Below are 101,109 nucleotides of genomic sequence, written 5' to 3'. Positions count from 1 at the left end.
AAACTTACAGAGACTTGTGTGGAAAAGAATGTGGGATTAAGCCAATCGAGGTGACTTTCCAAATGTCTCAGTGTTTACCCCATCAGTTTTCGAGTCCTTCATCACTTCCATAGTTTATTTTCACGTGCAATTCAAGAAGAGAAGAAATTATTACAGGGTTTATATACAAAACAAATCAAAATCATCTAAATCATTAATCACGTGGATCATTGTACACCCCGCATGAGGGGATAAATATTAATCCCCTGCCGTAAGTCTCTTTGTACATCAAACCTTAGAGATAGTGCAAAACTTGATTTGACTTGAGTTGACTTGGAACAAATTGTGAAAAAGAGAATAATTTTTTAATTCAAAATGTGAGAGAACTTAAAAAATTTAAGCACATAATGTATTTGAATTCGTCAAAAGAAAAGAGAAAGAGAAAGAAGTGGATCATGATTTCCACAAAATACGAACAATTGGTTCGCTTGATATTTCCCTTCACATGATCGATGAATGAATCACCTAACTTCAAGTAGATAATATTAGATGGGATAGGCTTACCAAGTCAGCAAGAAGACAATCCAATTAAAGCGTGACACATATGCCAACAAACCCACCTTACAGAAATTTTGAGATTTCTTCTCTCCCCTCTTTCCGTTACTTTTTCCTCTCTTTCTCTGTGTTTAGCCCTCACTTTTTCCTCATCTTCTCCGTTACTTTTTCCAATCGGGCATCCATGGCCACATGCCCGAAGCTCCAGCGGTCATGGCTTTTGGGAGCTTGAGCTCAAGTGAAACCATGGCCGCAACATGTCAAAGTTCAGGTGGCCATGGTTTTAAGATCGAGATATGGAAACCATGGTTGCAACCTCGTGCTCAAGCGGCCATGGCTGCTGCTAGCTCGAGCTAGCAACTTTGTGCTCATGCTCGAACTCCGTGGCCATGGCAGCTGCAAGACTGCAGATTGAGCGTCCATGTCCACAAGTGTCTCGATCGAGCGGCCATGGACGGGAGTTCAAAGTTCGGGCCACCATGGCTGCGAGCTCGAAGCTCAAGTGGCCGTTGCCACAAGCTTGAGGTGGCAAGAGAAGAGATAGAAAGAGATGCCAATAGAGAGAAGAAGAGAGAAAGGTCATGGATACCTTGATCTGGCACAATTGGGGGAAAAGAGGAGATTGCGGCCATGCCTGTGAGCTCGAAACTTGAGCAGCCAAGGCTACCTCAAGCTCCAGGCTTGAGGTCGAGCTCCATGGCCAAAGCGGCCATGAGCCTTGGGCTCGAGCCCCGGCGGACGCAAGAGGAAAGAAGAAAAGCAAGTATTAAACATAGAGTGGAGAGAGGAAAAAGTATCGAGGAGAGAGGAAATCTCAAAAAAAAATCAGGGTGGGACCTGTTGGTACACGTATCGTGATCTAAATGGATTGTTTTCTTACTGACTTGGCAAGACTCCAACGGCCCACGCATATCTCATCCCGGACTCCCCGCCCCACGTACGCTATTACTCGCCTGCGCAAGATCAAGATTGTTACGAATTAGGTCAAATGAATCATATCCTCTTTCTTGGACATTCGTCCACGTAGCTCAACCGTTCCTTTTTGTCTATTTGCCAACAACCAAGTTATCATAACAACACTGCATAGAGTTTTTTCTTTTCTTTTCTTTTTTGTCAATGGAGCCGGGTCTCATCTCGATTTGTTTACCTCCTTAGACGATGTTATGGGAACAAACAATGTTAAGGAGACACACTCCTTACATCCGTCTGGTACATTCATGATTTTTATTTTTATTTTCAAAACATATGGGATCATGCGGGTTTTATATAAGTCCTACATCATTCAAAAATATTAACATGAACTGAGGTTATCCCATAATTTTTTTTCTTTTTTCATCCCTAGAAATGAAGCTAAGCTAGGTCCAATAAGATCGATTAGCCAATTTGAAGTATTGACCGATTTAATATTGTATTATCCAATATGTGAACGAGTAAGCTTGCGTTTATCTAAATAAGGATTCACCTCATCATTTAGTACATCACTTCCGATATGCAGAGAAGACTTATCATACATAGATAAGAAAAAGCACCCTATAAGGCATTTATTTCATTGATAATGTAAGTTGATAATCTAGACATGAACCTATTTACATATGACGCGTGTACTGATATGTGGAGCAGTTTCTGTGATTCACCAACAAGTCCTCTAGATTTCCGACATAAACTCCGAAAGCTCTTATTACGCGGGGAAGTGTCACTGTGTCACCGTCGCCGTCAAAGCTCTTCCGGCGGAGCTCAGCGACAACCCAGCCGACCCTTATCTTATCCACACGCAGCCGACACTACGGGACACCTCCCCCTCCCGCCACGGGACACGTGTCCTCGATTAGTACGTGGGCGTGGCATGCTCGTGTCCCATCGCCGAGCCATGCACGTCAAAGCTCGCACGGTCTCCCACCACCTTACAGCTCCCTATAAAACCGAACTGGGATTCAGATCGATCAATCATCAATCTACACATTCAGTGTGAAGAGCGAGACTCTTGGTCCTTGTTTTTCTGCGTAGATTTACTTTGCTCAGAGACGTTTGAGAGGAAGAGAGAAAATGGCACAATACGAGGGGCAGTACGGTGACTCTGACATTCGCCGCCAGAACAACGAGTACGGCAACACTATCCGCCAGACCGACGAGTTAGGAAACCCGGTCCAGCAGACCGGATACGTAACAGGTGTTCACAGCACCGGAACCGGCGGCACAGCTGGGGTGACAGGCGGCCTCGGTTATGGCGGAGACCAGCAGCAGCAGCTGAGAGACGAACGTCGTGGAGGTGGCGGTGGTGGAGTGCTCCAGCGCTCCGGAAGCTCCGGTTCTAGCTCCGTAAGTCTTCAACCCTACGTACATTTTCTTTTTCATTCTTACAACCCGAACTTTAAGCCACATTTAGTTTCACGAATGCTCGTAAAGTGCTTGTCACTTGCCAGTTGTCCACACATTCTGTCGAAGCCAAACATTTTGAGCATGTCAAAGCACAAGCTTCAATTCCTAAAAAAAGCTATGCAAGTGAATTTTAACTTTAAAAAAATGGTTGCGTCATGCGATGCAGTCGGAAGATGATGGTCAAGGCGGGAGGAGGAAGAAGGGGATCAAGGAGAAGATAAAGGAGAAGATTCCGGGGATTGGCAGCAACGATGAGCAGCAGCAGCAGCAGCAGGCGGGGTCGTACCCAACATCCACCGCCGCGAGCGGAGGCTATGGGGCTGAGCTGGGGCAGCAGCAGGAGAAGAAGGGGATGATGGACAAGATCAAGGAGAAACTGCCCGGACACCATTAGATATAATATATGTGGCATCAGTCCCTCGATCAGTACTAGATGTCTAAGTGGGGTTTGATAAATTTAGAGACAAAGAACGCAAACACAATTTAACGAGGTTCGGCTAAGTAAGCCTACGTCCTCGGGAATCCTCTCTCAAAGTTTCTTTTGTTATAAATTCTTTGAGAGAGGGACTGCCTTTTTATTGATAGAGGTATATAATTGTTTCCAGAATTACAGGGAATGTACAGAGTAACAATTGAACAAGGAAAGAACACCAAATCAGGAGAATATCCTATAATTTTCTCCTACCAAAATAGGAGGATCCTGTCGATTTGGTCAACACTCCCCCTCAAGTTGGACCGAAGATATCATCAGAGGTCAACTTGTTCACCATATCCTGAAATGGTCCTTTAGCAAGGGCTTTGGTGAAAATATCGGCCAACTGATCTTCACTTCGAACATAGGGAGTTTCAATGGTGTTATCCTGAACCTTTTCCCATACAAAATGGCAGTCTACCTCAATGTGTTTTGTTCTTTCATGGAACACGGGATTTGAGGCGATATGAGCAGCAGCTTGATTATCACAAAACAGCTTCGTAGGTGACGTTCTTGGTTTGCACCCTAATTCCTGGAGGAGAAGGTGCAGCCAAACTATCTCACTAGTAGTAGTAGCCATTGCTCGATATTCGCTTCAAAGACTTGAACGAGCAACGACATTTTGCTTCTTACTTTTCCAAGTAACAATATTACCTCCTACGAAGGTGCAAAAGCCCGTAGTAGACTTCCTGTCATTGGGGCTTCCTGCCCAATCAGCATCTGCATACCCGACAATATCTGTATGCCCATTGTTCTTCATTAAAATACCCCTTCCTGGTGTAGTTTTCAAGTACCTTAGCAATCGATCAACCAAATCCATGTGCCCTTGAGTCGGATTTTGCATGAATTGACTTACATAGCTAACTACGTAAGTAATATCTGGTCGAGTAATAGTCAAGTAAATCAACTTGCCTATGAGACGTTGAAATGCTCCAATGTCTTGCATGGGAGTACTATCAGCGGCAAACTTACTATTGTAATCCATAGGAACATTTGCCGGTTTGGCCCCCATTTTCCCTGTTTCTTTTAACAAGTTCAGAATGTACTTTCTCTGTGACAGAAACAAACCCTTGTGAGAGCTGGCCACTTCAATTCCTAAGAAATACCTTAGTTTTCCAAGATCTTTGATATCAAATTCTCGACGAAGATATTGTTTGAGAGCCTCAATTCCAGATTTATTGCTTCCGGTGATAACAATATCATCAACGTAGACGAGTAAAATTACAATACCACCCTCATCAGATTTGGTAAACATTGATGAGTCGGCCATACTTCGTACAAACCCAAACTTTGTAAGTGCACCACTGAGCTTGCCGTACCATGCTCGAGGAGACTGTTTAAGTCCGTAGATGGACTTCCTTAATTTGCAAACCATCCTTTCTTCATTTTGCAAGGCATGACCCGGGGGAAGATCCATATACACTTCTTCTTCAAGGTCTCCATGAAGAAATGCGTTTTTCACGTCCATTTGACAAAGCGACCACCCACAATTGACTGCTACGGACATAAGAACACGAACCGTATTCATCTTCACAACTGGAGCAAATGTCTCCTTGTAGTCAATGCCGTAGGTCTGGGTGTAGCCTTTAGCTACAAGGCGAGCTTTATACCTTTCGACTGAGCCATCACTATTGTATTTAATCTTGTAAATCCAACGACAACCAACAGAGCGCTTTCCATCAGGTAATCGCACCACATCCCAAGTGTGATTTTTATCAAGCGCCTGGAGTTCCTCCTTCATAGCTGTAATCCACACTGATTGATGTTTGGCTTCTTCATAACTGTTGGGTTCTTTTGAACTTTCAAGAGTAGATAAGAAACACCAAAATTAATGCGAAATTTTGTTATAATTGACATAGTCTTGGATGGGATACTGTACCGTGTGATATGTGGTAAAATCTCGAAGTCTAGCAGAGGGCCTAGAAATCCTCATAGATCGGCGAACTGGTGGTGAAGATGCTCCAGAAAATTCTTCTGTCATGATTTCTTCCCCAGAGTGAGTTTCAGCCATCGGCTCTAGATTTTGCTGTAGCTCGGTGTCATGTTCTAATCGTCCTCCATCCCTTGTTTCTAAAGTGGGTACATTCGTGGGTACCACAGGTGAAGCAAAGAATAGGGACAAGCGGTGAAGCAAGAATAGGGACAGGGGCAACTTCTCCATAATCTGTTGAGAGTTTGGTGTACTCCCCCTGAAGTTGGCTCCTGTCAGAATAATACATATTAGTCTCATCAAAGTGAACATCACGGGATATATAGAGGCGCTTTGTGGTGGGCTCGTAACACTTGTATCCCTTTTTAGCTAAAGAATAGCCAATGAACACGCACTTCCGAGCACGTGGATCGAGTTTACCATCGTTCGAGTGAACATAGCATGTACTGCCAAAAATCCTCAAATGTGAGACATTGAACTTCTTCTCATATAAAATTTCTACCGGAATCTTATATTCAAGCACTCGGCTAGGGAGCCGATTAATAATATAGCAATCGGTGAGAACAATATGCTCCAATATGTTTTGGGCATATTCCCGAAAAGTAAGGCCCGAGTAACTTCTAGAAGATGACGATTTTTCCTTTCTGCTATGCCATTCTGTTGGGGCGTCCCAACACAGGAAGTTTGATGAATAATACCCAAGTTGCGCAAATAAGCTTGAAATGCTTGATTGGTGTATTCCGTCCCATTATCCGTGCGCAACACTTTCATGTTTGTCTTAAATTGATTGTGTATCATAGCACAAAATTCCTGAAAAACAATAAGAACCTCACTTTTGGTTTTGAGCAGATACAGCCATGTAGCGCGAGACTTATCATCAATAAAAGAGATAAAATATCTATAGCCATCCCGAGACTCAATGGGAGCACTCCACACATCAGAATGAATTAAATCAAATAATTCTGAAGAGAAATGTGTACTCTTAGGAAAAAGAAGTCTATGTTGTTTGGCGAAATGACAACAATCACATGAACTAGAATCATGAGATAAAGATCTACCAAGAGTGTGTAAAATCTGATCAGACGGATGACCCATGCGTCTATGCCATAGTTCCGACATCTTCTTAGCATTCTGGATTGCACTCAATGCCTTGGGGTATTGATCTATGACATAGAGTCCATTCTGCAACCTCCCTTCACCAATCGTCCTCTTGGTGATGCAATCCTGAAGTAACACCTTAGAAGCAGAAAAAATGACATTGCAGTTCCATTCTTTCGTACACTTACTAACAGATAATAAATTTGAAGATAAATCAGGTACGATCAAAGCGATAGAACTCTTAGACAACATCTTAAATTTTCCTGCTCCTTGTGTCGGGACCTGTGCTCCATTAGCAACAGTAATAGGAGGATAATCATTGGAGACAACTTTAACCATTATTTGATCTGAATTACACATATGGTCAGTGGCACCCGAGTCTATAACAAACTGATTTTTGAACTGAGTCAAGAACACCTTACCAGAAGTTTGAACCATGTGGCTTGATTCAGCAGATGAGCCAGTTGATCCAATTGCCTTAATGTTGGACCCTTGACCCTGCAAAAGTTGTTGAAATTGATTCGCAAGACTTTCAAGTTTGGCCTTGAATTCAGTCGGGTTAATTGGATCATTTTGGGCAGCCAATTTTGCTTCTGGCCCCTTCTCTCTACCAACCCGCAAGTGAGGATGAAGAACCCAGCATCGGTTCTTGGTGTGACCATCACGATCACAGTGTTCGCAGTGGAAACGACCGGTTTTCTTCGTCTTTCCCTTGGCAAATCTAGTGACAGCCTCCGCCGATTTGTTGGTTACGACATTGTGGGCCGAAATCTCAGCAGTTGCTTTTATGTTCGCCGGTGCTGGATTCATGACTCGACGCCTTGTTTCCTCTCTCTGGATCGTGGCACAGACTTCGGTGAGGGACGGCAAGATTGGGCTCATGAGGATATGTCGTCTAAGATTATCGTATTCTGGCCGAAGGCTAGCCAGAAGTTGAAAGATCCGATCTTCCTCCTCTCTGCGAACATAATCAGCAGCAGATTGAGTGGCGGGGCGATACTGTCGGAGCTCGTCCCACCTCCTCTTGAAATTTCCGAGGTGTAAGGTAAATGATTGATTCTCTTCTTGCCTTGAACTTGCCAATTCTTGATGGATTTCAAAAATCCGAGAGGCATTTCTGAGTTGACCATACATTCCAACCAACGCATCCCATAGTGCTTGAGCTGAATTGGAGTATGCAAAAATCTCGTAGATTTGGGGCTCCATGGAGTTGAAGATCCAGGACATGACAGAGTTGTCACTGGCCAGCCACTCTTCGTATCCGGGATCATCTTCTGGAGGAGCTTTGATTTTACCATTGATGTGGCCGAGTTTCGAACGGCCTCCAAGAGCTACGGTTACAGCTCGTGACCAAGGAAGAAAATTCCTTTCGTTCAGAAGCATGTTCGTGAGACGTTGGTTGTGAGATTCTTGCAGAAGACCTTTGGTAGAAGGAGTTGCAGTCGGCAATTTCTTGCCGGCATCCTGTTCTCCCATGGTGACAACACAGCAACAAGGTAACTAGAAAAAATCGTCGAAACAAACAATAACAGGTTAGGCTTGAACCTGCTCTGATACCATGATAAATTTAGAGACAAAGAACGCAAACACAATTTAACGAGGTTCGGCTAAGTAAGCCTACGTCCTCGGGAATCCTCTCTCAAAGTTTCTTTTGTTATAAATTCTTTGAGAGAGGGATTGCCTTTTTATTGATAGAGGTATATAATTGTTTCCAGAATTACAGGGAATGTACAGAGTAACAATTGAACAAGGAAAGAACACCAAATCAGGAGAATATCCTATAATTTTCTCCTACCAAAATAGGAGGATCCTGTCGATTTGGTCAACAGGGTTTTACGTATTTGTCTTTCTGTCTCTGTGTACGAGAGGGACTTGAAGTTATGGTGTTTCAAATAAGTGCAAGAAGGTCGCAACTTGTCTACTTCCCCTTGGGAAGCATGCACCAGAAAGTTGTTCTTGAGTGTGTGTACTGAGATCATTTGCAGTCTAAATATATGAGTGGAGCTTTTTGTAATTATTTGTTATCTGATGTGTCTGATTTTTTTAAATGAATTGGTCTAAGTATTGTTCAGTAAATAAATTTTGTATGTCGGTTTTAGGACTTAATGCGAGAGCAATTTATGTACAGATGCGAGGAAATCTAGTATTTGCCTAGAGGGGGCAAACAGGCTCGGCCTATGGGGACTATGCTCTTGATGGCCTTTCTTTCTTGTATCCAAGGATTCGTGCAACCAAAGGTCTTGTTCCCCCTGCACAAACCTAAAAGGTTAGGACAACAAAAAGATAGATAGCCCAACTCAAAATCTTAAATTGATAAGTAAATGGTGATTACATGAACTTAAAGAGTATTTAAGATTTGTTAAACGATGTAGAACGATATTGTAACGGTATATTCTCAAAAGGAAAGAAAATATTCTTCTATCTCTATATTTATATTAATTTTTCACGGAGCGGTTTGAGTTTTGAGAGGCCAAGTCTTCGAATATGGTATACTCGGTTAGTCAATGATTGCGGTCAAAGAGGGGAGAAGGGATTGAAAGGGTTTTGATGTGGGCCTCAATTCTAAGATGGGCTTTGTGAGACCCGACAAATCGTGATCATCTAAATCATTAATCATATTTATCACACGTCTTGTACGATTAGATAAATCTTAATCCCTCAATAAAAATTTCTTTTGTATGTCAAATCTTAGGGATATTTGTGACTTTTGCAAAACTTGATTCCGTTTGGATTAACTCGAAACAAAATGCGAAAAAGAGTGTAGTTTTTCAATTCAAACACCTGTCCAAATAGGATCTGCCTAGATGTGGTCGTGCTCAATTGTGAACTAGGTTATGGTACGAGTGAAGTGACTGTCCATATCTAATGCTCAACTCATTCTCGAATCAACTACTAAATTTTGTCTCCCTCGGTTGAAATCGATAACTGAGAGTATTCCACTACTTTATAATATGATCTAGGTAGTCCTCCAGCATTCAATGAAACTTCTTCTCGCCTTCGAGCAGCACATGACATAACTTCTTCTCGACACAAACTTCTCAGCTCCTAGATTGCTTGCTAGAAAGTGTACATGGGGTACCAGAAAAACACTATTTGTCTTAGCAAGAATTGTCGTTTCAATCCTTTTATGAGTTTCGTTATGATCCCTAAAATAAATGATGAACATGTGTCCAGTGCAGGGCCCGAGTCAAAAATGGGGACCTTTGGAGAAAATATCTGGTGGTTGCAACGTCATGTCAAAAGCTGACATGCAAACATATTTTACTTTCATCCACTTAAAATGGACACATGGCTACTATTGTATATTAAAAAATTGACCTGGAATTTATTCTTTTCTTCCTTCTTCAATAATGGACTCCTTCATCTAGACTTCTATGGACAGCGGCAGCCGTCATGGACGACAGCTCATCCACCGGCGACGGCGGCTCATCCACAACATTGCCTCCAAATCTCGTTGGTTTCTTATATTCATTTTTTTCTCTTTAACTTATTGGCAAAGAAGCCCCTAACATAGGACTTTCACACTGACATTGAGACAGAAAACTCATCACGGATCTGAAGATGCGCAGAAGGGCGGCCATGGACGGTGGCTCGAGCCATTTGGCCGTAGTTTTGAAGTTCTTCCACCTACTACTCCAGATCTGGAGTTCGTTCATGGAAGAACAGAGGAAAGCGCTCGTCCATGGCCGACCTCTACGCTATTTATGGACAAGCCATAGTCCATGGCCACCCCTCCTGCGCGTCTTCAGATCTGTGACGAGCCTTGACGGTGAAGTCCATGGTGAGTCTGCCGGTAGGGACGGTGGAGGGAGGCGTCGGTTACTTCGCCGGCTAGGCTCAAGGTGGCTGCAGTCATAGATGGAGGAGGAAGAGCGAGGTGTATAGAGATTTTTAATTTTTTTTATCCAAGCCTACGTCAGTATATACATGTCAATTTTTAATTGGCTCAAATTGAAAAAATGGGAAAAATTACCAAAAAAATCCTAAACTTTTTGTAATTGTGCCAATTCAGTCCTAAACTTTTTTTTTTGCCATTTCAGTCATAAACCTTTTACAATTGTGTCAATTCACCATCCGGCCACTTTTGGTTGACCGTACGGCCGACGTGACGCAGCCTGGCGCCTACGGCATCGACGTGGCATTATTTTAATATTTTTTTTCTTTTTTTTTTTTCCTTCTTCCCCCTGGTCGGACCGGCCAGGGGGAGGCTCGCCGGCGAGGTGACCTCGCCGGCCATGGCGAGGCCGACCTCGCCCGGCCATGGCGAGGCCGACCTCGCCCGGCCATGGCGAGGTCGAGCTCACCGGCCATGGGCGGCGACGAGACCTCGCCCAGATCTAGCTCGACCTCGCCTATGGCCGGCGAGCTCGACCTCGCCGTCGCTGGGCGAGCTCGACCTCTCCCGGCCATGGACGAGGCCGAGCTCGCCCGGCGACAGCTCGGCCTCACCCAGATCTGGCGAGACCTCGCCCAGATCTGGCGAAACCTCGCCGTCGCTGGGCGAGCTCGACCTCGCCCGACGATAGCGCCATGGCGAGGTCGACCTCGCCGTCGTTGGGCAAGGTCGAGATCTGGCGAGACCTCGCCGTCACCGGGCGAGCTCGACCTCGTCCAGCGACGGTGAGGTCTCACAAGATCTGGGCGAGGCCGAACCGTCACCCATGGCCGGCGAGCTCGACCTCGCCCATGGCCGGCGAGGTCGGCCTCGCCATGGCCGGCGAGGTCACCTCGCCGGCGAGCCTCCCCCTGGCCAGACCGGCCAGGGGGAAGAAGGAAAAAAAATATTTAAATAATGCCACGTCAGCCGGCCGGCGTCCACGTCAGTGCCGGCCAGCCAAAAGTGGCCGGATGGACTGAATTGGCACAATCGTAAAAGGTTTAAAACTGAAATGGCAAAAAAAAAAGGTTTAGGACTGAATTGGCACAATTACAAAAGGTTTAGGACTTTTTTGGTAATTTTCCCGAATAAATGCATGTCACACCAGCTAATGACTTGGCACTCGCAAACTACTGAACATTTTCTCATCAACAAGACATCGGGATCCAAACAAATAGGTGGAAGCTTAATACTTTTCAATCTGTAGGTGATCTTTGATTTGCATAGATAGCTGTAATTAACAATTCCACAAGGTCCAAGGTAGTTTGGTGCTCCTTTTCTTTTTTATTGACAGCATAGGTTGGAATGACAAGGATAGTTTAGCGGCATAGGCCAAAAATGACGAGAATTATTCCACTAATCAATAATTGTCCTTCAACTTTGAGGTAAAGGACATGGGTAAAGTTAGCTATGTGCTTGGTGTCGAGATCATCAGAGATAAATTTAATAAATTTTCTTGGCTAAGAAATTTACATCAAGAAGTTGCTTTTGAATGATACCAAATGCGTAATTGTAAAGCAATAGAGACTTGTGGAAAAAATGTGGGACTAAGTCAATCTGAGGATATGATTCAAATGTCTTGGTATTTACGCCATTAGTTTTGAAATCCTTCACAGCGCGAAAATCAAGAAGAGAAGAAATTATTATGGGTTTATAGATCAAATAGATCGAAATCATCTAAATCATTAATCATATGCATCCACCGTAGACCCCACATGATCAAATGACCGTTAATCCCTCATCGTAAGTCTCTTTGTACAAAAACGTTAGAGATATCTATAACTTTTATTTGATTCACCAATTAAGTGATTGACATACAATCTATTAAATCAAAATCCAAAACTTGATTTAACTTGGGTTGACTCGGAACGAACTGTCAAAAAAAGTATAGTTTTTCAATTCAAATGCTTGTCCAAATAGAATTTTCGTAGATGTAGTCTTGCTCAGTTGTGAACCGAGTTATGGTACAGAGTGAAACAACTGCCCAAATCTTGTATTCTCCTATTTAAATGCTCGACTCGCTCTTGAATCAACAACTAAATTAGCCTTCCCCGCTTAAAGTCGAAAACTGGTAGTTGTCCATTGCTCTATGATCCGATCTACGTGGTCCCCCATCGAGGAAAGTAGCATTCGACGAAACTTCTTCTCACCTTCGAGCAACATATGCCATATGACATGAGATCCCCCTTAGAGTTTTTGTGATGAGCAGCCATTGTTTACGCAAATCAGTGTAAGTGTCAGGAGGAGATCAGATATACATCTAACTCCCGACACATCTCTGTTATTCTCTTGGCATTTGCATGTTCCAGGCTCTCTTATTTTGTTTAAAAGAAATATTGAGATACAGCATTATTTTCTGAAAATTTTATTAATCTTTTGGCTTGATGAACTACGTTTGAACAAGCTTCAAATTCTAGAAGGTAATGTAATGCTGATGGCAAGACATAGTTGTCACCCATTGAAGTTTCGGTCTCCAAGGTCACTACTTGGCTAGTGCAGTACAGCTGAATGATCCCTTGTTTCACTGGCCATCTGAGTGTCACTTGTTAGCTTTTTGTCTTTGTTCTCTCTCTCTTTTTACTTTTTGACTCGAATAGATTCCCAAAACAGATTATGCTAATCGTCGGTGCTTTGAAAAATGGGGATTTTTTTTTTTATTTGATCGCTTATTAATTAAGCCACCCCGTGTAGAAAATCGTCCTAGAAGTTAAAAAAACTCTGGAGACCCATTTAATGCATCCCTTCGAACCCGTCAATGATTGAGAGGCCATCCGGGTTTTGTCAACAGAGCAGTTGAGCCTTCCTGCAATAAGAAATGCCACTTTTGTTGCTACATCCATAGCGTGCTCTTTCAGACTCGATCCTGTCTATGGCATTTTGTCATGATCTGATCGACCAAGGTAAATGTTTCTAGTTATTTGACTGATGTGGCCCCAAAAAGCATCTTATCAGAGGGGCGGATGGTGATATGTCCACTGAATATAACCTTGTCAAGGAGAAAAAGAGGAGCTGTATAATGCATGCATTGACTGTCTCTAATCCGATGAGCTTTTAGTTATCCTCAGTCAATGGTCTCTTGTCATCATCACAACCTAAAAGCAGCAGAAAACAAAGAACATGAATGAAAGCATCCATTCTCTATGCATAGAACTTGAGAAGTGGTGACATTGGTGAGGCTTAGAGAGGTTGAGTGGGCTAACAACTCCATGAGTGTTTGGAATTTTCTGTTATCAATAGCTAGTAAAGCTAGCCAGCCACCAACTCCGGCTTTCTGTTGCCGTTTGCTGGTCCATCTGTCTCAGAGAATAGTTCACTAGAAAACTCTATATAGACCTCCCTAAAACACCCTGAACACCTTGCATTTTCTCTTCCCATTTCAAAGGCTCTTCTGTGGAGACCATTCCAAAAAGAAGAGAAGCGAAAATGAGTCAATCCAAGAACTTCCTCATCATTCTCTGTGTTCTTGCTCTGGCTCCACTCAGTCTCTGTGGCAAGGCAGGTTATGGGGGTTACCTTTATCCACAATTCTATGACCAATCTTGCCCCAAGGCTCAAGAGATAGTGAAATCGGTGGTGGCCAAGGCTGTCGCGAAAGAGCCTCGCATGGCCGCTTCGCTCCTCCGCCTACATTTCCATGATTGCTTCGTTAAGGTCAGCGACCGAGCAATTACTCAGAATAATTTCCATGTCTAAACTTCGGTTTCAAAAAAATTGCATGCTAGTACAGTCGCAGTGCCACTCTCCATATGTAAAAAAATAGTTTCTTATACATGTACTCTAAGTCAGCACTCTATGTGAAAAGGAAACATGCTCGTCGATCTTTTTTCCGGGTTTATAAGCTTCTCCATGCTTTTGGTTCATCGACTGCTCATCATAGTAAAACCAAGCATTTCTTATCGCCACAGTTGGGAGTAATCTATACTTACATTTTGCTGCCTGTTACGACATGTAAATAATATGCTCTGTCTGAGTACCAATGTTGTCGATATTGTGACAGGGCTGCGATGCATCGCTATTGCTGGACAGTAGTGGGACTATAACCAGTGAGAAGAGGTCCGTCCCTAACACAAACTCAGCCAGAGGCTTTGAAGTACTTGATGAGATCAAATCTGCACTGGAGAAGGAGTGCCCTCACAGAGTGTCTTGTGCTGATCTGTTGGCCTTAGCTGCCAGAGACTCCACTGTTCTTGTAAGCATATGTAGATGTAGTCCACAACTTCTCTCAAAAAGAATTACAACTTTTCACCCAAGAAAAGACCCAGAAAAAAGAAAAAGAAAAACTTCCTTTCCTCTTCTATTTGAAATGCCTAACGAGTATATTAATGCTTGAATGTGTAAACAGACTGGTGGACCTAGCTGGGTAGTGCCACTCGGAAGGAGGGACTCAAGAGGGGCAAGCCTCAGTGGCTCTAACAACAACATTCCTGCTCCAAACAACACTTTCCAGACCATTCTCACCAAGTTCAAGCTTCAAGGACTTGACATTGTTGATCTCGTTGCCCTCTCTGGTAAAATTTCTAAGCATCTTAACCTTGGTTTGGATTTTAACGTTAAAAGTCCAAGTCCCTGCTTTATTTCTCATTATTCAGGGAAATTTAAATACTAGATTGGACCCCTGTTACGATGGAAAATGTATGTCTTGGGTGAATTTGTTTCTTGAATGTATTCTGAAATCAAATCATATTTGGCATGACCTATTACAGGAAGCCACACAATTGGAAATGCAAGATGCACCGTGTTCAGGCAGAGGCTCTACAACCAGACTGGCAACGGGCAGCCCGACTTCACGCTCGACCAATCCTACGCCGCTCAACTCCGCACCCGCTGCCCGCAGTCCGGGGGTGACCAGAACCTCTTTTTCTTGGACTTCGTCAGCCCGATAAAGTTCGACAACAACTACTTCAAGAACCTGCTGGCTTACAAGGGGCTCCTGAGCTCCGACGAAGTCCTCGTGACGAAGAACCAGGCCTCGCTGGCGCTGGTGAAGCAGTACGCGGAGAACCAAGAGCTCTTCTTCAAGCAGTTCGCCAAGTCCATGGTCAAGATGGGCAACATCTCGCCATTGACAGGGTCCAGGGGAGAGATCAGGAAGCATTGCAGGAAGGTCAATAAATACCAGTGAGAAGAAGAAATCTCCAATCCAGTAATTGGATTTACCTCTTCCACTTCGGGAATGAATCAGTTTGAGTCTTAAATTGTTTGCTTTGTCCTGCTCTGTTATGGCTGTTGTGTACTGGAATTGCAGAATCGCAACTTCTTGTTTTGTTTGAATGAAGTCAATAACTTCTCCTTTATAATATCTTGTTTTCTTCTCTTTTCATGAATCAATTCTATTTCGAATCGGGCAGGGCCTGGATTTATCAAATTTAAAATGTATTTGGATATCCAGATGAAGAGTAGAGTACTTGCATCAAATTGTTGTCTCATTTATTTTTCTCAGTTAACCATTAATTCAGTTGAAGAATGGAAACGGAATCTCAGAGTGAATCGAGTTATGTCGACCCAAATAGATTGATTGTAAATCACACGCTGTGCACGAATCAATGCAAAAAATATGAACATCCGAACGAAATCAAGCATTTGAATTTTACTTATTTCTCTCTGTATCTTCTCGTTCCAATGTGAACACAACACTAAATACGAACAACAATTTTGTTGCAGCAACAAAACCTCCTAAAAATGGCATATGAACCGGCACCAGTACTAAAAAAATCCATCAGACGTTCCTTACACCAACCTCGCAACCATTGTTTCGAGGAATGCGGCAATGTTACAGAGGATACACCTCGCAAACAGTGGAAAGACGCCACCGGGTATGTGATAACAAGGTCAGTAAGCTAGATCCCTCATCTGCTTTGTCCCACAGCAGGGTACAGATCTATAAGCACAAAACAAGCTTGAGGTTGATGGGTATGAAAAAGCTCAACAGAGGCCGAACATCTGCTTGTCCAAGACTCTCATAAAAAATTAAGCAGTTTGAACAAGGAAAGCTCCATGTTATGAGGAAATAACAGCAATCTCCAAGCTTGGCAATAAAATTGCCACCAATGGTATCATTTATCGTCGCTTGCGCCAAATATCTCCCACGGTTCCACTGCTAGTGCTTTTTCACTTGCTTCAGTAAATCTGAAGAACGAAAATATGAAAATGCGGGTCTTAGACAAAAGAGCAGATACATGGTGAAAGCATATCAAAGAGCATATTTGTCCTGTCAGCTGTCAAATTCTCTGACAAAATTTGAGTGGTGTGCTCTATGTCTGGACAAATAAAGCTGCAATACCAATAAGCGTGCAAGGAGAACACAGACATAAGGCCTAAATACATCTTCCTGAGAATGATACATGAGATGCTCCTAACCAAAAGCATACTTTTCAACAACAAATAAGCCAGCTCTCTTACCAAATGAATTATATCACAGAACAAGCAAAGAGCTAAACTCGGCATCCCAAATGCTGAAGATTTCACAATGCTTCAAAGTCTGTAATACCATGCAGAAATTAGCTGGTTGGCCTCATCCCTAACTGACATTTACCATAAACCTCTTTCCGCTTTTGCTCTGTCTCTCACACACAAAAAAGAAAAAATGCAAGGCCACGTGCTCCAGAAGGACACAACCTTACAGTCTCTGTTGGCCAAGTCTTCTTGCCTTAACATATTGAATCTTAGGAGCAGCTGTAACTTTAAGTATCAGATGCCACTAAAAGCATCATCCTTGGTCTTGGTCTTGGTCTATCGCCCAGCATAATCATCATGTATAACCTTACTTTCCCAAAATTGCAAAAAATTAACACAAAACGTTCGTGCAAAGTAGTAGAAAAGCTCATATTTTGTTGAAAAAGCGATCATTCCAAACTTTCTTCCCTTATTCCTACTACAATTAAATCAACAAAATTCACTGAAGAATATTCTTTTCAATCAATAAAGAGAGGATATGAGCAACAAGCTAATCTGTAGGTTTCCAAATTATATCATCTTTTAGTCCAAATAAAAGCTTTAAACTGAAGTCTTATCGCACTTGCTCTATGTTACACTCCTATAAAAGTCCACAAGGTAAAAATAAAAAATGAAGATAGGAAGACGATAAGGTGCAATTACAAGTGATCATAGTGAAAGAAGCACGCCCTTCTTCCAATCCATAAGCACCTTTCAATCTGTAAACACGGTGTGACACAACAACTGCCCCACATCCTTTCTTGCAATGAACAGATAGATCTATTACTGTACCACTGCATTTTTAAGATCCCTCAAATTGTTGGGCTCAGATAGGTTGATCCTAGAGAACCCAGCTGGAGGGGTACAGACAAGAAAAGTAAAAGAGAAAAAGCAGAAACGAGCTGCAGTTATACTATCAATTGTTTAAGATTATGTAGCAAACTATGCTCCGCAGGTTATGATTTGGAACAAAGAGGAAAGCCAGTCTCATGACTGCGGCGATGAACTCGCAGCCAGTAAAAAGGAAAGAACTCGAGGTCGTGCCCTTCACTCGAGTGTGCTTCGCCAAGTCTCCAAACACACCATCCACTAAGCACTTGTCTAGCTCAAATTGCCCTCATCCAATCCAGGCATCTCTCCAATGCGATTTTCGCAGACATTACCGCCAATGATCCAACTAAGACAGAGTTTATTCGCTAACTACATGGACTTAACGATGAAGCGCGAATCATATGCAACAAGAAGTATCAACCAAACCAGTCTTGCTTCGATACTCGGCCGAAATAGTCATCATTTGCATCAGTAGACACGCAAAATTGGTGCACGAAATGCAACAAGAAGAAATTTTTAGAAAAAGCAAATGAACGCCGATGCGTTACCTCACTCCATAGTGACTTTGGCACCAACTCCCTTCATCTTCTCCATGATCTTCTCCGCCTCCTCCTTCGCCACGCCCTTCTTCAACAGCGTCGGGGCCTTCTCCACCAAGTCCTTGGCCTCCTTCAGCCCCAAGTCCGTGCACGCCCGCACCTCCTTGATCACCTTGATCTTCGCGGCCGCGTCGAAGCCCTCCAGCTTCAGGTCGAACGCCGTCTTCTCCGCCTTCTTCTCTTCCGCCGCCGCCCCGGCCCCCCCGGCTCCCGCCCTCCCGGGGCCTCGCGCCGCGAACCCCATCCCGGGCATCATGACCGCCATGGCCGGCATCTCCTCGACGCCCATCCTCTTGCGCAGCTCCTCGGTGAGGTCGGCGACCTCGAGGAGCGTGAGGGCGGAGATCTCGCCGGCGAGGGCGGAGACGCGGTCGGTGGGAGGGGGGCGCCGGGGCCTCTCCGGCGACGCCGCGGAGAACTCGCGGCGGAGGGAGGGGACGGGTCGGAGGGAACGGCGGACGCGGGTCAAGTGCGGGGAAACCGATCGGAGGAGCCTCATCCTTGGAAAGCTATGGTGAGCAAGAACAACATCAAGATCGAAGGGAGAGAGAGAGAGAGAGAGAGACTTCAATGGAGTCGGAGACTGAAGCGAAAGTGATGAATCTGCATCGTCGTCGTCTTCCTCGTTGCGCTGCATAAACCCTAGGAGGAGGGGGCTTTTGCATGCAAATACGGGTCGGGTTCGGGTTCGGGTTCAAGTAATTCGGATTTGGGTTCACACGAGTAGGGGTATGCATGGTCCGGGTGGGCGGTTCCCACCCCGGGACCGTGGACCGCCCGCTACAGGACCGGTTCCACCCGCTACATAGGACCGGTTCCAAAAAATTGGAACCAAGAACCGCATTGTCGGTTCCATGGACCCTTGAGAACCGGGACCGCCGTGCGGTCCGGTTCTGGCGGGTCCATGGAATCGATCTCAATAAGTTTTCCTAGACAAATAAAAAAAAAATTTGTGGACCAACATCGGATCAACAGAACAAAAAATAAAGAACATAATTTTTCATACAATTCCCACATTATGATCGATTATATTAATCACATCATCCATAAATCAAGTGGGTACCCATTAATTATTGGGAAAAATGACCAAGGTATCCTAACTACAAAAGTTCTTCAGACAAGATAACAAATTTTCTTCTTTTTTTTAATTTTTTTTTGTCAGATTTTTTTAATTAAAAATTAAATAAAATAAAATATAGTATTATTATATTACCGATCCGGTCTGGGTGGGCGGGTGGGCGGTTCCACACCGGGAACCGGCCCAAACAGTACCGGTTTTTTGGAACCGGGAACCGGACCGGTTCCCTTGGGAACCACCGGTTCCGGTCCGGTTCCGGGCCGGTCCCGATTCTTTTGCACACCCCTACACACGAGTCCGAATCGTGCTTTCGAATAGAAATTGGGGATCCATGTGGTGGTTGGTGCGTTTGTGTTTTTTTTTTTTTTTGCATTTGTTTCGTGTAAAGTAAATTATTTTAAAAAAAAATTTTAAAAATAATTGGTGGCCACTCACGAAAATAAATGAACAAAAAGTATTTTCGTCGTCCACATAAACATTTAGATATAAATTATTATCGATAATAAAAATATTATTTATTTATTTATTATGTTAAGCGATAAGAGAAATTACCTTTAGAGAAATATTTTTTCAGATCATTCATTTCTCGCAAAATAGACGAAGCAATAATAAGCTGAAATTCGTTCAATATATATTTCAACCCAACTTAATGGGGTTGACCGTTTTTTACCCATTTTCTTCAATAAATCAAAGCTTCAAGAGCAGTGATTACTAGAATTCCTTAAATACTCTCGAAAATTAATTCGACCGATGCATCATAATAACAAAAAGTTAGGAGTTAAAAACTTTGACCATTCTTTGAGTAGAAATTTATCTTTTAATTAAATCTCGATATATTTGGTAATCGAAAATTTCGCCCATCCCAACCTCGGACATTGCATAAACCATGTCTTGTCCAATAATCCAAACGAATTACATGTATATCGAATAGTAATACAAGGAAAAAAATACATCTTCCACTTTTCACGAGTCGAAATCGGGTCGAACTTGGTTATCCCAACCGACGGATCGAAGAACTACTGGAATCTATCGTATCGAAATCGACTGCACTCAGTTCTTTGATCTTTAACTCGATTACAAAGTCGTAACACAACATTTCAACTCGATTCCTACGTGATGCCGACATGCGATTCATAAATCTGAATTTATGTCGTTCGTGACTGTTTGTCGCTACAATTGCCAACATAGGCATACCAACGTTGTTTAGGAAAAAACGTCTTCTCCTTCCTCACGATGCGCAGGCTTAACGCACAAGGACGAGAACCTCACGTCGGAGTACTACCTTACCATCACCCCCAACACATACTTCTGATCATCGATCCAGTCGCCTCGGTCGCCTGCCTGCGTAGTGCACAGAAAAACACCACAACCCAGCTCACAAGCATGGCGAATACTTCTCTCATCCACGCGACACGGAAGCCTAACGATGCAGATGCGCTACCTACTCGACAAGCTCGATGAGCTAAATACCGTTCTAAGTTATTCGAGTTCATTGTCTACCCCAACTCATTCCCAATAAATGGGAAGGGTAATCTACATGACCAACTCGCAAGTCCTGAGCAGTCGACATTAAGAATGGTACGGTTTTTACCAATACAAAACACCTGTTTTGTTGTCTTGTTGGCCATGCAGTTTCCGTGTGAGTGTGAGACTGGGACTAACTTGACTGTTATAATCAAGCTTTAGCTGTACCGACCTCGATACAGAGGCACTCATTCCAGCACGATTGAACGTAAAAAACCTCGAATGAATTTAAACAGCACATCAAGTTGGCTCGATCATATTTCATGCCACAAAGATAGGAGGAAGCCACAGTGCCTGGATTTAGAGAGCACGGCCTTCGTATTACAAGCTCAAACTCTAGCTATGATCATATGACGGGGTCGCAGCAAAGGTTTATAGAATCAGAATGTCGAGAAATAGAGATAAGATTAAGCTAAATACAGGAGAATATAATTGGCAATTGGCACCAGGCACACGATGCACTGCAAAGAGTTCACCGGTTTAACCTGAAGAAAGCATCCCAGCATTTTTCAAGAAGCTGTAATTAATTAATATCACCGGTTCAAATTTGTGCATGGAAACTGCACCAACCATTCCTTCGGAGAATTGCAAAGACCTCAGTTTGTTCTGCACACAGTTAAGCAAGAAATCTTCCTCTTCCTTTACAAATGCCAGACATTGCCACTTTACAGGAGGGTTATTAAGCATTTGACCCAATCACCAGTTTTTTTTTTCCTTCTCATTTTTGTTTTGAAGAGATGCCCTCTACCCTAGTACTTTAGCAACTACTAGAGGAAGATACCTTCGTTGTTATACTTTATCATCATGAAACCACCACCTGGTCTCTTTAGGAGACCTACCATTCCGACAGTTCTTCACATAACGATCGTTATCTTCCGGGCGTTGCTGCGAAGGATGTCAACAGACTGTCAGATCATTTAACGACAACATGGAAGAACTACTCCCTCCAAATTAACGATAGGGAGACGCAAATAATTTAACTTATGACTAGTTTGCACTTCACCATTCAACCAAAAGTACAGTCTAATCAAGATAACTTTAAGTAACTTAGTATGGCAACAATTGGAGATCATACTCAGTGCTGTAGTGAGTGCACTAATAAACATTAGGTAACCGCAGTAGAACTTGCGATATGAAAGACAAACCTTAACAGTTGAGCTAGAAAGCATGGACAGGATGCTGATACAGACGGAACTGACAGTCATAGCGGGGGACCAAGAATCGTACAATATGTCTAGCAATAATAAAACAGAGATACATATCAGTCCTACTGTCAATGTAGCAAAAGCCAAGTCAAATAGACATTGATATTAAGTTAAGGCACGTGATAATTATGATCAACATGGAAATGAGAAGCAAAGCGATGATCTATTAAATGCTAACTAGAATATCTAATGTATCTGAAAAAAATTTAAACAGTGTGTGTGTGTGTGTGTGAGAAAGAGAGAGAGAGAGAGAGAGAGAGAGAGAGAGAGAGAGAGAGGGAGTCTCAGCACTTGTTCTACACAACTTGACTAATTATACAAATTTCAAATTGTAAGTACCATTCTCAATCGAACTCCATGACTTGGAAGAATTTTTTCATTGTGCCTTCCACGGCATTTTAGTAACACAAGTGACATTCCATTGTGTTTATTATTTAGTTAGGCCTAACATCCAAATAATAAGCTGAAACTATCTCAAACATGTGTAGCAAGACTATCTTTTATAAACAACCGTCTTCTTGCTGATATGAATTGTGGAAGGAGGATTTAAAGGGCAGGCCAGTCTAATGGTTCACTTTCAAAAACCATGATCTGTCTACACAAGCACCAGATCACAGAAAGGATAGACCTATAACAAATAATGACATCGCCTTTCTGAAGTTGCAGTGGCAAAGCCACTTAGAAAATGGAATCATTTGAGAGCTTCAAGATAAGTTGAGACCATAGTATCAATTAATTTAATGTTAAAATATGGCATGAGGAAAAAATTAGCAGATATTTCACCCACGATTAATAAGAAACAGTAAAGACAAGTATCAAAGTTGCTTAAAGAAGTAGTTTGATAAAATGGCTATGGATCCAACAAATTGGCTACATTAACCTCACCTGCGTAGAGATAGACAATTGACATTTTTAAAAATTATGCCGAACAAGCATACTAGCCTTGATTGATTGAAAGTGAAGTAGTTTGTCAAATAGATATGATGCTTATTTCAACAAGGCGCAGTACATGCTTATTGATTGAACCAACAAGCCTTTGTTAATGCAAACCGATACATAGAAGAAGACTTTCCAACAAAATTAACATCGCTTTGCAGCATCAGGTAACACTTCGGATCAAAGCTGGTATTATCCGTAATTTTATGACTTATTTACAAATCAAACCTCATGATGAACTTATAAATGTGTTAATGTTAAAGACACCAAAAAAAAATGTAGGTTGTGCATAATCTGCTTAATGGTGCCCTGAACCTACTTAGTATCAGGAGACTAAACTTGTCGAAAACAATTGCTTTAGTGATACATTCTGGTGCGGATGGGTCTTTTGGCAAATGTTTCAATCATTAATCCCAGAAGGCTAGACTAGTATTGGCAGAATTTACCTAAAGCGATAACTTTAAAGAAAGGAAACTCCATTAATACGAATAGAATAGAGAAACTTTTCAAGAGGGATGGCCCAGTATGAGATCTGTTGCACAGATGATTCTATAGGCAAGCTCACGACATAAAAGGAAAGCAGCAATGGCAAGCTTTGTCAGCGGAGCTGGTTGTCTAATGTAGACTCAAAAGAAGCTTATGAAAGACGGTTTAATATCAATTTGGGAAATACATAGCGTAACTTATGGAGTTACCACAACAAAGACTTCTCGGAAGATATGATTCTCCAAATAGAAAATCAATTAAAAACAATTTCAAACCACAAGAAGATCATTGAGAGCCAAAGTCACAGACACGGAGTTGGAAACCAGCAGAAACACGTTGGTAAGCTGAAGCCAAAGACACAAGCAAGCAGGAGGCACTATAGTTATAGCGGAACTCATGGCATGTTGCGAGTAAGAAATTAATAGTTTACCCCATCGCAAAAGGACAACTTAGAAAATTTAGCCTTTTAAAGTTGCCAATAGACACGATCATGTACGGAAACAAAAGCCCCAGCAATATACATCTTAATGTCTCGATCCTCGACAAGATGGAAAGAGTGTCACGAAAATCCAATTTAAGACTAGGATGCTTCTTGAGGTAGCCTGAGATAAAATCATCTCCTTTGGGTTGAACAAAGTTTTTTATGCACCCGATTCTCACAGAAGAGAAAGACATCTAATATCCACTCTCTGATGCCATAGTTTCGGAGCTACCGAGTAAAGCATAGATGCATATCCCAAGAAAAGATGCACGATGAATAATACTAAGCACGCAGGACATATAATCTTCTCAAGAATAGAATCAACTTCTACTACAAAGCAACCAAAGTAAAAACAGCGGAAGCAAAAGGAGCGCAAAAAAACGATGCCCAGATACATCTTCGAAGCAATCCCGCGTAAATTACCTAAACAAATATGGCCGTTGCTGTATATATGAGGATGAAGAGGAGCCGGAGGCACAAAAATGACCTGTCAGCGGCAAAACCCATGTCGGAAAAAGGGATCAGAATCATATTTCAAACCCTAACCACAAACCCAGATAACAAAACCCGCACCCGCAAAGGCCAACACCATATCTAAAGAGTACTTCGACAGAGCAACGATCCGAGAAAGACATCGGCTTTGATGAAATTACCTGGGGGGCTTCCATGGGGTAATGCTCAGGGAAGTCCACCTGAAGCTGGTAAGTCTCGTTAGCATACAGAGTTCCCGGAGCTCCATTCACTTCAATCACCCACCTATATTTTTCCCCCCGCAACCCATCACAGAAGGACAACAAAAAATCAAAACTTCACCACAACCCACGCTCCCTTTCGGCCCGAAAAAGCAGCAAAATCGGAACTTTTTCTTGCAGAACCCTAAGGGAGAAATTGAACGGGTAGGGTACCTCTGGAGATTGTCGGTGACTTTGTGCTTGAACCCCACGGGAGGATTGACCTGCCACTCCACCAGCTCCTTCTGGAGGCGGTTCGACGCAATCTTACTCAGAGCCTGAAACCGATTGGGACCCAAAACATCAAAAAGCAGACGGAAGGGGAAAAGAAAAAAAAATCGATCATTTCTCTTCCGAATCTTCCCAGAAACGAACGAGGGACACGATCGAATGCACAGAAACGTCAAAGGATCTTCCACGGCGTCGCGGAGCGCGCGTCGCCGGGGGGAAATCGGAGAGAGAGGAGAGGGAGAGGCGGCGGAGGAGAGACCTTGCGGGAGGTGGCGGAGGAGCTGGTCATAGCTGGTCGCCCTGCAATTGGCGGAGAGTTTGAGAGAGAGAGAGAGAGAGTGATGGATTGATGGCGTTGACGAAAAGAAAGAGAGAGAGAGAGAGAGCGGAAAGAGGGGAGCTCGCGGGCGTTTATGACCCACCAGTACCACCACCACCACATCTCCTTCTCTTTTTATGCCTCTCTCTCTCTCCAAAACTCCTAATTGGGCGTGTTGAGTCGCCTTTTCTTGCTTTGGCCATGTCCAATTTGTGTAATTTGGGGGGGTAAATGGAAATGGTTAGAAAGATTTGATCATTTTGGAACTATGGATTACAATAGGAGTGTATTCTCTAAGGAAGAGAGATAGATAAAGATATCCCGACACGGTGGCATCAACCATTTTAGAAAGTGCTTCGAGAAAAATTTATCCTGTCGTGCATCGATTACGGCCTCTCGACGGGTGAAGAGGAGACGTTTTGTTCGTGGAACCGCCTCTTAACAGGCGATACTTGACGATTCGTCTTGTTTCAGTGGTTCTAGTTCGACTGGACTGTGTAGCATTTTATGGACTCTTTGCTCGTGCCATATCACTCGAAGGGAAAGCAAGACCTAGCCTGGCCTAGCCTAGCGTTGCTTCGTTGTTTAATGTCTCGCTCTCCTGCTGCCTTTCTATTTTGCTTCCTCACGAGTACTTGAGTTTTTGTTAGCGTGCGAAGTGTTACGAACGCATAACCCGGCCTTATTTCATGGAACTTCATTTACACTGAATATATGTGCATTGAAATCGACGGTTAGTTATCAGAGTTTGTTGTAACGTAAGTTCGCTATTAAAATCGATTTCCTTTAGTGCATGGCTCTTTCTTTTTTTTTAGTTTTTTGCAACGGGTCTATATAGCACAGTAAATTAACTTAATCACCCGTCAGAGTCTGCTATAACATAATTTGAATATTAAAAATCAGTTTCCTTTCGTGCCCGATTTTGTTTAGTGTTAGCAGAGCCGATTAAGTTGCTGTCCCAATATGACTAAAAGAAGCACATCATTCATGTGACAACTGGTGAATTTGTGAGTTATGGCACCTGTCCACCCTTCCCACTTGGGCGCGGGGGAGGTGGGGGTCAGGGGCTGGGGGTGGGGACACGTGGGCTAGAGAGCATGGTTTTTGTTGAAATATTATCCCATATCGCTTAACAACAGGTCTAAATGCTCTATATATTCATGTAATCTCCTTCCATCTACAAGTTTAAGTTTTTAGGTTAAATTTTCTATCAATTTCGAAACATGCACATGGCACACACAACGGTTTGTAAAATAGAAATAATATAGAACCAGACCAATCGTATCCCGATAATACAATAAGTTTACATATCTTATTAATTATGGCAAAAATCTAAAACAACTCAAGAAAAAGAAAACAACAACAAGAGTAACCTATCAACCTAATCAGCTCCTTGATTTCTTACACTTTTGTGATGTGAATTCCATATGGTCAGAATGTCGTAGTTGGTCGAGTTTATTTCATTGGCAACTTTTCTCACTTTTGGATGCACTTTGAATTGCTAGCTCCTTTCATGCATAAAAGCACCTAATATGGCTCCCAAAGGGTACAAAAACCCATAAAAAAAAAAAAGTGGATGTTTCATTTGCTCCGCGCAAGAATAAGAAGAAGAGTTCATGTAAGCATTACGGGTTATCCATTTTTGGTTCACGAGTCCTCACGAGATTTGAGTAATCGAGGCATGGAGAACACTCAGATATTCTCAAAGCTCAAAGGGGTTTCAAATGCATTCCAAACTGAGACAAAGGACGACCGGAGAATCCCCGCCTCAATATGCCTGACAGGCTGACACCTACTAAATGGAGAAGAATATATGGTGAGAAAATATAACATTGGGTGGGTCGGCAAATTTGCATCTTCCCCTCTGATTTAAAGAATATTAAGTTCATCTTTCGGCCATATAAAATTAAAGAACATTTCGCAAGTGGGGTGGTTGCAAAGACAAGCACAAGACGAAGTCATTGGTCAAACTTTGGAGGCAGCAAATGGGGGGATTCGTGTGGGGAAAGGGAAGGGGGGGAGGAACCTTTCTCGTTGGCCATTGCTTTGATCTCGCAAATGTTCTAAATTCCTTCTTATCTTTCATAGAATAAAGGACAAAGTGGAAATATACAATGGAGAAAAGAAAAGAGAGGGTTTATGTGCAAATCTCGATTTGCTTTCTCTAAACCATATGAGGGAAGGAATATGCCTGTCTTTGAACTAATTTCCTATCGTGTAATCTCCCACTCTATTGAAACAATAAACAAGATAAAGAAAGGGCCGGGGTAAATGCGCGTCGACATCAGCTCCGTCTGCACTCGAAAAAGATTAAGATGGCGTGACCATCCAAACCGTGAGGTGCCAATCTCCCTTTTTTCTTATCACTGCCGATCCTGCGGAGACCTCGCATGTCTATTTTGTCGATGAACATCGACCCAAGATGAGGAATTGAATGTGTCTGTCGAAATTCTTATCCGTGTCTCTCTTCTTGCTTATTTTTCTCACTTGGTCAGTTCTTGGACTCTATAAAACCAGTTTGGTTTAATCTCTTACCTAGGGACATCCTTGTCCTCTCCCCGTTTTGAAACTTCCTCCAATGAAAGAACATCCAACCCATTCCTCATTCACGATTGGCCTGCCCATATTACCGGGGAAATTATCAAATCAGTCCTAAACCTATTGTACGGCGGCTAATTCAGTCCTAAACTTTTTAATTTTGCCAATTCAGTCCTAAACCTTTCTAATTCTTGCCAATTCAGTCCTTCCGGTCAATTTTGGCCGGCCGGCGCTGACGTGGCCGCCGGCCGTCCGGCCAACGCTGACGTGGCAAATTTTTTTTTTAATTTTTTAATCTTTTTTAATCTTTTTTAATCTTTTTTTCTTTTTTTCTGATTTCTTCCTCTGGCCGGTCCGGCGACCGGCCAGAGGGGAGGGCCGGCAAGGTCGACCTCGCCGGCCTCGCCGCTGCTGAGGTGAGGCCGACCTCGCCGTCGCGACCTAGGCGACGGCGAGGTCGGCCTCGCCGTCGGCAGGCCTCGCCTCGCCTCGCCGTCGCACTGGTTCGTGACCCGGGCGTCGGCGATCGGCCTCGCCGTTCTTGGGCCTCGCCTCGCCCGGCGGCGGCGGGCCCGAGCTCTCGCCGACGCCCTGGGTCACGAACTGGCGTCAGCAGCGAGACCCAGAAAGCAGGCGAGGCCGACCTCGCCGGTGCGAACCCGAGCTACGGCGAGGTCGGCCTCGCCTCGGCGGCGAGGCCGGGCGAGGTCGACCTCGGCCCTCCCTCCGGCCGGCCAGGGTCATCGCCGTGGCCGGTCACGGATCGGCCAAAGGAAGAAATCAGAAAAACAAAAGATTTAAAAAGGTTAAAAAATTGAAAAAAAATAATAAAAAATTGCCACGTCAGCGTTGGCCAGACGGCCGGCGGCCACGTCAGCGCCGGCAGGCTAAAATTGGCCGGAATGACTGAATTGGCAAGAATTAGAAAGGTTTAGGACTGAATTGGCAAAATTAAAAGGTTTAGGACTGAATTGACCGCCGTACAATAGGTTTATGACTGATTTGACAATTTTCCCCCATATTACCTAATCGCATGAAGTCGCCGCGAAGCATCGATGAGAAGCCTCTTGGCGCCGGCGAGCCGCGATCCTTTGAGTCTCGACCCCTTCTGAATTGCCCGCCTTTGGGCTGCCGAGGAGAACGTAGCGGCGAGGGACAGAGGCGCGCGCCGCCGCCGGAGGAGGGAGGAGAGGCATGCGGGAGCTTATGAGGGAAGAGAAAGGGAGTGGTGGGGCCCACGATAATAGCCCCCGTGCAAAGCAGGACTAGAATATGCCAGCCTTCATAAGTGGGATTGTTTCCCCCCAAGCAAATTTGTCTTAGGGAGAATCCTGTAGAAGGGACAGCCAAGACAAAAACATGCCCAAGTTGGGGGCAAAATCTTGGCTGGATTCGGTCCACGTGGACCGGGTCTGGATCCAACTAATTACCGTCATTGACGTTGGAATTCTGATGTACATTCATTAAATCTAACCACTTTCTTTCGCTATTTGTTCCCCTCTGCACCATCCAACCTCGAATGTTCCGAGAAACAGGGGTGTAAAAAGTCAAAAATCAACCCTGGAAAATGCCCCCACGGTTTGTCTTTTAGCTCCTGTGTGCATCTGACTTCTCAATCTTCGGATGAAAATTAGGTGGTAACTTCTACCCTTTTGGGGTTTCTATCTTCTGTGATACATAGGTGTGACTTCCACGCAAACTCTGACAAATAGCCGTGACTACAAGCAGGGAGTCTTCTCCTTGCTTCGGAATGTTTGCAGCCACAGCAACCGGTACTTATATATTATCTTCCATCTAAACAGCAACAGCAAGTAGCCATCTTCTCTATTTATCCCGCCTTTGCCTTTACCTTTCGAAAGCCAAAATATGACAGCTAACTAGGGAAGATGTTCGCGGTGGAAACCATCCAGTGCGAAGAAACTAGTCCCATCGACGAAGCAATAGCTTGTAGTCTGATTAAGATCCTAAAATCAGTCCGACATTGCTGTTTACCTTACAGATATAGAGATGTTGGACATTATCAGAAGAAGCAATACAACGTTCCGACAAGAAAACTTTACAAGATTATCCTGTCACAGAAATGAACGTGACCTCATTATTGCATGCGGCATCTTATATTCCATATATAAGATATTTTATTACATCTCCCAGAGATCACAGCCAATGTTCTGATTGATATCTACACAGAAAACTCCTCCGTTTTCCCACAACAGCATTACTCTTCACCAATGAGATTATGCTCGATTAGTTCCTGCAGTTGCTGTAACAATGTCTTAGTTACAACTAAAGGCCTCAATTAAGAACCGAGAGGCAGACAAAGCATTAAGTGTATAGAACTTCCAACCTCATCACGGAGAACTTAAAGACTGGGGGAGAACTTTGTACGGGTTAAGTATGTGATTGGGGTCCAGCAAGTTCTTGACAGAACCCATCAATTGCACCTATACAGGCAAGAGTATTAATCAATAACTTGTACAATAAGAGAAAAGTAGTATACACCCTCGACTAGAGGTGATCATAAAATTAATAAGGGAATATTTGGCCAGGGCCCGGCCAAAGATGGGTGGACCGGGCTTTCTCATGTACAGCCTTTGTCCAAGCCCACCCATTTACCTCTCAGGCCTGCGCGGGGGAGCGGGTTGATCACTTCTACCCTTGAGACATCTAAAGAGCATACTTTCTAAAGAATTTTTAGATTGCCTAATAGGCTAAAAGATCTTTCAGCTATAGAAATGAGTGAAATAGTATCTATATTGCTACCAATAAAATGTCCATCTAAGATTGATAATGAATCATGCTATGAGAATGTTATGAATTGCTAGGAAAAATGGCGAATATACATTATGGGCACGACTCCAGACAGCCTAAACTTTAGGGAATAATGGCCGTTCAACAGTACTACGTTTCTCATGTCTTGTTTACACGAGAGAGGGATATTTAACAAATATGCTGGATTTACATTGGACCCATTTCTAGACAGTTCAACTTTTGGGGCAGAAAATGGCTGTTCAACACGGGCAATAAATTAGAAAACCATTTTAAGGTAGACCTTAAATTATGTGAAACACAACGCCTCCAAGCAACTGAGTTTCAAGGTAAGTTATAAACATCCCAGTCTCCCAGCTCTGGGCCATTTTCTATTTATAGTCTTTGCTACGTCCACTTTGTGTGGGACAGAGATCTAGGGCCATATACAAGTATTGCCCAAGCCACCTTCGTTCACGAAAGACCATACCTAGACACGGTACAGTCATGTGCGTATAAGTTAAGCTTTGGATGAACCTTCAATTCTCAACTAGATCTCCCCGTTTCTTTAATGGTAGACCACGTCCAACCAAGGATCACCATTTTGCCCTAATATGCTGCTAAGAAGCTTCTAATTTTACCTGATCTTAACTATCTAATCTAGCTGCTTCGTCTTCACCCTAATATATTATGTCGAACTTTACTCCCTATGTCAAGTGCCTCTTGGCAGCTAAAATGCCTTTCTGGTCATTGCTTTCCAGCATGTTTTGATTTGCAATCATCGAAAATATCGACAGTTAAGGAATGTGACAAGTACTTAAATATGCAATTCCAGGTAATAAACCCCCACAATTTATGTACCAGTACCGCTGCACGAAGCTCAACTTACAGCTGCAGGTGACTTGCTGTAGAAAATCTTATTAGCTTTCATCAGTCCCAAGCCATGCTCCGCACTAATGCTTCCACGAGTCTTAGAAGTCCATTCATAGACAAAAGGTTCAATCTGTGCTAATACCTGCAAAGCAACCCTTCTTATGAGATTGTATTCAGACGCATAGAAGTTTTCGAAAGAAAGACCAAGGAGATTACAGCATCATCATATTGAGGACATGAAATATTGAGATGCAGGTTTCCATCTCCAAGGTGCCCAAATGCCACAACCCTTGCCAAGTGACCTAGAAATTTGAAAACCAATAAAAAGTTTATCATTGACTAATTATTCATACTCTGGTGTCCCTGGAAGATTATGACAAGTGACAAAATGCTGGTAAGATTCATGGAAGAAGCAACTCAAATCCTATGATCCTAATTGTATATCACACTATAATAGGTGTCAATCTCAAAATCAATAGCTATAAACATCCTCTAATGATTTATACAAGTAGCTTGTTTTCACTCTTAAAAGCTCACCTTCAGGTTCATAATCCATGACCTCTTAAACATTTAATGCCAACCAGGAATGTTACAATGTATGACAGAGGTAAAGTTAGGCATTGGACCAGCTTAGGATTCTAAAAAGGAACATCTTTTAGCCAACAGGACACTTGCTAAGACACACTAAAACCCAGTTGCTCACATTAGGTAACATAATCACTCTTTTCATCCCACATTAAGATTATAGACCTGAAAAAAGAATATCATGGCATACAAATAACGGATAAATAACAGCAAAAGTTCGCTCACCAAGTTTGTTTCGCATTTCCTCCACAATATCATAAATCTTTTCAACAGGTATCGATAAATCATATTTGTAGACAGCCCCTGCTTTCGTCAATGCTTCTGGTATACCCTGCAATGTGCCATAGAGAAGTGGCTATCTGAGCATGCAAAATCAGTTACAAGTACAAACAATCATCTTCTTGCATTCATAATTATTTCCACCACAGAAGACTTTTTTTTCTTTGTAATTATATGAATTTTCTGCCCAGACTTCTTAAACAAAATTCTCGATCTAACTGTAAGTTCACTTCTATTCTTAACCAGTCTTGACACGAATTATCATCGATCATGAAACCAGGAAATTCATCTTAATCTACAAAAGGTGAGACAGTGTTTAGCCTGTTAAAAGCTTCAAATACAACACATAAGCTTTTCTCGCAATAGTATGCCTATTATTGAATATTTCTATGTATCTTCAAAAGAGAGAGAACAATTGAGAAGGCAGCATTCCAGCAGGTTTTGTTGTATATAAGCATTAATCAATGCACCTTTTATAGTTATACGCTTCAAGTTTTCAGTTACAGGATATTGCAGCTTCAGATGCAAAGACAAGAAAGAGAGCTGGTCAATTCAGAGAGAGGGAAAGAAGAACCAGTTGGTAGACCAAAAGAACATCTGGGACTATAAGAAATGCTTCTCATAGAGTTGACAAGAGGCAGAAAGAAAGTAAAAGCCCCCATAGAGGGGAAAATGTAAGAGTATATATATGATATAACAAAGCCCAAATGCCTATTTTCCTAGTTAAAGATCAGGAAACAATCCATGAATTATGTCTTAAATTCATGAATAGCAAACCAAATCAAATTGAAAGATTCAGTGAAGTGATTAAGATTAGTTTTCTTACGTAGCACCACATGATTTGTACACGTTAGTATCACATCTAAGGATCAAGACAGAAAGTTTGCATACCATTTGTTCGATAAGCAGATTAAAAAATAATAAATCTTGTTGTGAGACCTTTAAAAATATAAGATATGCCATGGAAAATACCCAAAAAAACTATACTATGTGATGCATAAATTAACAATTGTGAATTGATAGAATCATTGAACTTACATCATGTCGGTAAATACGCTGATGATACGATGGACATGCGTGTGGTTCAAATATATATGGATTCATCTGATAAACTCAAATTTGTGAGGCCTTAACTCTACTTGTACCTAAGTAAAATACTAAACTAGAATTGATGGATTGTGGTAAATATGGCTATTGCTACTACCAATGTATGTAAGCAGGAATTTGACAATAAATAAGAAATCACAGGGAACTGGAAACCTCACGAATATTCCAAACTGATGATGCCTGCTGTATGTCTTGTGCAACAACACCATCTGAAATCAAGCCTCCTTCCATGGAATGAACAAGGAAAGCTTCAAGCTTTTCTCTGAAATTATCCAAATTGAATATTATGTACCAAGGTGATAAAAGAGCCATAACCTTTTCTTTCGCTATAGCGGAACCAAACTGTGCATGGCACTATCAAGTTACCACCAAATTGCAAACAGAAAGCATCCAGCACACATATGCTATTGCCATCTCATATGCTTAGTTGACAAGAAAAGGTAAGAACTGCAGAAAGCTAAAATGGAAAAGGTGAACTGGTTGCCTCTTGACAGTGAGCTTCCATATTAATTGCAAGTTCAAGAATTACATTTAAAAGTAGGTCAGGCACTCTATTCTAGATATATTGTGCAACTCAAAGGGAATAAAAGCTGAGCAGCAGAATAACAAAGTGATGAACTTTTATCCTAAGTTTGAGCGATCAGATTGCATGCTACTTTAAAACCCAGGAATGAATATCTCTACTTTGTTTTGAAAAGTGCTCCAAGCATTCGGTTTGTCTTAAGCTTAGAATCCCCGTTGAGTCTAGATTCTCTCTTTTTTCCCCCATCAAAGATCTTCATATTGGAGCCTTCACAGCTCTCCGGTTGATTCAGACTAACAACAAAGAATATTCAAACGTAAACCTGCCATCCTGGCCTGTTAAAATAAATAATGAAAAAATTGTGCAGCGAGCAAGGAGTGGAGTGTAATTTTCCAGTAGATGCAGGTTATAGTGCATCAAAGCTTCATGTGGACTTAAGTACAACACCTCAATTTGAGCAGTAAACAGAAGAGATTTACTTGTCAGAACGTTCATCACTGCCTGTCGTCTCTATCAGAACATAAAACTTGTGCAGTGCAGGAGGTAATGGATTCCGGACTCCTTCTAAATGGTTCAGTGCCTGCCACGAATAGTGAAATAACTTGGCTTAAAAGTACCATTAAGATCTACTTGTTTTTTTTGTGCTTTCAAGACTTGCTTCACAGTTATAAATAGAATGTCAAGCAAAAAGATGTTAATTTAGATGCAGTCGATCTTTAACAGTCAAGACTTGTGCTTCACAGTCATAAACTAGCATGCCAAGAAGAAAAAACTTTAAGGATGGTTGAGAAGCACAGAATGGAACAAACTACTGAAAATTACTTTAGTGACATGTGGTGCACTGTAATGGAAAATGGGTGAGCTAAAAGTGAAGTATTTTGTATGGAAAGTGGAAGTAAGAGCAGAAAACTGGAAGACACAAATAGCATATAGATGGCAGCTCTAGCAGCCACATTCAATCCTGATGCAACTTACAACTATATTCCGAGATAGTTGATGTATCCAATTTCAAAGGATAAGATAGTTATGTTACCTATGTACAAAATATTTAAAAAGTTAGAAGTGCAGAGAGCTCACAATATCCATTGCCTGTTCATCCAAAAACTCAAAAGCAGAGAGAACTTCTCCAAGTTTCCTCTTCGCTTCCAACAAAAGTTTCTGATGCACAAGACAAAAAATGGTAATGACTTGTGCACAGGCTTTAAGACCATAGGACAGAGTATGCCCGGATTATAAGGTCAAGGTCTGGATCTAAAATATTGTCATTCTGGAATTTATAAGTCAATCTGGAGAAGAAACTAATTTACCTGGCAGCTTAAATAGTCCGTACATGCAAGAAAAGCTACATTAACTGATGTTAGCTTTGGAGGAGTCAGAATTGACACCTTTGTAACAATTCCCAGGGACCCCTCACTGCCTACAACATCAAATAGAACCATTGTTTGGTGGCATCGTATGCTATTAATCATATGGGTTGTACCATAAATTTATCGGTTGAAATGGTTCATTGTATTGATTATACCTATAAACAAATGCTTCAGATCATACCCAGTGTTGTCTTTGCGTAAAGTACCAAGCATGTCAAGCACATCTCCATTAGCTAAAACTGCTTCAAGACCTGTAACACAGACCTAAACTAATAGTCCAGAAACAAACAAAAACCTGGGAATGTCTTCAAATAAGTTAAAATCAGACACTATATTGCAGCATATGAACTTGGGGATAAAAGCAATAGGAGTCCTAAACTTAACGGCAGTTAGTTAAGTCCTAAACATTCTATTGTAGTCAATTGAGTCCTCAACCTTTTGAAGGATGTGCAACCATTAGGTTTTCTTCACAAATCAATCATTATTTCAATTATAATCAAGTAAAAAAACACATGGGTTTTATCAATAATTGAGCCAACAAATTGAATTTATGAATCAATTGAAAAATAAAACCAGAATGTCATATGAATCTAGGAAAATTCATAATAACGAAAGTTGGGTTTTCCTCCCAGTTTACATGAAATCTGAATTATTTTCAATTGATTCGGTAATTGAGTTCGCCACTCTATGATTCAGAAAACTTGTGTTTTATTCCTTGAATATAGTCAAAATCATGCTTAATTTCATGAAAAGCCAATAGCTGAAAGGGTCCTTTCTCTAGTGACCAAATTACACCGATGATGAGATCAAGCCATGATTGCACTTCTTTCAAAAGGTTCAAGACTCAATTAACCAAAAGAGAAAGATTAGGACACAATCAACAAACAGTGAAAACATTTATGACTCCCATTGCACTTTCCCCCTAAAAGTTCACAGAAGCTTGCTTTTACTGTTTGAAGATCTACTTACCAAGTACATTAGCATGAAGTGAGCCATATCGGAGAAGGCGCAGCCCCCCAGCATTTGTCGAAACATTTCCTCCAATTTGGCAGCTTCCCTTTGCACCTAAGTCCAGTGGCATAATAAATCTGAATGGAAGCATGATGTACTTAAAGACAAAGTTGATGAAGGTCATCTAATGATTAAGTCATATGTGGGAATTCCTAATTACAAACTGGAGCAGGATTATCAGGAAATCGATTTCCATGAAGACAAATTTAAGCATATAAAGATACATTTAGCATGTATTTGGTTTGGGGAAAATAGCAGACTTCACGATTTGCACATACACAATCTGCCGTTCCCTTCACAGGAAAATTATGTCTATGCAAATAAATATGATCTGTCTTTTATTTCTGTTATTGGCATCAATCACAAAACCGCTCATTCCCCGAGATACATCATCACCTGTGAATTCTGCAGAAATAAAGCAATGCTAATAGGCACATACCCTTTGCTGTCTAGAAAATTCACCAAGCTTTCCAGTATGCACCCTGCTTCAGAAACCAGTATACCACTAACCTGTAAAGCAATAATAAAAGACTTCAAATAAGTTGAAGCAAATATTTCTGAACATCTTATCAACGACTTCAGCATATCAATTTGCTCAATAACAGAGCTCACAGAGCTATCAAAGGCCAAAGCAGGAGATGAAGTATCAGGTGAAAAGAGTGTGCCTAATAGGATAATTTTAGGGGAAAAACCTTTTTGCACTGAAAAGAATGATGCTAAAAAGATTCAACAATGAAGTCTCACAAGCACATAGAGAAAATTCAGATCCTTGACAGAAATAGAAATGTCTTATTTGCAGGAGAACCAGCATAAAATGACAATTCCATCGTGCTGTATAACGTACCTCGTCAAAAGATATAACTTTATTCATTGAACCCAAGTTCACAATCACCTGCAGAATAAATAAATAAAAGCCATTCAGATTGCAGGCAATCAAGCTACACATCAGGCATACTTTCAAAAGACTACGCTGATTAAATTTACGTCCAAAAAAAAATTACTGTTGAAGACACATGATTTCTAATCGAGGTTGTCCACTTTGAGTGCTCAAACTTCATTTTGTGACATTTACAATATTAAAAATTCTATTAGTAATGCAGTTGTAGGACACTCACCCAATTTTTCGCCAACAACATATGATAAGGGCATGGGTCAATAGTTGTTAACCTTCAGGATCAACAATAGGTAACACAAACCATTTTTCTGCAAAATCTCTATGAGAAAATCAGAATCCAACTTGGGTTCCACTAGCTGAATTTCTCTGTCTCAGCTTTCCCAAATTCAAACACTCCTCCCACCCACGATTACTCTGCAGAGAGATTTGGCTACTATACACTACAGTTTGGTAAACAACTGTCGATTGTGTGATTTTGATTTTCTTTCATCACAGAACTCTAACAATCTTCCTACATCCAACAACCTATAAAAATTTAAGGATCATAAGTATTATCAAGTAAAATTCAATAAAAAAAAAAAGAACCCTCAAAACTCAGGGGTCATAAGTGTATTTTTTTTTTTTGGTCGCGACGTAAGTGTATTTAACCGCCACATTTTATTTCAGCATCCTCTCAAAGGCCATCTGGCTGAATAGTGTTTTCTATCTGCTAGTCATTCATGTCAAAACACATCAACAGAAAGCACAAGTAGAAGTTCCTAGCAATTTCTACAACAGATTTTCTTTGGTAAGTTGCAAGATTCTAGAGATAGAAAATAACATTTCATCTGTTTATTATAAACATTTGTTTACTTGCTCGGACCCCTGAAAAACATTAATATCCTCTCAAGTCTCAATAGTCAATATCTTCAGCTACAAACAGATATTCAGAATGGAGATACCTGTAAAGCAATGAAAAAAGGAAATCACTAACACTCTCACATGTTTTTTGCAGTATGAAAGGAAAGAGTATGAGGCGGTTTGATCTGGGAAAATTCCAATATGTGAAAATTACAGATCTTGGTTCTTAATGCTTATCGTTTAGGTACAGGAAGGACATTTTAATAGACAAAACTGATGTTTGGTAAAACAAGAAAATAGGTGAGAATGATGCGATGGTGTCAAATAACTTCAGCATGCGCCTCTCTTCCTAGTGCCACCTAACGTGTTGACTAACTGGTTTTCTCACTGACTAAGGAAAAATCTCCGTTCATAACAGAACAGGCATTCATAATTAGATGGCAGTAAGTTGAAATATAATAAAGAGACCAAAAGGAGACTGGTGAGTGCATGCACAAGCACGCATGCAATGATTTCACCCAAAAAGAGAAAAACAGATCAATAACAGGTGGTACCTCATCAAAAACAGGCACACTTCCTCCAACAAGACCAGTGTTCCCACCCTGAGGAACAACACCCAAGCATCTGGAGTTACAATATTTGAGAATTTGAGAGACCTGGGACAGAAAATTTTCATAAGCATTCAATGAGTCAACTATATGACAGCATGAACAAAGCAGAAGACTGAATGAACAAAGCAGACGTGTATGTAAGGCAGAGTGGACCTCATGTATGTGAGCAATGTGCATGATCAAATGTACTGCAATGCTATTAAGAAGTTAAGACTGTGATAGTGTGCCTCCATGTGTACGGGTGAACATGTGGGACACAAGGACACGCATGCACAAACACCCACAGAGAGAGAGAGAGAGGGAGAGAGAGGGAGAGCAACTGTCTTATACTTGAGACTTGAGAGTCATATGAACCAAATGTAACTGAGCACAACTTAATATGCAACTTACAAAATCTTTCGAAGAAAAAGGATATCTACTATTGAATTGAAATTTTGGAGGTCAAATGCAGGATGTTTCCATCATTGAGAGATAACCAAATATATTGAGAAGAAGAAAGAAATGGACCTCTTTAGTGCTCCGAGGCAGAAGCAGAAGCTTACTTGAACCTTTGTACTTACGCATCCAATCCATATTTGCAGCCAGGAGAGTGTCTTCATCCTGTACAACATTTTTCTCCCCCAACAAGTCCCTAAAATACCTTATGTCATCCGAATTTATGGTAGCGAACTTGGGGTTCCTCTGAATTTTTGTGGCCATGGAACCAAAGCATCTACTTTGGATTAAGCTTGCTCCCAAAGCAAATTCTCTCTCTTGCAAATGCACGGAAAGAGGCTGCTTGTGTCCAAAACAACATTGAGTTCCTCGGCAAGATCCACCAGAGCAATGCAGTGAGCCTGTATACAGGACAATGCCGTCAGGATGTGTTCATTATACATGATGTCCACTAAACCCAATCAACGGTCAAATTACAAGCGAGTTCAAGCATTCATGGACAGAAAATGACTGTCTACTGTTTTAACTTGCTTCTAATATGCCACTCAGATTGCGCTCAAATTAGCTCGTCCAATCTCCATCCGCGGAACAACAAAACAATCAAGACGAGACAAACAAACAACATGTTAAGGTGATTGCCCCCATGCCATGTCATCTGCCCCGACGTACAATCCGCAATACCCAATCACATGTCATCACATAGTCGACCATCGGACGGAAAGACTCAAAACACTCAGAAACCACGTCCTTTCAGTCGACGAGTCCCGCCGCCGATAGCTGATTGCCGCATTTTTCATTACGTAGATGATAGATAGGAGCACAGACAACATCACGCTCCCACGCCGATAACTGATTGTCGCATTTTTCATTACGTAGATGATACATAGGAGCACAGACAACATCACGCTCCCACTAAATCTCGTAGTCGGACTCCACGTACGAACACAATCACTCCACAGCAAAATCCACAAAACAGTGTCCCAGAACGACAGAATCCAAAGCGAAACAACAGCATGATACTCCGGCAACATGATTTCCATTCGAGAACGAACGAGCTCCGAAAGCGCACGATCTCGCTACGAAAACCTGCCCATCGGAACGCGAAGCGACGCTCGGAACGACGGAAAACTTACACCCGAGCTTCGAGGCTGCTCACCGGAAGCGACGATGCCGCGACGAGCTGGATTGGGGGCGAATCGAGGAGCGGCATCGGGATGCGAAGAGAGGTTGAGGATGCGACGGGCCGAAGCTCTCCACCTGTCCATCTTCATCGTCTTCCTCCTTGGCTTCTCTTTTTCGGGTGTTGTTCGTTAAGACCTGCCGGTGCTCAGTAACGTCACTCAGCTACTATCATCACGCGCTGTTAATTGCGTTGACGCTCGCGAGGAGCAGGGTGGCGGGCAGAAATGACCATAACGCCCTTTCTGTTTTGATTTTCACCCCGGAATTTTTTATTTCGAATGGATTTTTTCAAGTCTGTTTTTCTTTTCATGACCAAAAAAAAAAGTCCGTCTTTCTTTGGATATTGAAATAAAAAAATCGACACGAAATACCTCGAAAGAATTAAATGGATTTTTTTCTCCAGATTGACTTTACTACCCCTACAGCTTCCCTCATCTCGCTGCTCGCCGCAGGTCCGCCGCAATCCCCCCTGCTTATCTCTCTCTCTCTCTCTCTCTCTCTCTCTCTAGCTCGCTCTCTCGCTCTGCAACTGCAATGGCGTCTTCCCTGACGTCGCTCTCCTCCATCAGAATCCCTAGGCGCTGCTGCCGCTTCGCGCTCGGGCGTCTCTCCTCCTCGTCGCCGCCGGCGCTCGCCTCGCGCCACTCGCCTTGGGGCCGCCGCCCGGCTCCGCGGCCGCGCAGGGCCTCGTTCTCTCTCAGTTTCTCGAGGAAACTCTCTCGGTCTTCCTTCTCCGGCGGCAGCAGGAGCTCCGAGGTCCCGAGCCTGAAGGACTTCATGGCCGCGCGGTCCGCGGCGTCTCTCTCCGCCGCCGAAATCCAGCCCGAGTGAGTTTCCCTGTATCTACTCTTGCTTGCCTCCGGATGCTCATTCGGAGATGCAGATGCGTGGCTATATAGTGCATAGGGTCTGACTTGAGTGTCTGGCTAGATTGTTCGCGCTTTCGATTGCTCGCGTTCTCGGCAACTGCTCTCCGCTGTGTAAAATCGCGGTTGCGTCTCTCCAAGTGTTTAGCTTTTGATGTGCGAGGGATGGTTCGGATGGTACAATGTTGTGAAGTGCGGTAGGCGCCTGGTGATATGAATCCGTGACTTGATGTCCAACTGGATGTGTGCTTCAGCAGCATCGGAGCTTGTTCCCTTCTAATGACTCGCAAATACTAGAAAAATTGGAATTCGTACACATTCCTTCAACAGCGGCTGTCGTCGTATTTACTTGCTATTGTTCTCTTTCTGGTTGAGCAATGCTACTTTCACTAAATTTTGCTCATGGAAACTTGGTTGTTTGACATCGGCCCTTGAGTAATTGTCCAAAACAAACTTCCATACCTGTCAATAAACCATATGAGTACAGGTAGGGCCGTTTGGTAAAGTGCTATACAGTGAAAATTTCTGTTCTTTTGTTCCTAGAAATAGTTTGGGAACAGAAATGCGTTCGGTAAACTTTTTGTTCCCGGGCACATTTTTGCAAAAATTTGTGCCCAGAAACAGTTTTGGAAGAGAAACAAGAAGTAAAAAAAAGTTGCTTCTTGTTTCTCGGCACAATTTTGAGAATGAGTTCTTTTTCTTCTTTTTCTTTTTTTTCTTTTCTTCTTTGTGTTGTTCTTCCCTGGGCTGTGGCCGGTCGCCGGCGACCGGCCATAGCCCAGGGCCGACGAGGGCGTCACGGCCCTCGCCGGCGGAGGCGAGGGTGAGGGCTGGACCCTCGCCGCCTGGGCGAGACGGCTCGCCGTCGATCATGGCGAGGTTGGCCTCGCCCAGATCGGGCGAGGTCGAACCTCGCCGTCGCGACTGACGGCGAGGCTCGGCCTCGCCCAGATCGGGCGAGGCCGAGCCTCACCGTCGCTACCCACGGTGAGGTCGGCCTCGCCGTCGCGACCAACGGTGAGGCCGGCGGTGAGGCAAGGGCGGCGGCGGCGGCGCGAGGGCCGCGACGCCTCGGCCTCGTGGCCGGTCGCCGGCGCCAGCCGACCGGCCATGGCCAAAGAAGGGAAGGGTAGAAAGAAAAAAAATATTAAACAATTTAAAATATTATTAATAAAAAGAAATTTTGTGTAGTTACCAAACGTATTTCTGTTCTTTTCTATCCCAGGAATAGAAATTTTGGACAGTTACCAAACGCCTTCAAATGCTCAGAAATTATTTCTGAGCACAGAATAAAAAAGAATCATTTCTGAGTAGAAATAGTTCCCGGGCACAGAATGATTGTCATGCGCACCTGTAGCATACTCCTTTCACTTTATTTGAGTCTGGGTCAATGTAGGACTTTGCAAGCTGTACCTCAGTGTGGTGTTGACATCAAAACACAATAAAACAAGAAGCTTCGCTGACAGGTCAACTGAAAAGTATGAAAGTTTACAATCATTCTAGCCAGAACATTATAGGCAGGATTATAGGAATATGAAGTGGTTCAGTAATGCATTATAAACGTCCTATGGTAGAATGTCGGGATTAGCTCTAGAAAACTATTTGACATCTTATTGCTTTCTGAAAACAGAAGTTCCCTCTTCTTTTGCCTGGCAAAATAACTCAGCCTATTTTTTCTTATTTTTTTCCTGTTCTTCAATAGAAGTAATTCTCAAACTTATAGAAGCTTTCTCACTTTTCTTAAATACACTAGTCTTGTACCAGCTGCTGAAGGTCTTTCAAAAGGTCGAATTTATCAAGAGACTTATGGTTGTCAGATGAACGTCAACGATATGGAGATAGTCCTCTCGATCATGAAAAATGCAGGATATAGTGAAGTTGTGGATGTCCCTGAAAGTGCTGAGATCATCTTTATCAACACCTGTGCTATAAGGGACAATGCAGAGCAGAAGGTCTGGCAAAGACTTAACTACTTTTGGTTCCTCAAGAGACATTGGAAGAGCAATGTCAAAATTGGTAGGTCACAGTCGTTGCGCCCTCCAAAGGTAGTTGTGTTGGGATGTATGGCAGAGAGGTTAAAAGAGAAGATACTAGATTCTGATAAGATGGTTGATGTGGTTTGCGGACCAGATGCTTACAGAGATTTGCCTCGATTGTTGGAAGAGGTTGACTACGGTCAGAAAGGAATCAATACTCTTCTCTCACTTGAAGAAACTTATGCCGATATCAGTCCAGTTAGAATCTCTAAGAACTCTGTTACTGCTTTTGTCTCAATAATGAGGGGTTGCAACAACATGTGCTCATTTTGCATTGTTCCTTTCACTAGAGGTAGAGAACGGTCACGCCCTGTTGAGTCAATCGTAAGAGAGGTGGAAGAGTTGTCAAATGAAGGTGTGAAGGAGGTGACACTACTTGGCCAGAATGTTAATAGCTACAACGACACGTCTGGACTTGAAAAAGACGTTGAACCTGGCACAAATTGGAAATTGAGTGAAGGATTTTCCAGCATGTGCAAGGTGAAAAAAATGGGTCTGCGTTTTGCTGATCTTCTAGAAAGACTCTCCACAGAATTTCCTGAAATGCGATTCAGATACACGTCCCCTCACCCTAAGGACTTTCCTGATGAGTTACTGTACCTGATGAGAGACAGGCATAACGTCTGCAAATACATCCATTTACCAGCACAAACAGGGAGCTCAACAGTGCTTGAGAGAATGCGTCGTGGCTATACCCGTGAGTCATACCTAGACCTTGTGCAAAAGATAAGGCAAATTGTTCCTCAAATGGGGATAAGCAGCGACTTTATTTGTGGTAAGAGATGTCATAACACTCTAATCTGATTATGTTGATCTCAAATGTACAGTTCTATGCCTGCTCCTAATCGCCTGGGAATCTTATGACTATGAGGTTTATCGTGAGGCTGTTATTGGAATCATGAGGGACTAAGATTTTATTAATGTTCACTTGCCTTACCTCAATCCTCCTTTATCATGATGTCTTAAATTAGAGTGTCATCTGGCAGAAATTACTTTCCATCCTTCGCACTGCATATGGAAATTGATTGACAACGGGTTATTCCCCGTCAGTTTTCGCGTTCTGGTTTCAAGCGTGATCCTCCAACTTTGCATGTGTAGCTCCAGTTGCTCATTTTCGTTTGCCTGTCTCTTTAAGAATATGGTCGGTTATTCTCCTCATGTTGACTTAATATTATTTGTTCTGTTTGCTGTCTGCGGATGCTAATTTAGTTTTAATTGTTTATTGTTCCACATCGCATTCTGTCACCTCTTTAAGTGGGGATCTTTTATATGGGTGCATGTAGCTCAAACATAATCCAGCCTGACATGAAAGAACTTAAATAACATGCAAAAAGGTAGGAATAAACCACAGATGCAATTATTTCAAGGGTATCATGTGCTATTTACTTTGTGCCACTTTCACTTAAAAATCGAGATAATTTAACAAAGATACCAAGTGACATGGTACAAAGATATTTAGAAACACAAGCCATTGGTGGTTTGGAAATCAGTAGATATGCTTAATCGTGGCATCATGGATGGCTAATGTGCCATTCCAATGCTAAAACGTACAATGTATGTTGTCGTTCTTTAATTTCTCTTCTAACAAGCTTTTAGGCTTTCTGATTCTTTTCTATCCCCTCATTTCTTTGGTTCACAGGTTTTTGTGGAGAAACTGAAGAGGAGCATGAAGACACGCTTAGCCTTGTAAGAGCAGTTGGTTATGATATGGCATACATGTTTGCTTATAGCATGAGAGAGAAAACACATGCTAATAGAAACTATGACGACGATGTTCCTGAAGAAGTCAAGCAAAGGAGGCTGAATGAACTTATTGAGGCTTTCCGTGAGAGTACAGGTCAGTGTTTTGATTCCCAAATTGGAAGCATCCAACTTGTTTTGGTTGAAGGGCCCAACAAGAGAGCTCCAGACACTGAACTCATTGGCAAGAGTGATAGAGGCCACCGAGTGTGTTTTGCAAAACTCCCGGTCATTGATCATGCCGATAATTCTACTTGCAAGAGAAATCCTTCCGTTGGTGACTACGTAGAAGTCCACATAACAAAATCTACACGAGCTTCACTATTTGGTGAAGCTCTTGCCATTACAAAATTGAGTTTATTCCATAGAGTCCAGGATGAGGAGCTGGTTGCCTGTGAAAGCAGTGCTTAGAGAATGCTAATGTACCAATGTGCATATTGAGTTAGATTACGTCTCTGAAATGTCATAAGCTGCTTGAGGATGGCTCGGCTGTTTTCTGTTGTCAATTGGGAACGTGCCAGCCAATGAAAAACTCAAACCGAGATGATGTGCGGCACGAAATTCTTCAATTGCAGATGTTGAGCAGATCAGAGTAACGTCCAGAGGAGACTCGAACGACATCTACATTCATCTACGCTCTTATCTCGGAACTGATTTTGCAGCAATCGTGCACCCTAGAGAGCAATTTTTTTCTAGCAAGTGTTTCCCGCCCCGAGTGCGAGTGAGTCAACCTCGCATGTGCCGTTAGTTCGGGACCACCTCATACAATGGGGCACGTGCCCCCGGAGCAGGTAGGTTTCTTCAATCCTTTTAGGTTATGTTCGCACTGATGTACTTGTTTTATGTCCCTTCGTGCTCTTGCCTCTTCTGAACAGTTGGGCAAAGAGTAATTTTGTTAAAAACCATTGGATTATATGATAAAATGTCAGCTCAGCATTTGATACCTGCCGGGGTGGTGATTAGGATTAAATATTAAATTTTTATTAGGGGGAGTGAAGTATTTAATTTCAAATCCGCACATTCATTAACAGTTTGAGTATTTATAACAATGGGTAGTGATCCCACAAAATTTCACATGATTTATGCTTTAGCCGCAGGCCAAAAGCCAGCATATGCACGAGGGAGTGTTGACGTATTTAAATATCGAATCATGCCTCAATCTATCGCAGTTTGATACCTGCGCATTGATTTAAGTGGAGCAAACCTGAAGGTGCGCTACCTACACTAACTTGATGACCCGAGAAATTAAGCCCAAGGCCAAATAACATCAGGCCTGGGCTACACCATATTATCATCAAGTAAAACAAATAGAGAGGCTTTAACTCATAAGCCAGCACCCCACCCTCTCAAGCGGTGAGCACCATTCCGATTCCAATCCACGAATCGGACCGAACTGACCGGTTTTGGGTTCCAAATTTTTGCAACCAACAATAATCAGTCCGGTTTCAGTTGTGGAACTGAACTGCCCCGATCAACCGGATCGGCCAGACATGATTTTTTTTTTACAATTCTTTTTCTCTTAAAAATTAAAGATGATTGAAGGCAGAAGCTTCAAAACCCTAATAGCCTCTCAATTAGCCAAATCATTTCTTTCCATGGTCAGTAGCTAGAAAAATTATATCCCATCTATCATTGGATGAATCCAATATTGATATCTTTCTCTCAACTTTACTTCCTTTTCTACCAACCAAGGAAACCAATAGAAAAGATAATTCTAAAAATTCCGAGACAATCGATCGATCCTTTGTTGGACGAGAATGGCTTGTGGAATGAGATTTGTCTTTGGCTCACCTGAAGCACATGGTGCTCAAAACCTTGTTCAAATGAAAAGGGATTCCTAATTGCAAAGATGTGTTTATGGAGCACCCGAACAAAAGCAACGTTCATATCTGCATATAGAGTTAAGACACACTTGCAACCTTTACGGGGAATTAGAAGGGGGAAAAAAAAATCTGCCAATTCTTGGACCTAGCTAGAAACCGGTCTGGACCGGTCAGTTTGGTTCCAGGACCAGGTGGGCCGGTTCCCAATTCCATAAACTAGGAATTGACCCTACCCGGTCCAATGACCCTGCCCTAGAACCAATCACCCCTAACCCTCTCCACTCTAGGTTATGAGCATCGATTGCAGTTTTTTAGTCCTACACTCGTTCTATCGTACCAAATCAATTATCATTGCAGATTGAGGTATATGGGATCTCAAGATCTCATTCAAGAGACACAAGCATTCTCTTATAGTGTTCTATCCTGCGATCATCAATCTGTCCATCACATCACCCGTAAAAGTCAATCTACAAAACATCTTTTTCGATTGCAAAACGAATGGACCACATCCGACGGATCATGCGGGACCATCTCGTCTCTGATCCCAAAACAGTTGGGAAGAGTAGACAGAGCCTTGGCTTGATTGGATCTCAAGAAAGTCCAGAGAAAGACCCCAATGGACCACAAATGCACATTCAACTTGCATAAGCATGCTTTGTCCAGCCACATCCGCAAGCCCACGATGAAACCACCCATCGGTCACTGCTGCAAACAAACGTTCGTACATACGTCGCTCGAACAAAGCAAAAGCAGATCCGCCATGATTCAAAAAGCATCATGGACTCACCAATGATTTGCCTCTCTTTGCTTAGGTTTCGGGACTTCATCGGCCTACGCACATGCCTGTATATACGTACACGGTCGCCCTTCATTATGTCGCTGCTGCTTTTCACATACAGATGATCGAACTGGTCCTGCTTCATTAAGTTCTTGGCTGCTGATCTTAATCATAATGTCCGTTGCATCATCTTTTCCTCTCCCAACAACTTCGATAATTGCTTGTGAACTCTCGCTGTCTGAATACGGGGACACGATCATCATCTCCGCGAGGCCAAGTTGTTCATGGGCCTGCATGCCATTAAGAAGCCAGGGGTGCACTATGCACTGTGAAAAGCGCAGCATCGAGATAACATATTGTAATACATTCTTCTCGATTTCTCCACTATGAAATATAATAAGTCTCTTTCGAAGGATATTGTTTTCAGATGATTAAGGCTCGTCTCGACTTAAACATGCGTTATGACATCGTAATCACGTCACCCCACCATCATGAGGCCACGGCGTTCGCATGTGCTTTGGCGCCAAAAAGCGCGAAAGCCCCATGAATGGGGTGTGCTCTTGAGAAGTTCATTGACCCGACAAGGAGACACAAGAAAGCAAAGCCCTTGTGCATTCTTTTAACTTTTTAAGTTTCCATTCTCTAATTTCGAAACCTAACTTGTTTAGCCTAGACTAAGCATAACCATCGGCAGTTGCCACACTTTCCCACTTAGGAAGGGGGAGGTGGGGAGTTCGATTCGCCACTTTCTCAGGGACGCTAGGTGGGGAGGCTCGTGAACAAATGAGCAGGGTTTTGAAACCTGCGCAAAGCATATAGAACACATAAAATGGCCTGTAAGATATATAGAAATAGGATAGAACCAGACCCAAAAGAAAAAGTCTAGACGAAGCACGCATATATAGACCGTTAAGTGTATCGGATCCACGTCCTACAACGATGAGTCTCGAGTCACCTTTACTTGTTTGTTGGGCTTGACTTTTACAGACCAATGTCTAGATAAATGGTTTCGAGCGGTACGAAAAGGGCCCCTCGAATTTCATACTTTATGACCCTGCCAAACCAACCAAAGGGGAAAAGCAAAAAAAAAGGGGTAGGAGAATCCAATCCGCTCTTTTTTTTTCTTTCGGGTACCCACAGCCATGCTGAAGGAACATAAAGAGATTGCTCTTGATGATGGAGAGAAGAGAACTTGTGGAAAAAGGCATGGGATTGTGCCATGAAGGAACCCTAGGAACCCCAAAAGCTAGAAACACTCAGGCCCCAAAAAGAGAAAAGGAGGAAGAGGGGGAGAGATATGTTAGTGTCGTATGGATAATGATTTGGGCCAAAAGGAGTGAATCTTGCAAACGAAGGAAACATAGCCCTTAATCAAGAGCGTGGGAGACCCTAATAGATGGCAATATATCCTCCCTTCTGTGGAGATCCTTAATGGAGTAAGTTAGGTAACACCTTCTGTGTTTCTGTTTGCCCCAATCAAGGAACTGATTTGCCCGCTTTTCGCGACTCGCGGATTTAACACGGGGTTGTAATCGAGCCGAGCCGAGCCGGTACATTGCCGCACTTGAGCTCGAATCGGCTTGCATGCCCAGCTGTTGAAAGTCCGAAGCTCGACTTCGGTTCGATTAAATTTCTGCTTAACTTCGACTCGGATAGGAAATCTCGATTGACTCGACTCAATTAAAATCAATTTATAGAGCTCGATCATAAGGAGCTCGAAAAGAATTCGGATTCGTCAGGTGATTTTACAGATTTTCGGTATATTTAATCCACTATTATTTTATTTTTGAATTAAAAAAATGATAGAAACTCGATAAGGCTCGCGAGCCTATCGAGTTGAGTTATTTACGAGTTTGAGCTCGGCTCGACAAGATACTCGAATAATTAATTTGAGCTCGAGCTCCCCTGGTGGTGCTTACGAGTGTTACAAAACAGCATGCATTTGATTGTCGGCATTAAAGGACAAGCTGTGCACATCACCGAGGGGTGCTGGGGCAGCCTACGTGGGTCAACCATGCACAGCTTGATTTTTGTAAGCGAAGTATTTCTTCCTTTGATCGTCTATTGACCGCCGTCCGCTTTTCTTGCGTTGGGGGAAGAAGGAAAAAAAAAAAGAGAGGAAAAAATATATTAAAATAATGCCACGTCAGCCGGCCCGTGTCCACGTCAGCGCCGCCCGGCCAAAAGTGGCCGGATGGACTGAATTGGCACAATTGTAAAAGGTTTAGGACTGAAATGGCAAAAAAAAAAGGTTTAGGACTGAATTGGCACAATTGCAAAAGGTTTAGGACTGTTTTGGTAATTTTCCCGATTTTGACTCGTGACCCTTTTGGTCGTGAAATGGGTTGGGTACAACATGAGTTCCCGATCCTATCTTATCTAAGATCAGCTTCTTTGCCTTCGCCGTCGATAAGAGAGGGAAACAAAAGGCCGGAAGTGGCAATCGAAACCCTTAAGCCTCTGACAAAGATAATTCAATCCTTAGTTCGTAAACATGGGATCCGTTTGTTTTGCGGGAAATAAAAAGGTTGGGAAAATATTTTTCTGAAAACGACCGCTTATATCTCTCACAAAAATAAATGAACGAAAAATATTATTTTCTTCTACGAAAATTGGGACTTAAATTGTTTTCGATAATAAATACATTTTCAAAAAAATATTTTTTAAATTATTAATTTTTTCGTGAAATAAATGGAGACCAATGTTTCGAGGATTCCGATGTTAATGTTGCCCTTTGTCCGAGCATTCGGAAATCATGGGGGGCAGTTATAGCCGATTGTGACCCAGTTTTTTTCTTCTTTTTTTGGATCAGATTGTGACCCGCTTAAAAAAGCTCGTTAGGATTGAACAATGTGGGTTGACATCATGTGCTTGCGTTCAAAGTCAACGCCAAAAGGGCAAAAAGTGAGAAAGCATGAAGATGAACCAGCTTCAAAAGTCAAAGGGCCCCCCATGTTCCTCCGAGGCGTCTCAAATATTACCTTTGGCCATGACATTCAAACTCCCTTCTTCTTGATTTTCCTTTTGGCCATCGTGCATATAGCACTTTTTTAATTTGATGTCCTAAATTCATTGCAATCTCACATTTTACTACGCATAGATACCGACATCTCACTCTAACGAAGCGATATTCACGTGTGACAGCAGTCATTATCTTTACTTTAAAAAAAATTACGTGAAATTTATATGATCAACGATTGTAGTTGACTTAAATCATATGAATTCATATCTCATTCGTCGACAAGGAATAGCTGAAATTTGATACCTGCATCGGGAGGAGATGCATAAGAAGGGAGCCAAAATCCATGCATCGAGTAAGGGGGTACTGCGTACCGACACGGGGCAACAGTACCGGTGACGTCTGCTCTTCTTCAGGCGAGAGAGAGTCCGTGACATCCGAAAGGTTCCATACGGGGCTAGCGAGATCTCGCCAGGTACGATCCTCGAACGATCACTACCCTTGTGTGGTTATTTAAGAGTACTGCCTGCCCGGTCCCCGCGAAACGGACCCGGTCCTTACACGGTACCACCTCAAGAACGATCGGTACTCCTGGAGATGGCAGATGCGCACTTGGGTTGGGTGGAGAGGGTCGTGCTCACTACCACCTCAAGAACGATCGATCGTCGCTTTTATGTCGTTTTGTTTAATCGCGCTCCTAAAAGCGCTCCAAGGAAGCGGGACACGAAGACAATGAACAATGCTAACGTGGCACGTGCACCGACGCTAACGTGGGGGAGATGGGGGGGAGGGGGGGGGGGGAAGAGATGATGCGGGGCACGTGCACCGACGCCTCGTCCCTTTTCGCGTGGGCCCCCCCCCCGGGCCCGCCACCGCCACCGCTTGGTGCGGGGATGGGGACAAATTGATAGGGTACGGGGCGTTGCACCGTAGCCTCGCGTGTACCCTCGGCCCTCGCCGGCCAGTCACATGGCGCCACCCATTTGGCCCCTCCTGTAGCTTTCAATGTCTCCCCCCCTCGCCCTCTCTCTCTGACGCGACAGCTAAGCCTACAACACACCCCCAATTTTCTTTTTTCTTTTTCCTTTTTCGTTTCCTTTTTCTCTTTTTTGATGGTCGAAAGCTACGCCACAACTTAAGATGCGTTCATTTCATAGTAAATAAAAATATTTCTCGTGAAAATGGAAAAGCATTTTAGTTTTTTTCCGCTAGGTTTCCCGAGAATAGTTTTCCTTAAAATAAATGGACCTTTAATGCTAAAGATATCTAGAATATTCCATCGATTCTTCGTACCACTCGGGATTATGCACGTACCTTTATCGATTGCACACATCCCTAATTGATTATAACCGATATCGTATTATTTCGTTACCTTATATCGTCATCGGTTCGTGAACTCTTCATTGCGATACATCGAAAAAAGATATACGGAAATTACTCGAGTCTCTTCTTCGCTTTATTAATTTACGGATCGATAAATGAATTTCATTTTCGGAATATTTTTCAAAAAACTAAGGCATTGGTGTGGTGGTTGGGTACGGATGGGAGAAAGAGAGAGGAAGGTAGAGACCACAGAGCAAAAGACACTTGTACGGAGCCAAGAGGAGATGCACCAATCCGAATATTTGAAGGGGAATAAAGGAGAACATTCACTTGGTCATTGTACTGCTCGCACAAGTTATAGAAAATGAAACCTCAGATTACTTTTTAAACTTGCAAAGCCAATCTTTCCTTTGAAATGGGTGTAATTTGTTGGGATCCGGTGACCAAAACTTGAGAAAATTACCAAATAAAGTTCTAAACTTATTACAATTATTACTAATTTACATTTAGGCCAATTCAATTCATCCGGCCAACGTTGGCGAGGCGACATTAACATGGACGCCAGCCGTCCTCCGGCGACCAACCAGAGGCGATGGCCGTCGAGGTCAACCTCGTCGGCATTGGGTGAGCCTCACCCAGACACTGGTGTGAGGCTCGAGCCCTCGCTAGAGTCCATGAGGGCAGCCATGGGCTGGGCGAGGCTGGCCTCGTCTAGCCATGGCAAGGCTCAACGTAGGCCGGTAAAGTCCTCATCTCTAGCCAATCGGCTAGAGGAAGAAGAATAAGAAGGGAAGAAAAAGAAAGAAAAGGAAAAATAAATAAATAATTAGATAAAAATTTAAAATTCTATTAAAAATTGTACGCATTAGCGTCGGCCGGCCAAAGTTGACGAATGGACTGAATTGGCATAAATACAAAAAATTCATAACTCAATTGACAGAAAAAAATATTTATGACTGAATTGGTATAGTCACAATAAGTTTGTAACTTTTTAGGTTATTTGCTCTCAAAACTCTATAGCTTTACCGATTCATGCAATGTCATCTATGAATTTCTTTTGTTCATACAATCAAATCCTCGAACCATACATTTGTTTGTTCGCCGAGCTACCCATCCTCCCAATGCTTGTGTCGCCGCCGGGCTTCCTCCCCCATCCCGGGTTTGTGATTATTGAAATCAATGAGTTAAAATGTCGAAGAAAACATTACATAGATTGCTCATTCATGCTTAAAAGTAATTAGACATAATACCTTATGGTGTCCATCCACTTCGCTCGATGTCTAGATCGAATCAACCCACTAATGTCCACATCCTTTCGAGGCAACCCTGGAAGAATAGCTGTCTGTATCTCTAGGAGTTTTCGGATGTGTCCGGAACGGTAACCCGATCGATAGGAATTATCCGGACCATTTAAGGAGTCCTAGACACTCCATTTACGTGGAAGAAAACTAGACTTGCGTGTGAATACGACTTGACGTAAATACACAATTTCCTAATCGACTTCGATGATTTTGACATCGATCGGGTCAATTTTAGATTCTTCTTCTGTCTCGACGACGAGGGCATGTACATGTGCAAGGGCAAACATGTACGATGATAAGACCCGTGTACTAATGGTATTGAATGATACTTTTATAGGCATGAGCTATTTGCTCTAAAGCAATAAATTCTCAAGGGACTAAAGTCGAGAGCAATGAATTAATAGGCACTCTTAGTTGGTAAAGATGGTACTTAAATTTTGGCAACAAACTCGTATCGCCACGGCATCTCCGGTCGCCGTCATGTGGCGGTGGTAGGATCCACACATTAACCAGCGACGGGTACGTTTTCCCGATACACGGGCCCTTCCTCCGCTTCTCCTTAACCCGCCCTCGATTTCGTTTTTAGCCGAGCTTCTCAATATCGTTCGCTCCGGTGTTACACGGACGATGTAACGCCATGTTCGTTAGGACCGGAGCCGGAGAAATATGAACCAAGATCGACTGGTGAATTTACATGGATCTCTCCCAAAAAAAAAAATTTAACGTTGTCTCCTCTTGCGATGTAAGGAGACCCTTGCACATGGGGAACCTAGAAGCTAAAAACATGGCTACAGCTGCACAACCTCGTTCATTTGCGTCGGCTTTCCTTCTTGCATCTATTGATTTAATAGAGGCAAATACGAAATAAACAAGGCTACGCAAAGCTCGTCAATTATAACTTCTAGATGCTAGACTTGGGGCCATGTCCTGAATTATTTTTTTCCGGTCGAATACACGCCACGTGTCCAGATAAACATTACTGTATTCCTTTTGTTGTTATCTGTATCTCTAGGGAAAAAAAAAACGTGGGACCGAACCAAAAAACATGCACTCCTTAGTTGGACGAAGATGCCCTACTTTCGCACAGTGCTTCCCTAGGGAGTGGCAATCTCAACCTTTACAGAATTTCTGTAACTTCTTCAAGACAACGAATTGAAGAGAATCTAACCCCTCTTTGTTTTTCTTCTCGTGAATATTAGGTGAACGAGGGATCCGGGGCACGAATCCAACGGCTCACCAACCGGCAATAGGAGGATGAATATTCGAACACGGTGACGGCCCCCCTTGCCCGCTAAACTCTTCTTACAATACTAGCTAGGATCAAGATTGTATGTATGCTCGTAATCCTAGCATTACTTGGAAACACAATGACAGAAAAGCGAGCCGCATGCATCGTGATGTCGTCGTACCGTGTGCTTAACGAACCCGTCGCGGCACATTAAAAACCTCATCAGTCCATGCTTATCATTCACTATGGTCCTAGACAAACACGATCACATAACTTCCGAGGGCCCAAAAAGGGGTTGGATTCTCTTCCATCCGTTGATGGGTTAAAAAGATGCAAAAATGATGGGTTGTTTTCCACGCTAAATCAGCTATTATCGACCGTTAAATGGAATCATTGAGATGGGATGTTGATCATGCCGGAGGAATCCCATCATGCATGAACCGTTGAACACTGCCCTAATCATGGTTTCTAACGTTACTCATGATAACGGGAGGATAGACCGTAAAAAGAGCTCCGCCGGTTGACCCCATAATGAAGGCGACCGTTCTAAGCAAACTATAGCCTTGGAAAAAATAAAATTATTAATTAATTAACAGTATATATTAATGAAATCATGGTCCTAATTAGTGTAATTAAGTGGTTAAGCTCGAGTGGGGGTGACTGCTGCACCGAGATCTGGGGCCAACTTGGAGAGACTTCGCTAGAAATCCGGTTAAGAAACAGATCACGAAATTGAAATTTGGCATACCCAGAAAAAGGAAAATTAGTTTAGTTTTCATTGGAATTCGTCTCTTGTTCTAATTTCTTTTTTTCATAGGTTTTGTTCTCTTTGATTTGATCCGAGGCCTCGTCCCAATTGCTCAAGTGGCAGACATAATTCGTGTGGAATCAATCAATAATGAATCGAAACTTTCACAAATGTCGTGTACATTCAACGCTGCCTGTATACAATGGATCGATTTCGATAATCGAGTCTCTACACGTACAGAACGTTATTTTCAATATTAAGTAGGGAGGTGTAAATAACCCATGTCACGGGAAGAAAATATCTTCATTTCAAGTATGTTTCGTTTAAAAAAAAAAAGATTGGGGCTAACATCATAAAAAATTTCGAACTATACTCGCTATGATAGTAATGTATGCATTTTTATCCTAAACTAAATTCACCGCGACATTAAAGTTTCAAACTTTTCTTATGTCACCAGACCCCCTAAATTACGTCCACCTAAACTTTTTTTGTCACACTCGTCCAAAATTTGAGACATCGACATCACAATGGGCAGATTTTAGAGTATTTTTAACACATTAGTACAAATTTGACGGTTTTGGCGACGGATTTTTTTTTTTGGGAGAATCGATGTCAATTCAAGATTTCTTTACGTTATTTTCCCAAAAATAATATCGGCTGCATCGCCGTACATACGGCATGCACTTCAATTATAGAAAGATGGGGACGAGGAAGAAGACGAGATTAAAATAACTCGAGCGGGGTATAGAAAATGATAAACAAAATTTATTTTAATTTATTTCGAGCGGAAAGGGGCAAAAAAAAAAAGAAAGAAAGAAAGAAAAAATCCTCAATCAGCGGCAAGGAGTGGGTGGCGGTGGTGGTGGTGGTGGTCAGTGGCCAGATTAGGCGGAGGCCCCACCGTCGTTCGGGGTGGTTCCCAATCACTCCCTCCGCCCTTCTCGCCGCTGAAAGCCCTAAATTGACAATTAAAAAAATATTAAATATAAAAATTACCAAATAAAGGCAAAAAAAAGAGAAAAAAAGAAAAGAAAAAGAGAGAGATCAAAGCTGGAGGGGGGGACAACGACCAAGACAAAGGAACTCGACCTAACTTCGCTCGCTGACTCACTGAGTCAAAGCGGTGGGGGACGCCCGAGTCAAAACACGTCTGACCGTTTCCTTTTTCTGACTCGCTGCGGGATTTCGTCGCGCCATGTGCGTAGCTCTTTTATAGCAAGAATCGAGTCGTGATGGTGGGGGCACGCCACGTGCAGGGTCGCACGCCATCTTCGGACCGGCCAAAAAACCGTGGCCTCCTTATGGTTCTAGGTCGTAGAAAGTAGGAGGTTACGCCCCGGAATCGGGACCTGGACCGGTCCTTAGATCTCGGTTCGGTTTAGGATTTTGACAATTTCTTTTCTCTTGCTCTTTAAAAGAAAAGGAAATTTGAAAATATATATATTGGTCCAATCCGATCCGTGCGATTCGATTCTGCACCTACAACGGGAAGCAGCCCGGAACTAGCCCGTTTGGTCCGATTCCCGTGCACGCCTCTAGCGGAAGGAGCACATCTTGATCATTTGAACTCATTTTTCCATATTAATGTGCTGCTCCGATTCATTACTCGTGCGAATCGAACCTCAAATTCACAATAACACATTTACCTTAAACTTTTTTTTTGTGACATAAAAATCACAAACTCGTACTGCATGATACGTTTACCCTCCATCAATGTTCCAACATATGATTCTTCAATCAAAATAATACCATTTTTATTTCACTTGGATCACGTGAGTGTCATGTCAGCAACGTTAGCTTTCGAGCGTCAATGTAGGAAGATATTTAATGGTCATCATTGACGGAGTTTTAACGAAAGGTAGATATGTCATACATGTATAAGTTTAGGATTTTCAGCGTCGCAAAGAAAAATTTATGGTAAATATATCACAGTAAACATAATTTAAGGCTTCCGGTGATTTTGGCAAAAAAAAAATAATAATAATAATAGAAGAGAATTGATGGAAATGAAAACATGATTAATGCCCCATAATGATGAAAAAGCCATTACGAGGGTTCAGGTCGCAGAGCATCTTCACAATCCCCGGGGTTAAAAAGAAGGGAGGGAAATATGCAAAATTAATAATATTGTTTTTCTGGACTGGCCCTAATAAAAATAAGAAAAAAGTAATTATTATTTTTCCGCCTTTTTGAACTGTCAAAGAAGAGAGGATTTCTCCGGTTCTTTGCCCCCTTATTAAAACCCTCCACGATTGTCGGGTTGCAAATTCACCAAAGAGCCGAACGAACGAACGAACGAACGAACGAGAGACGTGACAAAAGCTAGTGTCTAATGCGTTGGTTCTGTCAACAGGCATGTGGCTCTATCGTTAAAGGGATCGGGGGATGAGATCGAAGAGTACTAGGATCGGGGGTTCAACTGAGAACAGGTTTCGACCGATGCATCGGTTTCCTGATAACTTTGCTCTGATCTAGTGTCGTGAATGCTTGCTAGTTACTCGACTGGAATAAGGTTGCATCCGAAGTACGAAGTGAAATGTGTTTTTATGTACTCTCTTTACGCGAACATCGATATGTCGATAAAACTCTCGAATGGTGAATTTTCGGTATGCGATACCTGTGTGAGGAAGATTGCTAAAACCTCAGGCATCTGAAGAAGGAACTCCTAGATTACTAAAAGCGGGCATGAAGAAAAGAAGTGGAGATTCTCGGCTCCGATCCCGAGCTGAGATTGAATGTGCACCCGTTTTGTTCTGAATGCTTGAGTTAACTAGAATATGGTGCGGAATGTTTTCGGTATATCATAATAGATTATTGGACTTAGTTTCTCACTTGATGCGAAAATCTATCTTATATCTCTATTGACCCTACCGAATATACATGATCAACATGCACATATAGACCGGTCGGGTCTCTAAGTGCCCTTGCCCAAGCCCTCCCATGCTTAAAAGATAGTTAGGTTTTTCTGTCTAAAGTTGATCGGACTAGGCGAGGGTGGCCCAAACTCAATAAGAGAATTGCTTGCCCCGATATGCCCATTTTGCCCTTTAGCTCGATCAGGCGTAGGCGGGTCTTAGCAGGCCCTTGACGTGTTTGTCCGTTGATCAGATCTACAAACCAAGTAATGTAAAAGAGCACATAAAGTCGTGCTACGAAGCTTATTTACTTCTCATGTCTGAGTAACGAATACAATTTTCTTTCGATAATTAAAAAATCCATATCTAAAAAGAAAAACACATTCTTACACTCAGACAACTAGGCAATACTTTTAGTTCTCATAAATGTCAATGTCGATACATGTAATGCCCGGATTGGATTCTCGAATCTTCCGATGGTTCCATTTTCTAAAATGGGTGGGCCGTGATTTTCACTCACCTTATCACTTTGCTGATCGAATCTTTTGGTAATTGCTGCTTCACACCCACTATGGTTGCGCCATATCAATTACCTTCCTTTTCTTCTTTCGGGTGTAAAGTCTCGAGACGAACACACCGCGATTGATATTTTAATTAGGTTCGAGGAGGATGATGTGATTGCGATTGGCATTAGTTTTTGTACGGGAAAAATGACACAAAATGGTTCCCGGATTTTTTATTTTGCTAAAACGGTCCTCGGATTTTGTTATAATCTGCAATATGGTCCATGAATTTATAATTTATTCAACATGATCCCCCGAACTTTGGTCTAATATACAATATGGTCTCTGAAATTTTGATTTTGTTTAATGTGGTCCATGAACATTGATAATATTTTTGATATATTCTCATATAGTTTAGGGACCACAATGAACGCATCAAAAGTCTAGAGACAACACGTTCAGGGACCGCACTGTATAAATTAAAAAGTTCGGGGACGACATTGCACATCGGATTGAAGCTCAAGGACCATTCGTGCCATCATCCGAAGTTGCTTCGCAGTCAAAGCGAGTTATTGAATACAACTATGCGGTAATGTACACAGAACAAGCCTAGATGTTGAATTTAATTATTGAATCTAGGGTTTTATGGACAATTGAATTTCGTCTAGGGGTGACCAAGATGGTCCGCCCAAACCGGGACCGAACAGGACCGGACCGGACCGACCGGTTTGGTTCGGTTCTTGGGAAAATTGGTCTGGTTCCTGATTCCTAAAAGTGGAACCGGTTTTCAGGTGGTCCGATTCCTGGTTCTAGGGTGGAAAGCGGACCGGACCGGACCGATAAATATATATTTTTCTAATTTTTTCATATATATATTATTTACTTTTAATTTTTTTTAAAAAATAGAAAACTTAATTTAATTTCCCCAATTCCCTCTTGCCTTTACCAATAAGTGATTGATCTCATTGGAACTGGACCAGACCGGACCGGACATCGGTCGGGTCCGGTCCACGGTTCCAAGAGTAGTACGTCCGTCTCCGGTCTTAGAAATTGGGAATCGGTCTTTCCGGTCCGGTTCCCGATTTTTAGATTAGACCGTACCGGATTGGAAACCGCTCGTCCCTAATTTCGTCCACAAAGGAGCTTCGATCAACGAGAGGAGAGAGAGAGAGAGGCGGACAGAAAAGATGGGGTCTTGTTTTAAACGGAAGCAACTCGTGACAAAATTAAGGAAAGGGGGAAGGGGTGATGGAAATGGCGTAACTACCCTTCTGCGTCTCCCGAGCCCCTCAATCTTTTGCGCCAGAAATGGGCTCACTGTCGTTTCAGTTAAAATAAATAAATAATAATTAATTAATTAATTAATAAACGAATAGAAGAACAAATGGAAGAATATGAACGACAGCTTCAAACATCACAGTCACACAGTCAATGCCGCCCAACACTTTCTCTAGTTCCAGTTAGTACGTGGAACAGACAGATGTTGCGATTGAGGAAAGTTCCGCTTTCCCAAATTAAAATAGAAAAATGCAATTAATTGGGGAGACAAAAAAAAAACAGAGAAAATCAAATGATTACAATATATATGAGGACCAAATTTTTAACTTTTATTCCCCAACTTATTGCATCCTTCTTAATTTTTTTTAGCCATCAAAGGACCCCCGTTTCCTCTTACGGTAACCCGAAAGTAGAATCATCACCCGCTTCTTCGAAAATTGGAACGATGCTAATAAGTGTATTGAAATCGAGTTTCTATATGTAAGTGGATCATGTTCGACGCAATGCAAAAAAACATTTGGTTTTCAATTTTCCTTATTTTCAGCATTATTGCAGAAAAAAATAATCTGTGAGGATTGCAATTATTTGGCCATGTGGGTCTTGATAAAAGATCCAAAATACCTCTCTGGGGGCCAGGATTGGGAAAGAAGAAAGAAAAGACAAAATTACTCTGGCAGCTACAAAAATAACTGGCAAAAACCACTGTACTTTTACACATGGAAGAGAAAAGGAAGGACAAGATGATGAAGATGGCGAACATCCCAAAGATTCTGTTAGCGGCTGCTGAACACGGAACACGACACACCCGCCAACACACTAATCTCGCTTAAGACCACACTGTAACAAAAATGCTTCCTTTGATGTTTTTTTACTTCCCTTTCTTTCTTTTGCTTTTGTTTTTGTTGTTGTTGTTGTTGGGTCTCCCTGTTTTTCAGGCGCGTGTTGCTTTTCTTGGCCACGCAATGGGGGTGGGGGTGGTGATGCTCTTTGACACTTGGGATCCCGACCTGTATATATTCGCACTCCCTTCTTGACCCGCATTTGCTCATATCCTCGGTGCCTCCCTCGCTCTTCCACCCCTGCTTTCACACCTGTGAACACCCGTGCCTGCGTCCTGAGGAGGCCAGATGGACTCTGCTTCTCCGCATCCTCAACGACACTGAGCAGAGCCGAGCACCGAGCATTAAAGTTCCGGCCTTTTCTGATCTCGAGACCCAGCAAATATCCTTCCTTTCCTGGGCTCTGGCTCTTTCTCTTTCTTTTCTTGTTTCTCTAGCCGCATTGGGTGACTGAAAGAGGAGAGAGCTTGGGGGGTGAAGGAGATGGCAGTGGCGGGTAACTCGGTGTCCAAGGTGGTCTGGGTCGTTGGGCTCGTTTGGGTGCTGGGTCTTGAGCTGATCCACTGCAGTGTGAGCTATGACAGGAAGGCGCTTGTCATTGATGGGCAGAGGAGGATTCTCTTCTCTGGTTCTATACATTACCCCAGAAGTACTCCTGATGTACGGAGTTCTTGCTTCCGCCTTTCTCTGATTTATTGTCTCTTGAGTGAAAAGTTTTGTGCTTTTTTTTCTGAATTTTTTTTTGGCCTTCTTTTATGTGGGTGTAGATGTGGGAAGGTCTTATACAGAAGGCTAAAGATGGAGGCTTAGATGTGGTCGAAACATATGTCTTCTGGAATGTCCATGAGCCCTCTCCTGGCAATGTATGTTGTTCTGAGCACTCTTTTTTCTCTCATGTTTGCCATTCAATTAGTCTTTTTTTCTTTTAATTTGTTGTTCTTATTGATGTAGTTTTTTCTTCTAATTGTCGGTGCATGTGTGCGTTACAGTATAACTTCGAAGGAAGATACGATCTGGTGAGGTTCATGAAGACTATTCAGAAAGCAGGGCTCTATGCTCATCTGAGGATTGGGCCTTATGTTTGTGCAGAATGGAATTTTGGGTATTTGCCTTTTCTGTTTATTGCTTCATTTTCTGGATCTAGACCACTCTCACTTTGCTTGCAATCGCCATGAATGCCAAATTTATTCCTGTCTTAATTTATGTCTCTTGACGTTTCCACTGAGAAATACCTAAACAATAATGAGAAGTGAGACCTTAATGTGAGCACAATCTGTGTACAGCGGGTTTCCTGTTTGGCTTAAGTATGTGCCTGGAATCAGCTTCAGAACAGACAATGAACCTTTCAAGGTCTGTTTAGTTACTTCAAGTACGATTTTACAGTCATTTATGTTTTTGTCAAGGAATGCTTCAAGCAGACGGCAAACAACTGATTTTGCCAAACTAAAATTTGACTGGATGTTTGCAGAGGGCAATGCAAGGGTTCACTGCGAAGATTGTCAACTTGATGAAGAGCGAAAACCTGTTTGAGTCACAGGGTGGCCCCATCATTCTCAATCAGGTATTTGTTAAAGATCTTTTGTTCTAAATCCTCTGATACATATTCTTGTTAAAGGGTTGGAAAACCACATCATGCTCACTCAATTTCCTATCTTACTACGACGAGAACGGCTAGTAATTAAGTTTTATCCTACTAAGTCGGGTCAATTATATGACCCGCAATATGCCATTAGGCTTGGTTCTGCTTCGAGTCTTCTCTAAGATCTAAGATCTAATTTTTGGTCATAGCATAAGCCAATATGTCTGACTTCAGTTGAGGTACCGAGTTGAGGAATATGAGGTTATTCATTTTCTTACTGCTGTAGATTGAGAATGAGTATGGAGCGCAAAGTAAATTGCTTGGGGCTGCTGGTCACAACTACGTAACTTGGGCCGCCAATATGGCCATCCAATTGGGAACTGGTGTGCCGTGGGTCATGTGCAAGGAAGAAGATGCCCCAGATCCAGTGGTGAGATATTATTCTCTCTGACCTCCAGATCTTGGTTTAGTCTCCAGGCATCTTTTTTGGGTGTTTCTTTCATGTTTCAATCGACTTACTTTAGCATTTTTCTACAATCTTTTATTCTTTTTCTTGTACTGTTTTAAGTTTACTTGATATATTGACATTATTTAGCCTGGAATAGTATAATTAGGATACAAGGTACGTGTGTCAGATCTATAACTGAGACCCATGTTTGGAGAAAAGTCTTCTCTGCTTTGTGCATATACTTAGACCTGTGCACTGATACTGGACACAGATAAACACGTGCAATGGCTTTTACTGTGATGCATTTTCTCCAAACAAGGACTACAAACCCACAATCTGGACAGAGGCTTGGAGTGGTTGGTAAGTTAATCACTCCCTTAGTTGACTTTCAAATCTACAGCTCAAAGAGAAGGAAATATGTGCTCATTTTTGTCCCAACAAGAAATGCAGGTTTACAGAGTTTGGAGGCCCACTTCACGAGCGGCCGGTTCAGGACTTGGCATTTGCCGTTGCTCGATTCATCCAGAAAGGAGGTTCCTTCGTCAACTATTACATGGTTTGTCCCTTTGAGCTCAACTACATTTCCATTTGCTGGTGATTAGTGCTAGTCCAGTTAATGTATCCCATGAAACATACAGTATCACGGAGGCACAAACTTTGGGCGCACTGCTGGAGGCCCTTTCATCACTACCAGCTACGACTACGATGCTCCAATAGACGAATATGGTGAGATTTAGCAATATTTTGGATTTCAATGCTTATATGTACCGTTGAAATGTTTTCCGAGTGTTTTCCGAGAGAAATTTATTCTTCTGAGTTAGCAGTCCAGGCTAATCGCTTCTGTGCTTTTAATTGGTAGGCCTAATCAGGCAACCAAAGTATGGTCATCTCAAAGAGCTACATAGGGCTGTTAAGATGTGTGAACGGGCATTAGTGTCAGCTGATCCAATGGTTACATCTCTGGGTACCTATCAACAGGTATGTGTAACTTTCTTTTTTTATTCTGGAAGATGTGCCATTGATTTACCTCTGCTGATCCTTTATTTTTGCTGTTACTAGGCTCATGTGTACACCACAGAATCTGGAGATTGTGCCGCTTTTCTCGCAAATTACGATACAAAATCTGCTGCCAGAGTGATGTTCAACAACATGCATTACAATTTGCCTCCTTGGTCCATCAGCATTCTTCCGGATTGCAGAAATGTAGTTTTTAATACCGCAAAGGTAGGAAATTGTGCATGTTCTTTATTGTGCTCCTAGAATTTCTGGGGAAACGGATGTTACGTTCGTTGATGTTTGTTCTTTCTTAGTACGACAAGACTAGACGCTCTAAAGATTAAAGCTTGGTATGATTCTGATTTTAGGTTGGTGTTCAAACCTCACAAATGGAAATGCTACCAGTTAACAGTGAGATGCTTTCATGGGAGAGTTACGATGAGGATGTCTCTTCCGTGGATGACAGTTCAACCTTCACAACTTACGGCCTCTTGGAGCAGATCAATGTAACTAGGGATGCTAGTGATTACTTGTGGTACATAACTAGGTGAGCTCGACTTACTCTAGTGCCATGGTACCACTTTTACTTTTGTATATGGTGTTTTATTGGAGCTCTCTCTCTCCCTCCCTCCCTCCCTCCCTCAGTCTGTGTCTGTGTCTCTGCTCGTATGTGCTGTATGTGGTGTGCTGTGTACGTGAGTGTATGTGTTTTAAGGGTTGTGAGCATTTTTCTTTCGTTTCTATCTTTTTTTTTGGACATGCCAAAGAGTGAATTTTGCCATCTTTTGTTACCAACAGTGTCGACATCGGCTCTTCTGAGTCCTTTTTACGAGGAGGAGAACTCCCCACTCTTATTGTTCAATCAACAGGCCATGCCGTGCATATCTTTATCAATGGGGAGCTTTCAGGTGCGCGTAAATTCTTATCCCTATTCTTTATTCATATGCCCTCTCAAGAAAAAAAGAATGATAACTGAATTATGTTTGACAGGTTCTGCTTTTGGAACAAGGGAGAATAGGAGATTCACATATACTGGCAAGGTTAATTTACATGCAGGCACAAACAGAATAGCACTGTTGAGTGTCGCCGTTGGATTACCGGTAAGTTCCTCTTTCATGACCCGGTCTTCCTTCCTATTAAAATAAAACAATGACCTGATGAGTTACAGAAGTAACATTGACAGTGCATCCTTAGCTCAACCAATTGTCATAAACTTATTCAAGTTATATGAGCACCTCGAAGGCATGCTTGTAGGAAGTGAAGATTCCTTGGTCTGGTCATCATAATTTGAAACATTGCTAAATGATCTTGTCATAATCTAATAAGCAAAGTCCAATCCAACTAGACTGAGAAAACGAGACGATCTTTCAAAACTCTTGATGCTGAATGCTGCTAAATCTAACTTGCATGAACTAATTTAAAGATGCCTTCATTTGGTTGATAAGATTACTGTAACTTGCCATCTGCCTGATTCAAGTTTCTCTTTTTTGGTTTAGAATGTTGGTGGACACTTTGAGACATGGAACACTGGCATCCTTGGGCCAGTTGCATTACATGGACTTGATCAAGGAAAATGGGACTTGTCTTGGCAGAAATGGACCTATCAGGTGGAACACCCTTCTGTTATTCTCATTCTTTGGTTTGGTTTAGAAATTTCCTTAATCCTGCCTCTGTGAACAGGTCGGGCTTAAAGGAGAGGCTATGAGTCTTAACTCTCCCAACAGCATCTCCTCAGTTGATTGGATGGATGCATCGTTAATCGCCCAACGACAACAGCCACTGACCTGGCATAAGGTATTGCATATAGAAGAAGATTACTGAGAGAAATCTGTAACAGATCACTGAAGTCTCTGATGACAATTTAATTGCAGGCTTATTTCAATGCCCCCGAAGGTGATGAGCCATTGGCCATAGACATGAGTGGCATGGGGAAAGGTCAGATATGGATTAATGGAGAGAGCATCGGAAGATATTGGACTGCGTATGCCAGTGGTGATTGTAATGGATGTAGTTATTCTGGCACGTTTAGGCCTCCCAAATGTCAGCTTGGTTGTGGACAACCAACCCAGCGATGGTAAAGTATTTGTTCATAACATCACCTACGAGTTACCAAAAAAAGTGTTGTATCAAGCAGAGCTAAAGCAATATGAAATCGACCTCTGTCACTCATGGGATTTTAATTCTTCAGGTACCATGTGCCACGATCTTGGTTGAAGCCGACGCAGAATCTCTTGGTTATCTTCGAGGAACTTGGAGGTAATCCATCCAAGATTTCTCTGGTGAAGAGATCGATGACCAGTGTCTGTGCGGACGTGACCGAATTCCACCCAACCATTAAGAATTGGCACATTGAGAGCTATGGAAAATCGGAAGAGTTCCACAACCCAAAAGTTCACCTGCGGTGCAGTCCAGGTCAATCAATAAGTTCAATCAAGTTTGCAAGCTTTGGAACTCCGCTTGGAACTTGTGGCAGTTACCAGCAAGGAACTTGCCATGCTCAGAGCTCATATGACATTTTAGAGAAGGTACTAATAAATAGGGACCGGTAAATTTGTAGATGTTCAAGCAACATATGACAAACAAGGACCCCACATGTTTAACCCTAGCAATGACATGACTCGTTGCATTTAGAGTAAAAAAGCCATTCACCGCATTTATACGGTTAGAGAAATTGCTGACATTCACAATAAATAACTCAATGCATGAACATGCACCATAGAATGTGATATCACCTTGTTGAACTGCGTGTTCAAAGATCAATTTTACTTTTTTTGCATGTTAATTCAAGTTCCTCTATATTATTGCAGAATTGCATCGGGAAGGAGAGATGCTCGGTGACGATATCTAACAGCAACTTCGGGCACGACCCATGTCCGAATGTGTTGAAGAGATTGTCCGTCGAAGCTGTTTGCACTCCCACGTTCTCCACGACCGTGCAACCCGAATGGAGGGGTTAATTAGATACCAAGACAGAATCGCCTCTCCTCACTTAACCGTACACTGCCAGCAAGACAAACAAGAAAGAAGAATAAAATGGGTGCCAGAGTCTGTTGTAGGCTTTAAGTTATGTGGTAAATTAGCATGAACTAGTGTGTAAATTAGTGATTGGTAGATGATGATATAGGTGAAATTGTGAGTTCCTTGGGGTTCTGCAATTCGGGGCCCTTAGACGAATTCTTTCCCGGTCCCCGGGCTTTTAACCGGATACGCCACTGGGAAAAATGAGTTCATTTGTAGTTGTGTGTCCATTTCATTTGCTGTATTGGCTGGGGACGAAAAATGAGGACCCAGTTAAGAGGTTCATGTTGGGAGTGGATCCTGGTGTGACCATTTGCTGTTGTTACCCTTTTGCAGTTCCTAATGAATTGTTAGAGTTCAGCATTCTGATTTCTTGGCTTCAACATGCATTGTGCATTTAGTTATAGCACCAGGTCTCTCCTCTGTTTCGGCACCGTCACCTAATTGCTTATCGGTTTAGACGTGGCCGATGTGGTTGCCAGTTGCCAAATTACCAAGTAAAGCTGCAGGCTCGACCATAGCACGGTTACGGAATGATACCTGGAAGCTGTCAATCCATGAAGCAGAGATTGCATGATCTCCCAAATTTTATTGAGGGGCCTCACCTCTTTTCTTTGTTCCCTTTTGTTTTCTGAGGAAGATGCCATAAATGAGGTCCAAGAGGAACAACTCACATAGATTATAGTTTCTTTGGAACTCATTCAGGTCCTATCAACACTAATCCCAGATTATCCAGCAATATTACGTAGAGGCTCCATCTATGGTTGGAACACTCTCTCCATGAGTCTTGCCATGCATTATTTGCTCATCCTGAAGACTCCCAAAGTAGCATATGATATGCCATATGGTCACTTGGAAATCACACCTCTACGGAGATGGACGTAAGGCGCTCTGAGACATTTGACGCAGTGAATGTAGATAGGTATGTCTAGGGAGAACCAGATTCAAAGCAATCTCATTACATCAAAGGGACATTGTATGTAACTCCTTAAAATAAAGAAAAAGAGAGATTGTATGTAGCACATGATGATTAAGCGGAAGCAGTTGCCATGTGCTTAGCTAAAGTCATCTGCAGCTGATCTTTCTGGGCTCCTACCACCTTGTCAACAATCTTTCCTCCCTTCACAAACATGAAAGTCGGCATTGCCTCCACGGCCCACTCTTGAGCGACCGTCTGCAAAAGAGTGGAAGTTATTCCTTCGCGAGTTCGACAACACTTGCAAGCAAAGCAGAACGTGGACAGGTAGGCTGTCATCTATCGAAACAGATTTCCATCATTCGTATAGGCCCCTGGAAAGTTAGTCCTGGGTTTATTTTACCTTCAGTTCATCCACATCGACTTTCAGAAATAGAACATTAGGAAATTTCTTTGCCAGCTCTGCCAGGAATGGTGCGATGAAACGGCATGGTCCGCACCATGAAGCAGTGAAATCGACAACCACCTGTTTCAAAACCCAAAAAAAAAAAAAAATCGGTGAACATCATATGTATTTCAATTCTGACAAATTCATCACCAAAGCTAGTGGCGGTCTAAAATAAGATGCAACAGCAGAAACATCCTGGGAATTTTAAGCGGCAGTCGAATGGCTCTTGAACAGAAAGAGCTTAATCATCTAGTACTGACCCATTTGCACATTCCTGCACTATCACCCAAACGAAGTCATCTGCTATCAAGAGTTCACTAGCATACAGTTGATATTGCCATAAAAAATCAGAGTATTTACCTTCGACAGCAGTACTACGATCCTAGCCATGAACTACGACTCGCCGGTTCCTCTATAGAATTAGTGGAGCAGCGTAAACAGCAAAATCATATACTCTCTTCACGAGAAAAATAGAATTCAAAAGAAAAGGAGAGTGATATGAACGAATTTCTCCCCTCCTTAATTTCATGCGAGAGTGAAACGATGACTAAGTATCAGTATGATTCTATGCAGTGGAAAGAATCACTTTTGTTGCAAGATTTGCTCGAATTACAGGCAAAACTGAAAGATAGTCCAAAAGGAGAACGATCAAACCAAGCAAGGTTATCAACATCGGGGAACTATGTACCGAGTATTCCTCCCGTCCTATGCTCGGCGGGTTTGGCCAAACGAAGCACCGCATTGTATACTCGAGTGATGCTATATCGAGACCTATTCACAACTTCGGCATATACTAAATGTCGTGACGACAGACTGTTTGTGGCGTTTTAAACAAGTGAATCATATTCGGAGAAGGTTATGCAGCCGATGTGGCAGCCATTCGCATTTCTGCGCTCGCTCTCTCTCTCTCCGCACACCTCCTCGGCCTTGAGCCCGCCATCCTCCTCCGCCACCGCCGCCGCCGCCCCCGCCCCATCATCCCCTACAGCCGGCCCGCCACCTTCGAAGGCGCGGCCTTCACATCCAGATCCGTTCCGTCACACGTGATTCGGAAAACAAGTCTTATCAAACAACACTCCGTAAGTCCATAATAAATTTCTTTTCCCGTTCGATTGATTTGGGTCTTCTCGTTCGTCCCGACCGGTGCCCAAAAAAGGAAAAAAAAGAAAAAAACCGGACAACCGCAAACAAGTGCAGCTGATCCAGAAGAACCAACGACGACAAAACTACCGCTTCAAAAGCCAGCTCGAGAGATTACGTACATTTCATCAGACGCCATGCCCATCTGCTGCTAAACAACGATACATCGCATCAACAACGCCCCAAATTCCATATGCACAACACGTACGCATCGCGACGATCACGACAGAACAAAAAGAGATCCAAACTTTTACCAGCTTGTCGGGTTCGTTGCTCTTGCTGATTTGCTCGCTCCACGACTCGGCGCTGTGGCAGCTGATCACCTGCCCCTCTTCCGCCATCTCTCTTTCTCTCGCTCGCTCGCTCTCAAACACACGCACGCACGGACGGACGTACAAGAAGGAAGGAGGAGGAAGAACGAAGAAGGAAGGAGGAGGAACGAAGAAGGTGGCCACGCTATAAAAGGAAGAGGCCTTCGTGTGCATTTTCTGAAAGTTGGTTAACTTCCTTTTAAAACGTACGATGCCAGCTCGTATTTTGACCCCGTCGGTGCCCGTAAATTGCAACTTTGCCACCCACCGGATAAGGACAAGGACCCCCGCTCCTAGATTGATTTTTTCACTAGGGTGAGGGAACGCCCCACTCGCTGAAACGATGGACTCGCACGCAATTTGTTGCGTCGTCGACACTTCAACAAACAGAGAAAAAAAGAGAAAGAAAAACATTATATTATGACCTTAACCGAAAAATAATTTACTAGAAGACAAATGTACTCCAAATACTCCCCTGAAGTATCAATGAAATCCATTTGTCACGCAAAAAATCTATTTGTAGAGTCATATTCGACCCTTCTGATAAATTCCTTCGAATTATGAACCGTATTCTAAAATTAAGGCTCATCTTATTTTGCAGAAAATGAATAATTTAACCTATATTTTCCTAAAAATAATCGCTTTTATCGGTTAAAATAATTAATTGATGGAAGATATTTCATAATCAATAATAATTGATATTTAAATATTTTCATAAAGAATGAAATCATTTATCATTCTTTCATTTTTACAAGAAATAAAAGTGGTATAAACGATTATTTTTTAGAAAAATGAATGATTTGAATATATTTTTCGCGAAATAAACGCATCCCTCGGCAAAATCTCCTGCCCGGCTCCAACAAAGAGCAATCCAGACACTACCCACCACACAGTACTGACTAATTCAAGAGACGAGAAACCAGAAGAAAGCTGCAGTATTTACATAGTGCACTACAAACCACGTCTTGCGTGAGTGTGATCAGAAATCGGTCGGATGGCGTTTTTACATGCCGCTACGTGGAGAGCATTACAATTGGATCACATTCGGAAAACAGTATGTGCCGAGGAAAAACCACCCCACGAGGAGGAAGGTCAAGGATGCCCAGATCATCAGGAAGGTCGAGCCTCCGAGTATGAGCCCGAGAGGGAAGACGATGACGAATGGCAAGACGGATCTCAAGATTGCCGCCTTGTTCACCCAGCGGCCCTCGAGAAGGAACAAGATAGCCAGGTTCACCACATTCCATCCCCCGGATCGAAAACCCAACCTGTTCAGATTGTTTGCCACGAAGGAGTGGCAGTTGCAAGTGAAGAGGTTGTAGTGACGGTGTTGAAACTCCTGCGTACTTTTTCTCAGTGCTTCGTCCCAAGTCGACATGTCTCTTCCAAATTCATCCTCTCGGTTTTGATCCTCGTTGTTGTAGTCGGATGTACAGGGAAGAAAAGAACACTGTGGGGAACATGTGAACAGATAGCATGAAGCCTCGTATAATTCAGACTATAGAAAAACACTAACACATGGTTGGTTTAGTGCAAAACTGCCCAATAACTATGAAGTGCTCCTATCTCATCTCAAAGCATATTAAAGAGTTCAATAGCTGAAGCCATGGTTGTTCAAAAAAAAGTTCACCTTCACAATTGAGACGTGAGCCTACCTTCTCTTTGCTTATCTGTAGGTAACGAGTTGCTGCCCCAAATGTAAAATTATCTACACATACAAAATTGGGCCCTGCAAAGTCCAAGATTACTCCATCCTCTCTGCATATTCCAACGTGCCCGATGAAAGGGATGAACCACGATATGACCGGAAGGGGTGACCAGACAACGCAGTATGGGAAACGTGCTCTTCTCGGATCGATTTGAAAGCTTTTAGGAGAACTTTCTTCCATCGTTACATGGAGTTCAGAGTCCCCGTTTGATTCCATTTGAAAAGGCTAAACAGAGTCACCTGCATCAATGGATGATCGAGACATTAAAACATCGACGAAGCAAACAGCAAAAGAGTCGAAAGATAGTGCAATGCTAGATAAATCATGGCTCCTCCAATAAATAAAACAAAAAAAAGGAGCACATTTTCTCATGGTCTTCTCAGGTGCAAGAGTGCCCATAGACAACAGTTCTAACTGTACATTCCCTCTGATGAAGCACACACAAACCGAATAGTAGAATTCAACATCGCATGCTCCATCAAATTATCAATATAAATCAGTTGAAAAGCATTACAAATCATAAGATGCTACCTCTAGAGACCTACTGGCTGGCTCTATCATACAATTAGCAGTACAGATCGTCTATAATCCAGATATAAATTATATCGTCTTAAGTACGGGCGACTATCTGACAGCATTTTCTGGGGGGAAAACAAGATATCCTTCATTCCTCTTCCTCTATTCATTAGGGAAATCTGAAGCAAGCACCATAACTAAAGTCTCGAACCAAACTTCACATACAGAGATATTACAAAGTCTAAAGTAACCATCGATGATGGATTTCCCAGCTGAAAAGCACATCTCAACCCCGCAAAAATTAGGCAAGTTGCAGCCTGGAACTAATACATGACATACCATCATCTATCAACATAAAACTCCAAACAGTTACCGTAAATAAAGACAGAACGTAACACTTCGAATTACACTCCCGCATCGTGTGCCCAGTTCAACAAATATCCTACTTTCTTGACACCCATCTCATCCCTAAATCCAGTGTAATACCAAAAATCACTTCTTTCGTATCCATAGAAAGAAGCCGCAATTTCTCGGACCTTTCCTCCAATTAAAGTCTTCTCATCAATGCACCCAGTCAGTAGAATAACCTCCGATTTAGTCGAGACAAACAAGCATCTCCCGTCGCCCCGAGCATCGACCGCAACTCATCATGCTCCACCCGATTCTCACGAACGATCGAATCGATATCGACCGCACAGCACATTGCCGCGCCTCGACGCGACCAAATCAAAGTCCATCGAGCTACGGAACGATAGGATCGAACCCCTATTCCGACTAACGAGAAGCGGCGCCACGCTCCGTATCCGCGGCCGATCCGAAATCCTATGTGGCCATTGGCCATTCCCAACGCAAAGACGGCTTTCGAGTCCGCCCAGGAGCGCCCCACCATGGGGAATCTATACGACGCGCGGACAACCGGAAAGAACCGCACGAACGCAGGAAGAAGCGAGGGAGAAATCGGAAACGGGAACAACCCCCCTCTCGTTCGAAATCGATCGCGTTCCGGAATCCGATCAACCGCGAGCATTGCCGGGGAATCGGAGAAACAAAAACCCTAGCTTCCGAATCGAGAGATTTACACAGAGAGAGAGAGAGAGAGAGAGAGTTACCACGTGCGCTCAGGTTCCGACTCCGACAGAAGACAGGATATGGACTTTGGGAGGAGGATATGAGATTGGCGCATCTCCCCGTTGCGCGCGCCCGGGACCCGAACCTAATGACCAATTCGGTTCGGGTCGGGTCGGGTCGGGATATTCCCCCCTCCCCCTGGTTGGCATCTCGCCTTAGGAACCGACGCCTCTTATCACGTTGAATTGATTACGTCATCCATTTACGAGTGATGCTGTTAATTTAAGATTATTTTTTACCTTTTTTCTTCTTCTTTTTTTTTTTCATTTATTTCTTGCCTTCTTTTCACCTTTTTTGGTTTTTTTTTTTCGTTTTCTTTCTCCATCTGGAACTAAATTGGTGTTCTTTGTTTTTGGAAAATAGTTTATTTGACAGATAGCTAACTAATTGTTGTGTTAATGAGTTGTATATTTCTCTTTTTCCTTGTACCATGAAACTTTTATTTAAAAAAATAACCTAAGCACAATTAAGAGCGAAAAGAGCCATTTATCAGTTTTAGAGTCATAACTTTAATATGTGTCATTACGTTGTAGTCTATGTATTTTAAATGCTCAATTTTCATTTTATTTAGTCAATCTAATAGTCCATTTTTTTTACTGATTTTTCAAATCATCATTGCATGATGTTTTCAATTTACTTTAAAAAAATTAGAAATATGACAAAATTAAGTACATAAAAAATTCCATGACAAAAAAAAGTACATAAAAAATTATAACCATCCATTATTATCATGCAAATGCAAAAGAAAATGCTTCCTAAAATATGATACTTGCTTTGATTACGTGATATATAGCTGTACACATATTTTTTGTCAATTCTAAACCCGTCAGAATTTTCATAGAATCATCAATGAAAAGGAGATTATCTTCAAAGTCAAAAATACTGTAATAATAGCAATTTGCATAAGCAATTTAATGAAAGATAATATCCGTTCAGCTGCTTGGCTCCCCTAAAAAGAGTTACTCTTTCGAAAAAAAATATTTCACATGAACTAGACAATAAAATCTTTCAATGACATTAATAAGAGAGTGATTATTTACTTAAAACAAATATATATCAATTAATTCTTAGGAAAATCACCAATTTGGTGATTGTTGGAAAAATCTCCTATGTTGTTTTGACGATGACATAGACAATCAAATGCTACTAATGTATGTATTGGTTGAATAGTCCAAGCGATATATGCACAAGCCGAAATGCAGATATTGTCATAAACAACATCATAATATTCTGATATGAGAAGTGATATACCACTTTCGAGAGTGCTTTGCCAAAATCAGAGGTGAACAAGATATTGAGTGTTGAAAATGTCTAAAAGCTGAAAGGATCTTTAGATAATGCGAACATTTGGAATGACTTTGATCGATGGTAAATAAGCTAAGAAGAATGGGGATGTTCGTGATGACTTTGAGATATAAAGATCACATGACCAGTTGGATAGACTTGGTGATGGTGAACAAACATAGAACGAGGATGTTCAGTAAAGCTTAGAAGGAGAACTGCTTGGTAGAATCGAAATTGCCAATATACTTGGAAGGATCAGAAGAAAGATCAACATCGATGGATTGTTATCGGAGCAGCAGATTGTTAGCAAAGAGCAGCTGCCGATCTTAAATGAGGTGGAAAACTGTGATAAATATCGATGGTCATTGTCAGTTCAATGAAGATGATGAACCAACTTGTTGTCCTTGGAGATCTTTAAAAGCTGACTCACTCAAATTAGTGAGGATGAGGAATTGGCGGGTATATTGATGTCCTTGGAAATCTTTAGAAACTCATATGATTAATCAGCAAACATGAGGAATCAACGGGGATGATGATGTCCTTGAAAGTCTTTGTATGCTGAAGAAGCCAAGAGGATTATTGAAAGATTGATCGCAAGTCATTTCACTTAATTTGTTAGTGACAGCATCAACAGACTAGTAAAAATTTGCGCGTCCTAATTATGGGTAGGGGCTCGTGCTGATATTTAGTCTTGGAATGTGCTAGTCACTTGATCGCCGTTACAGAGGCTTGAAATTTGCAGAAAGATCACTAGAGTTGATCATAAGTAGTTTTGGCATTAATGAGCAAGTCTTACAAAACTACACTAGCACTGTTGTGGAAACAACAACCGTCAGAGAGACGTTGCCGATGTTAGAGAGCCGTTTTGACTATTTCTAGCTACGGTATGCTACTAGGAACGACTAGAACCATCAACTATTTGAGGATTTCGATGGGCAACGATCATATGAGGATAATTGGCTATATATTGAGTCCAAGAGATGCAATTAGGACGGGGAGAAAAATGAATAGGATTAATAATGTGCTTTGAACCTTCTTCTTTGCTCTATTTTTGTTGTTAGCTGTTGTTTATCCTAATATCAATGTCTGGGTAATAACGTTTGTAATCAATGATAAAGGGAAGTGTACAAGGTATAATAGTATTCTGTGAGTGATCTATTAGAAATGCGGTATTTACTGATTGTAATTTATCTTAAAGATTACTAGTGGATTCCAGCCTTATTGTGAATGTTAGTGTTGAGAGTGGATATAGGCCCGATCGCTGAAAGTGGGCCCATTTGAGACTTGCGACACTTGTACAAATAATAGGCCAAACGCGAGGCCCATTAGCCAAGTCTATATTATCCATTAGAGGTGGCAAAATGGGTCTACATCCCACATTTTAATCTAAATTTAATGGAGTGGGTCATAAATGAGTTGCCTTAAATTTTGAAAACAAGCTTGAATGGGTCATAAATTGGTTAGTTAACAACTTAATGGGTCTTAAATTGATTAGTTAAGTGAGTCGTAGATGGACAAGTCGCTTTTTTAATTCTTTTAATTTTCTAATTTTTTTATAATTTTATGATTTTTTTCTTTTCCTTTTTTTTTTCTAGGAAATCTAGTAAGGGTTGCCAGTCGGTTGCCCTTCGTCGGTTTGTCGCCGGATGCCACCAATCGCTAATCGCCAGTCACCACAGGCCGTTGGTCGTCAATCGTTACTGGACGCCGCCAGTCACCACCGGTTGCCGGTCTTCGATCGTCGCCGGTCCAGAGTCGGTTAACGGTTGCCGGTCGTCGCTCATTGTCGATTGCCGATCACCGGTCGTCGCCGGACATAGAAGAAAAAAAAGAAAAGAAAGAAAGAAAAAAAAAGAAAAAAAATTAAAATATTGAAAAAATCAAAAAATTTTGAATTATAAAAATTGTACATAATATTTTAGGAATATATATATTTTCAAAATTTATAAAAAACAAGTTTTTTTAAATTAGATTTAATACTGAAGTCTTTTAGTAATACTAGTTGGGTCGAGTATGGGTCGCTAGAATTGTGCTATATGGAAATGGGTCAAAACGGGTTAAAATGGTCAATATGGGTCGAACCATTTTCGACTTGACCCAAACCCGACTCACCCGTTTGATAGATTTAGTATCATATTTGAAGGAGGTTCTATCATACTAATTCTCCCCGGTGTCATTCTTGCCTCTTATTAGCATAGAAATCTAAGAACTTTACTATTGGTAAACTCGTCAAACGGGTGGGTCGAACATAGTTAGACCCAAATATGCAATTTCCATGCGGTGCAAATCTAGTTACTCATACCCAATCCGTCACATACTCGATTTGATCCATATTGCAAAAACACTTCCATGTTCAACTCAATTTACGAAAACTCATAATCAAACCGAGGTGAGAGTGCGGAGCGAAGGAGTGTGAAATCGAGTGAGGGCGAGAAAGAATAAGAAGAGAGTTATAAAGGTGGGTCGGGACCCATTTGCGACCCATTTTAATACTTATATTATGTTTAAATTCATTTATGATTTATTTACTTAATATAACCAATCTATATAACAACTTAGCCTATCATATATATATATATAGGTTAATAAATGAGTTTATGACCTATCTTGACAGATCTAATCATTGAAGAGTTTTTGTGAGCAAACTCCCAAGGACTTCTTTGTTTGTGGTGTGCAGAGAGTTTGGAGTGAAAAGCCCACAAGATCGTTCGAATTTGGCGGAGACGGTTAAGTCCATGACTCGAAATTGAATTTGTGTGTATGCATTTTTAAGTTTGCCTAGCCTTTTGCTCTAATTCACTACTAGCTAAGTCACTTGTGGCATTTACGGAATGAAGTGTTATGTGTTGCAATCGTTGTGAAATGTACACTCCAAAAATGAGTATACGACATTACAAGTCCAACAGTTGCTTAGCAAAAAAGATACCCAAATACCGGCCCGATCCTTTTTACATTTTCGGTCTAATTTCCTAAAAAATCTAAAATTTTAAGTCCAATCTCAATCTTGCCACGAATTTTTTTATCTTATAAAATATCCTAAACTTTCACTTTAATCTCAAATTTGCTCACAGGTCCAAAAATTGCTACTAATTTACTCAATATTATCAATATCATAACCAGTTAGAAGTTCATTATCAGAATGTGTATCGTCGTAAACACCCTCACCTCATAAGGAGTAACAACAACTTTCTGACGTTCATAACATTAAAAAATTCAGTGGCGATTTTTGGACGTGGAGGTAAATTTGTGATTAGAGTGAAAGTTGAGGACCTTCTTACGAGAAAAAAAAGTTTGGGGGCAAAATTGGGACCGGAAGAGGTAATTAGCCTCACATCTTCGCTCCCTTCAGTCTCCGGCTACTCTCAGTTGGCGATCAGCGCTCCTTCTCCGTCTCTGCTCTCCTCCCTGCAGGCATGCCGGTCGACCTCTTCCGCTCGCCGTAGCCCTCGATCAGCGGCGGCCGAGGTACGAACCCGGCCTTGCTCGCCCGTTATAAGTTCAGGCACGCTCCTCGTCCTTCGCAGCTCGAGATTCCATCGCTCGGCCCGTCGCCGCCGGTTGTGGAACCCCCGAAGCCCCCCGACCGCGACCGCGGGGGAGAGCGTCGTGATCAAGCGGTTCCTAGGATGCCGCCGAAGAAGGAGGCGCCCGAGGTGGTCGACCTCGGGAGCAGCGACGACGAGGGCACCGTGGAAGTAGTGAAGCAGGTCGATAGTGACCGTAAATCGGCGATCAACGCGGCGATTCTCGCCGGGGCGCCGGTCGCCGGGATTGCTCCCCCGCCGGCGCCGGCCGCCGCCGAAAACCTGGAGTCTCGAAGCTTCTGGAAAGCCGGGAACTATGCGGTGGCGCCCAATGCGAAGCTAGCGTCTGATGCAGGTCTGTTCGGTTGCTTCTTAGCCTGTGCATGCGGCTGGGTTTGTGTGTGCTTGATGTGATTTCTTTCGGTGCGCAGGCCTGCTGGAACATGCTCGTGTCCATCCCAAGTTTCTTCACTCGAACGCGACTTCTCACAAATGGGCATTTGGAGGTGATTTTTTCAGTAAACCGTAGTGAAAATTTTCGTTATCCACTTCAGTTTTCAACTGGAAATAGCATGTGGGACATACAATTGCTGCTTGTGTATATCTCCAGTATTGCTAATCAGGAGCTTAGCTGGAGATTTTTATACAGTTTTTGAGGCATTGGTGTTTATTAGGTAATGGTTATTGTGTTTTGCTCCTGAAGAGCATGTCATCTTTTGGATTCATCGGCCTTCTTTATTAGCGGAGAAGCTCATGTACCAATTACTGGGGAAGAGAGGATATTAGATTAACCAGAACTGCTCCCTATTGTTCCCTACATTGCTTTTTCGCAGTGAGAGGGCATAGAAATGTTTCTTCGTTCTCATAGATGGGCATTTGCAAGTCAGTTTTAAGTAAACCGAAGAAGATGAACTTAATGTATGTTTATCTAGTGGTAGAGCTTTTAATCGGTGGTATGTCCGTGCATGGAGCACTGCCAATGGTTGAGCTCGGCTGCATGCTTGTGCAGTCATTCAATATTCGCGATGTGAGTTAACTTGACAATGCTTGATGCTTTTGCAATTTGTTGTATGTTGGTGACTGAATTCATGAGGTCAAAGATGGATGTTTGCTCCTTCTGACTTAGTCTCATTTGTTGGCTAAAATGGCCACCTCTTGTACAAAAACTTTAATTGTAATGATTTCTTGGGGTTGAAGATAAATGTCCCTAAAACTTTTTATTCCCATCTCAATGTCGGTTTTATGAGGTGATTGTGAGATCATATCTTTCTGTTGTTTCTCTCAGCATCAGGTGGAGGCAATTCTTCTTTTGGAGAAAACTCACATGGTTTACATGTATGACATTTTATATTGTTAAGAGATATGTTAGAAATACATGTCTTTCGATAACAAAGCATAGGTCACGAGTTCGAATTTTGAAAATACCTCTTATTTTATTTATCTATTACTCTCTGCTGTTGTGTCTGATTTCTTGTTTCACGATTATTTTGTGGATGTGGTTACGTTCATTGAAGGCCCTGCTTACATGTGAGGCAGAGTGTCAAGAATTACGTCATATATACATTGTTGGTCTATTTCCTGGTAGTTTAAACTTTTGGAAAAAAAAGGGTATGTCAAACAAATAATAAAACCGCAAGCGTTCTGTTGTGGATTCCTTTTGGTTCTCACGTTTATATGATAATTGGTTGCTTATGGGGATGAGGGGTTGATGACTTTGTGATTTGCCTTTTTGGCATATAGAGTCCTAAAGCTATGCATATGTGGCAGGTGCATAATCTATTTCAAAATGTTTGGCAATTCAATTTATTAGGAAAATGAAAGAAGCCAAGAGAAACGAAATTGCTGTTTGGTTGTGATTCTTATTCAGGCTTTAAGCAAGAGTGAGGGTGTACAATCAAGAGTTTAATATTGGAAATAATTCCCAGTGGGAGGACATGAAGTGGGTGGCAAGGGGAAGTTCGTTTATTCAATTTCCATCCATTTCCTTCATCTTTTATTAGCCAAAAGGAGGAAATAATCTGTCATTATTTTTATTGAGTTCCTTTACATCCATTCATCCGAACATGGGAAAAGTTTCAACCACTAGATATTGCAGCTTTAATGTGTCAGTATTCGAAACATTAAATATTGAGTGTTTTTCCTCTCTCCTAGAAACAACAGGACCCTTCAGGGAAAAAGTTCATGTAATTTAAACCAGCTTACAGATACAGCGAAAAACTCGTATCTCATCTCGAAAAATGTCATTGCATACCAATTTGAGATCTGCTTTATTCTATAGTTTGCACAGAATTGATTGGGCAGATTATTGCACAGAGTACAGATAAGTGTTACTACACTATGTAACTTTTCTTATTCATTTGTGAGGATTTCATCTTACAGTTGCCAAACAGGCGATACTTGTTTTCATTATCATGAGGTTTGTATATGAAGTTCGAGAGATTGATCTTGATGGGGGACAGATTTTATATTAGTTGTTTGTTATTTAGTGTAGATGGAAATTCTTAATTTGTATGTTGTCTTCATCGGTTTACCTTCTCTTCCCTCCTTTCTGCAGCAATTGCCGAGCTCCTGGACAATGCTGTGGATGAGGTATGTGAAAGAGTTTTCTCTTTGAAATTCTTGCATAGGGAACAGTTTGTAGATTCTTCTTGTGTATTAGTGTGTCTAATAATGACCTAAATACAAATCCCTTGATAGCGAAGCTGGAAGAGGGGAACCTTTGGTTTGTTCTTTTGGTTATAAGCATATCTGAAACTGCAAAATTCTAAATGTATCATTTTTAAGTATGAAATTGAAATTGCACTTGCACATAGTTGTAGCAATTTAGGCTTTAAACATTGGTTGAGTGAAATGAAAGTATACTTAGGCAGCTTTTCTTTTATTGATGGATGTGTTTTTAATTTACCTGAGATCTGGTTGCTGTTGCTGTTCTGGTGAGTTTATGACCAGCATAAACAGGATTACATGACAAGAGTTACTCTAAAAAGTGTTAGTACATTTGTCATACTTACCACAATGCTGAGGCTATCACCACAATGCTGACTTCACATCATAAGTGGACAAAACATTCATTTGCGGTTACATTCTGAAGGAGGCAAAAAGGTCAAAAATCAGTTTAAGGAGATAGCCCGGGGAGAGAGGGAGAGAGCGTGTGCAGTAGAAATCGTGAAGAAACAATGGGTTGACCATTGCCTCGATTTTCTTGACTCACATTCACTTGAACAAGGTCCTTCAATCCCTTGTTGAGTGATATGGTATCTTGTTGCTATGAAACAATTTGTTGATTCTTCTTGATGAATGATAGGTTTTGGTAGTTAACCGGCAAGATCTGGGTGGATTTTAATTTAACTGATGTTTTTTTAGGGTCAAAAGTAATCTATATTGTTCCAGAAATCCTTTTCATCTTTCATCTTGAATATAATTTTCCAGTCTTTTTCTTTGCGCTTGGCCCAATGTTATTTTCTACTTGACTTAAAATTTTCTTCAATGTAGGGCTTATAAGCTTAGTATGTTTAGAGTAATTAAGTATTAAGCCACGCCTTTATCTAAGAGCATAAGTTTTTAGAACAGTTGGCAATGGTCTCACAAAATCTCACATACTATCAGAGCTGGAGGTCTTGAGTTCAAATCTTTCTAGGCCCCAATGGCCTCCCTAATTAAATATGTCAACGCTTAGTGCTAGGCAAAAAGACCAGACTAAACGTGAGGGGGGGGGGGGTGTTAGAGTAATTAAATATTAAATCATGCCTTTATCTAACAGCTTAAGCTTTTAGAACAGTTGGCAATAGTCCCACAAAATCTCATATATAGTCTAAAGATGCTTTTTCTGGTTTCGAATTGGATACTACTTTTACCTATTGGCTTTATCCAAATGTCAGCTAACCTTTTTAATTGAAAGCATATATGTTGCTATATGCCTTTTTCCGTTCATCTTGTCTGTGCGTTTTCAGTCTTTTTCTTTGTGGTTGGGCTCGTGGTTTTTATTTTTATTTTTTAATTTTCTAGTTGACTTTACTGTTCTAAAATATGGTGCCCATAGGCTTAGTCTGACTATGCTTCTTCTGGTTTTGATACTATACTACTTTTGCCTATTGGCTCTATTACAAAGTCTCATCTTATTTATTTATTCGAAGGGTGGTGCTCTGATCAATTATTACCGTGAATACAGTGAAGTCTGATCTTATTGATTCTGATTCTGTTCTGTACAGGATCATCGAGGACATTAATTTCAGTGTTGCAAATTGCTTGTATATAATGAAAAGAAAAGAATGTTCTGAATTATGAATCATTGAGGAAATAGTGTAATTATCTAACATCAAGAATCCAAATGAAGGTTCTAAGAGATAGGGGCCATTTGATATTCTATGTTGTTGATCAATGTTGACTCTCTTAGTGCTCCGTCTTTTAAATGTCAAAATTGTTAGCGGTTACGGTCTTAATAATATCTTTCTTTGGTAACAGATTCTTTCTTGGGAGTCATTTTTGAAATTTCGTACATGGTATTCACTGGATCATAATGATTAAATTAATTTTGACTAGCATGCTTATAGATTTTATCAAGGAAATAAATAGTTGTGTTAGAAAGAATAGTGCATTTTCAATATGAGATTTGTTTTTCCGTATAATGGTTGGTACTGATGAGCGTTTCCAATATCATCCTCAGACACGTAATGGGGCAACAGTTGTGAAAGTTGACAAAATTGATACCCTCAAGGACAACTCCCCGGCATTACTGATTCAAGGTATGCGACTTCATACTTTACTCTTCAAATTGCGGTCTATGCATTTCAGATATGTTCAAGTTATTATTCTGCTGTGACTTTGCAGATGATGGAGGTGGAATGGATCCAGATGGTATCAGGAAATGCGTGAGCTTGGGGTATTCTTCAAAGAAGTCGAACACGACAATAGGACAATGTAATTGACATTAACTGTTTTCACCTTTTACCAGCTGGTGATCTAATTGAAGGATTTTTCTTTTGCATCAATCCTAATTTCATTATACTTCAAGCTCATTCAGCTATTTGGTCCTTTTGCACTGAATTATGGTTTCTGGATCAATTATGGAAGCAACATTGAGGTTCTCTCATTGGCTTTTCTGACTGAGTTATATGAGTGAAATGATCGCATATGTCCAGTCTAAGGTAGACTTACCGATATTTAAACCTAGGGAAGTGAATGATATATCTTTAGCTCCTAATGTCAATCGTGTTGAGATCTATGGATTACTTTTACACTTCCTTTTGTGTTGATCTCTAGATCTGTGTCATGCCTCTGCCCTCATTTCTTCGGGGACATAGGAAACTGTGCTTGTAAAGTAAGCAGGTATTGTCATGGGCTGAGATTATTGAGCTATTCATGGCAAAAGCAGTGGTTTCATCTCCATCTTAGAACATAGGAAGAGGCAACTAGTATGAATAATTATGAGCATTCGTTACTAGCAATGTGCATAGAAGAACCAAACTGACGCTCTCCTCTCATTTTGCATCCTTTTAATTTCTTGAAATTTTCGCGTTACTTATTCTAGCATATATATCTGATTTCCTTTTAGAGTCTTGCAATTTCTGTCATACTATTTATTTGTCTTTTAGTTTGCTTCAATGATATATTTTTGAACATAATGGTTGGGTCCTCACTCATGGTCGCAAGGATGTATTTCCAGATGGAAATGGATTCAAGACAAGTACAATGAGACTCGGTGCTGATGTAATTGTTTTTACTCGTGCTATTCGTACTGGGTAATTGACTCTCCTTTACTTTTACTGTATCCTTTGCATGCTTATTTACTTAATAATGGGCGCTGTTTGTAAAGACTTTGGAGTCCATTTCTTGTAGTGGTCATTTGGTACTAAGTTATGCTTTTCTTTGCTATATATTTTTTAATTATGGTGAGTTATTGGTGCCATGTGATTTCTTTATTATCAAGTACGTCTATGTTTGCATTACTTTAATTACCACCAATGTCTATATTGATAGACATTTACTAAACAACATTTCTCATAGTAGATTCAAATTTTTTCATCATTCACAGTAATATGTTATATGCTTGAGCATATAATGTAAGTCTGTGATTCTATTCTATTAGTGCTAAGTCCCTTCTTAAGTCCGATGACATGACATATAAGCCTTCCAACATAGTTTGAGTGACTTAGTATCAAGAACTTGGGAACCGTAATAGGGCAATTCCTCTGAAGGTTGTTATCACATTTCAACCATATTGGATCTGGTGTCTCGTCTTGTTCTGAAGGACTGTTATTTATCTAACTTCAAATTTGTAGTTTGATATATATAGTCTAATCTCTTCTCTTGTAATCTCTTTCAATACCCTTTTTCCCTCTTCCATCGAGTCTTTTGCTAAGTTGAGCGAGGCCAACTTCTTCAAAAGTTTGAGCTAATGGATTATGCTGCCACTTTTATTTTGTACGGTACCACTCTTCCTGAGTTGTAAGCTGATTAATGGAATCTTGGCATTTTCAAACTATGGATACAAGCCTATAGGAAGCAAAACTTATTCTAGTTTATGACGTAATTTCACCTCTTCCTAAAGGGGGCAACTTGCTTGCGACATAATTTCCTTTTCTTAGCAGATTGATAGGCTTCAATGATCATCGAGTTCAGCTTATTAAAGTACATTAATAATTAGATTGAATTGCTAAGCAGTAGCTTCACTTGGAAAAATGCTTCCAGAATCTGCTCCTTTTTCCTTATTCATCTATGATGCATAGGAATCTAAGTTGTGGTTGCATGATGTTAAGAACTTCTGCTGTTGACATTTGTGCATATTTTCCTTCATATATGAAGAATATGTCCTGCAGTCTTGAATTATCGATGAATTTGGTCTCAGCTAGGTTTCTATAAAAGGCGATTATTTTCGAATTCATTTTGAGGCATAGATCAGTTTGTGGCCTGGAAATCTAATTTTTATCGTTGACTTCTCTCTACTTGCTCAGTTCTTGGTGTGAAATCTACTAGTGCTTTGTACTAGAACCTAATATTCTCTTTAATGTTCTTATAGCCGAGCAACCCAAAGCATTGGGCTTCTATCGTACACCTTTTTAAGGACAACCGGGCAGGATGATGTCATTGTGCCAATGGTGATTCTTTAAGTTCTATATTAAGTTTGCACGCTGAGAATTTACTTATTCATTTTTGTTAGTCCTATCGTGCCGCCACGTCATCTGTGTTGCTCTCTTGGCACTTTGTATCGATCTGTGTAACAGAAACATAATGATTCTGATTAATTGCCAGATTGGACTAGAAATATGCTTCACGCTTTGTTGGAATTTTAGCGATTAACATCAGCAGAGGTTGGCACTGGTTTGGATCTTTGTTAGGTTCCTACAACTTAAGTGATTAATTGCTCTATCATTTTATTAATTTGAAGCAAAGGTGAATGTGGATCAAATCCCGTATAAATGTTCTCTTCAAGGAGTGTCTTGAAGTAGGCCAGTTTCTTCAAAGCTTAGCTCCACTGTAACAGGCACATGGTCTACATGAAATGTTTGTATAGGACCACAAGTTTATCATAGCAAGTGGCTTTACCATTTCGAGTCTGTCCTTGGTGGCTAACTTGTACTGTAGCAATGAGGGGACTCCAAGGTCTCAATTTTGACTAACCATGGGGGAAAGAATCGGGAACTGAAGGAGGTGAAAATGTTCAGACATACCCAACCATTAACCACCCTTGCCCTTCCAATAATTTGAGTCTACTCATGCGTCAACAGAGAAGGAAAGGTAAGAAAAGGGGGTTGGGGTGGGAGGGGGTTGGGGGGGGGGGGGGGGGTGTTGAGGAGAAGATGCTAGAATCAAATCTGAGTAGAAGTGCGCGTGTTCTAGTACTGTTTGTTCTCTATTTCATTGAGAGTTAACTTTGAAGGGCAGACTTGTAGATGGAGATGATGCAGTGCTTTGTTTGCACTGTTGCGTTGTTCAAGATTGAACTTGTAGTGAGAATTTGTAAAGCGTTGTTCCTGAGATGGTTGCTAAATGTTGAAAATGGCTCTGGTTGGCCATTCTGAGGTGTGTGAGAAATGTGCAAGGGCAGGCTGTGAGATTGGTGAAGAAGAAAGGGAGAAGAACTACTTCTAAGCAGCTTTGATTGTAGGCTCTTAGCTACAACTGCCACTTAGCATTATTATGAATGTGTGGGCTTACAGAGGGACCGTGCGGTTTAAGCAAAATTTTGGAGAGTTTTCAAGCGTGTGTGGAGACTTTTACTTTTTGCTTATCTAGATCTTATTGCAGTTTTTCTTAGTCTAAAGCACCTGAAAGTTTGACAATATACAAATGTTGATTTGTAGATTCGCAAATAATATTTTCATGATTTTTGGAATTTTGGATAATATGTTAAATTCTGGTGGGAAAGCCAAAAAAAAAAAAATGCCTTCCGCTTTTAAAAAGCACAAACAAGCAGGCTCATTGTCAATCAGCTTCATGCGACATAGGTAAATATGGTTGTCCTAAAGATAATCATCATTGCGGTTGCTCTCATCTTGATCACCTGCCTTTCATTATAGGCCTTAATTGATTGTTTCTTTTAATTCAGTTATGGTTTTACATATCTTGTAGATAGATTTTGATATCTCTGGTCACTGGACTGAACCGATAATCTATGGCTCAAAGGATGATTGGTCTACCAATTTGCAAACTATCCTCGAATGGTCTCCCTTTGCATCTAGGGAGAACCTAATGCAACAGGTTTATCTTTTGTTTTTAGCTTTCTGTTTCATTCCTTTCTTACCAAGCTATTTGTTTGCAATTTTACCTGCTCTCTGCTGTTCCTTCATCAAGGCAAGAAATATAGTTCCTTAGTCTCATTTAAGGGTTTAAGTTATCTGAGCCAGCTTCATAATGATCAAGTGTACTGCTTGAATTGGAGCTCAAACTCTGAGTGATTACAATCTGATAGAGCATACAATGTTATGGTTCCTTTCTGCATAGGGAAACAATTTTCTTTAAATCATATTAAAGTTCCACTGCTCTTCTAGGTTTCTGAATTACTGGAGTTAAGTGATGTGAAGCTTGATATGGCTTGACATTGACTATACTCAAGCTGCTCGAACTTTGTAACAAACAATTTAAGGTTCAAGTAGCTTTCGGGCAATGAGTAGCTTGCAAGTAGCTAGACCAAGCTTGCGGTTGCACACTTGCACTTTTAATCTCATTGTATTTAGTCTGCAATAGCTGCTTTATATGGTTGAGGTATTGAAAATGGGATAGTTGTCTTCTTTGCTTAATTTCAAAGGTTATGGAGGCAGGATATGGTGTCTTAGTACTTTTCTGACTAATAAGTATTTTGCCAAAGAGTAGAAAAAAAAGGTATGTAATAACGTTCCTTTGGTGTATGTCAATGACGGGGAGGTCTTAGGCGCCTCATTTTCAGGACCACATAAATTTTGAGTGTCAAAGTTTCCTATATAGTATGCGGCATCAAGTGAGGGGAAATAAGATAAAATCTGGCTACTGAATGTCTGACAGTGGAATTTAGATCCTTTAGAAGTTTTGCACTGGGAGCCTATATTATCAAATGTGGTTGCAATATTTTTGAATGTGTCCAATGCAGCTGGTAAGTTTCGACCCCTTGTGCCTTGAAATTCCTCGAGAGGAGGAGAATTTCGTTAATTTTGAGTTAAGCTGTTTTTCTTGTGAAAGCTAATTTGCTGCAACTACTGTCTGGTTGTTCCTGAAAATTGAATCTTCTTTTCCCAGTTCGAGGATATTGGGTCACACGGAACCAAAGTTCTTATTTACAATTTGTGGCTGAACGATGAAGGCATATATGAATTAAGTTTTGACGACGACGATGAGGTATATTGCATGTGGGAAATATGTTTTCCATGTAGTGTCTTTATGTGTTCTATGTCCATCTTGTCAATTACAAATGTCTTTGGCTTGCTTCTGTTGATATAAAATTTATGAAGTGTTCAGTTTTGCAAATCGATCCAATGGAATCATCAGGCTCTTTCTCTGTACCTCTGAGCAACCAGTGATGATTTATTTATTTTATATCTTTTTTGTGCTGGATATTTTGTAGGACTTATAGATCTCCATGTTACTATATATTTTAAGAGAACCCTTGAGCCTATTCGATTTGATTGTGAACTTTTTAAAAGCTTCCATTTTGAAATGAGCACCTTTAAAGGGAAGTTTGACTGTTGGTCCCTTTTCTGAGGCATGCACTGTCAAATTGTCTGTTGGCATTAGGTGTTGGGCTGCAAAGACTAAGTTATCCAGAGAAAAAGAGTCACTTCTCTAGGGCATTCATTGATGTATAAGTTCAATTAACTACAAGTAGTTTAGACTACTATAAGTTTCTGCTGTTCCTATAACCTCTCCAAATCCAAAATATGTACAGGATAAAGAAAGAAACTCCAAAGCTTGCCTGCAGAGCTTGTTACTTTTGTTGAACCTTGGTAATGCTAATTTGGTCAGTTTACCGTGAGCATGTAGAGATGTATTTAATGTATTCTTTTCTCATGCTTTTCCTTGTTTCTTTTTGCAATAATACTTGAATTCATGAATCATTAACAATCTTTAAATAGGATATCATGCTGAGAGACGAAGCTAATCAGGGAAGCATGACAAGATTAAACAAAAAGACAGCTGCAATCCAAGCACATATATCTTACCGGTTGCGCTTTTCATTGAGGGTTGGTCTTTGACTTTCTTCTCTATCTCGTTTAAAATATTGTATTTGTTCTCGTGCCTCATTTATATTATACACAATAACTAGTTCTTCTCCTTAGGCATATGCTTCCATACTATATCTCAGAAAATTTACAAACTTCAAGATTTTATTGAGGGGGAAACCAGTTGACCAGTATAACATCGCGGATAACTTGAAATACTCGAAGGTCGTACCGTATAAACCCCATGGCGCAGCAGCATCAAAAGAGGTAAGATGCATGATGCAATTGAGAGAAAATGAATCTGCTTGTGGTTGCTAGATTGTTATAATTACCATGAAGTTTGTTTGGAACAACTCTTGCCTTTTCTTTCTATCTAACTCATGTTTTTAGCATTTGAAATTTGACTTACAGAATGCCTCAACTTTTTCCATAAATGTCTTGACATGAATGTAATTTGAAATCAAGAGAAATCTTTTCATAATTTCGACATATGATTATTTTCCCTTCTGCTTGAAAATCCAAATATTTTAGTATAGCCAAATGCAGACTTAAATTCTTTCCCAGTAGTGGCTGAAAAAATTAATATGAGCCCAACAGCTGTATCTTTATTTCTGCTCTGGTTGTGCAAGGGTTTGCTGCCACACCATATTAGAGCTCCTTCTGACAATAGCAAGTGGGTAACCAATTTTTTTGTACTAGCTCGAGTCAATTTATTTTGGTAAAAGTGGATAACAAACTCTTTTTAAAATTGAAATGTCATTTGCTGTCCCACTAGATGTGGAGTGCTTCAAGGAAGAACCTAGAGGAGGGCCTCTTTGCAGAGTTGCTGGAATCGGTCATACACGAATTTGTCACAGTTTTACTTAGCATAAAGGAGATTTATGAGAAAAATTTTCGATGTTGTTTGGACAAACAATTTCCTTGCCAATTGTCTCAGTATCTCGTTATTTCAGCAGTGTGTTTGCCCATACACTGCTGTGATTTCTGCACCTTGTAGTTTCATCTTTTGGGTCTGATTCCTATTATGTTAGCACAGTGTTTGGTTGTGTCATCACTTGATTGTGTTGACTAGTCATAGACCTGTCATCATTGTGCATGGTGTGGTTCAGGTATTTATCAATAATCATAGAATAGGTGTGTCATTGATGTGATGTCAAATTTGTAATTCCATGAATTCTACCTCATTAGCCTCTTTTTTTTTTTTTGGTAAGGTTCATTAGCCTCTTTTTTCTTCCTCTTTGACATACTTATAGCTTTTAGCTGTTCCTTTGATCACAACAAACTATCCAAGATTTCTTTATTCATTTCTTAATCCTTGTATGCACCTCATTTGCTTGTACCATTCACCTGGATTTTTTTGGTTCCTGTCTAGGTTAATCACTGTCAATTAGTTTAATGGTTATGATTAGTTGGACGTTTGACAAGCAAGTCTATGGAACATACAATATCTGATACTATGCTCTATTCTCATGGTTCCATATGTCGGAGTGCAAATAGGATACATTTTCTGCCTGTGTTGAGGCAATTGTTTCCAGTAAAAGTTTGTAAATGTCCTCAAGGAGTTTTAGGGATTTTTATAAGTTTTAGCATAATTTGTTTTAGTCTACTAAGCTTTTGAGGAGGGATTGTACTTTAATGCCTTTTTTCCTGGTTTAGGTTGCTGTGGAAACAACCATTGGCTTTATAAAAGAGGTTGATGATATTGGAATTTCTGGATTTAATGTGTACCATAAGAATCGCCTGATCCGGGTATGCTCTTTCAATTATTTGATCAACATATGTGCACTTTGATATCCTGGGTTTTAGTGCCTGCTACAATGCATAGTACTATGAACTGCATTTGATCAAATATGTGGATGTTTTGCAGTTTCAAAGTAACTGAATATTTCCAGAAACTAAACGCTAAAAATTTCATGAATCTTTTATTCTGGCTTCAGAAAAATGTGGTTGCATAACTAGGGAAGATAATTAATTTGTTTTAATTTCATTGAGTTGAACCTTGTGGTCACTGTACTAACTGAGTTTCATTACATTCTTCAGCCTTTCTGGAAAGTCACCAGTGATGGGTCTTCAAAAGGAAAGGGCGTTGTTGGTATTTTGCTTACCGTCTATATGTTTTCATCAAAATAATTTTGTTGGAATATTTATTATTTACCAGATTCTTTCATACATTTAGGAGTTTTAGAGGCAAATTTTATAGAGCCTGCACATGACAAGCAAGATTTCGAGAGGTCATCATTGTACATCCGACTGGAAGCTAGGCTGAAGCAGACCCTTTCAGAATACTGGTTAGTTATTCTTCTTATAGTCACTTTGAATTGACAATTGTGTGTTAATAATGTTTCACGATTGGTTGAGTGATGACTGATAAATATAATCTCAGAAAGTAGTGGATAAGAAAGGCATGTTGGCTATCACCTGCCATTTTGTGTTCTTAAGCATAATTCTGGAATTATAATTTTCTAGTTCTTAATGAATCTCAGATAACATTTTGCTGCGGAGTGACTGCTTTAAAATTCTTGGTCTATTTCTCTATTTCATGCGTTAAATAAGCCTCTGGAGAATTCTTGCCTATATTAACTACTACATGCAGTAGTTCGGATTTCGGACAACATGTGTTTAATTTATGTATTTTTGTCTTCTCTACTTAAACCATCACTAGCATCACTGAAATGCTTTGTGATAAGGAAACTTTCACTGTCACTTATTAGGAAGGTAAAGCTTGTTATGAAGCTAAATCAAAGAAAAATTTTGGTACTGTGGATAGGACTAACATTCACGGATCTATGTTTGTAAATGACTTTCTTCTTTTCCCCATGTAGGGCAGTCAATGGATTACTTCATTTGTTACTATCTATCTTGTTTGGCTTTGGTATTGTGCCTGTGTTTTTGGCATTAACTTCTTTATTTATTGTCTATATGTCATTTTATTGTGGCCATTGTTTTTTTACGACAAGCTAATGTCAGTAGTGTTCATGTTGTTTTGACCTGGTGGAAATTTTTCTGAGACAGGAAAGGCCATTGTCACCTTATTGGTCATCAGCCTCCTGGTTTTAGGACGCAGAAGGTGCAAAAGGGAGGTATAAGTTCCGCAGGGGTAGAAAAAAATGCGCAGAAACAATTCAGAGAAAGTCAACACTTGGCCAGTGTCTATGAAGAAGTGCAACTAAATCCACCAACTGTTAGCCATGCTGCTAATGTCAGGCAGGGTTTCATTGATGGGCAATCTAACAATCGCAAAGGATTGTCTGTTAATCAGCCCAGTGCTGGATTTGCAATGGTAAGTGGGGTAAAGATATATGTTTCCTTAAATAAGATTTGTCATAACTGCGTGAATTTCTAAAAAGAATTTAACTGTGTGGTCGTTATTACGGTATAGGTGTAAGCAAATTGTATGGATTTGTTGTCTGATACCTGCATATATGCTGTTTGGCAATCTCTGAATTCCCTTCTCTGTTATATTACTCTATAATGTCATTAAAACTTAAATTAGTAATGGATTGGTGGGTTGGAGTAATTGCATGTATCGAGGAAATTATTATAGGCGAGATGAATTAGCTTCTTTTCCGCGTTCAATGCATAATGTGGGTATTGCATTTAAACACCTATCTCACAACTTGGTATGGATTCGCAATTGAAGTTTCATTGCCAATTTAGACAAGATGTCATGGTAGACTGCTTTTCTGAGAATGCCTTGAATATTACTTTGTGATATGCTTGCATTGTGGTGTCTTATAAGACATAAAACGGACATGGCGGGGGTCACTATTTTCCGTGAGAGTCGTGCAAGTTCTTAGTTGGTCTGCATAGGTAATGATATTATATTACGCCAAAAAGATATCAAAACTGATCACTAATCCAAGATCAAAAGAATATTTGGAGGACTCTTCAGAGAACTCTTCTGACCAAACAAAAAATATGGAATTGTTGGCAAGGTTATTTCTTTTTTTCTTTTCTAAAAATCCAAAGAATTCTACTTACTTTATACATTATACATTACATAGGTCATCGATTCAGCATTGGCTAAGATAAAAAAAAAGAGTGACCTTTTTTCCAATAAAGGTTCAAAATAATTTCATTGACATGAGTGTTCTCTATCGAAGAAAAAATTTCAATTATTCGTTTTGAAACCCTTCTGTATTATGCCTTCAGCCACTCAGCCATACCTCCAAGTTGTTGATTGAAATTGGATATGGTCGGTTTGGTTGGTTGCCCGAAGGGCTATCTGATCCACTACAGTTCAGAAAGTTGGAAATACCTATTGTGATCCTGACAACAATGATCTAAGACAAAAATCGAAAATTCTCCAATCAAAGAATTTCTATCTGTAAATTTATCCGGAGAATCCAGGTGCAGAAATGGTTGTAGCTAATATGATATCTTTCTAGATATATAATTTGTGATCAGAAAGTGTCCAAGGTGATATGGGAATATTGATGTTACGGACAGATTTTTTTGTTTTTTGGGGGGGGGGAGGGGAGGGGAGGGGGGCTTAAAGATAAATGGTGTTATAGCTGTTTTGATAGATGAAGGAGTGCTAATTCGAGCTGTCTGGGCAAATCTAACAATTTCCAGTCACATTTAACTTCACCTGTCAAAATGGGTTGGAAGATTTGATTATGATACCTCAGGAATTAATAAAGATAATACGATTTAAATAATCATTATGGGGAGACCATCCATCTAACTAACTTCTTGTGGCACTCCTCGTTATCTTTCTTGCAAATTGTTCATTTTGCTTTCCTCTAAATGCCACTCGATTCACGCTCTAGATCTATTGCTGTTGTGTTTGTTCAATTCTTTTAAATGATAGAGATTTAATACTAATTTTAGTATTAACAGTGGGAGGTAAGCACCCTTCAATTGCGTGATGGTGACTGGCAATAAATTTAGATTGCTTCTGTAGGTTGAGGAGTGTAATTCTTTCAAACATTTGCGTTCATAGTTCATTAGTTCACGTGCTTCCAATCCAATCTTTACTTTGCTCATGTAAGTTTAGCTATACAGACTAGGAGGTTTTCACTCTTCGTCGCTGTGGATATTATGATGGACATGTTGCTTTCATCTTGAAATCACTGAACTGTATCTTCTTGATGGTCTGATATGTAATTGCAGGGTTCGGACAATGCATCAGCCAACGCCATTGAGTCGATGTCCTTAGATCAGATCTGTGATGAGAATTTACAACTCTTTATGAGGTAAAGTGGCTATCTTTAACCTGAGTTTAGAAAGTAGGTGGAAATTCGTGTTAAAGAACATGAGAGTTTGTCCCATTGTGAGTATCCACATGCACATTCAATATCCGCAGAAATCTATTTGATGCTATGGAAGTAGATCAAGTGAGGTTTAAATGAAAATTCTGACCACTAATCCAAAATTAATCCCTTTCCTATGTTGATTGTGTATATTCACTCTGGTTAGGTTATAACTGGCTCGGATATATTGGGATGAGAGTTTTCTTTTTTTTTTTCCTCTTTTGCTTGGTTAATGGCCAGTTATAACATGGGACAGAAACATCTATCGTCCAGAGTGTTTGATGCACTGTGGATAGTACCTTGGAGATATCAGATTGTGTTATGAGACACGATCATTTGAGGTTCTCTCTAAAGAAAGTTGACCCCTAGGGATGGAAGCGGAGTGGGTTTGGTACAAAGGTTTGGGATGACTTACGTGGTCCCATACCCATCACAATAATTTTGATTATCTTCCAAACCTGTTAAGGGTTTTAATGTTAAATCCCAAGCCTACCTCACTAAAGTAATCGGGTACCTATAAAACACCAACAATCCCACCACAGTTATTTTAAAGAAACAAATTCTCTCACGATAAATATGTAATGGACCACCTCAAATTGGCAACCACATTTGTTTGTTCAAACCTATGTGCCATAGATCTCCAATTACAAAAATCTACAGAGTCTCAAGTCTTAGATCGTAAAAATTTAAGATCAATCGATCTTATACTCTACAGTCTAACAATGCGATAACAAGTAGTTAGGACTTAAGATGTGGTTTTTTTAGGAGAAATTCTATTTGGGCTGATCCCCCTCAACCAGGTATTTATTGGGGTACCCAGGTACATACTATTAGGAGACATCACCCGACCCTGGGTAGAAGAAGTAGGTCCTATTGGGGCTCTATATCCAGGCAATTAATTGTAGCCTCTCTATACTTAGTTCGCCACTAAATGATTCTAAAACTGTAACGAGTGATTTTGCCACATAGGTTGCAGTGTGTCCAAATTTTTCCTTTATTCTGTCGTACTTCTATGCTTGAAAAGTAAAATCAGACGATTCCTCTAGCAGTTCTGATGTTACATTCTTGATATAATTGCTTATATGCAGGTGTCAGGGACACAAGCAGAGAGAGACTGAGCTGAACGAGATGGTAGGTTTTTTATTTTTTTGGCATCCATATTATGCTTATGCAGTGTGACTAGGTAGATAGAAAAAATCCTGTTACTGTCAATATGATATTTATACTCGTCTGTGTTCACTTGGAGTAGATCCAGAAGGTGGAGAAAGAGTTGGAGGAAACTCGGAGGAATTGTGGCTCCCTTTCTTCATATATAGAGACTCAAAGGAAACAGAAGCTATTACAACAGCATGCTCGAAAAGTCTAGGTATTGTGAGTGCTCCAAACAGAGCTGGCTGGTACATTTGGTTTTTGGAAAATTGGTGCTATACATTTGCCAATTTCCATGTGTAAAAAGTTGGCTAGACTTCGAACCTCGCATGTACGAGGCCATTGTCGTTAATCTCAATGATTTTCCACTCCTTGCTTTTGTGTTTATGGGGGTGTCTTGGCTCTCGTTTCAATGATTTATACTGTATTTAGTCTTTCCTTGGGCAGTTCCATTTCTTGTGAAGCACGTGCATGTAGATGCGTAGAACGAGCACATGTTTGTGTGTTTTTTCCCTCAATTCCTTGAATATATATGCATATGTGTCGGTGTGGTTCGATTGCACACCTTCTCCTTTTGCTTTTGGGGGCACTATAGGCGCTTTGTGGTCACAACAGTAATATCCGTGGTTAGGAGGGTGGATCACTCTTCTATGACATTATAAGCCAACTATGCTGCCTTTGCCTATGTTTTTTCTTCCTAATCGCAAATAAGGAAACCAAAAGCTGCTGCTGCTGCTACTTGTTATCAAACATTCTTCACCCGGTACTTTCTTTTTTGTAGGGTAAAATGATTTAGAAGCTGAATTTGATGGCGAATTTAGGTCCTTTTGTTTGTAAGTACGACCCCCATGCAGTTTAGTGTATTTGGATCGTATCATTACATTTTGCAGCCATACATCCAGCGTCAGATGTTCAAGACGATTTTGTGGGGTTCAATCGACTTTCAAATGGAGTCTCCGCTCCTTTATTTTCTCGAGACTGCTCACCGTCGAATGTCCCGACTTTGCGTCTTCAGTTTAACCCTACATTCGCTTTATTCACTGTCGAGAGTCCTGATTTTGATGAAAAGTAGGACTAATCTGAGGCAATATCAGACTGTTGCTGCTACTTTCGGGTGGGGAATCGTTTCTTGCTTGTAGCCACTGAACGGACATGTCGTCCTCCAAGGGGAAAAAGGGGATAAAGAAGGGCCGAAAAAGCCATTCTTACCTTTGCTTTCACCGGTGACATGGGTGGTTCCACTCTTGCATTTGCTTCCCAAATGGTTTTATTTTTTGTTATTTTCATGAAAGAGCCCATTAGTGGATTAGGTCATTTGCGCACATGCAAAGTCGTCAACGTTTCCCATTCGACGCACCCGACGACGTCCTAACACTAACATTAAACAACAGCAACAATCATATGTCGACAGTCAGATTAACATTTCGTTTTCTGTCATTTCTTGATTTGTCGCAGATCTGTCAAGATTTCCGCTCTTGCTTCAAGATCGACAGGAGGGGAGAGAATTCTTCCTCCCATCGGGATTCCAACTCCAGAATAATTAAGGTGAGAGAGAGAGAGAGACTAGTGGGTGATTAGCGCTCATTAAAGAAGAGGTCGTGATCTTGAGAAACGTAAAAATTCATCTTTTTTGACCACTGGAGATGGTGAAATAGGGGGGGAGCATTTTCCGTGCGTTGTTTTAGCCGGGGGCCTTTCATTGGATTCTGGACCAGATTCGGCGACCGAAGCCTTTTGTTGCTCATTTTTCCCACACCCCTTTACCTATTCCAGATTCTCAGACGCGCTTATCGCTAGTAATGTTTTTTTTTAGGCTTTATCCTATTGCACGTCCATTGACTAGCTCTGGTATAATAATATGCCGCATCGCGTTTTTAGATGTCGGGACCGGGACATAAAATAAGGGGAGCCCTGTAAATAAGTTGGATGTGGGGGCGATTGCGCGAAGATTTGAGCACGTGACTTGGCTCTAATACAATGTTGCGATCGAGTGCAATCGTCTCCACTAGGAGCTTAACTTCAATCGTAAGAGAGTTCAAAGTACCTGTCCAATGCTTAACAATGGGGGAAATTACCAAAAAAGTCCTAAGGCTATTGCACTTGTGCCAATTTAATCATAAACTTTTTAATTGTGCTAATTTAGTCATGAATCTTTTCAGGTTTTGCCAATTGAGTTCATCCGGCCAATTTAGGCCAGAAATCGCTAACATAGACGCCGGCCGTTCTATTTGGCACGGTCGGAATTGACATTGACATTTTTTTAATAGTTTTTTGAATTTTTATAATGTTTTGGGTTTTTTTTTTCTATTTTCTTTTCTTTTCTTTACTTGTTTTTTGGACTGAGGGCTGGCAGCGGTTGACAGCCAACCCTTGCCGGCCACAAGCTAGGGTTGTAGTGCTCTCGCTTGATCTCAACTAAGATAAATAGTAATTCTTCGATGTGAGATTTCTATAACACAATTTACACGTGCATTTCAACAATCTCTTCCTCACGTGTGAGCTCAATGATAGGTTTACTCCCTCTTAATTCATGTATCCTTATGATATCTCTCCATCAATGCTCATCGGGCCCGTGTTGCTATACGACAATGCCCACGGCGTTAATCAGGTCTGATACCTTCACCAGGGGGAGATCACTAAAAGGGAACTCAAGTCCAAGCTTATCAACATATCCAGTTATACCCACATTCACTCAAAAACTTAAGCCATTGAGTTATGAATCAACTAGGATATAATAACTACGAAACACCACATCAATTCTTCGACGTGGGATTTCTCTAATACAATTTACACGTGCATATCAACAGTTGCGGCCCTCACCAGATCTAAGCAAGGGGTCCCCCTCGCCTAATAGCCGGTGAGGGCCGCGATGCCCTTGCCTAGTGCCGACGAGGATCACCGGTCCTCACCTGTGACCAACGAGGGTCGGCTGACAACCCTTGCTGGCCCTCAGTCCAAAAAGAAAAGAAAAGAAAAGAACAAAAGATATAAAAAATTCAACAAAATTATAAAAATATTATTAAAAATGTTAACGTTAGTGCCGACTGTGCCACGTAGGATGGATGGTGTCCACGTCAGTGACTTTCGGCCAAAATTGGCTGGATGAACATAATTGGCAAAATGTGAAAATGTTTAGGACTAAATTGCTAGAGCTGAAAGATTTAGGATTGAATTGGTATAAGTGTAATAGGTTTCGGAATTTTTAGAACATGCATCCCATTGGAACATGCTTCACGATATTCGCCGTTGAGGCTTCAGTGGTAGATATGTCGTGGTATTCTCTCACTTGACATAAATTACCACCATGCTCTCTCATAAATTTAGGTCTTGACCAGAACTGTAACCTCCACTCAAAAGGAGCGAGAAAGCTAAATGATCTTGAATAATATGGTTGTTGAATTTAGGAGCAATCACTATCGCGAATCTTGAAACAGGAAAAGCAGATGGATCCACCACGAATGAATTGAAATTACAAGGCCGTGGGCTTGTGAATACTCCGTAAAGTGCCCAAATGATGTCCTCCGTGCCAAAAGTACCTGGAAATTTTCCTCTTAGAGGATATCACCACGGAAACACTAATGTACATACACGGTTGGCATTGTACTGATGACGCAGGGTTTCGCTTTTTCACTGCTCTGAAGAACACTGCAAATCAGCGACAGCTTGTGCATCATAGGGGCATCTCCAAATGCACAAATCCTGAACATCACTCCCACTCTTGGTCAGGGGACAGTCGAACCCTACCAATGACGAGAGATGATGATGGACAAGGCTTCTTCCTTGGAGACATATCAGCAAGCACACACACAAGCAGGCACAGATACAAAACGCAGAACAGAAGTACGGTGCAAGCTTTGCAGTCCTCCAGAATGATGCAGTCTGCCATTCCTAGGACAGAGAACTACAGACGACGCCAGTTTTTGCATACACACGGACAAGGGGACCTTCATCATTCTCTACTTCTTTCTGCTTGTGTACCCTCGGTTAACAGCAAGAAGAGATCCAGAGCATGCTTATCCTTTAGACAGCAGTTTAGTTCGAGCATATCGGGACCACAGAAACGAACACGCACAAAAGAAAAAAAGAGAAAAATTTACTGCAGTATTATCCATGGGGGGTGGTGGTGGTGCTGAAGATACCTATACTACAGCTGCATTATTGGCCTCACCCTACTGCCTCAAGCTGAAGATGCCGTGCTTTCTCTGTTCCTTTCATTATACAAACCCCCACAATGCAAAAAACCCTAGAGCTACTAGCTGCATTATTAGTCTCTCATATGAGCATCCTGGCGCTCAACAAATTTCACTATAGTTAATTAAAGCGCAACCGTTTTCATTTGTATGGGGTGCTGTCTTGAGTTCTTTAAGCCCGATTATAACCTGACTCGGATTGAAGCGCGTGGAAGCCCGAGGCTGAAAGCCTTAGCGGGATCGACCCTCTTGAGTGGCCTCGGCTTGGTCAAGACAGGTGGACCGATAAATTGGCAAGACCGTGAATGGACCAGGGATCGGGTGCAAACATAAGTATTGAATTATGTGGGACCCGCATGAAATTTACATTATCAACGGTTATGATTGACTTGGTCTATCTAAGAACGGGTGCAGTCAAAGTACTTGCCTAAGACTAGATGCCTACCAGGATCGATGCCAGAAGCAAGAAACGAAGAAGTAGTTGTGTTGACCCCAATCATGCACCCGCTCAAGGTTCACATTCCGAATGCATGGTCGGACGCTCTATATCTCCTGAGAAGAAGTTCACATGAGTTTTTAGTGTCGATCCATACATACTCGATTTTTTGAAAAAACAATAGCGTTTTGTCTCCATTGGAAGGAAGAAAATCTGAGATCAAAAGTTGTGTCCATCTGGAAACTCTTTGTGGGTGCCGTAAATTTGTGTGAGCTTTGTGGAACTCTATTTCTTCTACGAAAAATGCTAATCAATGCGAGAGAGACGTAATTAGGGCTTGGATCAACATTAACGACATGAGCTGGTTATACTAATGATGATTATTATACTACAAGAGGTGTTCTGTTCATCTAATACTGAAATTTAAAATAGCTTCCAATTGCCATGTTGATTTTCTCAGCACTTCTCTTTCCCTATTTGTAATTTTTCCTCTTCTGGTTCTTTTGCTGCACGGGAAGAAAGAGACTTGCAGGAATGGGCACCACGCAATGGCCCTGCGAGAATCACAATTATTGTTCACACGACCCATAAAGGAGATCGAGAGTGAGCATATCTATGTACATAATCAGAACAAAACAATAGGGCAGAAGTTCATCAACACGAGCAAAGGTTCTCAAATCTTTTCCTCCCTTTTCTTGTCCACCGTCTCTGGCTGCGATCATATATAATCTTTTGATCTCCTTCGCTCTTCATCTCAGCCATTGATGAACGGTATGAAGCAGCCCCACAAGTCCATGTGCGTACACAATGGCATTCACGGTTTCTTTTCGGAATATGCAACTCATTCAAGTAAATATCAGGTTATTTTCATGTACATATGTGCATGCGCTGCATGTGTATATCTAATCCAATTGAAGCAAGTTTTTGCATAGTGTGTATATATACACATATAAGCAGAACATGGGATGCTTGGTTTGGAAACGTCAAAGGGCTCTCGAGAAACTTGTAGAATTAGCTGCTCGATGGTATTGTTGGGATATGCCAGCTTTATTGGTTAAAGCCATGACCCCACTCTAACCCTAGCTCTAATCCTAATCCTTAACCCAAGCCCTAACCCTACTTTAAGTTTTATTACGCAACACTTATATCACGTGATACATTAACATGCTATTATTTTCGTCCGACTGGTCAAATTGAAGTTATTTGTTTTAGCTTATAGACACACACCGAAAAATAGGTAACTTAAATAATATCATGATCAAGTACTATAAACTATTAACAAAGTTTTTTTTTTCAATAATAGGTAGATAAATTTACTTAGTGCTAGCCCATTGCTTTATATATATTTTTTCTTTTTCTTTTTATTTTATTTCCTGTCCACAATGGAACGACATAAGTAAAATATAGTAGTTGATTACGGATACACTCAATGACAAATCTACTAACAGCAATCTCCAGTAAAATTTAATTTCTTTTTAACTCCGGAGAAAGAATACAAGCCCTCATAAAAATTGAATGGCTTATCAATTCATTTAAATAAATTAATATACACTGCACATATTTAACGACTAATTGCTTTGAGAAAAGCTATTTTTCACTTATTTTGTTTTTTTTTTCATTTACTTTATCATGTGTATAATCTTAATTTGTAGATACCGCACTCGGACACATCAACTCAATCCGAGACAATAAAGAAAATTTTTTAGGTGATCTCAATGCATGTGAGCCCAATACATTCGAACACTTTAAGATTGTGGATTCAATGTGAAACCTAAGTGATCTGAGGGTTGAAATATACCGACTCACATGCACAGGATGCCCCCCAGAGTGTGTACTACGCAAGTGGTTTCGTTCTCGCTCGTGCACATCAACATCGTATGGGTAATAATTCAAATAGCTTTCACTACTCTTGTCTTGGAAACAGGAGGTAATGATGTATATTCCAGATCATATTCTTTTTGTTGCAATTGAAGTCCTCTGGACAATTTATTGGAGTGTCCTTCACGCATAATAGGACATTGAAATA

At 41.4% G+C, this 101,109-nt stretch overlaps 10 protein-coding genes across 18 annotated transcripts; 5 read left to right on the top strand and 5 right to left on the bottom strand.

Moving 5' to 3' along the window:
* Window positions 1-2,490: 2,490 nt before the first annotated feature.
* Window positions 2,491-3,310, top strand: LOC115687038 (dehydrin DHN1-like). The gene is made up of 2 exons (XM_030612509.2): window positions 2,491-2,850; window positions 3,077-3,310. The coding sequence occupies exons 1-2, from the start codon at window positions 2,578-2,580 to the stop codon at window positions 3,302-3,304; spliced, it is 501 nt and encodes a 166-aa protein (XP_030468369.1). The 5' UTR covers window positions 2,491-2,577; the 3' UTR covers window positions 3,305-3,310.
* Window positions 3,311-13,106: 9,796 nt separating this feature from the next.
* LOC115665982 (peroxidase 72-like) lies at window positions 13,107-15,584 on the top strand. The gene is made up of 4 exons (XM_030587788.2): window positions 13,107-13,938; window positions 14,285-14,476; window positions 14,630-14,795; window positions 14,991-15,584. Exons 1-4 carry the CDS (start codon window positions 13,711-13,713, stop codon window positions 15,407-15,409), a joined length of 1,005 nt encoding a protein of 334 aa, XP_030443648.1. The 5' UTR covers window positions 13,107-13,710; the 3' UTR covers window positions 15,410-15,584.
* Window positions 15,585-15,991: 407 nt separating this feature from the next.
* Window positions 15,992-18,798, bottom strand: LOC115665981 (uncharacterized). The gene is made up of 2 exons (XM_030587787.2): window positions 18,099-18,798; window positions 15,992-16,413 (listed from the first exon to the last, which is right to left on the bottom strand). The coding sequence occupies exon 1, from the start codon at window positions 18,784-18,786 to the stop codon at window positions 18,100-18,102; it is 687 nt and encodes a 228-aa protein (XP_030443647.1). The 5' UTR covers window positions 18,787-18,798; the 3' UTR covers window positions 15,992-16,413; window position 18,099.
* A 2,458-nt stretch (window positions 18,799-21,256) lies between these two features.
* On the bottom strand, window positions 21,257-25,238 carry LOC115666837 (probable ubiquitin-conjugating enzyme E2 18). The gene is made up of 6 exons (XM_030588486.2): window positions 25,081-25,238; window positions 24,765-24,868; window positions 24,513-24,615; window positions 24,283-24,346; window positions 21,897-21,985; window positions 21,257-21,636 (listed from the first exon to the last, which is right to left on the bottom strand). Exons 1-6 carry the CDS (start codon window positions 25,108-25,110, stop codon window positions 21,541-21,543), a joined length of 486 nt encoding a protein of 161 aa, XP_030444346.2. The 5' UTR covers window positions 25,111-25,238; the 3' UTR covers window positions 21,257-21,540.
* Window positions 25,239-29,607: 4,369 nt separating this feature from the next.
* On the bottom strand, window positions 29,608-40,309 carry LOC115686551 (D-2-hydroxyglutarate dehydrogenase, mitochondrial). Of its 3 annotated transcripts, none has more exons than XM_030611901.2 (16): window positions 40,085-40,309; window positions 39,022-39,350; window positions 38,458-38,559; window positions 37,013-37,060; window positions 36,608-36,678; window positions 36,127-36,245; window positions 35,313-35,408; window positions 35,098-35,207; window positions 34,868-34,948; window positions 34,270-34,370; window positions 33,421-33,529; window positions 32,107-32,212; window positions 31,513-31,598; window positions 31,313-31,438; window positions 30,023-30,119; window positions 29,608-29,929 (listed from the first exon to the last, which is right to left on the bottom strand). In XM_030611901.2, the coding sequence occupies exons 1-15, from the start codon at window positions 40,218-40,220 to the stop codon at window positions 30,027-30,029; spliced, it is 1,713 nt and encodes a 570-aa protein (XP_030467761.1). In that variant the 5' UTR covers window positions 40,221-40,309; the 3' UTR covers window positions 29,608-29,929; window positions 30,023-30,026. The 3 variants fall into 3 exon arrangements, with proteins under 3 accessions (XP_030467761.1, XP_030467754.1, XP_030467768.1); XM_030611894.2 differs by having other exon boundaries at window positions 29,608-29,938; window positions 40,085-40,308; XM_030611908.2 differs by having other exon boundaries at window positions 29,608-29,938; window positions 40,106-40,307.
* Window positions 40,310-40,591: 282 nt separating this feature from the next.
* On the top strand, window positions 40,592-45,407 carry LOC115686991 (CDK5RAP1-like protein). 2 transcript variants are annotated; one of them, XM_056313653.1, is made up of 3 exons: window positions 40,592-40,958; window positions 42,751-43,808; window positions 44,673-45,407. In XM_056313653.1, the coding sequence occupies exons 1-3, from the start codon at window positions 40,666-40,668 to the stop codon at window positions 45,182-45,184; spliced, it is 1,863 nt and encodes a 620-aa protein (XP_056169628.1). In that variant the 5' UTR covers window positions 40,592-40,665; the 3' UTR covers window positions 45,185-45,407. The 2 variants fall into 2 exon arrangements, with proteins under 2 accessions (XP_056169628.1, XP_056169629.1); XM_056313654.1 differs by having other exon boundaries at window positions 40,828-40,958; window positions 42,762-43,808.
* A 15,124-nt stretch (window positions 45,408-60,531) lies between these two features.
* LOC115686466 (beta-galactosidase 3) lies at window positions 60,532-66,818 on the top strand. Its single transcript, XM_030611776.2, has 19 exons — window positions 60,532-61,068; window positions 61,176-61,271; window positions 61,398-61,510; window positions 61,692-61,758; window positions 61,877-61,969; window positions 62,274-62,417; window positions 62,707-62,795; window positions 62,886-62,991; window positions 63,074-63,161; window positions 63,295-63,413; window positions 63,495-63,659; window positions 63,800-63,978; window positions 64,230-64,339; window positions 64,422-64,531; window positions 64,928-65,038; window positions 65,112-65,225; window positions 65,303-65,505; window positions 65,620-65,956; window positions 66,239-66,818. Exons 1-19 carry the CDS (start codon window positions 60,892-60,894, stop codon window positions 66,386-66,388), a joined length of 2,571 nt encoding a protein of 856 aa, XP_030467636.1. The 5' UTR covers window positions 60,532-60,891; the 3' UTR covers window positions 66,389-66,818.
* Window positions 66,819-67,378: 560 nt separating this feature from the next.
* Window positions 67,379-69,370, bottom strand: LOC115686501 (thioredoxin H-type). Its single transcript, XM_030611833.2, has 3 exons — window positions 69,208-69,370; window positions 67,769-67,891; window positions 67,379-67,623 (listed from the first exon to the last, which is right to left on the bottom strand). Exons 1-3 carry the CDS (start codon window positions 69,292-69,294, stop codon window positions 67,480-67,482), a joined length of 354 nt encoding a protein of 117 aa, XP_030467693.1. The 5' UTR covers window positions 69,295-69,370; the 3' UTR covers window positions 67,379-67,479.
* Window positions 69,371-70,160: 790 nt separating this feature from the next.
* LOC115686492 (protein RTE1-HOMOLOG) lies at window positions 70,161-72,713 on the bottom strand. 4 transcript variants are annotated; one of them, XM_056313817.1, is made up of 3 exons: window positions 72,599-72,713; window positions 70,920-71,212; window positions 70,161-70,762 (listed from the first exon to the last, which is right to left on the bottom strand). In XM_056313817.1, exons 2-3 carry the CDS (start codon window positions 71,187-71,189, stop codon window positions 70,292-70,294), a joined length of 741 nt encoding a protein of 246 aa, XP_056169792.1. In that variant the 5' UTR covers window positions 71,190-71,212; window positions 72,599-72,713; the 3' UTR covers window positions 70,161-70,291. The 4 variants fall into 4 exon arrangements, with proteins under 4 accessions (XP_056169792.1, XP_056169793.1, XP_056169791.1 ...); XM_056313818.1 differs by lacking the exon at window positions 72,599-72,713 and adding an exon at window positions 71,505-71,817; XM_056313816.1 differs by lacking the exon at window positions 72,599-72,713 and adding an exon at window positions 71,519-71,817.
* A 4,521-nt stretch (window positions 72,714-77,234) lies between these two features.
* LOC115686472 (protein MICRORCHIDIA 2-like) lies at window positions 77,235-94,828 on the top strand. Of its 3 annotated transcripts, XM_030611789.2 has the most exons (18): window positions 77,236-77,780; window positions 77,857-77,931; window positions 79,980-80,014; window positions 82,089-82,167; window positions 82,253-82,342; window positions 83,088-83,163; window positions 84,441-84,519; window positions 85,994-86,122; window positions 87,134-87,232; window positions 87,967-88,074; window positions 88,171-88,320; window positions 89,710-89,802; window positions 90,094-90,145; window positions 90,230-90,341; window positions 91,066-91,333; window positions 93,169-93,251; window positions 94,397-94,439; window positions 94,558-94,828. In XM_030611789.2, exons 1-18 carry the CDS (start codon window positions 77,528-77,530, stop codon window positions 94,672-94,674), a joined length of 1,941 nt encoding a protein of 646 aa, XP_030467649.1. In that variant the 5' UTR covers window positions 77,236-77,527; the 3' UTR covers window positions 94,675-94,828. The 3 variants fall into 3 exon arrangements, with proteins under 3 accessions (XP_056169788.1, XP_030467649.1, XP_030467663.1); XM_030611803.2 differs by lacking the exon at window positions 87,134-87,232; XM_056313813.1 differs by lacking the exons at window positions 85,994-86,122; window positions 87,134-87,232 and having other exon boundaries at window positions 77,235-77,780.
* Window positions 94,829-101,109: the final 6,281 nt, after the last annotated feature.

The sequence above is a fragment of the Syzygium oleosum genome, unplaced genomic scaffold (assembly GCF_021117445.2).
Source record: "Syzygium oleosum isolate NSW1041296 unplaced genomic scaffold, Sole_v2.1 Sole_v2.08, whole genome shotgun sequence".
Taxonomy (NCBI): domain Eukaryota; kingdom Viridiplantae; phylum Streptophyta; class Magnoliopsida; order Myrtales; family Myrtaceae; genus Syzygium; species Syzygium oleosum.
Note: the sequence above shows the minus strand (reverse complement) of the source record. Positions and strands in the feature narration are given on the sequence as shown.

Coding starts and splice junctions, on each gene's coding strand:
- LOC115686501 (XM_030611833.2), bottom strand. CDS start 69,294: ATGGCGGAAGAGGGGCAGGTGATCAGCTGCCACAGCGCCGAGTCGTGG. Junction 67,892..69,207: donor GCAACGAACCCGACAAGCTG/GTAAAAGTTTGG, acceptor GTTTTGAAACAG/GTGGTTGTCGATTTCACTGC. Junction 67,624..67,768: donor TCGATGTGGATGAACTGAAG/GTAAAATAAACC, acceptor ACTCTTTTGCAG/ACGGTCGCTCAAGAGTGGGC.
- LOC115666837 (XM_030588486.2), bottom strand. CDS start 25,110: ATGACCAGCTCCTCCGCCACCTCCCGCAAG. Junction 24,869..25,080: donor CCTCCGCCACCTCCCGCAAG/GTCTCTCCTCCG, acceptor AATCGGTTTCAG/GCTCTGAGTAAGATTGCGTC. Junction 21,637..21,896: donor TTTCTAGCTCAACTGTTAAG/GTTTGTCTTTCA, acceptor CATCCTTCGCAG/CAACGCCCGGAAGATAACGA.
- LOC115686472 (XM_030611789.2), top strand. CDS start 77,528: ATGCCGCCGAAGAAGGAGGCGCCCGAGGTGGTCGACCTCGGGAGCAGC. Junction 82,343..83,087: donor GAACACGACAATAGGACAAT/GTAATTGACATT, acceptor ATGTATTTCCAG/ATGGAAATGGATTCAAGACA. Junction 84,520..85,993: donor ATGATGTCATTGTGCCAATG/GTGATTCTTTAA, acceptor CATATCTTGTAG/ATAGATTTTGATATCTCTGG.
- LOC115686466 (XM_030611776.2), top strand. CDS start 60,892: ATGGCAGTGGCGGGTAACTCGGTGTCCAAGGTGGTCTGGGTCGTTGGG. Junction 61,970..62,273: donor GCCCCATCATTCTCAATCAG/GTATTTGTTAAA, acceptor TTACTGCTGTAG/ATTGAGAATGAGTATGGAGC. Junction 62,418..62,706: donor AAGATGCCCCAGATCCAGTG/GTGAGATATTAT, acceptor TACTGGACACAG/ATAAACACGTGCAATGGCTT.
- LOC115687038 (XM_030612509.2), top strand. CDS start 2,578: ATGGCACAATACGAGGGGCAGTACGGTGACTCTGACATTCGCCGCCAG. Junction 2,851..3,076: donor GAAGCTCCGGTTCTAGCTCC/GTAAGTCTTCAA, acceptor CATGCGATGCAG/TCGGAAGATGATGGTCAAGG.
- LOC115665981 (XM_030587787.2), bottom strand. CDS start 18,786: ATGCAGCGCAACGAGGAAGACGACGACGATGCAGATTCATCACTTTCG.
- LOC115686991 (XM_056313653.1), top strand. CDS start 40,666: ATGGCGTCTTCCCTGACGTCGCTCTCCTCCATCAGAATCCCTAGGCGC. Junction 40,959..42,750: donor GCCGCCGAAATCCAGCCCGA/GTGAGTTTCCCT, acceptor TAAATACACTAG/TCTTGTACCAGCTGCTGAAG. Junction 43,809..44,672: donor AAGCAGCGACTTTATTTGTG/GTAAGAGATGTC, acceptor TTTGGTTCACAG/GTTTTTGTGGAGAAACTGAA.
- LOC115665982 (XM_030587788.2), top strand. CDS start 13,711: ATGAGTCAATCCAAGAACTTCCTCATCATTCTCTGTGTTCTTGCTCTG. Junction 14,477..14,629: donor CCAGAGACTCCACTGTTCTT/GTAAGCATATGT, acceptor ATGTGTAAACAG/ACTGGTGGACCTAGCTGGGT. Junction 14,796..14,990: donor TGATCTCGTTGCCCTCTCTG/GTAAAATTTCTA, acceptor GACCTATTACAG/GAAGCCACACAATTGGAAAT.
- LOC115686551 (XM_030611901.2), bottom strand. CDS start 40,220: ATGAAGATGGACAGGTGGAGAGCTTCGGCCCGTCGCATCCTCAACCTC. Junction 36,246..36,607: donor AATTTTCTAGACAGCAAAGG/GTATGTGCCTAT, acceptor GCTTCCATTCAG/ATTTATTATGCCACTGGACT. Junction 33,530..34,269: donor AGTGATGAACGTTCTGACAA/GTAAATCTCTTC, acceptor GGATAATTTCAG/AGAAAAGCTTGAAGCTTTCC.
- LOC115686492 (XM_056313817.1), bottom strand. CDS start 71,189: ATGGAATCAAACGGGGACTCTGAACTCCATGTAACGATGGAAGAAAGT. Junction 70,763..70,919: donor TACAGATAAGCAAAGAGAAG/GTAGGCTCACGT, acceptor GTTTTTCTATAG/TCTGAATTATACGAGGCTTC.